General features: G+C 43.9%; 1 protein-coding gene across 1 annotated transcript; it reads left to right on the top strand.

Moving 5' to 3' along the window:
* The first annotated feature begins 73,350 nt into the window (after positions 1-73,350).
* On the top strand, positions 73,351-126,393 carry LOC117749460 (cadherin-12-like). The gene is made up of 11 exons (XM_034560020.1): positions 73,351-73,596; positions 87,942-88,236; positions 91,464-91,583; positions 93,306-93,473; positions 96,581-96,768; positions 108,589-108,842; positions 112,823-112,959; positions 116,611-116,732; positions 120,643-120,760; positions 123,090-123,341; positions 125,882-126,393. Exons 1-11 carry the CDS (start codon positions 73,351-73,353, stop codon positions 126,391-126,393), a joined length of 2,412 nt encoding a protein of 803 aa, XP_034415911.1.
* Positions 126,394-144,179: the final 17,786 nt, after the last annotated feature.

Genomic DNA, 144,179 nt, shown 5'->3' with positions numbered 1-144,179 from the left:
CCGTCAATGTCGACACGGGGAGATACTTTATGGGGAGGTGGAAAATAATTGTTCGACGCCCGGGTCGCGAAAAATAATTCCCAACAGGACGGCGTGATCGCAAACCGGCGTGCCGAGTGGCGGTTTTGCATAAGACGGCGTCGCTTCGGGGGGAATTACCGGCCATAAACATTCATCTTCTCACCCTCTTAAAGCGATATTTTAAAGTCAATGGATTAGGGGCGGAGCATGCTTGTAATCGCTAGTAGATGAAAAGAGTCACGTCTCTAATTAGAGGAGATGTACTACCTGTCAGGCATTTAGTGAGGCTTATCTTAATCATTCATATTCAACGGTTAGGGAATCCAAATAATGGGATCATTTTTGATCAAATCATAGGGCTGAACTTTGGTGAAAGCTATACCCAAAGGTGGATTTTTTTTAATTTATTTTTTGCTGGACGGGATTTTAACGTAAGGAATTATTAAAATAATCCTTTTGCTAATCTGAATGTGGCGCGTGTCTTTCTGCATTGTGGCTCGACAAAAAGAAAAACAATGAATATGAGATAAAATCCCCGCGGCGCAGCGCTCACTCTGAGGACGACGGTTGTTCTTCTTCCTGACGGGAACTTTACGATAACCACGAAGATCTAAAAGCACATGTTGGCATTTTATTCCAGAGCCACAAAATGCAGACCGACATCCTCGATTATGATCAAAAAAGCGAGTTTGTTATTGATTTTGCTCTGAATCAACGTCTCCGTTGTAGTTTGCTCCTACTTGATATTCATGAATATTTATAATGTGGACTTGTGGTGAAAGTGTACGGAAACAAAGACAAACAAACAATGAAGCATCGAATTATGATGCATAATCTAATGGTTGTCAAAAGCACGACAGTTGTTTGACATTTAGATTCCAGCGTAACGTTTTAATTACAATCAATATATGTATATATTATTTAAAAGTTATTTTATTTGTGGGAGAGACTCATTGCAGTCACATTTCTTTACATTATTTATAATAATTCTACCGTATAGCAGTATTTCTGGGGAGCCACCAGACTTTAATCTTTGGGAATCTGCGATGCACACCGGTGAAAATGCTGACTCATTTTCACCCTTTTCCGCTTCATATCAGCGCTGAACATATGAATACTTTTAAAAGTTTTTCCTTTCAAGTGCATCGGTGGATCTGTTGAGAGAAACTTCCAAACAAACCTTTGAACAGGTGGAATAACAGTCGTGCAATAATCCATGCGTCTGCCATCTGTATGTTCAGCAAACTACCCGAGACAAGAGAGGGATGTTGACGATGCTATATATATATATATATTATATATATATATATATATATATATATATATACATGATAGATTTGATCAAGTTTTGCTATGCTAGATGTTTTTAGGTAGATCAATGATTTTTTCTTAACATGGTTTAATTTTTTTAACCATGCATTTATGGTGGAAGTGTCATTATTATAGGGAGAAATGGTTCAAGTGAAGAATAATGCATTTCCTCCAGTTTGGGTGTGTGTATGAAACAATAACTATAATCCATCAATGTGTGATTTTATAAAGACATACAGATTTATAAACCCCCAACCCTCCACACCCTTTTCCTTATGGATCATGGTATGCTATAGGCTCAGCCCTGCAGCGGCATGTCATGTTTTTTTTAATATAATTTGTTTTAAATCTTTCAGTGTGCGTTTTGCATACGTGCAATAAAAATCTAATAAGAGCGGAAAACTCTCCAGTAATGTGGATTGACCGGCCGACATCCATTATTTATTACACAGTGCAGTTTTGGGGGTTCTTTAATGACTTATAATGCATCTTTTAAGACCATTCAAATGAATTGATAATATCACAATTTTAAATATACCAGACTAAATATTGTGATTGCATATATGTGTATGCGCAGACATCCAGGCCAACAATACCGTACTGCAGAGACTCTGTGTGGAAATGAAATATACATATTATTATTATGTGTAAACACATTGTTATTGTTGTTATTCAGCTATTTTTAGTTTGAGCCCATTTTGACCATATATTTCAATTGATAAATAGCACCCACTGGTTACATGTAAGTTAATGCAGTCAGATGCATTGACTGTTTAGAGCGGTGCATTCGAGGTCTGACGGGAAGGTCTTAAATCAGAAGTGATGTAAGTGTCAGCCAAATATATATATATATATAAATACATTTAAAATCATAACCATGTCTAATGAGCTGCAGTGTGTCATATAGGATATGTCTTGGGGACAAAGGGATACTTAAACACTTAAACTGAGTCGAATCAGAGCTGAATGGGATGGTATCAAAGTGGCGCTTTATCCGACTGCGTCCAATCAGCGGTTGACTGTATTGTTTTTTGCATTATGTGGCGGGCCACGTGTGCAGATGCGTGGCGAAATCGCCTCTAGAGGGAACAATGCACACCCCTAATTATGCAGGAGCCCTAACAATGTATGCATCCCTCTCAATCATCACCAGTGGCCCACTACGGCAGAGAGTCTTTAGGTGCCACGTGGGCGGGTAACCCCCCCTGACTAGTAACATCATGCAGGCCGTGCAGCCCATTCAGGTCTTCAGATACTGTGTCACGCCCCTATAGCGCTATCAGACACAAAGCATCTATACGTGGCGGAGAGAACGGGTTGTTCTCCCCCTTGTCCTCTCTCCTAGAGAGCGTGTCTGTTTACCGAGGCACACACACACACACACACCACACAAACACACACACACACACGAGCACAGCCGTCATGAAGTGTGCCCTTCGGCTGCATCCATTAAAAAATCCGGCAACTCGGCATCTTCCCGCGGGAGTTGTAGTCGAGGTGCGGCTGTGCTCATTTAGAGCTGTTGGAACGTAAAAAAACCAGTGAAACCATCCGTAAACAAATACATAGGTGTGTTTTCTGGCATTTACTTATTGAAGAAATTGTACTTGCTTGATTCTTGTTGTTCTGAGTTTGGACTCATGGTTTAATGCACTTATTGTAAGTGCATTCAAAATGAAAACACAGGAGTTGCATTTCAAGTGTGAACTTTGTAATTGCAGCACCGAATTGGTCCAAACTCAAACTGGACATAAACCTCCAGTATATAATATATCGGGCCCTATTGCCACCGATAACCGATCCAGCTGTCTGAGTCAGTACCGGCCCGGCATCGGTATCTGTGCAACCCTATTAATGCACCAATCCAGAGTGCCTTTGAATGCGTATTACTAAGCAACAATAATGCACTTTTGACTAAAAAGGAACGAAAACAATGAAACAATGTGCCAAATGTCCATTGTGACAGACGACTAAAGCACTGCCACTGATGAAGTAAGCAATCGCACATTAGTCCAAAAAACACATTTGCTTTCAAAGTGTAGAGTTCCTAAACATGAGAGATTAATATAAACCAAAATGGCAAACACAACACGGCATTATAACCTCTTCAAAGTCCAATCATTACTCACTTCGAAAGCAAAGGCAACTCCTCGAGGCGGTTCATGTACTCCATCCCCGTCTTAATGGGCTCACTTATGGACAAACACATTAGCGGACCGGGTAGACGGGGGCCATTCATATTTGATGCGCTATCGCCTGCTCTTTTGGTGAATATTTACACGCGTCTCTCTCTTATTTATTTGTGGCCCGCTCACTCCCCCCCCCCCCCCCCCCCCCCCCCCCCCACCCGGGAGATTGTTCCATGGGGCCGTGACAGGAAGGCGGCCCGAGGGGCCATTAGGGGAGCGGCGAGGGGGTCTGGAGGTCGGCCACCAGCTGCCATGCCCACACCCTCTCAGCTGTTCCTGCAGGCCCTTGCACAGCAGGGGCTCTCAAGTGTTCCTAATACAATTCAGACAAGAACCTTTAAAGGCTAATGGACTTTAGATACCGTCGCAAATGTTAGCGGATCTCTGTAAAGGTAAACACTTTAGAGGTTATATCAGCAATTTACTGGCAAACTACTACGGCCGCCAGACAAGCCGGGTTAAGTATTGCCTTTGCACAACGATGCTAAAGTGGGGAGAACAAGCTGTGTGGGTCAAAGCAGGGATACTGTGAGTAAATAAAGTAGCAATAAACTCTTTGTCAAATGACAATAATGAAATTGTTACAATTTAGAGCAAACGTTTATGAGTCTTTTAAGTGCTGCTTTGAGACAACAGTTCTAGTCGAGTCCATTCTAATCTACATAACTTTCTATGGTTTGAGATAATTGGATAACCCTTAAAATGTGTTTGAGTATATTAGCATTCAAATTACGAAGGCGTGTGTTATTAAATCCACGTGTTATTGCTGCTTGCTAACTCAATCTGACTGCATAAAAGGCCAGTCTTTATACAGTTTAGATACTTCAAATCCAATTTAACAGATATGCGTTAATCTCATCCAACAATCTAAAAAGGCAGCTCCTGACAGGATATTACATTTTGCGTTAAACAAGTTTATTTTCCCCCTCATGAGCTTTATGGACTTTTGACTCCCAAAGGAAAAGGTGTATTTAGATCCAGGTTATAGTTGAGTTTGACCAAAAGAAAAAAAACGGCAATACACAAGAAGGTATATATACTCATTCATCACTGGAATGTCCTTCGGCACTTTCCTATTAGAACCTGTCAGGAGGGCTAGGCTCATTATTACATCACCATAATGGTGTCATCCTTGAACTCCATCAAAGTAATTGCTGCAATTTGTCACATTGATAGAGATGTGCCTTCGGACAAATATCTGTATGCACACGAGTCTCAAAAAAGTAAGACGACGCGATCTCGACAAAAGAAAAAACAGAAAAAAAGCAGATCTTGTTGGGTGATCGGACCATTTGACTTCTGATTTATCTAAAATGTGAACATATGAATTTCATCTGTTTCTAGGATTGACGAATTTAACTTTACATCAAGTAGACACAGAGCCACGTTGTATCGCCTGTCACCTGATGACTGTGAGCCTACCATACCGCCGTCTCAAGATGCTAAATGCTTCACTATGTGCAGCCGCTAGTTGCTAACTGTGTTGGATAGCGCCGATCTAGAGACCCTTTTGTGTTGCTACAAACAGCTGCCAGCTGTTGGGTAATATCGTCAGTTGGTTTGTCACCACGTAACACAACACCTTTCACATCTGATCTATTAAGACAAAAGCATTGGTAGTTTTGAGGTGCAGTAAACCATTTGGTGTTGGATGTGCGTTGTATAACAAATCCGTTGGAATAGCACGTCGGTCAGTGATCCTCAAAGACTAACAAAGACTAAATGGAGGAAGCGTTCATTGTCACAAAGGGACCAATGTGCCTCTTTAAACAAATCTGCAGTGACAGGACGCCCTGAAGTGTGCAAAGGGAGAACCGGCGTTAGGCGCACTTAAATAACCCATTTTGATATCGCCCCCTGACACCAAGAACACTTTTGTGCTCTCAAAGAACACTAAATAATAAATGCTGTTGGACATAGACAGATGCTAAGTCTCTACCCCCCCCCCCCCCCCCCGCTGCCGCCGCCGCCGTCCAGAGGTGGCCAAGAATAAAATGCACACATCTAATACAATTAATGCATTTCAACCCCTTCACTCCAAAAAGCATGCCAGGGCCAAGATGTCTTTTCAAAAGAATGTGGAATGTGAAGTAGAGGATAAAACTAAGTGTGTGCACTGTGAAAATAGTATTGTGTTAGTATTTTCATATTGTATGAAATAATGTTTCTTTGTTAAATCTGAGTGGTTTGATTCTTCCATCTGGTATCAGTGAACATTTTTTTTACATTTTTTATGAATATATAAAAAAGAGTCATAATGACCGGAAATAGGCATTAAAACAAGTCCCAACCAATGGAAGTGTCTCACACCAATTTGTTTTGAGAAAGAAAATGACCACAAACATGCGACTGTGGGTCAGTGGATAGCAGGTCCGTCTTTCAATCAAGAGGATCGGCGGTTCGATTCCCGGCCGTGCTAGCCCTAGTCGATGTGTCCTTGAGCAAGACACTTTACCCTGAATTGCTCCCCCCTAGCTGTGTCTTTGGATAAAAGTCAGCTAAATGAAATGAAATGTAAATGCTCTACTAAGACGGTTTCTTTCTTTACAGTTATTGTTAACCCTGAAAAAGATCAAATCCAGTCCGCGGGACAATAGCACAAACATTTTCCAGACCGGCACGTTGTCCCCACGCTCGGGCAGGTTGATGTAAATGAATCCGACAGCAGGGACGAGCCAAACTGGAGGCGTGTGTTTGGAGTTGTCGTTATGCCATCGAGAGGAGCATTTGAAGGGTGTCCGGTTGCCCGTTGTCTATCGCCCAATGCCCAAAGCTCTGAATGCTGGTCTCATTGTCAAGGCAAAGCGGCCAAAAGTCTGCACAAACCATCCTTTTCTATTAAACTCAAGTTAATGCTTGCGAATTGAAGCAATGTGATGCTTAAAAATGTTTCAGGATGTTGGAAGAGTTCACCCCATATTGCACGCCACGCTTCAGTCCTTTTTTTGTCTCTTCTACCCGCCTAAGCGAACAGCTTGTACTCATACTATTCCTATCACCCCCCTAAGTGAAGGTGAAAAACCAAGTGAGACAAAAGTTTAAATTGCTTCTCTTGATACTTCGATATTGTGTCGGAGAGGGAGACGGGCAGCAAAGCGAGCCGATTGGCTGGGCTCACTCGAGCAGCCCCGTATTGTAAGCACGCCAGCACACTTACAGCATTAGTCACATCGCTGCCTTCTGCATCTGCCTGACGGAGAACCTGCAGAGAAGAATGTGACCGACCCATTTCTTCTTCTTCTTCTTCTTCTTCTTCTCCTTTCACCTCTCTGTCTCTCTCTCTCTCACTCGCTATGGCTCTCACCCTTTTGTTATAAGGTCAGTGGGGATGCAATCATAACAGCATCCATTCAGGAGCTAGAAGAAGGAAAAAAAAGTAAGTAAGTGCATGTTTGAATGGGAGCGGAGAGGTCGATAATGAGGATGATCCAGGGAGTGTGTGTGTCAATTAAAAAAAATACTATTTTATTTTATTATTTGTGTTTCATTCTTGGCTCAACATTTCGACATTATAGCATAACTGCATGCTCCCTGTGGTACACCACATTGCCTTCATCTTCTTTCTTCTTTTACTGACGGACCAATCACCATTGTACACTGTCGGATCCTGTTTGTTTAAAAAAGAAAATGATATTCTTAATAATTAGTTCTTTTTCAGCATTTTCCACTTTTGCAGTTCATTTTCAGTGATAATATAGCTGATACGGCAGACAAGTGTGAGACAACTAAGACTGAATAGAGATCATTGTCGCAGCTATTGGGTATTGCAAAGGAATATTACTGAATGTATGCAATTATACTTATAATACTGAATGTGTATGATTATATTAGAGAAGGAACATTGAATGTAATAGTAGGTTAGCTCACATAAATATCACAGGATGTATTGTGGAAGTCGACCAGGTAGAGAGCACTGAATGTATTAATCCATTAAATCAAGTAAAGAGCACAGCATGTATTATGCAACCATAAACAAGTGAATAACCTTGAATGTACTGGGTGAGTAGAGCAAATAGAATCATTTGAATGTGTGATGCGAGTTGGAGGCAGAGAGTCAGACAATGATCCGTGAAAGAGAAGAGGACATGGCATGCTCAGGAATGTAATAAAGAGAGGGGTGTAGGGTGAAACTACAGGACTAAGAAGAAAACAGTTGACGAGGAGCAATAAAAGATTCAATATCCAATCGTGGAACTGGAAATTGGGGACAAAGAGAAAGAGGAGGACTTTCTCAAAGAAACAAGACTTTTCTCACGAACCATTGAACAGACCACAGACTACGATGTGCTGGGAGATATGGGATGTATTCAAGGCCATGTTTCATGAAACACACTTTGTCGTACTTCAAAGCGTTATTCAATTTGTATGTGTGTTAAATCATTTGTATGGTAACCGGAACCATCGATTCGGCTTAATTTTGTTTGACAGAGCTCTTGGCCGAGCTGTTCTTTCCTAACACAATGACCGTACACTCAAGAATCCCTTTTTTTCTTAACTATATTAACCATGGCTGCCTCAATATCAATCACTGAATAGAATGTACACCAGTAACATAAATAGTGTAAAAACAAAAAATGTTGCCGACTGAGAAATCTAGAATGAACTTTTAAATAGCTCGGTCGAGTTTACCGATAATATTATCAGTACATCACACTGATAATATTATCAGTATATCACTCTGGTAATATTAAGTGGAGTTCTTCCATCACGTCATGTTTGGGTGTATTTTACAGTGCCGCATCGTGTTTGATGTGACATTGCTAGCAATGTAAATAAGCAGCGTTAGCTAGTATTTAACGGGTGTGTTGGGCTCCCATGCATTGTTTTGACCCATTCATTATCAAACGGCAACAACGTGAACACACATTTGAAACCATTGGCGAGAGTCACATCATGGACTTTTGGAGGCTAGCATGTTGACAAGCTAGCTAGCATGTTGACTTATAGCATCTGAACCCGACATGCTAACCAATCCTTGTCTTGTGTTTAAAAACGTCTTGTCTTGTATTGCCCTGTATGGTCACATTGTGTTAATTCTTTCTTGTTCTACTCCTATCAAGCACTTGTTGACCCGTCTGTAAAAAGGGCAATATAAATACATTTTACTTACCTACTTACTTTATTCAAACGTTTAAAACAAGTTTAGGAAGAAGGCAAAGTTACGTAAAGTCATCAAACCTGGATGTGTGCCATAACGTGATGTGACCCTCTTCCACAAAGTACCATGTCTGCGCTTATATGAAGCTGAAGAAAATAACCCTTTCCAATGGCAGTGTTATCAGCTTTGGTGAGCTCATTCCCAAGCAAAGGAAAATGGGATATTGCTGAAATACGATATCGGGACTACACACGATCTTGATCTTTTCTCTGATTCTCCATGTGTTTTCGATGACACGGGATGCGTATGGGAACCCTGCATTCGTGTCAGTTTGGCCGCAGTTGGACGTGTTTGTCCATAAAGTGTTGAACGGAAAATATGATTGTCCTCCAGGTGTTCAAGGCTGAATATCCATAATAGTATAGCAAGTGTAAGTCCAAATAAGCGGGGTGAAAAACTGCACACAATGTACAAATTGTGATGGTAATAGTAAATGACGAACGTCCTCAAAGAAAGGGTCACATTCATACAGGGTACCCTTTGGCTCTGCTGTTACAGATGCTACATTTTAGGCCTATTACCTCTCATTGCCACACTCAGCAAGTTTACCGGCGTCATGTACAAAGTCAAACGCGTGCATTTCTCGCGGACTCAAAAACTCTCATTGAACACTTGTGACAACCGGAGAGGCAGAGCAACAAACAGTGGCGAGACAATGCCTGTTGAAGTTGATTGCCACGAATGGTTCAAACACAGCGGTTTAGTTCCCGATTGTACTTCGCCGGTGAACAGAAGATCCAGAAAACAAATCAAGCACACTTAATTAAGTCTACGCTCTCCGGGAATTATCTCATGAAAAACATTTGCCTCGGCGCAATTGGACTTCCAACAGTCAAGAAATTGGCAGAGGGAAAGCTGCTTGTTCAGCAAATGCCTGTGGCAGAAGAACAGAACACGGCAAACAATAGACGGGTAAGACGACCAAACGGCAAAGTGGGCATATGATTTACAGTTCGTCACCGGCTACGGTCACACTAGCTCAACGTTTCTCAAATTCTACCTCCACACGTAGAGCTCCGATATGTTCTGCCGAGTGTGAAAAAAAAATGTTAAAAGAGGGAAAGCATTTTATCTCTTCAACTGTGGACATGCGAATAGGAATATGACAGTATAAACCACATTTCAAGTCAAAGTATTTCTGTGGATGCAGCAAAAAAAGGCATTTATGTGCATTTAAAGGACCAGTGTGTAAGATGCAGTGGCATCTAGTGGTGTGTTGCAGATGGCAAGAACTGATTGTTAAAGAACTACGGGGCCCTTTAGATAGGGAGAGTTATCTTTTAGGATTTTAGTACAACTAGAACAACTATTCGTATCATAATTCAGCTTTTCTACATGACTAAATGATTGGTTTTCGAAACCTAGAGTTTTAAAAAACAGATGCAGCCCGACAGAGAGAACAGAGCAGATGTGCGCTGCAGCGAGATAATAAATGATATCCAAACAATAAAAAGGTACTAATAAAAATGACCAGTACAAACGGGGCTCATCAATACTCCGGTAAATAGCACCGAAGCCCGTTTAACACCGGGTTTCAGAACACATCCCAAACTGGGTGACTGGATAACTGAGATTTGGATTATACTTCACAAGTTGTGTGAGAATCTGTAAACGGATGTTTTGTCAGGGTTTGTTGTTTTTTTACTTATCAAAATGCTTTTTCCCCCATTTTTAGATTCTCCATTCACTGTGGAAGAATGTTTTCTTCAAGAATTTAAGATAACAAGCAGTGAGCACTTTGGGAAGTATTCTTTTAATATTGATATGTTTCAGCATTTATACGAACATTTGTAGAAGACACAATGGCATAGCAATGGAAGCAAAAGTGAAACAGCTGGAAAGATGAAACCCTATCGATATTAGAAATACACTAAGGACTGCTGCAAGAACAAAAAAACCACTTAGGGAAGAATAGCGAAACACCTTCTTTGCCCGCCTATCTTCAGTTCCCATAGTGATGTGCAAGAGCACTTAACCTGCCGGCAGGGTGCTCGGCAGGGTTTCCACCTGAACACCGGGGCCTGTCACAAGAGGGAGGTCCAAAGGGACTCGAAACAAAAGGCCATGAGCACGCAAGGCCGGGCACAATCTGTCCACGTCTGCACTTACGCAAGAAGACAACTGTGACAGCCAAAGAAGGGGTTGTGTTCCTTGAGAGTGCCGAGTACACCAGAGCGGTGCCAGAGGCACCAATGAAACGTCTGACCACAACACCGGCTGCCGTTTCTGAATAAATCTCTCGGCACACAAAACGCTCATATTATTGAGTGGGCGTTGAGTGATGATGAAAAAGGGTAAAAGTCAGTGCCTCTGGGGGTAGATGTATTTTGTCCCTTGTAAGTGTGCCAGAGGAATATTCGGTGAGGTAATCGGAGCCTGAGACAAAATATAAAAACTCCTTTTTTTTTTTTTTTCTGATGAAACCACAGAGGCAAATCATGCGTGCCTGAGGTGATGATACTCGCAGTGAGACTGTCTTAGAAAGTCTTTAATCTCAATATGAATAAAGTAATTTCATGGAAAGCAGATAATTATCCCTTTTTTTTGTAATATTTCAGCTAAGAGTTAGGTTTGTTTTTGTAGTTGAGGTTCAGTGTATTTTCACATTTGTTTGGATGCACGATACGAAAAACAACGCAGCTAAGAAGGAATCCCGAGTGTCTTTTATTACACATTAGACGGTACTAATCCAGAACTGAACTGACCTTTTATTTCCAGTGTAATAAAACGTATATCATTTTGCTTCAGTGGCAATCAGCAAAACGATGCAATGACTTTTTCGCCCGACTCCAAAACGCATCTGTGGGAATTCCCAACCAGCCGAGGTGAAACGACGTAAACGTGATCATATTGGGCCGAGGTGAGGGCGTCTACGAGCCAGACAGTCTGCGAGGAAATCAATCAACGTAACAACAAAAGGCTAAAAGGGCCAGTGTTTCTGAGAGAAGGGCAGAGACGGGCAAGTCAAACACCCCCCAGCCCACCACCACCCCCACCTGCTGCCAAGGCTGCTGGAGCAGGACACTCCGGGGAGACTTGACGAGGCTATTCAATCGCCGAGGCCGACAACTGACAATGAGGATCATGTCCAGCGGGTGGAAATAGAAATTAGAACAAAGGAGAGGAAGGCGGAGCGCAGCGGGCTGTCTGGGATTCGCCGTGAACCCGAGATTGTTGAGAAGGCAACGCTGCCTCCGAAATTACAGCTTCCTTCTGACTCATTGTACGGTGAAGGTTATCGATACAGTTCCTGTAGCGTTCCTGTCTCTCTCTCTCTCTCTCTCTCTCTCTCTCTCTCTCTGTGTCGTATACAGGGCCGGCTGTGGCCGCCATGGAGCCTCGTGGATTATATATGATGACTCATATTCACACACATATACTGAATATATTGCAACAGTGTTTCGAATCAAAATTTCAAGCATGTGTCAAAATAATTACCCGCGTCTAAGTTTCAAATAGGCCACGGAGATGACACAAATGATTCACAATGACGAATAAATAGTTTTGATTATTGCAGTAGGTAACATGAAAGACTGTATATATCGTCCCTGATCCGGTCCCCTCCCTCCCTTGTCCCCTTGAGCTATGACAGCTATGACAGCCCGTGTTTTTATTATGAAACAAAAGGGTTGAGTAAAATAGCTAATTAAGAGGCAAGATCTGACAAAATTGTAAAATATGAAGTGTGATGCAAAGTGCTGTAATAATAAATCTGATTTGTGAAGGGGGTTTTCTATGGCTTTGAGAAAACTTTGCCGTGTCAGCCTTTTCGACACCTGTCGCTGTCATTGTGCACCGGGTTACACTTTCAATAAGTGCATTTATTAAACAAAATATGTATCTTAAAATCTTAAAACCAACAGTTCTAAAAATGTGTTTGAGCAAGAGAAAACAAGCCAAAGGTTATACATTAGCTCCAAGACTACTAAAAGCTTTGATTATTTAAGGGGTTGGTTATTTGTAAATACCTATTATCAGATAATATATAGGTTATAAATTAGCTCTAAGACTACTAAAAGCTTTATTTAGATTATTTAAGAGGTTGGTTATTTGCAAAAAACTATTATCAGATAATATATAGGTTCTATTTTGTATAATGTTAACTTCAATTTAAAAACTGTTTGTTCGGTGTGAATATAATGGCATGAATCAAAGGCCGGTTGGTTTTCAGTATATTATTATTACGTAACAGCAATATGTTTTTTGTATTCAGCCGTTAAAGAGCCACAGCTTCATAATGAAGGATGCATGGGGGCATCGTGGGCTCGGGGAGGTGTCATGATTGCTCTATTACCTTCAAGGGTGGGCAGAGTTTCTTTGCCCCAAGAGAGCTTTGAGGAGAAACCCCAACACCCACTCACAGTTCTGTCAATGTCCTCAAGCAAATGTATGGAATTAAATGCAGAGGCACTATTGGAAACACAATGCAAGGGCCATGCTTTGTGATCCAAATGGATAGAATTGATCCCCCCCGGTGCACATTTTGAAGGGTAGCATATCGGAGGACGCTGCGCCTCGAGGAGACGGCACTCTTGGCCGAGCAACAGATAAAAGTAGAGGAGGCTAGCGGGGTCGTAACTGTGCAGCCGAGTCTGATTCATCAACTTTTACAGTTCAAATAAAAACGGGAGTGCAGCCGGCCGGCTTGATTATCAGATGGCTCCTGCTGCATTAGAGAGGATGACATTTTCTCTGATGTGAACCGCCATGTGTGTGTGTGTGTGTGTGTGTGTGTGTGGTTTCTTTTCTTTTCTTTTAGTTTTTTAAGATGATGAGCTTCCAGAAATTATAGTGCACTCGGTCACGGCTCGCAAATTTGAGATTTACTACGAACTTGAGAGTGAAGAGGAGTTGCTTTTGGTCATTTCTTTTGTCGTCATCGGAAAAAATGCTACATTCTGAATACGGCCTAATCCTAAATTTCCAAGCGGATAATTGCGGCGTACACGACCCATACACAATCCCAAATATCGACTCATTCAGAATATCACTGCGCATCTAAATATCTTCACTAATGTATATCTTCATAAGCTTTTACCTGCGTGGACATGGAGGTAAACATCTTGTGACGGCTTTGCTGCTGTACTCCGTCAGCTTGTTGCAGTGACAGCACTTAGAGACATAAAAAAACATAAGCTTGACGAGAGACATCACAAGGAACAGCACATCACTTGGTTTGCATCACGGTCATATATAAGTAGTTTTTTTTGAATGGACATTAACTGAGCGTACCGACTCAAAAGCAAAAAGGCCCCAGAGGCATTTAGGGCAATAAACATGACTAAAAGGTATGAAGACAAATACGGTAATGCACACACACGGCGTGTAGTCTTTTCTTTTAGTTAAGTGGTATTTGTGCCTCCTAGTTTTACGACGGACACGTTTGCTCTGCAACTTGAAAGATTGAAGAACTCTAGAAGGCTGAAGGTTGAGGAGAAGAGGATCCTTAGCACCTGCTCTACCGTATTTAAAGCTCTGCTCGGCTTGTATTAGTGTCTCCACAGGCGTCCACACCAAACACAGCGGGGACCTTAAAATCACAGCCCCGAAACCAACGCTTGTCCAGTGAAGGTCACCGAGCGGGAGAGTATTTCTGCTCCGAAAGGCCGGCTTACGTGAATAGATGAATCGCAAATGACTCGAGCGGAGGTGGCGACGGTTTTTCTCCCCTTTTGCTTGCAGGAGGTGAACATTTGGTCAAAAGATAATAATAAAAAGTACAGTCGCAGGTAAAGTTGGGGATGCGACAACAGAGCGAAAAAAAGCTTAAGAAGACCATAAACATACACAAGTTATGCATAAATCTGCGAGTGAGCTTCGATATTTACTGCCTGAACGTATTGAAGGAAGTTCACTTAGCCGATATGTTTTGGGTTATTTTCTGCAAGCTACAGTAATAGAATGTTAAAACATTACAATTCATCCCAACATATTTACTACATAAATCAGAATGTGAAACATTATCATTAACCTCTTAGCGTTCCTGTAAAATTCACGTAAAACGCCCATCCAGACGTACCCAAAGTCAATTGAAAGCTGTCGGAGAACCATTTGGAGTAAATGCAGGTTCTGGTCTCTTTTGAAAGGTAACACTCTGAAGTTGTTCCCCCCCAACAGTCAGAAGCACTTTAAGTGCTGCTGACATTGAGTAATTTAAGTTGCCACACACACAAGTAGAAGGTTTTCTATTTCCGCCTGAATATTTTGGTGAAATAGATGCCTGCAGATGATTATAGCTGGAAAACACAATGGGAGCATAGCATGAAGCCTTACCTAGTAAAAAGTAGATTATAATTTCACAGACAATGAAGATGTTAAACATGTTTTACTAAGGGTGTGTTTAGGCGTTTTCCAATAAAGGCCATTTGGAGACTCCATTTCAGGCACACATTAACTATCAGCAACAAATAAATTTAGGGAGCAAATACAATATAATATATTGGCGCCAGTTGTCGATGATGAGACTTGGAAAAGTTACACCACTTCTGTATTCTGGTAAATGTAATTAATCATGTGTCCTTCTTGCTGTGAGCACTGCATCCTCTTGTATGAGGCAAGCTTTTTATATTCATCATCTTTCCATTACAACTCAACATTGGTGGTCGAGGTTCACCGAGAAAGCGCGGCACTAAGCGGTTTCCCACTCGATCTAGTAGACGTCATGTTAAAACAACAACAACAACAACAACCTCCCATTGCCTTCCACTTGTCTCCAGGAGATAATCCCCATTACATGTGTGTTAATGTACTCCCGATGAACCTAAATCATTTGACAAGTGAGCAAATAAACTTTGCACAAGGGTTACACTAATTGAAGTCCAAGCAACTCCGCATGAGGCGCAACAAACAACATGAACAACAGCATGGCATGCTCAAGCTCAGGCAGTACAGGCGCACACGAGCCCGCTAACTTGTCACCTTTAATAATTGCAGCGCGGATGCACTGCGACCGACACACCGGTGGTTCCCAATCACCAGCAGCTCGTTATTAGAAAGAAGCCCAGTGGAGCTCGTTAGCGTGTTGAGGGGAGGCGCGGTAAATAAGGTTAATTGGCCGATGTGTCAGACCCAGGAAGATGCTCACGCTGACACGAAACAAACCCGGTACACAAGTTCACCTCTTTGCGGCCCCCGCCCACCCTCCCTCCCATGTTTGCCTGCATCGGTGGGTGTGATTGAGCGGTCGTGGCGGAGATTGTAGTCAAGGTGCGCTGTGCTGGAAACTGCCGGTGACGATACGGAGATCGACATGAGAGTTTAAAGCTTTTTGTTGTGTGTGTGTGTGTGTGTGTGTGTGTCTGGTGAAATAATCACATCCACTGAAGTAACTGGTTGTTTTTTGTGTGGAATAAATGTAGATATATTTGCGCTTCTTGGGTGGTTAGCATTAGCAACAGAGCTGTCTAGGTTTATAATGGGTTTTTTGTACGTACTCATTGTGACCCAGTATATCAATGTACAACAGACTGTAGTTGAAGAATAATATGTGAGCCCGACAGCCCCGAAGCATTTGAAAGAACTACTGTATCCACGGAGTTAATGAGACTGAGATGACGCATACTTGCAAGGGAAACCAATTATCTCAGAGTGAGAAGAGGACAGAACAGCGCTGGTCTTTAAGGTTTTGTATCCATGACATCAGCAAGCTCTCCTTTCCTTCTTTTTTCCTGCCCTCTTCATTTTATTTTTTCAATCACCATTTTTATGAGTGCGGTATTGTAAAGGCTGATGACGGCTATTGTTTTCATTGTCCTCTAAAGGCGCCACGTTTTTTTTTCCGGTGGCTCCTGTTAATGACAAAAGACGGTTAATTAAAGGTCTTGTCTTGTGGGGGAAGTGTCCGTCGTCTCTTTTGCTGAAAGGGTGCCGCGGTTCGTATGTCTTGATTAGCCGGAAACTGCTCCACCAAGATGGTGATTGCACAGAATTCAAAGGAAAACGCAGAGAAAATCGTCTCTCATGGATTGCTGCAGATAGAAAGAGGAAAAGAAATCACTTGAGATTATCTTCTCTTAAACTGAATATGAAATACTCCAATAAAAGTACCTCCTGTACATTTTTATATATATATATATATATTTATAGGAGCATATATACATATTTTATAGGAGCATAAATGTATATACAAATATTTATATATATATATATATATATTTATGTATATATACATATTTATATATAAATTATATATATATATATAAATAAATTATATGTATATACATAAATATTTATATATACATACATATTTATATATATGCTCCTATAAATATTTATATATATATGCTCCGTTATATTTATATAGACACAGAAAAAGAGGAAATCTTGGTGGTATGATTTCCACTCGCATTGATTTAAACAACATAGCTGCAGGTGCAAGTGGAGCCAAACCGAAAGTATCAGAGCATGAACAGAATATGGATAGTTTGGATAAGTAGCCTTTCAAACCTGCTGCTGTCTGTGATCTATTGCAACATGACAGAACATTGACTGATTCAGTTTCATATCCAGTATCCTTTTTTTTTTTTTCACGTACAGGGCAATTTGACAAGTTGAGATATGGTTCCGTTAAGGCACTGTCATTTAGCAATAATGTAAAAATAATTTCATAATAGTTTCATCATTTAAATATTAAACTTGAATATTATAGGGGACTCTAACTAACCATGGCCTCGTTATATTAATCAAATTGTGGCATTCACAAATATATGCATACAAATCATACATTGGAACATTATATATACATATATATATATATATATATATATATATATATATATGTATATATATATATATATATATATATATATATATATATGCCACTGGAAACTATACTTGACACATATATTATAAGAAAGCCAAAGTATGTGCTTTATGTCGTTTAACGACAAACTAAACCATTCACTAGAATAGAAACCGTTTCAGGCTTCAAGCAATGTTCCCGATTCTTGTAGAATAATTAAAACAGGTATTGGTACTCATTTTACTTTCTTTGGGGCTATGATCTGCCTTTGATGTTAATTTATACTGCCAGATCTCCTTGTCTCCACTGAGCCAAAGTAATGGATTTTGAACTGGCGATCAAAGGACCCTCAAGAGTTCCTTCGCTCGCCTTCCAGCGTGTAATCCTTCTTCTTTAAGCAGTCCATGTTCAACAAAGCACTCGGTTGAATTCATAAACTCCGTGCTTTGGCTACGACCTCCAGAACCCCGAAACCTCCTCTATCGAGTGTCAGGCTTCTTGTTGTTAAAGAAAAATGTAAACTGTCAGTCCGGTATTGGAAATTGGACAGAAGCTGTCTTCCCACTTCAGTAGACGCCTTCATCAGATGTCTCATTGCGTTATGAAATGTTGATCCACGAGCAGATACCTTGACCCCTCATGGCGAATCCCCGATGAAAACCAGTGCGACTCATGTAAGCTTAAGCTATTTAGCTAATTGTCACCCCCAGCATGCACTGCAAGTCATAACACACATACCTTCACCTCATAGAGGACCTTAATGGTTTAATACGCCCCCATTAGGTTGTATAGAAATAATGAACCAGGCTAAATCCTTATTTAATCAAGCGAGTGCCTCCCCTAATAAACACTTGTTCTGAGAAGTGGTAGTGTGTGTGTGTGTGTGTGTGTGTGTGTGTGTGACCTTGGGTGCTGATGTAACCGTCAGTGCTATTTTATTTATGCACCCACCTCATGATCGAGCACCGATAAATCCTGGGTTAGAGGCAAGCGTGATCAAAAGACAAGACCCTCACCTAATGGGAGAGGAGGACTCTGAGCGCGAGGAACAAAAGCATGTAATGTTGTTTAATCTCCAGTGGATCGAGCGGCATTCATCAATATATATATATATATGGGTATGAAGAGGGGCCAAGGCAAGACTGATGATAAACCATTAGTTTGCCAGACATTGGGTTTATTAAATACTTTGGTTGTCAAGAGTTTGAATGTTTGGCCTCAAGCGCTTCAACAGGAAACATACAAAAAATAGAAATTCTGCTTTTCGGATAATTTGAGCAAAAGTAAGGAATGTAGACTAATTGCCAGGACTCCATGAGGGGAACGGAGGAATGCGTTCCTGTTTCATGCCCTCAGGGTGCTGACTCCAAGCTCCACATGTTTATGTAGAAAACACTATTTGGGGTTTTAGCACAAGCATCTTGCAGGTGCTCCAACACATAAATGTGTGTTGTCAGACTGGGCTCAAGGGTTATAATCTAAAAATACTACCATGAAAATCCCGGAAACAACTGTATTGTTATTTAAAAACACAATTTGTGTGAGATTTATTCCCAATATAAACTTTCAATAAAAAAAAAGAAAATACAGTTGCCTCCCAATGCAATCCCCAAATCTCTCTCCAGTAGTACCATGCGAGGAAAAAATAATAGCACTCCCTGTGAGTGATAATCCATCAGCACGCTGCATCCCTGTGTTGACACGGTGCTCTCGTTAAAAAAAGGTCACATTTAAAAAGGTGTAAAAGGTCCCGGCTCAGTTCAGTGCCTGCAAGGCGGTCAAGGTCAGACGTGTAATACTCTGATAAGATGTAGATGGATCCCACTCGTTCCTCTTGGAGCTAATTGTTGTTTTCCGCCCACATAAAAGTTGACCAGCATGTTCTTATGGAGAAGTTTAAAACCCACCCCACGTAGTGCACAATGCTGTTTATTGAGGGAGAAAGTGTTGAGAAACAAAGAAGAGCAACTGGAAAACAACCTCGCAACCATTGGAGCAAAGACCTTTTTAATGTGGGCGATATTTAATTAAATCTCAAATCTTTTAAACCCGAAAAAATAACAAAAAAACATTGCATTCGCACAAACGAATTACTGGAGGTGACACTGAAAGTGCAAATGGATAAAAAGCGTCACGGTCTCCCGAAGCCGTGCTCCTTCTCCAGACTGCACTCGGTGAGCGGAGCTCGATAGCTGCAAGAAACTCACTGCAGGATCCTCGCCTCTGTTTTTCCAGTCGGCCTGAAATGGAACGCCCGAGCGCCATTCATCATATCCTACTCAATTATGAATGTCTGAAAACTTGGAACGTGCCGCAGTAATATATTTGTGGTGGATAAGAAGAGGGGGAGAGGGAGAGCTGTGCTCGGAAAGCCAGAGCGAGTCATGACGCTACTAGAATGAGGAAAAGGATTCAACCTTCCTCGTGTTGTAAAAGATGGTTGAAATCACACACACACACACACACACACACATCCGCACTATCGTATATTATTGATTTTACAGCCTCTGCTATACATGCAAGATTCCATGAATTACTGCTCAGCCGGTGGGCGTGACCAATAATGCCTTTTTAAAAGCCGATGCATCGACGTCGGTGCAGCCCTCTGGTGATTATTTATTTTTTTGGGATGATTAAGAAAATGGCTAAATAATCAGGGCAGACTTATTATTCCAGTCATTGTCCTCTAACTAATAACGGTGAATCAGCCAAAGCCGGCGGGGGTTCCCGGACTTAATTGCCCAAGCTCTCTCTTTGTCTGAGGAAGCTCAATGGAAGATCTGAAGCAGCCTTAGATGTGTCCGATCTGATCCTCTAACTGTGATGAGATTCCACTTCCCTTTATGGCTCTAATTACTGAAATTAGATCTCCAGCAGAGACGTCTACTGTATGGAACAGCAGTAGCCTTTTATCTCTGCCACTGTGGCCCAGTGGCTTTCTTCTGGCTTACTGGCCTTGAGTTCTTTGGGAGACGCACGTCTTCTCAAACGTAACAATAGCCGGTCCTCGGTTGTAACGCGATGCGTCAAATAGCGAATCACGGCTTGGGGGGGTGTTGTATGATATTATCGATATTGTACTTGTGAGACATGTTTCGCTCCTAACTGGCTCCACTTTCCAATGTGAATAAAGAGGAGGTGGCCTGGCCCCTGGAATTCTTTATAGAGCTAGTCCTTGACCTTTTGATAGCAAAACCTCGCTATAAACTCAATCGCGAGTTGTGTCGTACATGCATAATTAAAACCTGAAATCTGCTGCTCCCAACTGGGTTCACCCTCCGAGGTTTAATATTTTAATGAGGTTCTCCGAGGACCAATCAGCAGCTTGCTCCCTGCTGACTTGTGGTGTGCCACAATTTGCATATCAACATTTTATTTAAAGGTATTTTCTTTTCACGTTTCAACTGTTTATTAGACACTAATTTGTGTTTTTAATTAATATTTTGGGGTTATTCAAAGTGAGAGGAGAAAAGGTAACGCTTACTTCCTGTCTGTGACAATAATAATGATAACGTTGCTTCACAACCAATTGGAGCTACTCTGCAGTGTTGTACACTGAACAAAACTCACGTCTAAATGTACCACGTGACTTCCGGTGGAGGTCAAACACTACGCATGGTGTTGGAAGAAGTCCAGAAGGAAGCATGGGAACAGCTGTGTGGAAGGAAAAAAAAGCTCCTTTTTGCACAAGCTGAATCGAGATGAATCTCTAATTGATTAGAATTTCAAATGAAATTTGCCCCCGGCATTTGAGAAAACAGCTCCCAGCTTTGCCTCAAGCCAACACTATAATTTGTCACGCGACTCTGGCAAAGCTATCACAGAGGTTGTTGATTTCTTTGAGGACGGTTCCAGCAGTGTACGCGTTCCAGTTAAACTTTGTAGGTCCTTTTCCTGAACGTATAGGAATCCTGAGCATTTAGAGTCCGTCTTAAATGTTAAACCAATCTTTTAAAGATAGTTTTTCTTTTCTAAAATCATGCCCGAAAGATAATGTCGTTGTTTGATATTTGATTTAAACGATTCTTTCAACGGTCCATTAATTCCCTGAGCGGCCGTGCAGAGTTCATTGTTCTACGGCTACAGCGATGCTTGAATGGGGGAGTCAGAGAAATGCACTCCTGCGTAGATTTTAATTATACAATCTAAAAGGCATGTTTGGAAGCAAGTATATATTTTTTTTATTATTCCAACTCCGACACATCTGGAAATGTGAATCTTTTTCCTCTCCCAAGAGACGTGAATTGGACCGTTCATCATCCACGATCGGGCTACATAACGGTGTTTGAACACGTTGAGACCTTGAGCTGTGTCTTTGTATTCTTTACCTGCACAACAACCCGAGAGCACAGAATACACCGGAAAAGAGTGGGAAATGGATTTGTGCGTTGTGAAAAATGTAAATACCGTCGCAGTAAGAGACGGGCAAATATAAACCAGATTATTATTTAATCAATCGCGTCGCCTTCTGGGGAAAATGCATCGCTTTCTTGTGTTTTTCCTCTTTACATAGTAACTAAAACAACCACAATGCAAAGTTTATTTATTCAAATATTTATTATTAGTTTGCTTTGGGGGGAAAAAAAGCACATTTGCAATAAATAAAAAAAATATCACTGATTTACGTTTAATGTTCACCACAGCTGACTTACCATTGTGGATGTCTTCCACAGTGGAAGAGTGGTGAAAATTGATGGTATCAATATCCGAGGACTTTTTCTTTTTTTTTTTCTCCTTCCTTCTGGGATTGAGTCGATACTGTTCTCTGCTGTAGGTATGAAATATATAAGTGTCCCTGTTGAAGAGCTATAAGAGGGAATAACAATGCCCCGAGCTCTCATTGGACATAGATTAAATAAGTTATTTGGGTTTCGCCGTTGACATGTTCAAAGGATTAATGTCGCGAAAAAAGGTCTGAAACGCGGGTCAACGAGTCGGGATTTTGTGTGTAAAGTAACCCGAGTACTGTTACTCGAGTACGACTTCCCTTAAATACAATTCTGACGCTGCTTTCAACTCGACTGCATTTCCGAGTGAAATGTTGAACGTTTCACAACGATACATTTATTCATGAGTTCATAAAATGTGATGCCTTGTTTTCCAGTAAATTAAACCGCACGACAGAATAAATATGAATGAAATGATCACCGTGCACCCGCATCAATAATCACAGTTCACATAGCATCCCGATGTTTTAGTGGCATTATGAGAAATGTAGGCATGTTTTAAAGATCATCAGCATACGATGGTGAATCGTCATTATTCTGGCGAGGATGATAATGAAATATAATGCTCATATCGTCCCATGCCTAACTCGTACTGCGACATATTCATCATGGGGCAAGAAATACTTGCAACATGTAGAAAATAATGAACGAACAATGTACTGGAACTATTTTTGGCATCTGAGGAGCAACATAATTCTGTTTTAAGGATCGATAATTCAATTAGAGATCACAAAAAACTGCTTGCAAATTCTGTTAGAATGAAAGGATCAGAAATATATATATATATATATATATATATAAAGATTTATTTATATAAATATATATGTATAAACACTTATTTATATAAATACATATATGGATTTATATATATATATGTTTATATATGGATATATATATATATACTGTATGCCTGCAGTAGGAGCTGTGTTCGTCTCCTCGGTAGTAAGTCAGACACGTTCCCGGTGGGTGTTGGCCTCTGCCAGGGCTGCCCTTTATCACCGGTCCTGTTCGTGACCTTCATGGACAGGATATCTAGGCGCAGCCAGGGGGCGGAGAGGATCCGGTTCGGGAGTCTCGGGATCGCCTCTCTGCTGTTCGCGGATGATGTGGTCCTGTTTGCCTCCTCGGACCGTGACCTCCAGCATTCACTGGGGCGTTTTGCAGCCGAGTGCGAAGCGGCAGGGATGAGAGTTAGCACCTCCAAATCTGAGGCCATGGTGCTCTGCCGGAAACCGGCGGATTGCTCCCTCCAGGTGGGGGCAAACCGCCTACCCCAAGCGAAGGAGTTCAAGTATCTCGGGGTCTTGTTCACGAGTGAGGGTAAGGTGGAGCGGGAGATCGACAGGCGGATCGGTGCGGCTGCAGCAGTAAAACAGGCGCTGTACCGGTCCGTCTTAGTGAAGAGGGAGCTGAGCCGGAAGGCAAAGCTCTCCATTTACTGGTCGGTCTACGTTCCAACCCTCACCTATGGTCACGAACTCTGGGTCGTGACCGAAAGAACGAGATCTCGGATACAAGCGGCCGAAATGAGCTTCCTCCGTAGGGTGGCCGGGCTCAGCCTTAGAGATAGGGTAAGGAGCTCGGACATCAGGGGGGAGCTTGGAGTCGAGTCGCTGCTCCTTCGTGTCGAAAGGAGTCAGCTGAGGTGGTTCGGGCATCTAGTTAGGATGCCTCCTGGACGCCTCCCATTAGAGGTTTTCCGGGCACGTCCAACTGGTAGGAGGCCCCGGGGAAGACCGAGGACACGCTGGAGGGATTATATCTCCCGGCTGGCCTTGGAACGCCTCGGGATCCCCCAGAATGAGCTGGAAAGTGCTGCGGGTGAGAGGGAAGCCTGGGTCGGCCTGCTGAACCTGCTGCCACCGCGACCCGACCCCTGGATAAGCGGGTGATAATGGATGGATGGATGGATGTTTATATATATTTATATATATATATACTAATATTTATATATATTTTTACAAATATATTTATATAAATTATATATTTATATATATAAATATATATACATTTTTATATATATATATATTTACACCAAATGCGGTGTCTCCTGGTTGTGCACTCACACCAACAGCAGAGAATAAGTGACTGATTGCAATTAGGTTGAAGTGCTGAGAAACAGGAACAGGACACATGGACAATAGAGGCAACAATAAAACAACAAGTGAGTGAACCGTTCATCAGAAATTCAGAACAGGAAGTCGAAAGGTGAAAGGTGAAAGCAATCAGTACTTGGATTCCCAAGGAAGTGTTACTTTAAAACCTATTGCCTATTGCTTTATAAAAAAAAATATGTTCCCCATATTTCATACACATTTGACTGCACCGCCTCCACCAACACTTAGAATTATGTCTTAAAATAGATCCGACTATTGGTCGATAGCAAGTACTTTCCCTAACAGACTGCATCACTCCAAATGTGACAAATCTAACTAGAGCACATGTCGTCGTTATTTATTTATTCATTATTATCTGGGTTCCTGTTTCTTTCTGGGTTACATTAGATGGTAGAGGCAACAAACACACTTAGTTAGGTTTCGAAAAACATGATGGTTGGGCCTAAAATAACTAATTACAATTAGGTTTAGGCAACAAAACCACAAAGCAATGTCGCTGGTCTCGTGGCTGAAAGTCTGTTTGTTGGACCCATCCACCAAAACAACACTTGTTGATGCATTTAAATGCACGAGCCCACCAGAAAAAATTATCCTAATTAACCTTTCATTGGCATTATTTTCACCCTGAGCAATAAAAAAAGAAAAAAGACAATTCATGCCCATGTACACAAAACCAATAATTTATGATTAGTGATGAAGGCGGAGATATGTATACGTTTACATTGCAGTTATGAAACTATGCTCCCAGTGCTTCAAAAAAAATGCTTCTAACAAGCAATTAAAGTAATGTGCTCTCGAATTAGTTGAAAGGAGAAATCCCACTATGTCGCTCTCCTTGTTTGTCGAGTGTTTTGGCTGCAGATTCCAAAAGCTCAACCTTTTTGGTTTCTTCAATCTTATTAGAAATCAACAAACCACTCACGAAGTTGTTTGATTTTTAGAGCAATCTGCTGCTAAGACCAATAAAACCGCGCCAATCCATTAATGGGAGAGTCCACGAAGGGCGTTAATTATAAAGCGGTGGAAAACAAAGCAGATTTTTACTACCTTTTTTGATCTGTGCTTGGCCAAGAAAGAAGCAATCACAAACGCTGTGTTGTGCAGCCGGCGCCCTCTGAAACGGCGCCAGCACCAAATACCGGCGCGCTCGTCTCATATCACAACTGCAAATAAGCCGGAAAGGACAAACAGCCGGTCGAAGTGACAGCCAGGGTAAAATACCATCCATAAAGAGAACAGGTTGGCTTACTCCAGCTTTAGAACCCCTCACCTGTGTTTGTTTAGCGGTGACTCATAGTGCTGCAATGGAAAGCCTGTCTGCATGTATCATAGACAGATATGAACTTAGTGCTGCAATGGAAAGTCTGTCTGCATGTATCATAGACAAATATGAACATAGTGCTGCAATGGAAAGCCTGTCTGCATGTATCATAGACAGATATGAACATAGTGCTGCAATGGAAAGTCTGTCTGCATGTACCATAGACAGATATGAACATAGTGCTGCAATGGAAAGCCTGTTTGCATGTATCATAGACAGATATGAACATAGTGCGTCCAGTAAAATAAGGAACGGTAGCATCCAGTAAAATAAGGAACGCTAGCATCCAGTAAAATAAGGAAAGGTAGCGTCCAGTAAAATAAGGAACGGTAGCATCCAGTAAAATAAGGAAAGGTAGCGTCCAGTAAAGTAAGGAACGGTAGCGTCCAGTAAAATAAGGAAAGGTAGCGTCAAGTAAAGTAAGGAAAGGTAGCGTCCAGTAAAATAAGGAAAGGTAGCGTCCAGTAAAGTAAGGAACGGTAGCGTCCAGTAAAATAAGGAAAGGTATCGTCCAGTAAAATAAGGAAAGGTAGCGTCCAGTAAAGTAAGGAACGGTAGCGTCCAGTAAAATAAGGAAAGGTAGCGTCCAGTAAAGTAAGGAAAGGTAGCGTCCAGTAAAGTAAGGAAAGGTAGCGTCCAGTAAAATAAGGAAAGGTAGCGTCCAGTAAAGTAAGGAAAGGTAGCGTCCAGTAAAATAAGGAAAGGTAGCGTCCAGTAAAGTAAGGAAAGGTAGCGTCCAGTAAAATAAGGAAAGGTAGCGTCCAGTAAAGTAAGGAAAGGTAGCGTCCAGTAAAATAAGGAAAGGTAGCGTCCAGTCAAGTAAGGAAAGGTAGCGTCCAGTAAAGTAAGGAAAGGTAGCGTCCAGTAAAATAAGGAATGGTAGCGTCAAGTAAAGTAAGGAAAGGTAGCGTCCAGTAAAATAAGGAAAGGTAGCGTCCAGTAAAATAAGGAAAGGTAGCGTCCAGTAAAGTAAGGAAAGGTAGCGTCCAGTAAAGTAAGGAAAGGTACCGTCCAGTAAAATAAGGAATGGTAGCGTCAAGTAAAGTAAGGAATGGTAGCGTCCAGTAAAATAAGGAACGGTAGCGTCCAGTAAAATAAGGAAAGGTAGCGTCCAGTAAAATAAGGAAAGGTAGCGTCCAGTAAAGTAAGGAAAGGTAGCGTCCAGTAAAGTAAGGAAAGGTAGCGTCAAGTAAAATAAGGAACGGTAGCGTCCAGTAAAATAAGAAAAGGTAGCGTCCAGTAAAATAAGGAAAGGTAGCGTCCAGTAAAGTAAGGAAAGGTAGCGTCCAGTAAAGTAAGGAAAGGTAGCGTCCAGTAAAATAAGGAACGGTAGCGTCCAGTAAAGTAAGGAAAGGTAGCGTCCAGTAAAGTAAGGAAAGGTAGCGTCCAGTTAAGTAAAGAAAGGTAGCGTCAAGTAAAATAAGGATCGGTAGCGTCCAGTAAAATAAGGAACGGTAGCGTCCAGTAAAATAAGGAATGGTAGCGTCCAGTTAAGTAAGGAAAGGTAGCGTCCAGTAAAATAAGGAACGGTAGCGTCCAGTAAAGTAAGGAAAGGTAGCGTCCAGTAAAGTAAGGAAAGGTAGCGTCCAGTAAAGTAAGGAAAGGTAGCGTCAAGTAAAATAAGGAACGGTAGCGTCCAGTAAAATAAGGAATGGTAGCGTCCAGTTAAGTAAGGAAAGGTAGCGTCAAGTAAAATAAGGAACGGTAGCGTCCAGTAAAATAAGGAAAGGTAGCGTCCAGTAAAGTAAGGAAAGGTAGCGCCCAGTAAAATAAGGAACGGTAGCGTCCAGTAAAGTAAGGAAAGGTAGCGTCCAGTAAAGTAAGGAAAGGTAGCGTCCAGTTAAGTAAAGAAAGGTAGCGTCAAGTAAAATAAGGAACGGTAGCGTCCAGTAAAGTAAGGAAAGGTAGCGTCCAGTTAAGTAAAGAAAGGTAGCGTCAAGTAAAATAAGGAACGGTAGCGTCCAGTAAAATAAGGAAAGGTAGCGTCCAGTAAAGTAAGGAAAGGTAGCGTCCAGTTAAGTAAGGAAAGGTAGCGTCCAGTAAAATAAGGAACGGTAGCATCCAGTAAAATAAGGAACGGTAGCGTCCAGTAAAGTAAGGAAAGGTAGCGTCCAGTAAAGTAAGGAAAGGTAGCGTCCAGTAAAATAAGGAACGGTAGCGTCCAGTAAAGTAAGGAAAGGTAGCGTCAAGTAAAATAAGGAACGGTAGCGTCCAGTAAAATAAGGAATGGTAGCGTCCAGTTAAGTAAGGAAAGGTAGCGTCAAGTAAAATAAGGAACGGTAGCGTCCAGTAAAATAAGGAACGGTAGCGTCAAGTAAAATAAGGAACGGTAGCGTCCAGTAAAATAAGGAATGGTAGCGTCCAGTTAAGTAAGGAAAGGTAGCGTCAAGTAAAATAAGGAACGGTAGCGTCCAGTAAAATAAGGAACGGTAGCGTCAAGTAAAATAAGGAACGGTAGCATCCAGTGTGCAGACACCTTCTGCTTCTCTTTCCTGGTTCCCTTATAAAATAATACTGCATAAAACAATAACGCTGATGTTTTACGACTCATTCCTGCTGCTCTCTACGACTGCATATTTTCTATAGATAAATCTATTGGCTGTTAAAACCTTGGACCATAAAATTTAAGTTGTATATTTTAACAAACTGTAGGCTGTCGGTGTATTTACACAGTACAAAAACAAATACGCTAACACTAAAATCTTACATGAAGGCACAAAGCCGGCTGAACATTGGACATTTTTCCCTTCAAAGATTTTAAAAGGAAATTCATAAGGTAGCAGGCAGATTACCTTTTTGGCTTTATGAGTGTGTTACTTAAAAAAATACTGATGTTGACGCATTTTCAGTTTAATAATACCATTTGTTTTTGTGGCACCAATTAACACATCCTTGATTGTAAGTGTTTTTTTAATTTTTTTATAGAAACGAAACATTTGGAATTCACATTACAACAGTAGGTATACGATTGCTGTTATATTGGAAATATGATTGGATTTCACAAAAAGGTCTGATTAATACGTTGGTCTTCGTGCTCAAACTTTCTTGGAAGTATTTGGTGACTCCTGAGTGTCGGTGACACAACAGGGCCACAGATGAGGCCCCGCCTCCTCCCACTGCAACTCCACTTTGAAGTCCAGTCGAGGGATCAAGCGGAACAGTTTAAGCAGTTAATCCCTCATTTTTAGTCCAATGCACAGGATCCGCTTAATATTTACCGCGGAGGTTTCTAATTGTCCTGCTTACTGGTTCAAACTGTAAGTACCACACTGATATATTTTATGTGACTCAATGGTGGAAAAATGCTCTCAAATGACATAATTAGCATACCGTTGAAAGCAAAAAAAAAAAAAACTGCATCTCTTTTTTAGTAACTGCAAGGTCATGGTGTTTAAGTACGGTAGTTTAATTAAATTTGCTGTCCATAAAGTTTTTGAGGAACATTATGCAAATGCGATTTTAATTATTGCCCATTCGGAATGTCATCAAAGTGCTCGTCGAAAAAAAAAAAAAAAAAAGGGGGGGGATAGAGTTCCTCCAGCAGTCCTGATTCGATTTCCCCGACCCTGCATTTACCGCCATAAAGAAGGGAAATAAAAAAATAAAATAATGATGAATTGAATTAGTTCCGGTCCATAACTACTGCAGAGACTTTGAGACAGATATTACCGTCATGTCTTCTGAAAATAACTCTTAAATCACTTTAAACACCCACCGGTTCACTAAACTGCAAAGACTGCCATCCGTTTGGATTCCTTCATTAGCACTTTGACTGTGTGTGAACACACAAACACACACACACACACACAAAGAGATCCATCTGTAAGTAAGAAAACATTCTGACAACACATGCAGGTACACTCTGAAGATTTCCATTCCATGTGATGAAATCTGAATTTTTAGATGTCCAAAGTGCAAAACCTGCTATCTGCAAAATGATCCAGGAAAAGTGGGAGAAAACCTCCTATCTGCACTTTTGTTTCTTCTTTTTTCATATTATCTATTGGGTATCCTTAACAAATGGCATTCCGCAAGAAAACAAATATATATATATATATATATATATATATTTCTTATTCTCAAAAAAGTGCACCAACTTTTTTCTTTCAAACGTGTGGCCAGATGCCCTGAAAGCGTTTTATGGACCACGACCTCCGGGTCAATTCGAGGCTCACGGCAGCTCCTCATGCCTGAAATTATACGGGTCAAAAGGGCCCTGATTGTGATTGCACACTTGGAGAATCAAATATTGGCTAAAGCTGCCATCCCAGTTGAATTGGGATGACACATGCTGGGAGGGAATTAAAAAATGTGGTTTTAGCGTGGGCTCTTATGACTGGGACCCTTTGATCAAATATCGATTGTGTACAGTAGGGAAAGGTGAATCCGCTGAGAAACCCCACATCCATACTGGGGAGTGTGCGAGATGTGGGCCTCCATTGTGTAATTACCAGTTGCCTTGAGAGGGGATCGGCCCTCCGGTCCAGTCCCGACGGCTCCTCTTGAAGAGAAACTGCCAGAAAGAGGCGATTTCTTTAAATGTTTCTTTCATTTCCACATGACCGGTTCACCCTGAATGCACCACAGTGAGGAACACGGACCTGCTGGTTCTGGTGCACCAGAGACCACCTTTAAACTGGGAGACGAGGCCTCACTCTGAAACTTCTAAGGTTGTGCCACCTCATGATATATGGGAAATATACCTTGTCGCGGTGTTCCTGAGACTTCATTGTCCTTTGTGTCAATGACAATTCAACATTGTCCTTTCTTTGTGTGTCTTTTGTGTGGATTTGTTTGTTTGGAGCTAAACAACACGGATATTTTGCGACAATATTCCACATTTTATCATTTCTAAATCAAAGGTTTTGGCAGGGACCATGAGCCTCGATTCGCAAGGATGTTTTTCCTCATCATGTTTTTTTTGTTAATAGTGGGTGTGAATAAGAGAACAGTGAGTGTGTGTGTGTGTGTGCGTGTGTCTGTAAACGCATTGATACGCCACAGAAATAGATCAACAGAAGAAAGCCGTGAGCCTCTGTTCTCACGAGACCTTCATTATGTTGGGACCTCAGGTAATTAATGAACTATCAACAACCTCCGTGGCGGTTGAATTATATGGTGAGACAATATGAATTCACTGAAACCTCCCCATTGGCCGGGATACGTCACATTTACATGTGTCCCTGTGTGATTTAATGTCACCAAAAAACACATTTGTCCTGAATAATATATTCAAAAACCTCCCCATCTTTCACGAAAGCTTGCATATGAGGAGACTGAGAGAACCAGCAGGGTCTGCAACATGACAGATTCGCCGTTATACATAAAACATACATTTTAATTGGATGACGAGAACTAAGGTTAACATGGGGCACCTGTGTCCTTATCCAAATACATAATCCAAACTAAGAGGGCCTCCCTTTCAATTCCAAATCAATCAAAATGATCAAAGTCAACTACTTGCCAGTCACCTGCAGCTCCACTTTTCAGGACACCATGGGAACCTTCCAGCTTCCCAGAAGTCACAGAATCAAAAGAGTTAAAGAGTTAAAAAGAAGTGTAGGGGCCTTAATATTGATTATGTGGTAAGAGAGCTTAATGGTATATATTCATATCGGAAATTCAGCTGAAAATATGTATTTTATTTTCCTGTTTTGCAGGCAATGAAATCATCTTGTCAATCAAAACAGCGGTCAGAAGAAAGCCAATAAAACAGCAATCCAGTCTACAGGGCTTTGGATGAATCCATCTACACACACACACACACACACACACACACACACACACACACACGAGGAGACGCTCCACCTGACACGGTGGGAAACGCTTCAGAAAGTTTGTCACTTATGAGTTATTTCCTCTTTCGTGATAAAAAAGAACAACAACTTGAAAACCAGCTGCCAATCCAATTTGAATATGGTTGGAAACATGGTTGGCGCACGACACTTATTGCAGTTTATGAAAAAATCCTTTTCCCAAAGAGGCTCAGATGTCCACTCTGCCCTTCCTGTGAACTGCGCCCTAAAAGGGTAAACGCATGAAACGGATAAATAAGTAAACGCAAACTCAAATTCATATTCTCCGTCTGTGCACACACCCCACCTCCTTTTCATAACGTGGAGACCGGGCTTCAAACAAGGTGAAAAGATACATCCCTTCAGGACTTCAAAAGTGCATTTGATATCTCAAGCTGGACATTTGGCGCATTAATAATTGACTGTGTGACTTTATTATTTAAAATAAATAAATATATGAACGGATGTCTCTTCTTCCAGGACTGTTTTCCTTTTCATCATCTTTATGTGCACGCGGGTCGAACATCAAGACGGCGACACGCGGCGTGATGAAGGGGAAGCTGTCAACGCGCTGGAGTGCTTTATTTTTTTCAAAAGCCCTCCTCTGCTGTTTGCTGTTATGACGTTCACATTGCATTTGGCCCCCTCCACTGTGGAAGGTTGAGGTGATCTAAGGGCTGTGTTAAAGCTGCATTCTCTCTCCTGACCACCACGGGGACGACTCCTCTGGTGGTATAGAAGTCTATGGTTCATGTGTTAAAGCTGCATTCTCTCTCCTGACCACCACGGGGACGACTCCTCTGGTGGTATAGAAGTCTATGATTCATGTGTTAAAGCTGCATTCTCTCTCCTGACCACCACGGGGACGACTCCTCTGGTTGTATAGAAGTCTATGGTTCATGTGTTAAAGCTGCATTCTCTCTCCTGACCACCACGGGGCGACTCCTCTGGTGGTATAGAAGTCTATGGTTCATGTGTTAAAGCTGCATTCTCTCTCCTGACAACCAGGGGGCGACTCCTCTGGTGGTATAGAAGTCTATGCTTCATGTGTTAAAGCTGCATTCTCTCTCCTGACCACCAGGGGGCGACTCCTCTGGTGGTATAGAAGTCTATGCTTCATGTGTTAAAGCTGCATTCTCTCTCCTGACCACCACGGGGACGACTCCTCTGGTTGTATAGAAGTCTATGCTTCATGTGTTAAAGCTGCATTCTCTCTCCTGACCACCACGGGACGACTCCTCTGGTTGTATAGAAGTCTATGCTTCATGTGTTAAAGCTGCATTCTCTCTCCTGACCACCAGGGGGCGACTCCTCTGGTTGTATAGAAGTCTATGCTTCATGTGTTAAAGCTGCATTCTCTCTCCTGACCACCAGGGGACGACTCCTCTGGTTGTATAGAAGTCTATGCTTCATGTGTTAAAGCTGCATTCTCTCTCCTGACCACCAGGGGGCGACTCCTCTGGTTGTATAGAAGTCTATATAAATGACTCTACTTCTCTCTTGATTTATTCCCTCAGTAAACATTGTAAACATGAGTTTATGGCTTCAAGTCTTCTCCAATAGAGCATTGATTTAGTAAATGATTATCCTTTTCGAGTCAATCGGACTAGTTCGTGCTCATCTCTGCACGTCATTAGATCGCCGTGGAAACCTGTAAAGTAGTCCCGGGTCTAGAATTACCATGAACCTCTGAACAGCGTGAACAAACAACCGGCTGCGTTCCGCTGAGGAGGCAAGTAGATCCCTGTTGTTTACAAGTAACACAGAGTACCGCACCGGACCGCCGCAGGTGGAAATGGATGCAACTGAATGCGAGACTGCACATTCCTGCAAAGGAACATGAATCTCTGAACATCTGCGCTGAAAGAAATAGAAGTTATACAATATGCATTAGGCGTACGTTGTCTGCCATTTCAGTTGCATTTAACACATTTGTTCAGACGGTGTTGTCCTGCTTATGTTTTTTATTTTTTAAATTAATTTCATTATTTGCATTCTCTTCATCGCGGTACATGATCTCCAAGGGCACATCTCATTTTTCTTGTCTCTCCCCTCACCTGGGCATTTATAGTGTTATTGATTTTACTTTTTCATCTGATTACACACTCTCTCTCTCTCTCTCTCTCTCTCTCTCTCTCTCCGTTTGCCCGAGGACGGAGCAGATTGCCCAGTTTTCACCACATAAATTTGCCGTGAATGGACTTGGTTTGATTAAGAAGACGCGACACAATCAACACACATCAGCTGCGAGAATACAGGAACTCCTCCGGGTCACACGGGAGGTGAGGGAACCTCCTTTTCAGTGTGTGCGCTTTGAGACTAAAACTAATTTTACTGTATTTTTGTACTATTTAGGACTACGTATGCATACCATATCCAATCAGCCATTCAAATGTCCTCCGATTTTCATGTTCATCTCCTTTTTTTACAGTTTCTCTCGGGTAATGGAAAGATGTCCCATGGTGCATCTTACAGTGTCTGCATTACAATAACATCATAATACAAGAGTTCCCTACGATAATATGACTCTTAGTAGGCAAGTTATTTGTTTTAAGCAGAAATGACAACAACAACAACAACATCAAATCACTGGCTCCAGCTTTATAGACGTGGATTCTGGTTCTTAAAGTCTGCTCTGATAATAGACTTTTTTTTACATTTTAACGGTCATAAAAAGGAAACAACAACAACAACAGACAAAACAATAAATCAATGAATCAAAGAAATAATCAGCTGATTAACGTATTGAAGAAAAAAATGAGCACCAGTTGCGGCGGTTAACTCTCGTACGCGACACCGTTAGATCAGTAAAGATATTACAAATTAATCAAATGTTGTTTTTGGCCCTGAACTAAAAAAAAAAAGGCGTTTAATATTCCGCATCTCTTTCACTTCTGAAACGTCTCCTTCCCTTTCTCATTTCCTTTCCTCCTTCCCTGAGCCCTTTGCACAAACCGCCACATTCTGGCCTCGCTGACAGAGACCAATTAGTGAGCAGCGAGGGTCGAACAGCTTGAGACCTCCGGCTGCCAGCACGCCGCTCCGTATACGCAGCGGCCGTTTGATAACCATCCCATATTCAACAGCGCCATAAGCTCGGTGCTATAATCACCAGACCCCATATTGGGAGGGCTGGACGTGGAGGAGTGTGTGTGTACGGACCCGAGGTGTTGAGTCCCCGGCAGACACTTTTATTTTGTAGGAATTTGTCTTCAGATTTGTCTGAATGGGAAAATACGCGCAGATAAAAAATTAAAAAAAAAAAAAAATCTCCTGTTGATGTTGGTGATTTCCCTCAACAACGGACGCATGAATGCAGAACATCCCAAAAATAAACTTGATTTCCTTTGGTGGGGTGAAAAAAAAAAAAAAATAAAAGACGAAAATTGAAAATGCCGTTGCATGTAAGACGATCACAGACTGTGTGTTCCTCAAAGAGCCCGAACATCCAGAGTGTGTTCCTATGATACACCAATGTGTGGGTGTGTGTGTGTCAGTAATATGAATTATGTTCACAGCCGAGGACCACATCAAATGATATTCCACTATTAGCTTACACATTCAGAGGCAACAGAGAGCCCCAGTAGCCCCTGGTGGAGATTACAGAAATAAATGGGGTGGCCTTTTTTTTTTCTTTCTTTTTTTTAGCAAAGCACCCACTCCATCTGTGGCATTTCTTTTTTTTTAATATTCATTACATTTTCAGATTTCACTGCAGAAATTATATAAACTTTTTTATTTTATTTGCCACACATGTGGACCACTGATAATACATGTATGCCTAATGGATTGGACACGTCTTTTATCCACACTGAATGACGCACACCACAGGGTGACTGAATTTTGGGATTAAAAAAATATGTTGTTTTTTTTGGGGGGGGGGAACATAACAACCGCAAGGTTTTTTTTTTATGTTGGAGGCAGATGTGGCTCCGTATAAAAAAGAAAACGCAAAGAAAACAGCTGGCAGCGAACGAAGCATCCACATGTACTCCGATGTGTTTATGAGGTGATACAAGTTTACGGACCTCGGTGTTTATTCCCCCAAAAAAACTTTGTGTCCCGGGGGGGGGGGGGGGGGGGGGGGGGGGGGGAAATCAGAAGGTGAAGGCGGTCATTTCGATATCATTACTTATTTTTTTAAATGCGGTGTCTCCCACTCTCGTTATCTGCCCCCCCCCCCCGCATGTGCATCCAAAAAAAAACAATCCAGCTGAATATTAATTTACGACCCGCTTGCCAAGTTTTGGTGGATGCAGGCAGCGCTGCAACAGCATCATCATTCTGGCTTTAATGACTCTGTGCCAAATAAATTAGACTGACAGCAATTTATTGACCCAATTTTGAAAAACAGAATTGCTGGAATCATCCTCGGTAACAAATTGGGCTCTGGATGGTAAGCGCCGCGGAGCTTGTGTGTGTCTGCAATATCCAAGCTGATGTGATGGTGGAGAATTGTAAAAAATAATAATAAGTAAATCAAATGAAAAGACAAGATATTCGAGTTTGAAAATTAATATTTTATTTTGAAAAAATAAACCTTGGTCGCATTAAAATGATGATGATTCAACAACAATTTTTTTGGGGGGGGGATGATGATTTGGAGAGTGATACCGTGACTTATACATCGACCATATAAGAAGTCGATGACGTCACCATTGACGGAGGTTTTGAAGCCTTGAGTTTGGCATTTTGGACCGTCAACACCAAAGTGAAGCTGGATGAGACATTCGGAGGAGTTACGTGTTACGATAACCTTTAAAGGACTGAAAACATGGCCGACGTCAACCGCACGACATCGTGTTAGCAACCTGTCAATCACAAGGTAGCCCCGCCCTAAAGCATTTATTTTACTTCTAAATGAACCAATCGTGCTGACTTGAAGACGACTTTGAATTGGAACCGGAAACTCATGTTTGAGAAGTTTACTGAGGGAAAACATTTAAGTGGAAGTAGAGTCTTTTTCTTTAAAGAGTTTTTTTCAAGGCGCTTCACTGAAGGCACGTAACCGATTGGGTGAATAAACTCGCTATTTTCCGACGTTTGTACTTTCTCTTCTTTGTGATATTCACTGCATATTAAATACAAATGTAGCCAACAACCACCTTATTTAGTTTTTCTTTCTAGAGAAACAAGCAGGTTTTTAGAAGGTTGTAATGTTTGCTTAGCTGACTATTGTTTATTTTATCGTTATTGTCCGACTGTTAATGTCACTGAAGTGTTTCCATTTTTTTTTTGTATTTAATGCGCTATTAAAACGGAACAAATGTCACGTTCCCGAACGCGGCGCACTTCATTGATATTACGACAACAAGCCCGGAGCCAAAACGCCGTACTTTAGCTGAACGACGAGGCGCCCGCTCGACGCCGGTTCGCACGCAGACACACATTTTGCAAATAAACAATAACCGGGCAGCGCTGACGGATTTGCATGACAGAATATCGCTGGCTGTGCGGGAGGCCAGAGAAATATCTGTTTAAAAAAAAACACATCTGTTGATTAGCCACACCGTGGGAATTCAGAGAAAAAATAACCCCCGTGAATGCAGAGTGTGTGTGTGTGTGAGTGGGGCTGATGAAGGGGATCTAAATCCGTGCCGTGGACAAACAGGAAAGCCGTTTCCCTGGCACCGCTCTCTCTCTCCCTCAGAGATTACATGTCTAACGTTTTCATCATAACATCCAAGTTGGCGCCGCAATCGCTAACAGGACGGACCTCGGCGCTCATCCCATCGCGGCGGCCAGAAAAAAAACAAGACCACAGCGGCGCAACCGTGTCACCGGCACACCAGACTCCTGCTGCAACACGAGAAGCCTTTTTATTTATTTTTTTGTAGTACTTTTATGCAGCAGTAAAATACTAAAATACTCTCAATAGGATCAAGTGTGGCGCCGTGGGCCGCATTCAGGTGGAGAGCGTGAAAAGGTAATATGCTGGAGCTGGAGAGCACAATTCAGAGCCAGCGGTGAGTCGAGGTGGTTTTCTGCACCCCCTCCCCCCCCCCACACACACACACCCCACGCCCCCCCATGGCTGTTCTGCACGTCCTCATTCCCTTGTTCAATACACCTCCACCTCTGCAGGCTAGAGCCCATATATACCGGCCGCTTCGTCTCTCCACGGTGTTTAATACGTTTCTTCCTTTTCGCCCACTCCCACTCCAAAAAAGCGTTGCCAAACGCTCGCTTGACAACGCATCGCTCAGCCTTCGCAGCAGACGAGTAATATGGGCTCATTTCGGCAGCGGCCCCCGCGGCGCTGACAGCAGCGAGGACTCGCGTCTGCCAGAAGTGATTACTCGCCGATCAAATTGTCAAATCAACCATCCAAAAAAAAAAAAACTTTTTGGGACAGCTTTCACTCCTACCTGCCTGCCCGCAGAACGTGACCCCCATTTTCATCCGTGGGGGGAGCGACTTTATAAAAAATATAAATTCAACGTTCACCATCGCCGATCCCGGTGGAGAGCGATTCTTCCACTCGTCGTTATCTATCTTCTGCTCGCTTTTAAAAAACCCATCATCGGGCCGGCCGCTCTCAAATAAGCGTTTTTAATCTCTTTCATTAGCTCGGCATTAAAGCTTTGAGGAACCGATTAAGACGTCTCCTTCCTCGTGCCTCGGCTGATTGTCGTTAAGGGCAACACTGTGTTGCCGGGGCATCGTCTGCTCGGCTCGCTCCGTTCAGGCAACTCTCTGGAAACACACACGGCCGCCGTTTCTTTTTTAATTACCGCTCCATTCAGATCCGATCCGTTGAGTTTTCCCTTTTTTAAAACGAGGCTCGTCGCAAACTCGAGTCTTGATTTGTGAAGAGCGCGTTTGACTCATCGAAGACGCTCTGATTCAACACTTTAGACGGGAACGAGTTCTCCGAATCAAATGCGACCGCGTTCTCCGACAGAGTTGTTGAGATACCTCAGTGTTGTGTTCCGACCGGTTCCCCGGAAACTGAGATTGCGTTGCCCAAAAGCACGCGCGTTGCCCAAAAGCACGCGCGTTGCCCAAAAGCACACGCGTTGCCCAAAAGCACGCGCGTTGCCCAAAAGCACACGCGTTGCCCAAAAGCACGCGCGTTGCCCAAAAGCACGCGCGTTGCCCAAAAGCACACGCGTTGCCCAAAGCACACGCGTTGCCCGTGTGAAATGTTCCTCTAATGAATTAATGACGTTACTAGATGTGTAATGCAATGACAATACGTTGTAAATCAACCTGTAGTTATTCCTTCATTAGAGGGGGGGGGGGGGAATATATGAAGATGTCCCGGTAATCTAATAAATATCTCGCGGATACAAAATGACGTTCATCTGGCCACTCATCATTCTCGGTGAGGTGCAACGTTCAATCACGAAACGGTATTAAAAATGTAAAACAAATCTAGTGGTTGAGATTAATCCTCCATTTCGACAATTCGTCTTCTTTTCCAAAAAACAAGGTGCGCGCTTCATCCGAGAGGCGCCTCAACAACCAGGCGGGGAGTCACGATCCACAGATTTGGTGCATGTGCTGCAGGAGAACGCCCGTGTTCTCTCTCTCTCTTCTGGTAATTGCCGTACGTCAGCGAAGGAGGAGGCGGACCGGGGCTCCAGATGCAGACCGGGGCCCCTCTTCTGGGCCGGACCTCCCTCAGGACAGGGCCGGTCTCGTCTTGAGCTGACTGGTGATTCCATTAACTTAGCCCGCTAATAAGAAGTCCACCTGGGTCCTTGTTGTCCTGCAACACATCCACATCCATCTGCCCCTTACCCCCCCTCTACCCCCCCTACCATCTCCAGTCATGCTCCAGAAAAATAACGAGTGGAGGAGAAGAAGATGAATCGATTATCAGAGTAAGACGTGAATATTTCCACCTCGTCCGATGGTCCACCCGCTTTGAATCGACACTGCAAGAGCACGCCGAGCAGGATAAGGAAATATGTAAAATAAACAATGATCATAACATGCACAATTCATTCATATACACTCGTGGCAATGGAGACGTTTCATAAAACGACACATCTCGTATGAATACGTGCTTCGAGAGGGATCCTCTGACCCTGAGGGGTTAAAGATTGCATTTGAAGCAGCTTTTAGGGTGCACACCTTTCCTTCCCTCCTTCCCTCCTCCCTCCTCATGCGTCGGACCTCCAATAGTTACTTTTCATAGCGACTGTTGTTGACCAAATAAATGTCGAAGAGAAGGGGAATGAAAGAATCGTTAACGTTAACGGGTAAACCAGACGCAATTAATTTGGGAATTATTACCGCGCATTAGTTTTACAGTGTAAACACTCCCTCAGCTCATCAACAATTCATTCATGTTTCGAAAGTTATATTTCTATAGTTGAGTCAAACGTGTGTGGGTGTGGCTTCGACCTGTGGAACCCAGCCGGCTGCAGTTAAGTCTACTGTAAAAGTTTGCACTAATTTTGACCACGAAACTCATCTTTAAACAACGTTCCCTCAATCCGAACTGCATCATATTCAAAAGGGCCGTGCACCACAACAGCTTAACTCATGAACCATTATGTAATGTTGATGTGTCCATTAGGCTCCGTATGCTGGGTGCTGCACAACAAATGGCCTTGTTGGGCCCCGAAGCCGATAGGCTCCAGAAGGTTATGTTTTCACAGCTGCAGCCTGCGTCGTATCGGCAGAGCCCTGCGACCTCTCACGACCTTCAATTAAAAGTCCTTTTAAATCCTTTTGTGTGGACTGAATCCTCTTCTCTTCCCCCCCCCGTCCTGCAGGCGTACTTGTGCGGGACGCTTCTGCGTCCCGCCCTGATTGACGCCTGACTCTGAGCATCCGTTCCACCTCTTGCTTAGCGGATCCCGTGCCAAGAGGATTAAAAATTGAGTCCTTTCGGGCCACGCCACACCATCTGGACAGGGTTGATCTGGGAGCATGGTCGCCAGCCAGGAATGCTGAGTGTATAAAACGCTGCATAACTACATCGAGTGCGGCTTTCAGCTTTTTTCTAAAAGCGTCATTTGCCCACAATTTAGTGTTTTCTTCCCCCCACACACACACACACACAGGCACAGATCGCGTTCTCTTTACACTGCTTCCTCTGAGAATATTTGTATTCATTTGATTTGTTTTAACTTTTCTGCTGACAATGGAAAATGGGATGATTGGCAAATTTGAGTAAAAGCGTGAGTCTTCAGTGTGTGTGTGTCTTCAGCTAAAGAGCTTTTCGCTGTCAAACACGATGCTATTATCTTTCTATTATTAGTATTTTTCTATTTCGACGGTCACCTGGCCCGAGATTTAAACTGGAAATCTCAAGTGATTGTGGAAAATTGCTCTAATTTTAGGACAATCAAGGAGAATAAACCAGAATATTTGTTCACGTCATTCCCCCCCCCCCCCACTGTGGGACCTGTCCATCTTCAAGACAGTGAAAATGAAATATGGAGAGGACTAAATGCTAATGCCTCAATAACCTTTTCCATAGAGTGATGCGTGCCACCTTTTGATTCTCCCACCAATACCAAGGACTCATTTTAAAAGGTTAAGACCGGTCGTCGCCCCCCCCCCCCCCAATATGCCGGAGAGATGCAAGATTACATCTGTGTGCTGCATGACGCAAGTTATGCAAGTGGGGGTGCATAAAATCGTGCAACACGTGAAAAAATAAGAGAATTTAGGTCACCGTCGGTGACAACCGGCAGACTTCAGAGTAAAGTTTTGATGTGTTGATGATGTCATTCTTTCTGAGTTTGTGATCTCTGTTGGGAATGGCGGGGGAGGTGTCGGCTTTCTTAATGGCTCGTTCTCTTTGAGAGGTTAGGGGTATTAGCAGGAACCAGATGATGCCCCCTTTTCCAGCCGGATTGCCCCCCCCCCCCACCACCACCACACTCCCTCCAGACTATTGCCCCATAACCATCGGCTGACCTCAAGCATCCCACTAATCTCAATTTAATCCTTCAAACTGAATACAAAAACAAACACTGTCCAAAAACTAGTCTTCATCTTGAATATATGCCTAAAATCCTCTCCATGAATATCAATAAATACATAGTATACTCCTATATTAGATAGGCTTTATAGTATACTAGGTGTGTACTATACTATATGAAATTCAATCAATATGATTGAGGTCAAAGGTCGCCCTAAATTAACCCTGGATTCCCTCTTGACTGGTGGGTTGAGTGATTTCTTTTGTCCCCGACAACATAACCGCGAAGAGTGTCACTTTGTGGATGCTCCTTTCTGGAATATGACTCATGGAAACATAGAAACTACAGTGGGTTCATATGCGCCACTTCAACACGTGTCGTTTGCCAGTGACAAACAAATTGGTCCCGAAAAGAAACTGCCCCCCCCCCCCCCCCCGCCTTCCTGTGTTTATATGCCAGTACGGTTGCCAGTTGGTATCTGCTTGTGTAAATGTGGAGAAACAACATTTACATAAACGGTGGCCACCGATTGTATTTCAAACGTTATTAAAGGAGCCGGAGTCGTCAGCCACCATCAGCCGCGTGACGCATTCGGTTAAAACGGAGCAGGTCGGTTTAGATTACGTCCGCTCTACACCCCCCCACCCCCCCTGCTCAAGGAACCCTAACAAAGAACAGCGAACCCCACACCAGCTCACCTTTCACCCCAATTCTACCCCCCCTCCCAACCTTCCACCCACAGGACATCACAGGATGCATCTTCAAAGAGTATTGATGTACACACACACACACACACACACACCCACCCGCGCGCTTTTCTTTTCCTGAAAAAGATGAATTAACCCCCTTCAGACTGCGGAGAGAGTCAGTTGGGACTTTAAAGGGTCCGCAGAGCTCCGGACAAAAGGAGCCTCGCCGAGTGTTTTTCCGATTAGAATATCCCCGGTGACCACTGGCTGTGTGTCATGGGGGGGGGGGGGAGGGGGGGCCGGGGTACTTGCTAGTTGGCTCTAATCTCCTTGATGATGAAGATCCCCATGTGATGTGCTCAGGGGACCTAACAAGGAGGGGGGGGGGGGGGGGGGTGCACTACAGCCTTACGCCAATGCAATCACGACAGTTGCTCGCCAGCAGCGCCTCAAACAAGCCCCCCTCCCTCCCTCTCTCTCTCTCTCTCTCTCTCTCCTTCACACACACTTCCTCTCTCACTCTCCGATGCAGGAGCGCACACAAGCTTCTTTCTCTCACTCCAGCGCTCACTCTCCTCTCCTCTCTGTCGTCGTTCTGTAGCCGCACCGACGCGCTCCATCCACTTTGGTAAACGGCTCCGGAGGTTCTTTTTGGTCTCGTTCGCCAGCATCTGATCCGTCTCTCTCCCCCCCCAGCGTCTCTTCCCGAGAGTCACTGGAGCGAGCGGGATGGTGTGAGAGGAAAGGCACCGTGAAGAGGACAGCCGGGTGAGAGAGGGAATTAAGCAGCAAAAGAAGAGAGAGAGAGAAGAAGAAAAGAAGAAACAAGGAGGACAGTTTGATTCCGGGATCCCTTGGATTAAACCGGCTGCGTCGTCCGCTCTGAAGTGTCCCACTAAGAGGTGAGTGTGTCTTCTCTTCTACCCCCCCCCCCCAGTAACCGATAACGCACTCCGGCAAACTCCTCCGCTCCTCGGCGTCTCGCCGCTTGTTGACGAGACGCCGAGGCGCTCCGGATCGACCGTGTCGTCGGTGTCGTTCCCCCCCCCCCCTTTTTTCTGCAAAAAAGAAAAGAAAAAGAAGCCACAGTTGAGACACTTCTTCTCGGCTGTGCCCTTGACTGTGTGTGTGTGAAACGAGAGGATGCGGCCGCGTGGCTTCCCTTTACCGCCTGTCAATTAAAGCAGATTGTTGTGGTTTTTCCCGCACGTGTGCCCCCCCCCCCCCCCCCCTCTCGCACTGACCCCCATTTGCAGGAGTTGTTTGAGTGGATTTGCATATGAAAGGCTTTTAAAAAAAACTCTGCAAGTGTTATTTTTCTCTCCCCGACACTGATTAACGCGCCGTGGCACGTCGAGTGGCTTCAGCGAGTTGATCCGACCCGCGAGTTAATAAGCCCCCCCTCCCCCGCCCCCCCCTCCCGGACTACAAATCTGTAGCTTCACTTCCGCTCTAAATGACAACATGTGATTCCACCAAAGTGTGAATAGTCTGCTGTGCTTTGGATGAAAAAAAAAACACGACTCAAGGGCACCGTGTGCATTGTGTTTAAAAAGTAGCCGTGTTCACACAGAGAGAGAGAGAGAGAGAGAGAGAGAGAGAGAGAGAGAGAGAGAGAGAGAGAGCACCCGGGGGTCCGACGGCTCAATCACAGGCCTGACATTATGCCTGTTTTTGTTTGCACACAGCTGCACATATCGCCGGCGTTATTAGCGCTGTGGAAAAGAGGGATTAGGGAGCACGATCTTTAAGAGGAGACCAAACAAGGTTTTATCTGAGAAACGAAGGGCTCACAGATGCAAACCTTGAACCCCCCCCCCCCCCCCCCCCTTTCCCATTCCGCAGTGGCAGATGCTCGTTTTCGTACGAGGCAGAAAATAAACCGCAACAAAATATAGATATTTCGCCTCTCCCCGGAGCGACGGCGAGCTCCATCTGTTGCCAAGACGTCCGCGCGGCGCTCCGTTGCGTTGCGTCAGCGGTCCCGCTGGAAGTTGTTAAAACATCAACTTCGCGTCCCTTTCGGGCGCCTCCGTCCATGTGGCTGCCAGTCACACCATCCGACGATGGCCGCCACTCTCTGAAGACTATTTTTTTTTTTAAAAACCCAATGCGCATTGCTGTTATTACATCAGAAATGAAAGGAGATTACTCGCTCGCCATCCTCGGGGGGTGGGGGTGCGTAACCGTATTTGAGTCCGACTCAACAGACGCCTTATGAACTCTTAACGCAGGTTTATTTTTTTCAAAGCCAATCCCATCTTCACTTACAGATTAGATTTAGAAAAAAGAAAGAGAGAGAGAGAAAAGAGAGAAAAGCAAAAAAAGAAAGAAGCTTTTCCACATCTAAAGTAACTCACTTTGGGGCGGCGAGGCTTCTTATCAGCTTTCGGCTGAAAAACACAGACCTGCTTTTGGAATAATCAAATGACGCTGCGTGGAGTCCAGAGAGAGAGAGAGAGAGGGTGGGGTGGGGGGGGGGGAGAGGAGCCGGACCCCTTGTGAGTACACAGAGGCGGCAGTGTGCCGGGGCCCGATGAGCATTCAGGGCACGCTCATCAGGTATTAGAGCGGCATTTGAGGGGATAAACCGAGGGACACGCGATGGACTGGCGCCGCGTCATTAAGAGACGAGAGGCAGACGACGCGGTGGGAAACAATGTCAGCTGCTATTCGCTTGCTGTGGTGTCAGCAAATTCAGTGCTTTCGAAAATGTCAAAAGCAAGATCAGGACGCCGCCCCCTCGTCGCGCGTATCATATTGATACATCAGACCCCCCTTCTAGTTTAGCTATTTATACCTTTTTTTTTTTTGCTTGCCAATGAAGATGTGAGCATGTGCAGTTTTTAATCAATTCACTATATATTCACTCTGCAATCAAGTTTGATGAGCATTTAACCCAAAAAGAAGATATAATCATAATCATAATAATGCATTTCATTTACATAGCGCTTTTCATGGTACTCCAAGACACTTTACATGACACCCTAGAAGCTGTACAGTAAAAATAACTGAAATTACAATAGAAACAATAAGAACGTAGAGCACACCGTCACATTTAAAAACAGTTCTGAACACGCAGGTTTTGATTTGTGATTTGAAAACTAAAAGGTCGCTGCGGTCTTGGTGGAGTTTGGGGAGGGAGGGAGAGAGAGAGAGAGAGAGAGAGAGAGAGAGAGAGAGAGAGAGAGAGAGAGAGAGAGAGAGAGAGAGAGAGAGATATCTCCACTTCGGTGCAGGCGGTGATGCTCGGTTTCTCGGGTCATTGAAGCTTGTCCATCGTTCTGTGGCGTATCACAGGGAACGGTTCATGTTCTGGTGGGGGGGGGGGGGGGGTGTTCAAACACTCACGTCCTGTAGAACCAGAGGAACCCAGATACGACCCCAGCAGAACATGTTGTAGATCACATCGAGGCCCAGGCAGCGGGCGCCAGTCGCCCCGGGGTCCACGTCCAGTTGCATGTAAATGCATCAGGAAGACTTGAGCTGTTCTGATCGGGTTGAGCCGTAACTCACGGACCGGTCCGCGAGCCTTTTTCGGCGTTTGAGCGGAACCACAGTGATCAGTCATCTGCGTTGTGCCGCCTATCAACAGCCTTTGGGCTTAAAAAAAGAAAGAATCCATACTTGAGATTATTTGGAGGTCTCCAGACACTCTCTACCTTTTTTTGGCTCTCTTCAAATCTCCGAACAACGGTGGAACCATTTTAACATCATTCCGCTCTAAATCAGGTGTGTCCGAGTGTGTGTGTGTGTGTGTGTGTGTTTGTGTGTGTGTGCATCACAGCGTGGCCTGTGTGCCTTTCTGTAGCACGATAAGATGCAATAAGCCAACTGTCAGAAAACTGTCCTGGCACAGTTTAAAGCTAATCAGAAAGTGCATTTGGGTTTGTTCCGTCTGCACTTCTCAAAGCCGATCTCGGATGGAATTATTCTATCTGACCGGAAACAAGCCCCCACCCCCCCACGCTCTACCGAGACCCCCGCAGACCTTTAAGACCACGGTGCTCTCAGACAATCATCAGCAAGAGATCGCCTAAAGATCTCAAATTAAAGTCGTGCAATGATGAATGACTCCCGTCTCCGGGAGATATTGTGCATGCTTGTGCTTGTCTGAGCGATGGGCGAGACTCCTCTTCACTCCTGCGTCGCTATTATTTATATAGATTTGTCTCCGTTCGTTTTGGCAGCTTTTTTTTGGGACACGGCGTTTCTTCCTCTCAATTTGGTAAAAATAAATAAAAATGCTCTGCGGAGGTAAAAAAACCTCCTGATGCCGCCGCCTACTTCTTCTTCTTCTTTTCTGGAAAGCAAAACAAATACACCCTCCTCTGTGGTCTACGCACGCTGTTTGAAGTGAAAAATAGAAGTGGGAAGGATGAAGTTACCTGAAGGCACCGTTTTCGAGGACACGTCTGCTTTGCCCTGTGATCACATGGGGGGTGGGGTGGGGGGGGGGGGGTATGGCGTGCGTCATACGGCGTGCAAATTTGAACATCGATTCTCGCTCGTATCCGAGCGCCTGCCGTGGCTTATCTCAGAACGGCCACATTCAGAAGGGGTCAAGGAAAAAAAAAATCCCCAACTCCCCATTGATATAATTAAGCTGCTTTTCTCGGCCATTCCTCTTGAAACGCATTATCACACGCGACCAACTCCCTTTGAAGGTATTTTGTTGAAAAGTGAGGTCGGGCCATTGTCTCTCCTTTTTTGTTAGAATATACGGCGCTCGTGAACTTTCTCATACGCGTTTGCTGAGATGTCTTAAAAAGAAGAAGAAGAAGGAGACGCTCAAGGCCATTTGTGCCTTTTTTTTAAAATACGTTTATACAATTTTTTTAATACATTCATGCCATTTTTCCTTTTTATACATTTATGCCACATCTTTGAGAAATCCGCCACACGTTCTCCGGCCCGACGGTGGGCAGAAGCGGGTCGTCGCGCTCGTAAAAAACCTCCGGAGGCGCCGGTGGGATGATGAAGTGCGCTTCTTTGCCGATGACTTTGCTCTATTTACTGTTCGTAAAGTTGTTGGCGTCTCCATATTTTTGCGAGCAGCTGAATAACAGGCTTTTTTTTTCATTGCTCGCCAGCAGCAGGAAGACAAGGCAATTAGTGGGTTATATATGTACCCCCCCTCCCCCACCATTGCATTTGTGATGAAAGGCTTTCCATCCGACACCCTTTTTAATCATCAGGATCCGTCTAAACTAGAAGCAGTCATCTCTGCCCGGCCCTCAACTCAAGAACCTTAAACACAACCTCCTCGGCCCCCCAATGGCAACCTGGGAAAGATTTCCTGTCACACAGGTGAATGACTATTAGTTTACTGACCCTGGAGGCAAGAGGGAGATTGTAATGATTTGGAGAGAGTGCTAGGGGGCCTTTCATTATAGGGACTGAGCCGCGCTGTAGCACTGCTGCAGCAAAGCACCAAGGTAGAAATAGATATGGAATACACCATTCTGGGTTAGAATTGATTAATCTTGCTAAAGGACTCCTAGGCTATCAAGTGTACTTATTATTTTTTTATTTTTCATTTTTAAAATGATAATGGCTTTGAGACGTCAATAAAATGCATACATGCTCCTTGAGTGTTGGGGTGTCTGTTTGTTTTCCTTTGTTATGACGAGACCCTTAAGATGCAGAACTATGTGTGGATGTGGGAGTCAGCGACTACTTTGATTGTCAATTTAGTCTCGAAGAAACAAAAGGAGGCATCTTAACTTCGGTAGTTTTCATCAAAAGGCAGCCAAACATTAAAAGTGACATTGTTTTTTTGCTTGAAAATACTGACAGTAAAAAAAAAAAACAGGTCATTATTTCCATAAAACCCAATAATGATACTGAAATAGGAAGAAAAGATTGAAGAAAACACCACAGTGTAACACTGCAGTACGACTCCAAAGCACAGTATTGACACAGTGTGTGTGTGTGTGTTAAGTAGGTTAAGTAGGTACAGGAAGGAGCAGTCTGCCAGTGCTGTCACGCATCTTAAGTCAATGTTAATTGTTCATAATAATAAAACATACATATTTTAAAAAGCTGACACCTGATGTTACTTTTCATTCATGTTGCTAACATGTAAACTAGCGTTCTTCAGTCGTATCACATAGGCTCATGCTACTTTCTCATCATGTTAATTCACATGATCTTATAATGATACATGTGTAATATTATTATAATTATTTCCACATTACTGTAAGAGTCAGTGTAACGGTTAATAATGAGTTCCAGCTGTAGTCAATAGTCTATTATAGTCTATAATCCACAACATCCGATAGAAAAAACTAAAATCTCAAGCTAGATATGTATCTGCGGCGTTGCCTCTGAAATTAATTCCACCCCGTACTGTAGGACACATCAAATGTTCCCTTTTATTCATCCACGTCAGGACTCATCTTCATTTCATTAAAATCAAAATGTGCTCCTCAAAGCGCCCCCCCCCCCCCCCCCCCCCCTAACCTGTGAAGCACCTCTCACAAAGTATTACGCTTCTCATTTTGCTTAAAGCACCTGAGCGAGTTACTCCTCCCCTCCATATAGATGACTTCATACGTAGTGTTTGTTTTCCCATCTGTTCGTCACACCTGATGCATGAATCATCTCAGCTGTAGAAATGAACCTTTTCTTCTCCAGAAGTCATTTGAAGAGGAAGGAGCAAAAAAAAAAAAAAAACTACAAGAAAATAAATAGTCCACGCATCAGGAAACCCGCTAACGTATGTCGCACGACATCCGAGGCGTGCCATTCAAAGTCTGCGCGCGTAGAACGGCTTCCAGAAGTTTAATTTAAAAAATATTTACCCCCGCGCAAGTCGTCCCCCCCCCTCTGGTATCGCTTCCTCTCATCGTTGTCATCGCAGAGAGGAAAATTACATCATGACTTACTGGAGTAGAGAGGCAGCTAGCAGCAGCAGCAGCAGCGGTTGGCTGATTTCTATCATTGTTATCATGTCATATTGTGTATATGGTTAGCCCCGCCGGCCATGTTACCCGCTGCTGATGGGATGGCGGTCTCCCCCCTCTGTGATCACAGCGAGGTCTGTTTTAAGACGCCGGGGGACTTTATTGACGTGATCGATTGACGATGGGTTCAACCCAACAGAAGTATTCTTTTCTTTCTTCCCCCTTTTATAAAAACCGTAATGTAACACAAGCATCTTCAAGCCACAGACAGCAGCGATATGTTAACTGCAACAGGTTTTAAAAAAATGATAGGAGGGTTTTTCTTCTTTTAAAAAAAAAAAAAGTCAAAATGTCCTCATTCACCCGGCGACAGGCGACGGATTGGAGCGATAGACCCCGCGGACATGTGGCGATGCGGCGCAACTTAACATTAATCTGCAAGGAAGGAGCGCGACGTTTTGAAAAAAAGCAATCAAAAGCGAACCGATCCGAACTGTGGTCTGAGACGAGAGCGTGAGGACAAAGAAACACTTCCCTCTGTATCCACTCATGCTTATCTTCTAACAAATGCCTCAGTGGGAAATGTCATTGAGGAGATAGGGGAGGGGGGGGGGGGGGCATTGCCATCTGTTTCTTAGTTCCCTTATTCAGAAGTCACGATTTAACATGAAATTCCCCCCCCCCCCCGCACCTAAATCATCGTGACTCTTAAGGACATCTTTTTGTGTACAGGCGCTTTTTTCCTCAACAGCTTACCATTTAAAATGAGGGTCGGCACATATGCCTTCTATGAAGCATGGACCTGGGGGAGTGATAGAGCATTACACTCCCACCATTAAATAGAATAAGAAATCATCTTGACAGACGCTATATCTCGGCCTGGGTGAGTCTTCTTATGAGCGAGACTTCCTCAAGGTCAGCGTGGTCGTACTTTCACCACCGTGTGCAGAGCCCGTGATGAATAGGACACAGTGCCGGAGGAGGGGTGTGGTGGGGTGTGGTGGAGATTTAGGGGGGTTAATATATTGTGTTTACCTGGTGAGGAGAGGCCGTCCGAGAGCATCGCGTTCCTCAGCGGAAGATTAAAGAGCCGAGTGCCTTTTTCAATTGTTAATGTCAAAAAGTTTCAGAAGGAGACATTAATCTGTGGCTAGTCCCCCCCCCCCAAAAAAATAAATCAAAAAAAGGCCGAAAAGGTTAGTCGACTTCCTTCAAAAGTTCCAAAAAAAGTTTTTAAAAAAGTGTCACATTGAGGGAGACCAATCAGGACAGTTCACCCCGAATCAATACAACATCTAATGAGTTTTAATATCCATTAAAAATTCAGAAATACATTAACAAAAATGCATAGAAAAGTCTGCGTCCAAATCCTGGGATTCAAACCGTCAGCAGGGAGAGAGGACATTAAATATATTGCCCCAATCACGACATCGTTAATAAGCCACATCGGCCGATACTGATTGTTTTTGTTGCTGTTTATTATTCTTATTAAAGCATTTGGTATTCACGAAACTCCCAAAAACAAGTTAAAAAAGTGAGGCAATACTTCTTATATATGTATTAAAATGTATACATTTTTTTTAGAATAATTATTACATATTATTAGTTTAAATTCAAACCGTTCACATTTCCCTCTATTATCTGTAATATTGCTGTGAAAACATCTCCATTCAAACGACTGGATTTATTCAAGTTTCTTGCCAAAAACTAACTTTTTAGGAGATTACTTTTCAACAAATGATAAGCATAATTTGTTTGCTGAATATCGCTGGTCATATGACACAGTAAAAGAAGGTCATGTGGAAGTTTTTGGGGGTACATGGTGGATAAACATACACTCTGGCTCTGGTTATTATTTCCAGTGCTGTTTTTGGGATTACCTTGAGTCTAACGCCGGGCGATCCAAAAAAATAGTATTGCCAAAATATCACATTTACGAGAGGGGCCGTCGCACTACGGAGGGCACGAATTTATTTCTAGTGTGTTTCAAAGAAAATAAAAAAAAGGGAAAAGGACCAAATTTGAAAAGCAGAGGATTGGAATCATCAAACGGTCTTTCTCGCCTCGTACACAAAGAAAAACCGGCTGGCGTGCGACGTAAAAGACTTCACAGGGACCAGGAAAAAGCACCTCGGCAGCAGCATTGTTGGCTACGCCGTGTCATCTTCAAAAGGTGCTGTTGCCATCATTCGGGTGGATGCATGCAATTTGCAAAAAAAAGTGGAGGAGAAAAAAAAAAAAAAACTTTGGGGGGGGGAATCGATCCTGCATTTGATTTTTAAAGGTCGAAATTAAAAGTTAATTCCGATCGATTTTTTTCTTCGTTTTTTTTCTCTGGGAATCCGATTCGTGACACCCCTACTAACAACGCTTCCTAATCGGTTATAAATGAGTAATGTGTGTAATATAAATCACAAAGTGGTTCGCTCGTAGAAGGTCAGCGCGAACTACGGGCGACGTCCCGTGCGTCGACCCCATTAAACCGCGTCCGCATGCGTAAACGGAGGCTGTAAACGCAGGCTCACAGTAGGGGCCATTGGTTCTGACTGAACTTCCACGGGTCGGGTATTGACTGTTGTTCATGTGAGCAGAACCAGGAGTCGGAGGAAGGCTCGGGGGCTCCGTGTTTTGACAGCTGTGACCCAGCCCGCTGAGTCTTACTGATGAGCTCGGCGTCCTCTGACTTCATTGTGCAGAGCGTAAACAACAATGTGCCCGGTCACCCTCGTGCACTTTTCTGATTGTCTACACAATCCACCGGACTGACACATCTATCACATTCTGTGTGGAGCCATGAATCACTCGGGCTATCGTCTTGAGGGAAACATCTCAACTTGAAATTGGATGAGTTTTTGGATTCAATAACTTTTCTCGGACATAACCCGTGTGGTGTTATTAAAATTGAATAAGGGGGCCGTTCCTCAATTTGATTTCCCGTTTGTGTGGGAGGTTTTTGATCCTAAATGGACCTGAGCACCCGCGGTAACTTGCACTCATAAACAGTAAGGTGGTGGATTTCATATCTTACAATCTTTGAACCAAATCCCGATTCTGGTAAAAAAAAAAGAGGTTTTTTTTTCCTCTAAACTTCTGCAACAGGAAAGTTTTCCATTAAAAGTTCACAAAAAAAGGTGTGAGGAATACATCCTTCTTCTCTTCTGTCTTGGTCTTTGTTGGAACATTGCTACGTTTCTCAACACAGAACCGCCACCTGTGGAGTTCGTAAACATCGTGCGATCGTAGCGTCCCTCCCCCCAAAAAAATAGTATCTTTAAAAAAAGGCATTGGCTCTTTTGGGGTTGGGTTTTGACTGACTCTTCTACCCCGTGAAGGCACGGGAGAACCAGAGCCAAGCGGGGCAAACTGTGAAATGAGAGGTTCTCTAAACACTACCACTTATGTCCACAGGGACCGCCAAAAAATCAACACAAAAAGAAAGGCTCCTCGTAGTAACCTTTTTAAGAAACGTCTTCTCACCTCTCGCGGTGGTTCACTTTGACGGGACGTCCGTTTTACAGGCGACACGTGACGACTGGTGCAAAATTGCAGATATTGTTGAGGCCAGTTTAAAATGTGATGTCTCGCCCAACAGTACCGCCTTTTGTGATTATGCAGAACTCTTCTGCATTCTGCCACCTGGCAAATTTACTCTGAAGTCATAATACGTTCGCTGTAAACTTACTTCAGAGCTATTTTTGTTGAAATATATGCTGTTTTGTTGAAAATATCCCATGCAGTGCAATAAAAACCAGTCGCGGTAAACTGCTCTTCCAAGAGGTAAACTGCTCTTCCAACGGGCATCGGTAACATCATCACGGGAAGGATTTAACTTCACTCCTGCAGAAAAGAAACATGTCGCCTCCAAGAATTATAACTAAAACACACGGCGGATGTTGTTTGGGCGAGTGCTCACGTCTCCACACGGTAATGCACGTGACATTTCGTACATTTAGATGTACAAATCAAGCGTGAGAACTGTATGAAACACCATTAAAAAAAAAAAAAAAAGCCAAATAACTGGCACATGTGACTCACCGGAAAAAACACATGGATGGTCTGTTATCTTATCACGTGAGCATGAGATACATAATTAACCGTTGCTCTGGGGAAATCATGGTTCCGAGGCTCGGAGCTGCTGGGAGAAAGAGAAGAAGCGGCGTCGTGTCGTCAGACAGATGATGTCTCGCAGCAGCTGCTCATCAAGCCCTAATCAATTTTTAGCCCCCGCACTTAAAAAAAAAATATCCTTATATAGATTCTGATTTTCGTATTTAATTTTTTTTTGCACTCAACCAGCCGACTCATTAGCATTCACACGCAAATTCACACAGACCGTTGTACTTTTGATTTAATATCCAGCAATGTGTGGATGCAATTTCTCGTCATTGATAACCACGATACGTTTATGAATACGCCATATCACGGCGACTCCAACGTTAAAATACTAGATTATATAAATTACGTATCAAATATTACTCTTTCATCCACAGGGATTGAAGTCAAGAGTGATGCAATCAATCGTAGCCCACTTGAAAGGACTTTAACCCATTTCATCACAGTCACCTGTGCATATCTTACGGCCAACGATAAGAGGGGAAAAGAAAAAGAAACACTTTGGCTAGTTTTTTATATTCACTTCAACTCACAGAATTATGGATAAACAACTTCATATTTACTTTCCGGGGATGATTTCCCTCTTTTCAAGGAATCGGCGTTAATCCAGTTTAAATACACGGCAATCGCTTTTCAAAGTTTACTTGCAAACTGGAACTGAATAATGTAGAGGAGGAGAAGAAGAAGAAAAAGAAAATGCGCAATGGGAAGTTATTCATAAGCCTTTTATAGCCATTGTCAGCATTAGACTCCATCTATTCAATATTTCAATACAGCTTGCAAAAGAATAAAGTACAAATGGAAAGCGAGCGAGCGAGAGAGACTTTTTAGGGCCACGATTGTTGCCACGCCGACCAAAAGATATTGCATACGATCCAGAATACAGAAATAAGCCTCTCTAAAAAAAAATTTTTTTCCCCACCTCAAATTCAGAAGTCAATACTGTTGATTGTTAAAACTAATTTGTTTTCTATTGTCAGCGGTTGTCACTTCTTCTTAACAGAAGACACGCACACGCACACACACACACACACACACACACACCAAATGAAGCGGTTGCATTCACCAGTAACTCCCGTTCTCTTTCCTTCTCTACTCGTTTCGGTGTGAGTCATGAAACCCTCGTGCCCCTGGCTCCGCCCCCTTTCCCCTCTGATTGTGCATGCTACACCAGTATACACCAGTACACGCACCATTGACCCAGCGAGGCGGAGCCACTGCATAAAGGACTAATGCCTAATCTAGGATATTGCTTTCTCATTACGGCCTCTCTCTCCCTCCGGCCACCGGCGTGATAACTGTTTGATTAAGGCGGTTGAGTGGAGAGCGCTCACCTTTTTAATACCACCTGGCTGACTGATGAGAGCGGCTCCAGGCTAACGACGTTGAACTGCGACGCTCGATTGTGTGACACAACAAAGAGAGGAATCAATAAACAATGCTAATACATTTTTTTGCAAACGCACCTTAAACTGGATCTCACTGGTAATTCATTATTAATGGCGACGGCTCAGACGTTGTTTAGTTCCAACGGGGGAAAAGAAAGCAAGAAAAAGCCGCAATGGCTAATTATAAGTATCAAATTAATCGATTAATCTGTTTGTGTAATTAAAATAAATCTTTTAAGAGAAAAGAAATGGCAGAATCTTCTTATTTCAGCTTCTTAAATGTGAATATGTTCCTTTTTTGTTGTTGTTGTTACTGCTCTGCGACTGCTAATCTTTGACTTATGTGACTGTTATTGTGTTATTACCAAACAAGTAATCGATTACTGGAGACGACACGCGGCAGCGTAATCAAAGTAGGCATCAGTTGCCGGCCCGAGAGCGAGAGATGATATTTCAGCCGCCTCTCTCTCCTCTCTCGAAGTTACACGTTGCATCATCCGTCTGCAGCGAAGTGATGAACGGGGGAAAGTAGGAGTCCACTTCAGTGAAATAAAGAGACTATCATACCTTCAAGGATGCTTTGATTAAACTCTCTCCGGCAACACCGCTCGTGTCACTTTAATTAAGTGGGCCGGAAAAAACACCGGGCGACGAGCAGCTTCCTGACTGCGTTTGAGGTGAGACCGCTCCACTTTAATAGTGAGGCGAGGGTCCATTAGATTATCTGTGATTTGACAGTCGGGGAAAGGTGGAATTTCGGGGGAAAGAGGAGAGAGACAAACTGTGTTCAGAGGCGGGGGAAAAACTCAAAGGGTGGGGGGGGGGGGGATGAGTAGTTATTCGTTATTTACTTCATGAATTGGTTTTAAAATTTCCGACGAGCGTCAAAAGGCTCCAGTGCGCTGAATAAATAAATAAATAAAAGTCCCTTTCAATTGAAAAGCGCATCACCCTCGCATTGTTTTTCCGGTAATCGCACGGCGGATGACAGAAGGCGCTGGAAGTGGCAAATAAAAACGAGATCACCGCAGGACATCCGCCTCAAGGAATCCCGAATTCTATATATATATATATATATATATATTTTTGCTGGCACTTATCTGCGTGTAGCATCGCGGCGCGCGTAGCGGCAAACATCGCTAGCGTGCGGCGCCGATTGCCAAAAGGAGAGTGAAGATGAGACTCCGTGAGGCGTATCGTTCGTGTCACACGCCGCGGGGTCAGCGAGGGCCCGCCGGAGGCAAAAAGATCCTCCTCGGCTTCTCTTCTCTGCATTTATTAATTAGATAATTACACAACATTTCCAGTGTGCGCAGTGCGCGTAATGACCCATTAGCGTGAGACGATGCGATCGGACCGCTGACTTTACGAAACGCCGAGTCCAATGTTTACTTCTTTTGTTCGCCGGTGCTCGCGCGTTCATCCCCGCGGTGATGCAATCAAACCCTCCCACAGACACGCACGCGTTGATGAACATGACCATTACGGCGGCGCGCGCACACACACACACACACACACGGCAAACAGACAGCCATTAACATAACCAATGTGACGCTCGTAGCCATACATCAGCGAGTTCCGACCCTAATGCCTTTTGAGTTTATCTTCGCCCCGATAATGAGGCTCAGCTTAATGTGACTCTGTGTGCCTAATAACCCGGAACGCCGTGGAAAATATTTGCTTTCTTTTTTCTTGTTTTAAGTTTGATTTTGCAGCACAGTTGAGCGGAAAATGGACAACGAGCAGGAGAAAGTGAAGGAGACGGTGCAAAGAAAAAAAAAAGGAGGAAAAAGAAAGCGAGTTTGAGGAGGAGTTGAGGTTGACTGGAGGCCACGGCGAGACCAGCCAGTTCAACTGCATCATTTTAGGTTCACGGACTTGGCAAAATCTACCTTTTAATAAAATTACAGCCCGAGTGCTTCGTCTGTGAGGGGGGTGGGGGTTCATTTCAAGGACATAACTCACATAAAAAGGAGAAATCAGCTCGGTTGGGATATTCATGTCCCAGCTGACATTTATTTAGCATTTATTTGGTCCCCCTATTTTAAAATGAAATCCTGTCCGTCGAAAGGCTTCTCGGCATCCAGATGAGACGCGAGACGTCGGTAAATACCATCGAGCAGATGGTCAGATCGATGTCCATCGGGGGGCGGGGCTCCTCGAGTGTGGGGGGGGAGGGGCCTGAAGAGGAGCATGCCGCACGCTTCCCGACACGGCCCGTATTTAAAATCAATTTTGCCGTCTAAGCATGTTACTCCGACCCGCTCCATCCGTTGTGACGTTTGTAGCACGACACCGAGGCCAGCTGAGCCAATGGAAACGGTTCGGACACGGTCACAATAAAAGAATCATAAATACATCACTGGGATTATTAATAACCTAGAGACCATCCTAGCAATTGGGGGGCGTAAAGTGTGTGTGTGTGTTACACCACATCCATTTTTTTAAATCTTATTTACGCGCACGTAAAGCAACGTGTCTGCATGTTGCACGGTTGAACAGGGAATATAAATCTGTATAAATTATATAAACATCTGGCAAAGTACTCGAAAAAACCACTTCAGCCGTAGGTCCGCGCGACCGTCGGTGTCTCCAGGAACCAAAATTCATGGTTTTGGTACGTGCCCCCGAATTTTTGAGTCATGGTTTCGTTCTGTTTTCTCGAAGGAGAAAAACAAAGAAAATGTCTAAAATTACTTGGGATTTCTTTCCCTTTTTATTTTGAAAATAATATCCAATAAGCAGTTGCTCTTGGCCGTGCTTCCTACTTTAACAGTTAGGGCACAACATAACATAACGTAAATATACTGCTCCATCATAACCTCTGACCTGTGATGACCCACTTACAGTTTGACTCAACGTGTTGTACACTGGGCTTAATAATAGGCCGGATCGACTAGCATGCTTCCAGCTGACTACAACCCTTTTCCATGTGAAAACAATAACATGTTGTTGTCACGACTGGTAAAAAACAACAACAACAACAAAGATATCTATTTTCAGACTGAAATATAAGAACAGAAGCTGTAGGAGTCTTCCAGCTAGACACATAAGAGGGACGCCTTTTCTGATGATGTGACTGACAAAAAAAAAACACACAACGGAAGTAAACATCTTGAAAGGTAAAGTAGGGCTGATTAATGGAAGCAGACGGAAGGAAAAAACAACACACAACAACAACAAAGCAGTGATACAGCAGCTGCATGCTCAATGGACACCAAAGGGTTCCCCTATATTTATTCTGCAGCAGCGCTCAGAGAGACGGGGGAAGTTAGGAAAACGTCGATCCGGCGGTTACAAAGAGGCTGTTTTTATTTTAGCTCGGCTAGTCAAGAGAATATTTGGTTAAAAGTGATCTGCGAGGCCGTTTCTCCAAGAAGGAGAGAGATGGAAAGGATCACGTGGATATTGTTTAACTACTCTTGGTAACACATGGGCATTGACTGCAGAGGCGCATTAAAACCTCAAATTGTGTTGATGTTGTTGTTGTTGTTGTGATAAAGCAACCACTCGGTCGTCCCCGGCAGTCATTAACAGATGTCCGGCCGCCTCTCGTCGGGTACTCGGCGACGACGATGAAACGAAGGAGCCACGGCCGTCTGAAATCATAATTACATCACCTGTGAATTCTGCCGTTACTCTTTTTAAATGTGCCCTCAGTGCGGCCGGAGTAATGGCGTCGCATTAAAATCCATTTCCAGGCTGTTATTGTTTACGTATCGGACTTAATTCAGGACCCTCTCTGCAGTTGGAACCGAGCGGTCGGCTTCAGAACGCCGTCGGACGTCGGCTCCGAAACACAGACGTGGTTAATGGTGTGTGTGATGCTCACATTTTATATTTTAATGTTAGTGTGTGTTTTTTGTTGTTGCTAAAAGTTGTTTTAAGTGCCCGATGACACTCTTTGCACTCCCCCTCTCATTTCCCTAATGAAGTCCTCCACAGAGACTTTCCCATTGAGTGGGCGGACAGGTGTAAAAGGTGAGTGACACTCAATCGATGCGTTCCAGAAGGACTGGTCACGTGTGGGGTGACGCAATCAGTTCATTTCGTTTGATTCCTCTCAACACGAATGTGACATTCTGACACTTTAAGCCGAGGGAAATATCGATTTGCAGACTCGAGGTGCTTTTTTGTGTTTTTTTTATAAAACTGTCCACCTCTGAGTATAATCTAAAATCTATCAACATTTAGATTGTTGACAATCTATTTCACGGTCATTATTAGAGCAAGAGCAGCACAACTGCATATATTTCTGTGTGATTCCAGCACATTATTGCTCATCATCCACCTCAGATAAAAAATAAAAAAAACGTTCAACCGGCGCACTTTATTTCCATTAAACTGGCCTTTGAGGTTTACTTTTATTAACTGTTCGTTAATGCACGTAATGCATCCCAGAGCGCTCTACCCCATGGAAGAGGTGCTTTGTGCCCCCTCGGCCTTGAAGGATTATTCTTTTCATGTCCGGCTCTATGGGCCTAAGTTCTTTGTTTGATGAATGTATTAAAACACAATTGTCTAAAAATGGATTGAAAAAGCACGTTTTTTTTTCTTTAAACGATTGCCAAAATGACACCGTTTATCCGAAACGCACGCTATGAAAACGGTTACTTGAACACATCGTGTGAACTGAACCTAAGAGCCTAAAATTTTAATATTTCATCACTAGGAAGCCGTGATTGATTGGACTGAACTGCTGAGAAAAGGTTTTAAATAGAGTTGTGACAATCTAACGCTCCAATAAACACGGCAACTTTGGTGACACTTGTGGGAACTCAGAAACATATTGTATATATATAAATATAAATATATATATATATATAGATTCAATTGATTCCCATTTTCTGAAAAACTAATTACCAAAGAAATTCAACTTGTATTATGTATGTCATAGTAACTGTGTTATACTGCACAAGAGACATATCTGAATTATCTTTACGTTCAGCCACGATTGTGCTGTTTCCATAGAGATGCAGGACCTATATATATATCTATATATAGATAGATATATATATTGCAGTTAAAACCAAGGCTGCAGAGGGCAAAATGTGACAGGAGCCAAATAAAAAATGTATCGAAATGTCCGTTCCAAATGTTTTATTTATTACGTGGGATGGTGCACGCATAACGACTCTGAGGTAAAGTGGTCAAAGTCGAGCAGACGAGTAACTCAGGTGGAGGAAAAAAAATGTCGTTGACGAACGCCAACGGTTGAACAATGGACGCGAGGCAAACCTTCGCATCGGGTCACGAGGTCAGGGCGTCGGTTCTACACGCTGCAGGTTGTCCCATAATAACAAATATCCAACGTGTTCTCCATACGTCATGAAGAGACACGCCGATTAGCGACTGTGTAATAAACCTGAGCGTTGAGGCCCGACTCCCCGCAGCGACTCTGCATCTTTTATTTTGTAACCCAACCACACAAAAAGACCCGCGGAGTTTGCTCACCTGGAATTTGTCAAAATGTGAACATAATCAGAGCTTATCGCAGCGTGCCTTTGTTGGTTTTGCATGCGTTTTGCATGAGTAATAAAAAAAAAAAAACATTTCATTACTCTTTGCAGTCGCAACTTTCCTCGTGATGTCTAAATATTGGACGACACGACGTGGAGCCCTGTATTTTCATTATCAAAGAGTGGGTTTTGTCTGAGCTCCCAGGAATATGCAGGTGAATATTCAAAAGGAAAATACTAGATTCACGACGAATGATTAAAAAAAAAAGGGGCAAAAAGCTTTCTATTTTTTTTGTGTGATGAATTACATGCGAGTCTTAAAAAGAAAAAAGAAAAAACGGGTTCTCCGCCTTCCAAGATTCAGCTGAGTTTCATGTAGAGCGGATGGGAAGTTCTGCGGCGGAATAATTATCCTCCTTTTGATGTTCGTCCATTTGATCTCCAACACTGAATCCATTCAATAATCAAGCAGACCTTTGAGTTAAAAAAGAACAAAACATATTCTCATTATTCCTAACGCTTATTGTACTAACGGCAGAACGTACCCGTTAGCTGAAATGACGACAGCGTTTCTATGAATTAATTTCTCTTTCTGAAGGGAAGCTGGACATGTGAATGCACATACAGATTATTCGAATATTAAAATGGATTAGTTTTTAATTATGTCCGTGCTGTGTGAGGATGTTCCAGGTCAAAATCATCCACTGTGTCAACATCAGTGAGCTGTACTTAATGCTGTGTTTACATTTCTTTATTTTATTTTTTTTGTGTGAGCGATGTTGAGCAATGTTTCTACCGGTGCGGCCGAGTCCACGTCCGGCAACCCGAGACCAGACCCTGGCTCTAAAAGGACCATCTTTAGATTCAACAAATACAGTCCTGCACATGTGATTTATAATACTCCAGATCTGCCAATGCGTTGTACCAATTTACTCAACGCCAAGACATTAATTGAAACATTAAATCCAAAAATGCAGCAATTTACACACAAACGGCTGAGTTTATCAGCAGAGACCGTCAAATGTATAATTAGCCTAAATTCAGATGGCCGTCTCGCACTAATCCTTCTTCTGCCAGCACGGACGTTGGCGCCCGCAGCGTTTGGCGCCACTCAGACGTTTTTTGATTCTCGTCTTCACTTTAAGGGGAAAAAGACAATGTTTTTAGATGGCCGTCCTATTCAAAACGTCCCTAGAGATTAAAAACAATTGGATTATCACAATATACCCGCATGTACTACCTCTACAAAAAGATTTATTTGTCTTTTTCTTTATCGCATAGTGTCTTTTCTAACTTTTATGTGCTCTTTTTTTTCCCCCCCCCGAGGCAGTTTAAATTATTGCTGACAATGCACAAAAAACATCGGAAACACTGTTCCGTTCCTTTTCAATGGAAGTAAACAGAACTGAGCAAGTTATGCGGAGCAGACGCTGTTCCCACTGGAAGTGGGAAAAAAAGAGGAAATTGATTACTTCTTCTTTTTTTTTTTAAACTATGCATTGTGAAAGTTTTGGAAGACGTGGCTGGAACACTTTAAAACAATGTTATCCCGTCTGAAAAAGGATGGACTTTGCGGTCTTGTTTAAACAGCCTTAACATTTCAAATCTGCACTTTGCACAATGTCCCTGTATTTATCTGATATTTTTTTTTTGCAGGTTTGCCCTTCAGAGAAGACTCTATTTTTTATTATTATTTGGCATTCAGTCCTGAACTGCGAATAATACTGCAACCCTTCCTGTGCTTTGAGGCACACTTCTTAAAATGTACAAATGTACTAAGCTATGATGTATTGTTTAGTAGCGATCGTACACAGTTTCTACGTTAGGGGCTAATGTTGTGATCACGAGTGCAATAATACTACTTTTATTTTCTTCTAATTACTAATATGAGTACCTAGAAATGCAATTTCAGTTTCAATGTTGCTGCTACAAACAGCGTAGTTTGCAGAAGGGGTGTCTAATAGTTTACTGTTTAACAGTGCTACTAGTAAAAAATAAATAAAATAAACTACATTTGTATTCATTTTATTTTTTAACCAGGAAAAAAAAGCCTCATTGAGATTCAAAATCTCCTTTACAAGAGTGTCCTGGCCAAGAAAGCAGTAGCACATTAAACAAAGTGACAGACAATAAAAAAAGAAGCATAAAACGAAAACTAAGACTCAAGTCATCACATCCCAGTTCACACAGGTGCACATACCTCAGTCAGAAAAATGATGAATACACGAGCGCAGTATCGGACCAGCTACCCGACGTACAGGTGTCCGCGTCGGTGTCATCATTATAAACGTCAGTGAAGAGAATGAGAGACACCGGGCTGCCTTCACCTCGCCTAACGAACGGGAGACGATGAAGAAGGTCACAGCGGGGCGATGCCGAAGTAGCAACGTGCAGAGGAAGATTATTCGGTATCAGACCACCGACACGTGGGTTTAAAGGACGGTTGGCCGAGGCGGAGCGGAGATAGGAGAAAGCGACTCCCCACCCACCCCCACCCCGGGGTGTCACTCAGGACCACATCCGTGTAGGGAAAAAATGATGACGGGGGCCAGAATGATGAAGCCTTTTCATTGCCACCAATCCTTATCGGTGCATCCAGGAGAACTGTGGCATCACACTGTGTGCACCGTGTGTGTGTGTGTGTAAAGTGTGCACCGTGTGTGTGTGTGTAAAGTGTGCACCGTGTGTGTGTGTGTGTAAAGTGTGCACCGTGTGTGTGTGTAAAGTGTGCACCGTGTGTGTGTGTATAGTGTCTAGATCTGTGCATGCAGACAAATAATGTCAGAACTGCAAGGCATTAGTTTCTGTTCAATTAGTGGCATCTCTCTCTTTTTTTTTTACAATATGTCAACGTGATAAGCAGACTTCATTCAAGATTACATTTCCATGTGGAGGTGGAATGAAACGGGGGGGGGGGAGGAGGGGGACACGTCTCTATTCGAGTGCATATGCTGTGCCGGAAGCATCATCCTGGCGGGGAAAAAAAAAAAAAAAAACGGGTCAGTTAAAATTTGCATTTAGATTACTGGTGGTAATGGAAAGAAAAACCACGGTGATGAATCTCGCTCTGAAAAAGAGACTAATGTTGCAATTTTTGAAGTTAAACACGGCGAATCCGTATGAAAAGATACGTCGCGGAATCGTCACATAAAAAATCAACAGCGGCGGAGAAGCCATTAGCACGTAGCGCCACGTATGAATATGCACAGTGACGACTGTATATACACCATTTGACAGTGTACACAATGGGCTTGTCAAGCTATGCAACAGCGTGGTTACGCAAAACAGGTTATTTGACTCCTCCCCTTTCCCTCACTGACCAATTTATATTGCTTTACATATACTTTATTACGCCTTGGAAATGCTCCCGATCCCGGTCATAATTCTGCTGTTGGAAATATCCATTTTCACTACGAAAAATATCAACAACCGGACATTTTAACGGCTTTTAAATAAAAAATGTTATAAACTCGTCTTTTCGTTGCCAAGCCGCATATTTTCAGCCGATTTTTGGCAGCAAAAACGGGGTCTATTATGTCGTCAGTCAAGTAGGAAATCAATTATGAAGTTGGCTCCATCTAGGGTAAAGTTTTTAACACTCATTCTTTAAAAACAAAGTAATACCAATGCTCAGGATGGAACGGTCGGGTAATTGCCGTGATTATTTCGGCGACCTTACCCTCGAGATATCGTTTCCACTCAAGAAGCAAGAACACCGGATTTAAACCGCATAACGAAGAGACGTTGGAAGTGATAAATCTACCGTGTTTCTGTCAAGCATTTGTTCATATTCACGAGCACCACATTTGTTTGTCAATAGTGCGTACCACAAAAAGGGTCTTAATTTGCTTTCTGTCATCCAATCGCAAAAGTGACTGTTCCACGACATCAGAGCCACTTAATTAAAGCTCCTACACGTACGAGCCGCCTCAAATAATCAAAACATGAGGCCTCCGTTGTCTGGGAATTCCCCCTTCCCACTGTCGTCATTACCTCGGTGCGTAACATGTAACCGAGTGGAGAGAGAGCGTCGTACTGTCGTACTGCTGTCTGTGGGCGGAGTTACATTTCCGTTGACGTGACAACAGGAGCCTCAATGAATGTGTGGAGGAGAAAGAAAAATAAATCTTTTGATTTACGTAAGTGTTGAATACGAGGCGGAGTATCAAAGAAGCCACGGACAATAGCTTTTTACTTTCAAGTGCATCATAGCATCATAACCAGAGCACTGATTGAGAAACTGAATAAGAGGGGGGGGGGGGGGGGGGCACCTTCAAGAGCTAACATGGCAGGTTTTTCTTTTCTGCTACTATTAAACAGGTATTCAGTATTGTTTAGGCCACTGCCCATTCTCTCTCTCTCTCTCACTCTGTCTCTCACCCTCTCTCTCCGTCTCTCTCTCTCTGTCTCTCACCCTCTCTTTCCGTCTCTCTCTCTCTCTCTGTCTCTCACCCTCTCTTTCCGTCTCTCTCTCTCTCATATCTAATTTACTGCCATCTGCTCTGCCTGGCTGTTAATCTGAACTCGGGCTGACTTGCTCGCCCGAGCTTTATCTGTTAACATTTAGCGAAGTCTAATTAAGCGAAGACAGTGGGGGTGGGGGTGGGGGGGGAGGGGGGTACGCGTTGGCTGAGCAAAGCTGCGGCCGGATAACGGCAGTCATAACAGTTTGGGATTGTGCGTCAGTCACAGCAAGCAAACGCACTTATTAGTTCACGGTAATTAGAAGACGACGACGACGACGGCGGCCGCAATAGATCCAAAAGCTGCGATTAAAGAGGCCGACTCGCAGTGCATCGAATGACGGATGGAGGTCACACAGAAATGTTTTTTTTTTTTTACATGACAAATACTAGACTGGATGCAGAAATGGTGTTGTTTCTGGATAATCTGATGAAGACAACAGTGATTAACTGCGCTGGAGCAGCGCCACGACACTCAGCGCGAGGCTCTATTGTGAGACGGCGACACGCTGGATGCATTACTCGCAAATCTCAAACCGACATGAATGGACGGGTTATGTTTCTCGATGTTTTTGTCTGTGACACGTTTGTGTTTTAATTAAACAGCAGCTCTGGTCTTACGCATGCTGTTTGTGTGGCATCTTAGGAAACGCTGCTTTTCAAAATAAAACTTCCGCCTTCGCAGTTACACGCTAAAAGGTTTAAAGTAAAGCAGATTGTGAAATAGTGCCTTGAGTTTAGGCAACAAACCTATGGAAATATTGTTGTTTTGGATAAAATAATCACCAAAAAGTGCCGTTAATGAAGCACGAAAGTTACGTGGGCAAAAAACCAACAACAAAATTGTTATATTGGACGAGACCGGCCTACCTGGTATCAGTTGAACCCAGTTCACATTGCATTATCAAAAGCATGCACTTAATTTGAGAGGAAAATTATTTTCTTTGTTTTGGTTATAATGCAGTTGTGATTAAGGATCAGGAAGGGTTTGTAAAACTCTTCAAGAGAAGAAAGACATTATTTGCTAAATGAGCCCAGTAATGTTCGCTCAAAGGCTAACACATTAGCACAAAGCACACCCACTGAGCGGAAGCAAGCCCATTCCAAATGAAATCACAAAAGGTATTTTCTCGCAGGCGGTTTTCTTTGGTGTTTTGGAATAGAACAACGTTACTTATTTAATGTTATATTACTCACAAAAGCGAAGGCAGCGAGCTCCCAGCTGGAGACGTATGCGAGCCGCCTCCGCGTTCCCTATTAGCGCGCAATGGCAAGCAGAGAAAGAAGCCCTTTTTTTTAAAGGTGTAGTTCATGGAGGTGGCTACCAAGTGGGCAGTTGCTTTGAAGAGACAATGTGTGTTGATTACAAATGTGGTTTTTTTCTAACCCTAAGCTCTTTCTTTCCTCGTCCACCTTGGAGAGAACAGGCGCTTCGCCCAATGCCATCCGTCTTGCTCCAATCTTCTCGTCCTCGCGTCAACTCCTCCGTCAATAGTCGGCGTCGCCGTCAGTGACCCTTAATGACACACTTTGTAACAAAGCAACGGGGGGGTTCAAAATGCAGCTGAGCGCTGTCACATTCTCATCTTTTATTGTATTGCACACTCATTAAGTTCAGATCAGAGAACAGCGGCAGCCTCGGAGTCAAACAACAGGAAGCGGGCATCGAGGCCGTTCCACCTCCAATGCTTCCTTTTTCTTTTATTCGCCCGTGTGGGCAATACATCCCAGATTATCCACAGCATCTAACACAGAATAATCCATCATTCAGATCCATGGGTGCCCATCTGAAGTTGCTGTTCCCTGTTTTAATCACAACCTTTCGTCGGAGACACATCTGTTGCGTCACCGTCTTTGCCGGCCGGGGATCCGGATGTCCTCGCGCCCGGGAAGAACCGAGTCAGTGCGCCGCTTCTTTCTCGCCTCAGGCCAGTTTTGTCTCGACAGCTAAGCCTTCTATATCTTCAGGGGGAGGATGGGGGGGGGGGGGCAACCTTCGTTCAGTAGGACACACGCGGCTAATTCATTTTTCATCTTCGCTGGAATACATTCAAGCGCACGTGCTCGATGATATGCAGGCGTTCCAACCAAATTGGACCGATGAAGCCATTTCTTGTCATTCTACAATCTTGACTTTTCCTGAATCAGAGTTTAAAGGAAATATTATATGAAGAGGTAACACAACATCCCAGAAAAGAAAGGTTTTTTGGTTTCTAAAAAAACATTTTAAAGAAAAAGACAACGCGGCCTCTGAAAAGTCGCTTACTGAGTAGCCGATTGATTTCTGACGGAAACCGACTTCTCAGGTCACAAGTTGGATTTGTCCATCGGCTGCGTGGGCACGGTGTGTGTCCAACCCGGCTCTTTACACAGTCGCTTCGAGCCATGAGCGCCGCTAAATGACCACATCTGCAGCATCTGGTCGAAAGCAAGTTGGACGTTGAATAGCTTATGTACAAAAAAAATAAAAACAAAAACACGAGGCTAAAGAGTACCAAGTGAGACGACTGAGAGATGAGCCGCCACAAAAAGAAATAGTGTTGAAGTGGCAGAAGTCACAGGGTCAGAAACTAGTCGTGGCCCTACATGCTCGAGGACCGTCTGCCCGGATGACAGCCGCTGTGCACCGATGGCGCTCCACAAGCCGCCTTGGGGGGCAACAGGGCTGCTTCGTTTCATTTCTCTGGGGCTGCCTGTCTTTCATTGTCTCTCGACTCCGGATAGTTGTATCTGTCAAAACTTCAGATGACGAAGACATGATGAAAGATAGCTGAGCACTGGATCGTCATGATAAAAGAGAAAGAAAAGTGGACTCGCATTTATACAGCGCTCGTCTTCCCGAGCACTCAACCGACATGTCAACATTTACCCATTCGCACGCCGATGGGAGGAGCCGAGGATCAAACTGCCGATCTTCTGAATAGTGGACCAGCCGCTCTACCTTTGAGCCACCGCAGCCCCGAAGACCTGTTGTGGGGTTTGAAGCTAGAAAATGATCAGGCCTTAATAAACTAGTAGTTTATTTGAAAAAAAACATTTTCTTTAAACTCATAAAATGAAACAAATGTTTATTTTTTATAGTAATAACCCGTAGATTTTCTGGTGATGCAGAATATGCACTCAATTGGTTTGGCTCTAGGTTTACCTACCTTTGCATCCTGCAGAAAAGGTGTCAAAGTGAGAATACAGCGGGGATACTCGGAGTGGCAGAAGAGACAAGTTGACACCTTTTGTGCTTCTTCTGTGACAAACCTAACCTTGTCCTTTCTGCTTTCATTGCCAGTCTCTGCTCTCTGACAGTCGAACATCACAATATTTCCATTGTGAACACAATTCCAATTGAACTCAAGAATGTCTCCCGGTCCCCCGTCTGTCCTTCGAGTTTTCTTCTCGACAGCCTTTCATCCGATCCACTTCACACTTTGTGTTCAATGATCTTCTGAGCTTTTTGCACCCAAAATGTGCACGTATGCTTAAAGCACAGCGGGGGCATGCCACTAATGTCAAGGCAGGTGTGTATTTGCGCCGTGCGGGAGCGCGTCGTCGTTCTTAAGACGAGCGCTTCTTTAGAAAAGCTTGAAGTGGAAATACAAAAAGGCCCAAGCAATCAACCGGATCCAAACGAGGTCTTTTTGAAAGGGCACTTCAGCGCCAGCAGTTCCTGAAAGCGGGGATGTCGCGACATTTAGGCTAAACCAGACCTAAGTCCTTCCGAGTCGAACATTGGATTCTGATTAGACGCTTCACTTAAATGTTGGTTGGGTCTGTACGCTACTCATCTATACTACTATACTATCTGGAACAGCTTGTGTGTCACACTGAGCTTCGCGCGAGATGGTGCGATGGGTCGCCGCGCTCACTGTTTCGGATCGTATCACGGCTTCGAGTGATCAATCGGATCGGAAGAACAGAAAAGGAGCGAATAACCTTTTTCAACTTTTGTTTTTTTTCAGCAGCTGGTGTACAAGGCTTTTTTAAAAAATGTACACCAACGACGTGCATTTTAGTGAACCGGGTTGTCAACAGTCGACCCCTGTTAGACGTTGCACCGGTACCAGGAGGGGAGGGAGGACCTCTTGCCCCTAAGAAGTGCCAAAGTCTTAAATCTCCAGCGCCCGCTTTGAGAGCAAGTGGTGGCCAGTGGTTAGCGTGGAGTTAGCAACCCCCTGCTGTAAAGAAGTGCTCCGGGAAAAGGCAACAAAAGAAACCTCAACTCTTTGAAAAGCCCACGTTATCCCCAAAAGAGTTTAAGTCGGAGCCAAGCCGCCAAGTCGCTTGCGGACACAAACACGTCCACGTTTCGTGGGTCACGTTTCAATATCTTGAAACTGATGTTTTCTCTTTTGCTTTACCGCCAATTTTAATTGAAATGTTTTTGTTTGTTTTAATCTATTTCTTTACCGCTCTTCACAATATAATAAATGGGGATTATATGTTTGTATTATATTAACTTAATTTTCTTTCTTTCTTTTTTTTAATCACAAAAACAAGATATTTTCAGGCGAACACACCTGTAGTACAACATTTTTCCAATATTAAATGTGTAAAACTGCAGCTTCCCCCCCCCCGGACGCGACCGAAACCTTCTGCAAAGTCTCGTTCCGGTCCCGGTGCTGCCGACGCAGCGATTTATAAAAAGGCACATTCATCACAGAAATCGCCTCGGCAAGGGGACTAGTTGCCATTTGTCACTTTTACTAGAATGTGTTTGGACTTACTGTCTTGGTCTTCTAATGAACTCAACGAAAGATAGATGTCCTCTTCAACAGGACAAGTCTATGGGTTAAAGAAAAACACGTAATAATGGCATTTAATAGTGGAATAATTTCTTTTTAAAATGTTTTTATTGATGTTTTTATTTCATTTCATTTTAGTGTTTTTTTTTTGCTGGTGCACAAAACGCCTGCAGTTTGTAAATTAAGATGCACAAGGAGTGGACAAAAAAAAAGAGAGAAACTCTTTACCTTTAAAAAGGTTAGACCCAAATAATTAAGAAACACCTTCTTTTTTTTAACTTTCGGGTGGGAACATTTTTATTGGAATTGCGTCATCATCATGTGGATTTCCAGGACTTTAAACCAAATTTCCATGACCAAACATTTTGTGAAATCTCGGTGTGTACACGAGTTTACCTTAAATGACACAAATGAACGAGAGAAAATAGTTTGATTAAAAGAATAAATATGTATACAAATGATTATTCTTTTAATCAAACTGTGTTTGAAAATGTCCACGACTTTTCCAGGTTTTCCATGACCGTACGAAACCCTGCGGAATAAAACCTGAAATAATACCACCGCTATGAGCGCCCGCATCATGTCATATCCACCACCGAGTTTAACAAGTGATGTGAGTGGAAGGCATCGCTCGGCTCGGCCCAAACATAATGTGCGTGGGATGCAAGAAAAAGTAGGGAAGACAGCTCATCACATCATATTAATGTTTCCATTGTTCAGGGAACAAAGCCCTGTTTTTTTTTCGCAAAGCCAACAGAAGGGTTGAGGCCAAACTGCGTCGTTCATGTATAGGAGTGACCAACGGATCCATTTCATTCGCTATTACTCTGGTTGCGGTGTAACCTACGCATGAGGGAGGAGTTCTTTGATCATTTAGCTTGTCTGGCCAGCTGTGTTGGTACTCCCATTTTCATTACATTGCTTCCACCTACACTTCTCTCCTCCCACTCATCCCCCGGCGGGTCTCCGAATGATATTACGGTCTTCTTCGGCCTGAGCCGTGCAAAAACAATGTCTTCACAGGGATCCCCCCCCCCCCCCCCCCCCCCCCCATTGACTATAGAGACCTTTGTCTCATCAGCCTCAGCGTACATATTTTTCTCATCAATCAAAAAACACTTTTTTTGATCATTGTGTTGACCTCCTCACATCTGTGTGATAGGAGCCTTCACTGTTATTGCCAATAAGTATGAAAACAATATGATCTGCAATAACATGCTGCAGCTCTTTTGGTGCATGTGACACAATACACCTAATCAATAGTCTTTTGCCGGTCGTTCTAGTGTTTACAACATCCTGAATGCAACGAACATCATATGACGAGACACTTTTTTTTTTTTTAGCATTTCTTCCCAATCTTTTCATTTCAGAAGAGAAACCCCACATTTGTTAAAATGTATAAAACAATGAAATATTTTTCCAATTTCATAAAAACTGAAAATACTATAAATGTTCTGCCGATATTGATTCAACGCTTATAATCACCTTTCAAGCTAAAGCATTGTCCCACAGTTTAGTATTCTCAGTTTCTGTTACCTCTAATGTGATCACTCTGTTTTATTGCGGTACTAATGGATGAACACTTTGTTGTCGAGACAAAGCAAACACAACAACAACAACAACAAACGGTAGACAACGGCATATAATTTAGTTTAAGTGTGATCTAAAGCTGCCGACAGGCATATTATCTCATCTCTGCCCACGTATCTATCAGGAAATAAAAGAGCAAGAACCCGATCTAGGTGACTCATCCCCCCCCCCCCCCCCATTCCAGAAGTCAATGCCCACTTATTTGTTTGTCGTGTTTTACGTGGGAGCCTTCCTGTGGGTGATAAGATCGGCCGGCTATATGCTCTTTGGTTATTGAAGGTGACGTGTGAGAGCGCTGTCAGCCCAGTGCGCCCGCCTTGTCTTGAAGTAGACGCGCGGGTCAAGGCTCGCAACCCCCCCACAACCCCTCCTCAGACACATGCTAATGAACTTCCCTCATAAAATATGCACAGAGTCCTCCCTGGGGATGGGGGGGGGGGGCTGTGCGGAGGCGTGATTTTGCAGGAATTACGGGAAGAGTCATTTTCCATTATGTCGATGCTAAATGAGTAGTGACCCGAGGGGAGACGGCGCGTCTGACCCGCGTCGAGACAGTTCCTGCCAATTTTGCACGGGGGTGCGGGGAACTTTGCAGATCAGTTTTGACTTTTAAGACGGAGAGAGGAAATTAATGGATGGATGGAGGTGCGCGGCTAACCTCGTTGGGAGTAATCTCCCTCTGAAGACGATGTTCCCAGTCAGTATAATTAATCACAAGACAATGATGTCAATGAGGGCCCCGGTTATGAAATTAGAGGCACGCTCGTCTTCCATTACTGTGCAGCTTATAAGTGCGTTAGGCGAGAGGAGACCGAACAATAAACCAGGTGTGGGAACCATTAACCCGTCTTCATTCCAACCATATTGCGGTTCCCCTTCCTCTTGTTTTCCGTAGTCCTGTGACGAGACCAGAGCCGACCGCCCGGGTGCCGACGTTGCCGTCTGGCTTGAAAACGAGGCGTGAGTTGTTGTTTGCTCCACAGTGAACGAGGCTTCGCAAATTAGGTTATTTCTGGAATATGTCTTTGCGCAGTAGTCTGTGTAATGAAGGATTGTTAATTAAGAGATCACACTTAAGGCCTTTTTAATGATAAAAAATGTGCCGCCTGTCCCGGCATAACTCAGCTGACGTCGGTTAGGCAAACTACTTACTAACACCATTTGTATGTGCAGCAGTTTATTAGATTTTATCTAGACTCGAGGCTTTCAAAGGTCACAATGTGGAGAGGGACTTAGTCGACATAGATCAACTTTTCCATCTTATTTCTGGATATGCTGTAGCTTCGCTCACACACACAAGTTACGTAGCACCCGCATTTCCTATTTGTTTGTAGTCACGCAACAATGGATGCCACAAAGGGAGTTTTTAAGACTTGTATTGTTCTAAAATGGAAATCTACAGCACAAACAAAACTTTTCTGAATATATTCTGGTTATTTATTTTTTTTATTCCTGGCTCAATCGTGCTTCACTCGCGCGTCCCGAATCGGACTCGACGGCTTGACGTGCCGACATCCATCTCTGTAGCTCATTGCTACTTGGGAGACTTGAGCAAAGCCCGCTGGAAGAAAAACACAAATTAAATACGCTTTGTCTGTGAGCCGGATTATGCGTTAGTGATCTTCTGTTTGAGTTGCCTCTTTCATGGAACGACATACCGAGACAATCTCCCGTGACCGCCGATTGTCAAATGTGTTGTCGGAATTAGAGAGAGAGAGAGAAAAAAGCGAAAGCACCTTAAAGAAATCCTGCCCCCCCCCCCCCCCCCCCCCCCCGCGTCGAACTGCCGATCCGTCACGCTATATATCTTCCGGATGCTGACAACCGCACATTTGTGTCAAGTTTCTTTCTCTGTTGGCTATGATTAAAAGCATTAGGGCAGCGTCGGCGAAGCCAAAACATAAAAAAGCTCCTCAGCACCCTGTCATCAAAGTGTCATTAAATAATATATGGCTTTCGACCTCTCTGGGGCAATCAAGGAACGGCGGGGGGGTAACATTGACAGGGCCGCGGCGCAGTGAGCAGTGGCCCGTAATTGAAGGCCAAAATAAAAGTCACAGTTTCCACCGCGGAGACAAGTAATCTGGCTAATTACAGCATAACTCAAGAGTCTGGAGCGATGGTGTTTATGATTGAGATTTCCAGTACGGCGGAAACCACTTATACAAGTCAAATGAATCACTATAACCAGAACATTATTATAACTTTCTTTGTTGTTGGCCATATTTATCATGCAGATAACCATCTAATTGACATTCGTATGTCATTACATGAATACGAATTACTGCTCTGCTATTGATTGGCTCGTGCCGTGTCCCTCACCCAGGGCTCAGTCGGGGTGAGGCTTTCCTGTTTCTCTACATGCTGGCTCTGTCACTGTAGTGTGTGGGTGGTGCATGCTGATGAATGGCGAGGCTTTTTTTTTTTCTCGCTCGCCCAGTTGGTGTCACGGAGGCGGCGACCACGTAGCCAAAGCATCACACAACTGCAGGTGCCTCCATACTGTGGGCAATGGGCAGAAAGCTAACCTTTTTAACTACCATGTTTGCTTTGTTTTCCCTTCAGGTGATGAGCTCCATGTATCTCTGAGTGGGATCCTGAGAAAACTTGCTTTTTTTTCGGGCTCCCCGGACCCCTCACCCGTTCTCCATCCCCCCCGCCCACACAAGTCGTTTCAGCGTGGCTCAGCTCTCATCCCTGGACTTCAACTCGGGGGACCTGAACCTCACAGACCGCCAATGCTAACAAGGAACTGCCTGCTGCTGTTCCTTTGGATTCTCGTCGACGAAGGCTCGGTCTCCTCCCTGCGTCCGCCGTCGCCGGCACTGGGACGCAGCAGGGTGGCGCGGGAGCACGCCAGAGGCTTGGTGGGCCCGATGAGGAATGGGGCGGCCGGATTTCAACGAGTCAAGAGGGGCTGGGTGTGGAACCAGTTCTTTGTGCTCGAGGAGTACATGGGGTCGGACCCGCAGTACGTGGGCAAGGTAAAAAAAAAAGCCTTTTTATTTTTCCAGCTTTTTTTTATGGCGCAGGAGAAGTCGTAAATCACGTTGGAAAAGGAGCTCGGGAGAAATTGAATTGGTGGTAAATGGAGGGAGCGATGGAATGTGAGGGGCGATAAAATAGAAGAAAAGGGAAGAGAAAGGCACTCTAATATATGGCGTTTGAACCACTTTGGCTTCAGATGGGGGCGATATCAACTACACGAAAAAGAAAAAATCGCGATATGTTTATTCATAATTCGCCCGCATATACATACACTGTGTCACAATAATTTGTGCCAGGCCGTCCTTTGGAAACACAACAACGCGCTAATGCATTTCCACTGCACCGACTCTGATGGTTTTTCATTCGGCCCCACGGAAACTAAGCCTCACCTTTTTTTTTTTTCTTCTTTTTTTTTTAATCTAATAATGCTCTCGTTTTAAAGATGTCCCCATTTGTCAGTGTTTTAGCACATAAATGGTTCTCGGGCTCCGGAGGAAAATCCATACATGCTAATGGGAGCCCGTACGTGCATCTCTATGTTGGACTAAACATGACATTGAAGTGGTGAGAGAATCGACGGCGTGGTGGAAATAAATTGAAATTACGGCCCTTGTAAAGCTGTCAGAACATCACAGTTATGAGCCTGGGGATATGCTGACAGCCATAAAAAAAGACAGCGGAGAGGGCCCGATAGCCCGAACTGAGATATACGTCCCCTCCAGACACACATTTTTCTGTCCCCCCCTCACACTCTCAAACCTCTGCTGTGGCTTAACACATTCATAAGTAAACTCTGTTGGGGTTTAAGGCTAAAGTTGTAATTTGGCACTCCTGGCTTACGTAGGATAATAGTAAGACTGACTTATCTGCCCCAGTGCCGCTGCAATCAGCCCTGACAAGCCATGCTGTTTGTGGAAGTCTCTGAGGCTGGGAGCAAGGGGGGGGGGGGGGGAGGCTGCTGTCTGCTGCCCTCCTAAATCACTTAATCCGGGGCTGCTGCACTGCTTCAAAAATAATTGACTGATTCTTTGCCATACGAAAAGCATTTGTAGATGAGATCCTCGGACCTTTGTCGGGACGATCTTAAGGGAAGGGCTTTTGCTCTGGAAATGGATTGTGGCTTTTAACGGGATACAAGTTTAAAGTCTGGGACAGCGGGGTATGTAAGCGATATGTCTTCCATGGAGTTATCAAAGAGCTGTCACAGAGGCTGGCGAAGGGGTGGACGTTTGGTTTTCAAAGCACATAAATGAACCCTAATGGACCGCGGAGACTTCGTGCAATGACTGCGTGTCCGGCAATACATCAACGCCTTGTTGTGATAATGTGTTCGCTCTCGAGTGTAAACATCCGGTGACCTGCAGAGAGAGCTGGCGCTGCAAGCGACTGCTGACCAGCCGAATTTAGAAGACACTCAACATTATTACTTCGATTGTTTATTTGGTACATTCAGTTCTTTCGGTGACGGGAACTTAGGAACCTTTCTTTGTTTGTTTGTTTGTTTCTTCTTTTCAAACCATGTCCGTGACTTCCTGAGAAGTTATGGTTGGTTTGCTTGTTTGCTTGAAATGAAAGTTGTTGTGCTAATTAAATGATAAATACTGTTGTGGAGCAACACTTATTAATCAGACACTTATGATATTGTAATTCATGTCCGTGCTCATGGCTAACATTAACGGAGGTTGCATTGACTTGAATTATGATGCGTTCATGGCTCTACTGAATATGCGTATTAAACAAAGGTAAGTTATATATCGCGATGCTGATTTGTTCAAATGTAATCATATAAAATGTCAAATGAGTACAGTTGTGTGAAGGAGATGTTTTCACAGCAATGCAAAAAAAGATAGAGGAATAATTATGACTCCTAAAATAACTAATCCCAAAATGATTAAAGCAAATACAAGAAGCATGCAAATGCAATCATTTAGATCTTATTTGAATTGTGTATTTCATGCAAATGTCGCCTATAGATGTCGATAACAAAGTAAAAAGTTAGTCAATTGACCAATCCCTAAGCCCCGCCCCTTGCTGCTACTCAGCCCACACTGTCACTCACTCAATACACATTATACAAAGTCTAATTTATGGGGAAAACATAAAGCGAGACCAGAGAGAAGCGTCTACAATAAATCGTTTGAATGATATAATGATGTCAAATTTAGCAAACAGGTGCATCATATACAGAGAGAAGCTAAAGCCTCCAGCTGATCGCCTCGAGACGCTGTTCCTGTACATTTATGTTATTATCACCAAAAAGCAAAAGCAGCATACATTCAAGACGTACGCATCTCTCGTCTTTTATCAGTTGAATCTTGCCATTTGTTTGTGTTTTTCTTGCAAGTCGACCACAGACGAGTGGAGCTTCATAGGCACCGGTGTTACGGATCAAACTGTTTGACTATTAGCTGGCGCCTGGTTGCTCGTAGCGACGGCAGATGTCTTTGGAGACGTCGCGATAGCGTTCGGTTGTCCGTGGTGAACATGCCTGATTGTTTTTCTTTCCGTTTATAACTTCGATACGTGCCCATACGAGTCTGAGGGTTCACTGAACTTGTCAACAGCAGCAAGAAAAGATTGGAGGCCCGCGTTGTGCATCGTCGTCACGGTAACGTAACGGTAATGATCTAATGCTACTCCATCTCTGGGAGGTTTTCCAAAGTAAAAGTCTCCAGAAGGGTGCGATTCGACTATTTTTGTAGAATTGAAAATATCTGAAGTTTACTGACTGTAAACGTTAATTGCAGCTCTTCAAATAACAAACTATCTTGATACGGATTATTGAGATTTTCACATTGAACGGGATATTTCACAGTTAAAACGTTACCTGTGCTCCTTGACATGTTTAAATCACCTCTAGCCTAGTTTTGGCATTTCTGCACATATGTGTGACGTATACAACAACACTGATATATCTGTAGATGATTTATCAGTCCAGCTCTACTAGACTTCAGTGCTGGTTTATCGGTTGCATTATTTTGTACCAGCATTACTATGTTGGCGGTAATTGCTTATAAATGATAAGCACCATAACAAAAAAAAGCTTTGGGTGATATTTAACTGATTATGTAGTCTTTTTTTCAAGTTATTGGATGACGACCATAATCATTTTAGTTAAAACACATTTTAAACCAATATTTACAAAAGATAAACTACTCAAAACACCAAAAAGTCAAATATAGAACTCCCTATGCAAAAGTGAGGCACATTACCCATGTTTGACTCAATATATTATTATCGCATATTATTAAATCACAAACACAATTTCCTCGCCCCACGTGTGCCTCCTTATGTTCCCACAAGGTTGAGGTAAAGATTAGTCCAGAGCGGGGAAGGAGTACTAAAAAACATCCATCTTTTCCAGGCTGTGCTCTTATTTTCAGATTAACGAGTGCAAGCGAAGCAAACATTTATTTTCTTCTGCGACACCAAAAAGAAAAAAAAATATGCCATGACAGCACTTCCACTTGTTTTTCCGGTGGTCTGGCGTGACTACAAAAATAAAAGAGATTGAATTTAGACTCAGGCGTTCGTACCGTTTTAAATGATCGCAACCTGATTTGAGAAATAAAACGGCAAAAAAACAACAACAAGTAGCAGCAACGAATTCATTTGACGGAAGCCATACTAAATATTCATGCCAGAATTTATGTGTTCTCGCTTTTTTTGGTCTGTTAAATTGAGGTGGCGGACATGAACACGAGGAGACCGTCAGAAAGCCTACAGTCAGGATACAGAGCTGCGACTTGCACTGCTTACTTAATTGCCCTCTTTGCTCCCTGAGGTGCGAGTGAGGTCATGACCAGATTCAGCGTGGTGTTTAGCACTATTAGTCCCTCCTGCATCCATTAACAAGGAAGCAACCGCTCCGGGGCCTTGCTCAAGGGCGACTGAGCTGCAGTTGCTAAGGAAGGTGGTTACTCCATTACTCCACTTAGTTACAGTGCCAATAAGATTCCTCCGTGGAAAATGCAACTTGAAACTTTAGAGTGAATCAAAATGTACTTATATTTATGGATGAGATAATATAATCCTTTTATTAGTCTCACAGCAGGTACAAGTTGCACTAATACTGCAACAAAGGGGGCACGAAACCACGATGAACATGTACATAAAGACAAATCAGAGGATGTGCCTTCAACTTCCATCACAGGGCTACTCGTCTGGTTGGAAAGAGAAGTTTGAGTGAGATTGTATAGAAGTCTATGAGAAAATGACCCTACTGATTTATTACTTCAGTAAACTTGAGTTTGTGGTCTCAATCTTTTCTGCTTCAATACAGCATGTTAATTTATTAAATTATGGACCCATTTGAAGTAAAATAGATGGAAAAAGCCTGGTGTTTAAGGCCCGGTTGTGATTGACAGGTCATTGCTTCGGCAATGTCCGGTCTGGTAGTTGTCCGTGTTTTTGACTTTAAAACTTTTACTCTTTCCCAGATCATGGAAGTAATTGCATCATATTTGCCCCCAAAAAATGATTGATTTGAGTTGGGTTGAGTTGTATTTAGTATAACTTCTGGTTGCAAAAAAAAAAAGAAAAAGACGTCAATATCCAAAAACCCTGACGGCGATGGCTAAAAATATCAAGATGGCAAACTCAAGGCATTAAAACTGTTGCACACTCCAATGGCTGGCGTCACGGTGAGCAGGTCTACTTCTTATCCACAGTCTTTCAACGCCATTAACAATAAATAAGCCGCGAGGAAGAAAAATAAAAACACAATCACAAATTTATGACCGTCTTCCTCAACGTTTCTTTCAAAAGATATAAATAAAAGACCCACAGGAAGATGTTTATTATTAGAGAAACACTTTGAGCGCAACCATTTAACATTTAATGCAAGCCCCACACGCTTTGAAAAAAAACTTCTGACAAATCTCCTGTTGACAACAACCACGTTATTGCAGATTAGCAATTAAAGCACAGAAAGCTTAAGGGGGTAAACGTAACAACCCCGTGCGCTCACAATTAGATACTGCGGAGGCCTTTTCCTATGCCGAGCAGTGATTATCTGCAAGAGAAATCTGCCATTAGTGCTGCGGCTGTATATCAACCTTCTCACCCTCCATTAAACTCTCAGTTCAGCAGCTATTCCTTCAGCATTTATTTTGAGCATCGTGGCACTCTCCATTTGAACATAATGGTCATAAATTGCCGTTTGACATATTGTCTCTAGAATTAGAGTAATTTGGCAATTCAGAAATCACTTAACGATCGGCGCTTGTCATTTCTGAGCGTGACTAATATAATGACCCCCTTGCCACCGGCGAGGGTTCAATCAAAAAAAAAAAACAACGCGTCGCTCAGGCGTCGCCATCTTTCAAAATAAAATGTACCTCTCGTTAATCACGCGACGTTGATTGCCAGATCGTTTGTGTTTATTTGCGTCATTCCTACAATAATGTTCTCACTGTAGGCTGAAGACGTGGTTCACTGCCTTGTGAACCCAAAATAAAACAAGACTTGTCTGTGATTTCAGAAATAACCTGATAATAAAAGTCATAACTCATGCGCTCTGCTATATAACTGAGCTAACGGTTAACAGAGGTTGCGTTGAGTTACATTACAACGCGTTCAAGCTCTATTCAGTATTGGGCAAAAGTGAATGAACCATATCACGATATGTTCAAATATAATATAATATTGTCAAATTCAGCACTAAAAATGACTGTTGTTGCTCTAGAAACATTTAGTTGTGTCAAAAATTTCATATCAATAAAGTTATACTAATAAATACATTATTTCTTAAAAATAATACGTCAAAAAGCAAGAAGAACCAATGAAATAACCAACAAGAATAAAGACTACCAAAAAGAAAACAATACCCATCTCAACAAACGATAGCGCAAAGAAATGCTATAAAACTTCAGGAAATCAAACATCATACCCAAAAACAGCACATGCACCGAAGGTTAAAGACAAAGCCAATCAATTTAGAGAGTCTCTAAACCCTCTAAAAAGTCTCCGTACCCTTTAGTGCGATACAGAGCACGTGATGGCGCGCGGTGGCGGTGGCATGCTCCAATGCTCCAATGCTCCCGGTTCAGACACTAGCAGCCAAAAGGTCGCTCATTTAAATACAAGTCAATAAACCACTTTTGCTGGAAAGGGCAGCCCTGTTTCTCCAACAACTTGTTTATTCCTTTGCTTCCTGGCTGACAAGGAAAGACCATCCTTCTCTTTATTGATGGCTCTTCCGCTCACGCCCCAACCCCACACCTGGCTGAGATTTATTACCGATGCGGAGCCCGCGATTTAATCTTCCAATGAGGGCCCAATGAGAAGGACATAAAAGACACTTCAACAAGACTTATGCACCCGGGGACCCAACAAAGACGGATTCCATCATCTGACCGCGTTGAAATTTACCGGCCCTTCGCCGGCGTTGTTAAATACGGTCGAGTAAAAACGCTGTGGAATGTCACGGGCGACTTGCACGTAAACCTGAAACGTGCATGTAAAACCCGAAGAGGCCCCCGTGTAAGAAGCAGCAGACCTGTTTGCGCACCACGGGGGACGGACGACAGCCGGCGTCGTGTGGAAAAACACTTCAGCCGGACCGACTGCAAAGCCGGCGGGTGATTAGCATCCAGTTATCGGCTTCGTGACATGATTGCTTTGCACCGTCCCGCGCAGAGGTTTACCCAATCGCATGCAGAGTGGCCGACGATATAATCTCGTGGATCTATCCATGAAGCGTGTCTGGAGCAGTGACTGATGCTCTGACATATAAAAACAATGCACATAATACACTACTTATACCAGCAGAGCATGAACCTTGGCTCCATCGGTAATACTGTGATTTCATGGTAATTATACACGGGATATTGGTTTGCGGGCCAAGAAACCACAGTAAAATGTGTATTAAATACTCGAATAAAATTTGACGAGATCTCATCCCAAAATTCATCTGGAAATATGCCGCCTTAGTGATGACTAATGTGCAGTAATATGAAAGGATCGCTCTCCTCCAGGTTTTTTGCACGAGGTGCGCCAGTGATTCAGCTGCTCGTTAGAACATATTAAGAGGTTGAGGGCATTTACAATTGTAATGCCGCGTTTATGATGAATGTTGCGGGAATATTCCGAGAGGAACATCTGAAATAAAAAAAAGCTAATGACGCCATTCATCTGTCCTGCCAACGCAATATATTTCAAATATTTCGCCCTCGTGGATAATGGATTTTTCTTCCTGAATTGCCGGGATCGTATATATTTCCAAACGGCGCGGTAATGCCCCCCAATCAGTATCACTTACGACCGCGGTCAACATTTTCCATTTGCTCCTCGACGTTGATGGGCAATATTGCTGCGATTTCGGGTAGAAAATTGCAATTCTGTACGTTGTATCAATAACACTGTATTGTTTAATCAAGTGTGATATGAGAAAAAAAAAGGTGTAATCAAGCCTTAACCGCGGCCTCCAAAATCAATAACAGTCATGTACATACGTTAATGTAATATGTAAAAGAAAAAAATCATTCTCACTCCGCGATATTTGCTATATTTTTGGATGTGAAGCTGCTTCTTCATCGAATCCCGTTAGTCCCTCAGATTGTGGAGGTAGAAGGTAGTTACATCAACAGCCATGCACGGGATTTAAATGGCGCTATCACAGTTTCAGAGGTAAAAAACAGCTTCAAACCACGACTATAGATATATGTCAATCAATCAATCAAATGTGGTCCTCTCACACACACACACACACACGTCCCTACATGTTTTGTTATGTTGCATGAAAACCTTCCGTGTGTGTTTGTATTTGTGTATTTTCCCCTCCGACCCCCCCATTACCTGACAGAGGCACGTCACTCAACCCGGATAGCAACCTCCTGAGCTGTCAGCTGCAAAAGGAACGGGCCCTGAGCCAATATCGATCAGCCCCCTAATAAGCTCCGCGGCGTCCCGGCGCGCTGTTTTCTTTCTATCAGCGGCTCACCGGTGCACCGACCGCCCGCCAAAAGACTCGCCAATGCGGGCAGCCGTGATGCGGTATGACAGGGTGCTGGCAAGGCGACGCACCGACTCGGAACCGCTGCTGACACTCTGTCATCGCGGGGTTCGGTACAGGTTGAACGCCGGGCCGGTCTGAAGGGTAGTTTCAGACCCGGTAATGAAGAGCGGCGTGTAAATAAATCCATGACAGCGGTCGGGCGTAAGGAAGGCCCCGACGGATTCCAGAATGATTTACACTGATTAGCAGCACGACACATGAATTCTGATGGGGGGGGGGGGATGGAGAGTGTTTTTGGCGTAAAGCATTATGTGCATCAAAATCAATTTATGCACACAGTTGTATGAATATACGATGAACGGTTTACATATTTATGCGGCACGCCGGGAAATATCAGTCAAGACGTGTGCTCATGTTAGACGAATAGGAGACGGAATATGATACACTGACTAAATGTTTTTTTTCTTCACATTTCCAGTAGGTAGCGCAATGGTGAAACCCCCTGAAAAATATACAATTATCGCTTTTGGTTTTCTCATTAAATGACATAAAAGACGTATGTTCGAACCCTTTTTCTTGGTGTGTGCGAGTCGCGGCCTCCGTAAGCATTTACACTTTTTATTTATTTACAGAGGTTGGTTACGTTCTCCTCGCGAAATCACTCTAATTAATCAATATGCGGCTTTACTGCATAACAAATGAGGGACCGTCCGTCCGTGTGCCACAACTCCAGAGAGGAGCCGGGAGGCTCCGCCCCATTTCAGAGAGCCAATACTCCCCCCCAGTATTGTAAAATCGCTGACCTAAGTGTGCGACTACTTCACAGCCGGTAGAGATGAGCCATCATTCTTCCCCGTTGTTGCGCAGCTTGGGTCAATAGAAGTATTTTCCCTAATAGCAGATGAGTAATGGGCCTGCCGATATTTGTTTTGACAACACTGCCGATGCTCCAGAGAGGGCAAGATGGCCGACTGGCGAGTGCGAACACAGTGGAAACCGTAGGTCACGGCTTTGAGCCTGCAATGTCTAATGCATGTCCATGAGACGGCTATAAATCCTGGCATAATCGAGCCAAAGCAACAACAATAACAACAACAACAGCAGCAGCAGCAGCTACGTGATCACTGAAACATACAAATAACTTGTGAACACAAGAAACACAACAACAAAAAAGCAGCACAAATACAAACGCCACGAATGCAAACACAATCACTCAAACAGATGGTGCGAGTTTAGCTGCTAACGGGTGAATCTTAGATTTCATTTCCTTCGCGCTACCTGTTTCTTTTTATAGCGGCAGACGTCAACTCGGTACCCGGAGCAGCTTGATAATTATGCTCGTCGTGATAAAATGTGAACGTGAAGATATATTCCTCGGCGTAACGTGGGTGCGCGTGATGGTGATGGTGATGGTTGTGTCTCCGCGAGCCGGCTCTCTGTTCGGTCACCGGGGCTTTGCGTTAACCACATTTTGGGATCGACATACGGTTATTATCACTGAAGCCATCGTTTGAATTGTGCACAAAGAGACGCCGTTTTGTTGACACAATTGTTATAAATTGGGAACAACTGTTACAGGAAAAGGAATTTCCTTTTATTTCTTTTCTTTTTTTACTCTCTTTAGTGAAATCACTCCTTTTTTCTTTTGACGCACTGTTAAACGCGGCTGTGACTGATTCTGCTTCTTGTCTTTTGAGTGTTTTATAGTTTAAAAGAAGCCCCTTGTCTGCCTCCCCTGTTAATGAATATTTTCTTTGTATAATTAATTACCATTGTTAAGAGTAATGGGTTTTTTAATTAATATCAGTCAACTTTCACTTGGCCTATAATTAATGAGGCAATGTGCCTATGCTTTTTTAAATATTTGCATTTCTTCTGAATCGTTTGCAGGTGCCTCTCCCGGGTACCAGTAATGAATCAATACGCGCTCCGAGTTTGTGTTTTTATTCTTATTCTTGTCAGTCAAATGACAAACAAATACAAACACCCCTTTGATCATCGATACAAAGTGATGATTCATCCAAAAGTACACACAAATATGACTCCGCCCACGTGGCAGAGTACACTAATCCAGCTTCAGTTCATGAGAATTACTCTTAAGACTGAACAAGTTGTTATTATTATTATTATTTACTAAGTTATAGTATGCAAATCAAAAGAACTGGCAAACGGATACAGCTCTACGAGGTATAGACGTCATTGTTTGATGTTTGAGTGACAGATAAATGTATTGTGATACAATTAAATCTCACAGCAGTATTCGTTGTGACGCGTGCATGATTGACAGGTCTCCTGTCAGCAGTGGGGTTGTCTCGGCCCGTCCGCCGCTGTGATCTCCTCCGCGACGCCACGAGCGGAAAAGAGGAAACAACGACTTATCAAAACGTGCTCCCGCGAGCGTCGTCATGTCATCTGCGATTACGGGGTTACAAAACAATAGGGGGAACAGAGATGCAAAACATCTCCCGTGTTGTTGCAGGGATCTGATGTAAGCGTGCAGCGCGAGAATGTTTTATTAAAGACGAGGGCGAAACCTGGAAAGCGCACGTTTCTGGGGAGCACCGGAGGGCAACAACACTCCAACCAGACTGCTGACAGCCAAAAAAAGGCCCCGCAAGAAATAGCCGGCTTTCATTTGGCTCAACTGGAAATGCAATTGCCAGATGATTGCGTTATGTCTGTTTCATCTACGGCTACAAAAAAAAAAAAAAAAAGCACAAAGAAAAGCACACACACAAAAAGATATCCATCCCCCTGGTGTATCGACACTTTACAAGTTAAAGCTTATAACTGTTTCACATTAAAGAAAAACAAAAACACTTGCAAAGACTCAAGCACTCTTTTATGTTTGTCAAGGATCTACACACACGAGGAGGAAATCTCGCTGGGTTTGATCGAGTAATTATTCCTCTTCAGCCTCACCTACAGACGTGCCAGACGCATCATTTCACACAACCACCTAGTACTACGATCATCACTGCTCCAATAAGTACTTCCCAATCTATATTTATATATATATATATATATATATATATATATTCTGATGGGAGCACTTTAATTAGAGAGGGGGCTCTCTGCCCAATTTTACAGACGACGACTGTGTAACCATTTTCCAACAAAGCCGGATGGAGAGAAACAGTTGGCAATAGCACTGACACACACACACACACACACTCACATGCGCGCGCGCAGGCACGCTAATAGTGTCCAAGATAACGGCCTCTGAACCCGAAAAAAGGAAAGATAGAACGGATGTATGCCCAGAAGACATGTGGAGGGCTTTCGGTGTATATGTGCCGCCGTTCGATCCATCACGGTATCCATTTGCAACTCTCCATCAAGGATTCTTCCGACTGGAATAAAAACCACTCCCGCAGTAGTGCAGCTGCATTTCACCGAGTCAACCCATCATAATCCAAAAGAACACATCGCCGCAGCAGGTGGCACGAAACCGACTCGCATACATACAAAATAGGCAACTGGCACTTTGGCCAAGCGGCACAGAATACTGTAGAGATAATATCCCACCTTTTTTTTGGAGGGGATGTGCACACCCAAACAAGCGCATCAAAACTGGGCAACATATGAATATGATTACATACCATGACGAATGAATTCAAGGTCACATAAATATTTAATGGTCTCCCGACTTTGATGCATGAAACCGAGTTACGCGGCTTTGCGGCGTTGATAACTCACAAGTTTCGACGCGATACATTTTAATAACGCAATATGACTCGGATCCTGACGCACACGTAACAGTCAATACATTGTTGTGAATCATCTCTCGAGCTCTTCGTGTACACACACACACACACACACATACACGTATCAAATGTAACTGCCAACAGCTTTTCATCAAGCAGCACAGTATGAACGGAGAGAAGACGCCCAGGCGGCCTCCAACAAAGGTATATTATCCTATATCTTTGAAGTCCACGGACAAATCCATCCCATTTCTTTCCCACGTTGACAACAGGAATATCTGGAGACGTCCACCGAAGTTCGCCCTCTGCGTGTTTTTGTTCCTGACCTTCATTCCAGTGTTAGTTTCGACGCGCGTGTCCCGGCGGGCGAGCTCGACGACGACGCGACATTGAGCTCGCTCCGTTCCCACGGTGACGGCGAGTTGTACCCCGGGGGTAAACCCCCAAATTGTGCGACAAAACGATCGGCGGGTTCCGCGTATTTTTTGAACGTCCCTCGTTTTGTCTCCTCGTAGCGAGGGTTCAAAGGCTTGCGTCTGGTTTGCATAATAATTCGACACTGTAATTTTGCACAAAGCGTGCCATAAATGGGGATGTTTACCATTAAGCTGCTACAATTTGCGAGTTGTCAATCTCGCGATGGGGCGAAGCGTCACATTAAACGTGGGCATGACACTAATACCAATAATTATAGTAACCCTCAGCTTTAACGCCCACAATTAAATTGTGTAAAAATTCAAAATAGGCTACAGTAGGAGTGGCATTTTTCATATTGCACACAGAATAATTAATCTTAAATCACTATTAATCCACAGTCACCAATTTATCATGATAAATTGGTGACTGTGGATTAATAGTGATTTAAGTGTACACTTTGGTTTTGATTATGTACATAATCAGTGTGTTGTTCACAGTATTATTTATATAGACAACCCTAATAATCTACATTTTAGATGCGCTCATTGCATAACATGCACTGGGACCTAGTTGTAATGCAACAAGGGTCGTGGACTAGAAATAGTTTCCCCCTCGCACACATTTGAATACCGATGAATAATGCACCGTGGGTGAGAACATCATAACGCGACGCTATTATTGTTTCAACCGGACAATTTGCACTGAGTGACCAAACTTCTCCACCGTGCGTTTGTGTGCTCGTGTCTCGGTTTGTTTTGTAAAACCCTACGGAGACTTTTATGTAGCCGCATCCCAAATATCCACTCATCTTCCAACGCTGCAATCATTCACGGAGGTTCGCTGGATAATTGGCCCGTGTGCAAATGATGGTTTAATTACCTGTGGGGTGGAAGGGAAGAGGCTGAGTAACTGCACACAAAAAAAAGAAGAAAGAACAAGACAGCGTCGGCGTGAGGACTCACTCTGTCGTTAGCTAGTGCGCGGCAGCTGCACCGAGGTGGAGGTTAGCTAAAGCTCACGGCAATGGCAACTAAATGATTTAGATAAGGAAAGGGGACAGAATGTGGTCGGAGGGATGGGGGGGGGGGAATATCCCACCAGCATGCCATTGGGCATGAGTCGGGAATCATATATACAGTATGTGGCCCAATGATATCAGAATGCAATTTACAGCTACGGTATTATTATTGCTAGCAAGCAGGCACACTTGACACTTTAATTTTTTTAATTTTTATTTCCTCTATAATTTAAATTCTTTATTTGTATTGTATATTTGTAAAAACATGTTTTGCTGCTGCGTCAATAAATTTCCCCCTGGGGATGAATAAAGTAAAATCTAATCTAATACCAACATTCCCAATATTCAAAAAAATGACCCAAAGTCAATACTAAAGTGTAGAATTAGAGGTTTCCTGTCAATTAAACCAGAAGCCAGCAGGTACCGGCTGGCCACATGCTCTTGCTTTACAACGCTTAAAATAGCTGTCCTTGTCTCAAGGAATAATAATACCGCTGCTCGAGGGCGGAGGTGGAAAAATTCCAATGCCGTCGGATGAGAAGGCAAAATATCCTTATCCATGTACGGCGATGATGGCGTCGCATTAGAGCTCTTAAATATTTAAAAGGATTTGAATTCTATGACTGATCCTCTCCCGGGGAGGCAAACATAACTATGTCAATAGGCTTTCCGCCACCGGCCCAGAGTGTGTTTGTCTTGTACAAAGAGAGCTGCCGTGGCCCCCTGGATCTACATTAACAAAGATGTTCTCTGGCTGCAGGAGCGAGATTTGGCAACTGTGCCGAGTCGTCTGGTCACAGGCCTCCGCTGTCGGGCGGCGGCTTTGGAAATGGTTTGTCATCGAGTATTTACCTTTTTTTGTTTTTCGCCGCCACTCTCGCTGGAAAGATTTTAGAGTCCTCCGCGAATAGCGACGGGTCCGCGATGCCGAAGAGTTATCGCTGCAGCGTAATTGCACAGAGAAGGATCAATTATTCATGAGAGATTTAGCCTCATTAATCTGTGAAAAGTAGGATCATTTTATGTTTTTTTTTTCCTCTTTGGTTTTCGCAGATCTTTGCAGAGACACGAATTTGCTCTTTGATGCGCAGCCATGTTTCCTCGACTGTCTCCGTGAAACATTGTTCTTTGACGGCTCCTCCCCGGCGCTTTTCAATGAATCATTATCTGTGCCAATGTTTGCACTCAACCTGACATTTTCTTATTCCCCCCCTTTTTTCTTTTTTTTTTTTTGTCTTGCAGCTGCACACTGACCTCGACGGGGGGCACAGCGCGGTGAAGTACACTCTCTCGGGAGACGGGGCCGGCTCCATTTTCACCATCGACCAAACGACCGGGGACATCCACGCCTTAAGGAGTCTCGACAGGGAGGCGAAGCCTTACTACACCCTCCGCGCCCAGGCTGTCGACATCGACACCAACAGGCCCCTCGAACCCGAATCGGAATTCGTCATCAAGGTTCAAGACATCAACGACAATGAGCCGAAGTTCCTGGAGGGACCGTACACGGCCACTGTGCCCGAGATGTCCCCAGTAGGTCAGTGGCCGAAGCTCGTGCTTTGCTTGATTGATACGAATCCTTTGCTCCCCTTGAACCACAGAATGAGAAGGTTTCACGAGCATCACAGGAACCACCAGAGGGGCAAAGCCGCTCACCCCCCCCCCCCCCCTAGAGTTTGACATTTCACAGTTAGTTATTCTCGGTGTGCCCTGAGTATATTTCTTGGCTTTGTCTTCAGATATTCTTTCCCGACCCCCTAAAGGGAGAACGGATCAACGTGATTCGCCGCGAGAACGGTTCCTCTTGATCTAAATGCCACCGAAGCCTTGAAAACTCAAAAAAAAAAAAAAAAAAAAAAGTATCAAGGCCTCGAGAGTATCCGCGAGTATGAAAAGAAAGAAAACGAGCCGGTAAAAACTCGTAAAGCTGCGGCAACAGTTTAAAATCTGAGAAGCTTTCAAATTGATCATAAACACGTCCGGTGGGGCGGCGCGGTGGTCTAGTGGTTAACGCTTGGTTTACGACCTTGCGTGTTCTCTGGCTTTGCTCCCACAGTCCAAAGACACATGCAGGTTATGGTAATTAATATCTCCTTGTGTCTGTGACGAGTCTGGGAACCGGTCCAAGGTGAACCCGGCCTTCGCCCTATTTCAACGAGAATAGGCTAAAAACAAAAAAAAACTGTCTTTAATTTCACATTTATATCTCCAGCCTGCATATTTTTAATTTATCTGATAATTTCTAGACTATTTGTTACATGTAATCTGACATGAAAGGCTGGCGGATTGGTTTACTGATGAGAGGATGAAAAAAAAAGAAGAAAAAATACCTTTTTTATTTAATAGAAAGTAATTAACTTTCTTTCAGATAATAACAGCGTGAAATGTTGTTATCACATTTAAAAAAAAATTCTAAACCGTTCCACCCTGTTGTTATGGGATACATGCTTGATTTATCATTGTCATTGTCTAATTTGATGATAGGCAGGTCTGGAAAAGTAATTTATTTGCTTTTTCTTTGCATGAATGGGATACCTGCCGTTAACTTTAAATATATTCATCAAGTGTTTCAGTTTCATTTGGTTGTTGAACTTCTGAGAGACGGATTGAAAAAAGAACGGTCCAAACTAAATAAACTTTTAATCCCCATATAGTGCTGTAGATTTTGTAGGTCAACAGGAAGTTAGCATCGTACTGGTTTCCCTCGACATAAAGCCAATGAGATTTTTTCCATTTGGATTATTTCATGAAATAAGCTCTGTGGAAAACCCAAATCCATGATACTTGAACTTTTTGTTCGGCAAGATAATCTCCACGCCACTTTTCATTATTTTCTCTGGATTTGACTCTGGATCCCACATTTCCCATGATGCAACAGGAACGCATCTTTCATTAGATGTGTACTGCACAGCATGGAGCATAAATGTGATCCAGAACTTGGGCAACAATATCAAATCAATCCAACTGCAAAGAAATTGAAAACTCGAGACTGTAGGTTTAAAAATACTAATTTTTTTCTCTTGAAGCCATAAAAATCACAACTAGGAACGTTAAGCTTTTCTAAATTATGCAGAGTGACACCACTATCAGAAATATCCAAGCTGATAATACAACTGTGAGTCTGAACCCCCCCCCCCCCCCCCACACACACACACACACACACTTTATGTGGGAAGTTATACAGTATATTCATCAACCCAACTAAAGTCCTTATCAATATTTATAGCAGCGAGACCCGTGTGATCAATGGGTTCATTAACTGTTACGTCCTTCTCGATATCTTTGGCCCCTTTTGAATGTGTTTTTATTATTCTTATGTTAGCAGGGAGAGATGCTGAATATTAATATGCATTATAATGGAGACTATGGACAGATATTATGACATCAATCATGGCGATAATCTCTAGTTTATCCCCGAATCGCTAAGAAAGCGACAGAAAAAGTTCCTCAGTGAGTGATTAGTCGATTTTTTACCAATAGTCAATATAATATCTGAACATGTGACCCCTCACAAGTCCTCATCGGTCTTAGTGAAAAACTAAAAACATCCGTATGCGTCGTGCACTGCGCCGCGTTAATTGGTTCACCCTGCATTACATTACGTTGATTTGTCGCATATTGTGATGTAAACCATATTTAATTAAGTCTATTTTCTCCAGCGAGCTCTCTCACACACACACACATCTGGATTTTCAAACAATTGCGTGAATGGAATTCAACCGCCTTGTTTATTGTCTCACACTGATGGGGGGGGGGGGGGGGGGGGGGGCTCTCGCCTGCGAAGCTCAAAGGCTTTTAAACTTTCCCCGCATCAGAGCTCGTGGAGTTGTGGCTTTCCTTCCCCTACAGATGCACTGAAACACGTGTGTGTGTGTGTGTGTGTGCACGATGCAGTCCTTCTTCCCCTAGCATGTCCAATCAGGCCGATTGCGACGCTAATCTCCCTCGCCTAATGTTTTAATGCCACTGTCACCGCTGAGCCCGTTTAATGCACGGCGAGTTCTCCGCAGACGGCCGGCGGCGTTCGAATCGACCGTGTAAATGTCCGGTCGGCGTCACCCGGTTCACGGACGTGCCCCTTGAGATGCTGCAGTCTAGAAACATATTCTTTTACACAGCATGTTGGTGATAGATGGAACCCGTCAAACTTCTCTGCAGCTGAAAGCCACCAGGCTCGCGGATTGAAATAGTCCGGCTGACGCAGCGTTGATATTTATATTTATGTTTTTTGGGTTACCCCTCCCCTTAAACTGTAAACTCTGGATTGAGCCTGCTGAATTTAAACACACGGTAAATAAGGAGCGTGTTGAACGCCAGCGAGTTAATGAGGATGAGCCGAAAACCCTCCAACAAGTAATTATTCTGTCCTCTTAACCCGGCGGTTTGGAACGCCTCCATCCTGAAGCTCTTCCTGCCGCGGCGCCTTTGTTTTCTTAACGGCAGCATTGTTTAATGAAGAGCCTCTTTTTACCCTCACTTTATTTGTTTTTAAGTGCAAATGTGCAACTCAAACATACAGTCCCCCTCCTCCTCTTCCTGCTCCTCGACCTCCTGCTCATCCTCCTCCTCCTCTTCCTCATTACACCCCATCAGCGACTTTGACGGTTCATTACTAGCCGCGGCTCTCTCGGCTGCGATTCATCATTCATTAGTGTCAGGTGGAACTTCAGAGAGTTTGGAATGGCGGTCTCGTGAGGTAACAAATTAAGTCAAAGTCAATATGTCTTTCCACCTTCCCCCTCCCCCTCCCCCTCCCTCCCTCAGGGACGTATGTGACGCAGGTGACGGCCACAGATGCAGACGATCCCACCTATGGAAACAGTGCCAGAGTGGTGTACAGCATCCTCCACGGCCAGCCGTACTTCTCCGTTGATCCCAAAACAGGTAAAGTACCTTTTTTCCTCTACGGCTCGGTGTAAAGTTCACGAGCATCGTCAGTTATTTAGGCGATTAGTCATGAATCGTACGTATGATTTAAGTGTCTCGTTAACCGGTCAGTCCCATAATGCTGGGTCGGGGGCCCGGTGGTGGTACGCAGGAGATTTTTATTCGGGGACGGCAAATAAATTCACATTATTTCTTCCGTGGTCTTTAATTTTATTATTTATATCTGCAGTTCACCTTTGAGCCACAAGAGGGAGCCTGAATGTTTGTACTGTTCTGATAAGTATACGTTCTACTTATAACGTTGATTATTAAATGAAAGGCTAGCGTAAAGAAGGGTAAGTTATAACAATGGATATTGTTTAACTTATAACTGAAAAAACTGCATTTACTTGCTCTCATTTATAAATTATGAAAGAAAGTTGCGATAAAAAAAAAACTCTAAATCTCTTAATTATGGCTTGTTTAAGATAATTTGAGGCGACGCGGAAACAATAATAATAATGTTCAGGAACATTACGCACACATCGGCTCTTATGATTTATATATTAGGCCTTCTGTGAAGTTGGTTATTTGTCATTTTAGATAAAAACAGGACCAATCGTATTCAAAACACGGCATTTAAATCATCATCGGCATTAATATCTCGCATTTTAGCTTCAGAGAGAGGCGCATCAACTATCGTCAGACGCTACAATTAATTTAAAGTAGAGTTCGCAGCTCTTGTTGCTAGCTTGCATTGTTGGAGGAGCGCCATCACTTCTGGAAACTCATCATAAGAAGCACCAGGGAGTAAAATGTGGCATTATTTAAGTCAGTTACGCGTTATTTACCGCTGCACTCTGCCGGTGCAGGCGGGGGCCCGTTGTCGGGGGTGGGGGGGGGGGGGGGGCAGGCGACCGCTCCGCATCCTGCAACGCCTTCACAGCGCCAGTGTTTTATCTGGTGGCGGTTCAAAGCGGATGGAAATAGGTTCACGCCGTGGCAGATACGGTGGAATCTGTTGCCGATTACAGCCGCTCATCCCTGAGCTTTTTACAGGGCAAAAACTGTGTGTTAAAAAAAAAAAAAGAAGTGTTAAAAGTAAATATTTGCTCTGCTGGGCCTGCATTTAATCTTCAAAACGCACATCGAAAACAGGAATAAACACCGAGAGGAAAAAGGTGAACAAGGGTAGTGTGTGTGGAGGGGGGGTGGGGGTGGGGGTGGGGGGGGGGGGGGGGGGGCATGCTTAAATCTCCCTGCATGTTACAGAATGACCCGTCTCTCCGAAAAAAGATGAATTGATAACAAATAATAATAGTCTTTTGATTTTGTGCACACACATGTGTTGGGGGGGGGGGAGGGGTCTGCGGATCAAATGGTACTTCCTCACTGTATTAGATGGAGAAGAGGTGCAGACCCACCTTCCTTTTAGCCCGCCAACCTCCCACTGACCTGGCTATTAATCTGCAGTACAAACGCTCTCTGATCTCCGGGTCTCTGATCCTGGAGTGAATCATTATGTTGGCTTCTCCAGAGCTCCCCGTTGAATGTCAAGCGTCTCCAGTTTGTGAAATGACCTCTATGTCGGCCTTGAGGAATGTGCGCTTGTGCAATTGGCATCCCGGTGTATATATATATATATATATATATATTTTTTTTTTAAGGATCTCGTGTTCACCACGTCTTCCCCCTTTGTGCCTTCTTTTGATCCCTCCATCTCTCTCTTCACCACGCCAGGTGTTATAAAGACCGCGTTGCCCAATATGGACCGAGAGGTGAAGGAACAGTACCAGGTGTTAATCCAGGCCAAGGACATGGGGGGCCAGCTGGGGGGGCTGGCCGGGACCACCACCATCAACATCAGCCTCAGCGACGTCAACGACAACCCGCCCAGGTTCTCCAAAAGTGAGTGCGCCTCTTTTTTTTCAGTCGGTAATTTAGAAACCAAAATGGCGTTTAAGCAACGATAATGCAGATGTTCTGACGCAGGTTCACACATTTTATGATCGGGAAATAAACAGTGTGCAATTACAACAAGGCGGGGGGGGGGGGGGGATTCATCATGTCTACTCCGCTTAATTGTTTTTTATTACTCGTCATTACGTGGCTGTTTATTTAGCATAAATAAAACCAGGACGGGTGTTATTCCGCTCATGGGGCATCCGGCTATATTTAGACCGGGGGCCTGAGCAGGATGGCGCTGCACCCGGGGATTGAGTCGGTGTATTTAAACACTGTATCTCATCCGGTATTTTCAATAAGCTGCTAAAACCAGATTTATTCGATTGCATATCCCGTTCACCGGGGGTCATGTGAAACGCCGAGCTTGGAATAAAAATATAAGTCAAAATACTGTAAATGCGTTGATCTGTAAAAAAAAAAAAAAAAAAAAAAACTTCCCTGCTTATACGAAGCGTAACTATTCAATTTGCATGCAAAGAAAAAATAAATATTCGCCTACAAACGGGGGGGAAAAGCAGGAATACTGCGCCGTGTACACGCACGCCGTCTCTTCAGGTGTTGCGAGGCGACGGCGAGCGGTCTCCTCCGCATTTTAAATACGGGCGGTCTGACGGTCAAGCTCCTCTGGCTGCGGGGGGGGGGGGGTTACAAGATGATATTTCCATAATGCTGTCGCAGCACAGAGGCGTGGGCCCAAATCCTTTCCTTGTTCCCTTCTATGGAGGGCTCACAGGTCAGAGAAGCAACAAGGAACATAGAATGTGTGGAGGTCCTCATCACATGATTCACTTTACTTATATTATTGCTGCACGGATCCATCCCACATCTGTCTTTTCCATAAATCCCCCCACCTCTCTAGTTATTATAGATTATGTAAACCGTCATTCCTCTGATGGCACCAGATGTGTGTGGAAATGTAGAGCCTGTAATGGTCATGACTGATAGTGGTGTGTGTATATATATATATATATATATATATATATATATATATATATATATGATGTCTCACTAATAGAAGATATTAAACCCACTGACAGCGCCTTTTAAGGGGAGGTGGTTTTTCATATCCTGATACATTTTGAGATTTTTGGACTATTTTGCTGCATTAATAAATCTTCCATCTGGCTAGTGGAGAGAAATAATCCCAAAATACACATTGTAGGTGTTTGTTTATTCATGTCTGTAGTGTTGTAATCCCAATATTTGTATCTTAATAATGTAAGCAGTCGACCCGGGGGGGGGGGTCACGACGATATCTATTAGATTATTAGTCAGAAAATGAGTTTTTCTTTCCACATCGGCCTCATTTACATCCGCCAAACGTTTCCAGCTACGTTCCCATCTGTATTCTGAGGGGTTTGTTCATATATCATTCATAGCCTGATTCACACATTATGTGATTCCTGAAAACATGGAAATTCTTTTTCTCCGGCTGTTGGATGTTTTATTACGATTTATGGAGTGAGACAATGATCAGATTTGGATGCAATGCCTCATTTGCATATTTAAACGTACACTTTGGAGAAAAACTCAAATAATAAGTGCCTTAATGTAAGCAATAAACTGGGGAATTTTCATAGAGGTCTGTATATATATATATATTTATATATTTTACCCTATTCATCTGCGGTGTCTGCCCTCAACAGCTGTTTTGCTAATTTCTCTTCAACAGCAGTTCCCCCCGTTTTTTTGGCACCGGTGCGATGTCCTGTCTTTCAAAGGACGTGAACCTGAAAAGACTTTTAAATTGAATGCGTGTCCTTGAAAAGCACTTGATTATTTATTGAAATCACGGGCAGCCAAATTCATCCGTGCCTCAGCTTCCCATCTTCAAAACCCTGAGATCAACACCGAGGAACGAGCTCAGAAATGAGGAACGACGACATGACGGGGGGGGGGGAAGATGTAGCATGTGCACAGAAGTATAGGAGAGCGGTGCATTGGACTCATTAGAAACAATATCGAATGCAATATTTTCCAATTACCAAAGCAAAGGCTTTGATTCGGAACCTTTGTTATTTTTGGACCTCCACCAAAAATAAGAAACGTCTCCTCCCGTCACTCAGCGAGCGCGTCGACGCTCTCGTCGTAGACGTCTGCGTTCGAGTTCATGCGTCTTCAAGTGCGACGCCATTTTTCATGTCGAGGCGGCACCATCCTCAGAAGGAGCTTCCAAGAGAATCCTACGCACTTTCTTTCTTTTCTCTCCCGCACGCAGCCCCCTCCCCCGATCTCAAAGGTTTGTTTGTCACATACGGGTCAAATAAATCAAATTCCAAGTAGCGACTCGTAGTTTATTTTTCTTTATTCTGCTGAAGGCGTCTTGGTTTCATCAAACGGAGGAACGCGTTCAATTAATGTTAACAATACAGTGACGCCGGGAGTACGAGGAACAGAGGAGCGTCGCTCATTCACAACAAACACGCCCGAATAAAACGTTTGTAACCTTTTGATAAAACTCCCGTCCGTAACATTTCCTAAACGTGACAAAGACGGAGATATTTAACGAGTGATGTGAAAACCTTTCCGAGTCTTCGTTGGTTTTTATTATTTCTTGTTTCCTCGATGCCGACGTGGCGACGCCGGCCAGGTTGTCGTCTCCGGATTTGTAGCGTTTTTTTTCTCTCTTTATTGTTCGAACAGCGATCCGTCTCGGAGAGGGAAGCGCAGTAAAAAGAAAAGAACATAAAAGATGAATCCCCCCATTGTCTGGAGCGAGTGATAATCAATCAATCCGAACAGTTTGTTTGCTTGTAGATTTGTTCCCTGGTCCTCGGCAGCGTTGGGAGCACCGGAGCAGCCTCGGGCCTCCTCGTGCGTTTTTTAAGCGCAGGTTGAGCTCGCCAATTACAAAGAGCCCGAGCGGCGCCGATGTCCAAGCACGTCGGCTTTGAATAATGTCACGGCCGTAGCCACGGGGGCCGACTTCAGACGGAGCCATATCAGCTGCTCTGCCGGTGGGGGATTAAGACCCGGGGGGTGTGAGGGGCAGTGAGGATGTGAGGAGTGTCGCGTGACGATAATAAATAAAAGTGCTCGTCTGCCGACAGGTTTCTTCCACCTCCGGGTTCCCGAGTCGTCTTCGGTGGGCTCCGCCGTGGGCCGGATCAAAGCCCACGACCTGGACGTCGGGAGGAACGCCGAAGTGGAGTACACCATCGTGCCCGGTGACGGCGGCGCCATGTTCGGCATCACCACCAACGAACACAACCAGGAGGGGATCATCATTCTCAAAAGGGTATGGAGTCTCCGAAAAGAAAAGACACAAATTGTTAAATTGGCATTAAAAAAAAAACAACTAAAAGCTGTATTTGTGGTTATGAATACAATACACCTAAAAAAAAGATTGTGAAGTTACCCCGTACCTCACCACTTTGCTGCTCTGGGTTTAACATGAACACCTGTTTCATCCTTTAATGACACTTGTTTACACTTTTTGCATTTTCACATTAAAAGCCCACCAATGAGAAGAAAGCCTGAATACTTTAAATGGAAAAAATGGAAATGTGAATCTGAAACAGAAGGACTGAATACTCAGGAGGCTCATCAGTGGGGTCGGGAAACAAAATAAAACAGGTAAACCCAAAAATCATGACACAAAGATTACGATATATGACAACAATGGGAACTGTAATACACTTTGATCCTCGTGTCAGTGCGTGCAATATTAACATACATGAACTCTTAAGTTATTATAACATTATTTAGTATATGTATTAACTATTGTTACAAAGCCTTATAGATATATACGAGGGCTGATAGCTATTTCATATCATAAGCAGTATGTTTATAATGGGAGTCATTGAAAGTGCAAGCTCTTTTTTTTTCAGGAAGTAGCATTTTTGCCAGTGTCACTGCACATATCCGCGGATGATTGAGTGGCTTTAACATAAAACACACTGTTTTTTTATTTTTCAAGCTTACCGCACAATATAAATGCAAAACAGTGCCGCGTGGGCTCCGCGACACATCAATACATCACGTCTTGACAGCGATATACCGCGTCAACATCATAGGAACATCAACATCATAGGAACATCAACATCATAGGAACAAGAGTAACTCTTGAAAATAGATATTGTATAATAAATACAGCTAGATGGCGTGTGCGATAAAATACGCCCTAACGAGCGTGCGGGGGGGGGTAGCACTTGACGCCGCCCCAGCAGGACGCCTGGCACAGGCCGCGGGGTTCGAACCTGTGATCTTTCGGTCGTGTGATGTCGCTCGTGGTCCTTGCTGTGTCCACGCCTTAAAGTGGCGAAGGGCCTGTGCTATCTATATATATATATATATATATATATATATAAATATATATATATATAAATATATATAAGGCATTCGCTCAGCACGTCAGGGCCCCATTTACGATGCCGTATGTTCTTTTTTATTCGGCTAAATGACCCCCCCCCCCCCCCCCCCCCCCCCCCCCCCCCCCCCCCCCCCCCCCCCCCCCCCCACAGCGAGAGGTCCCGGGCCTTTTTGGTTTTGCACTCTTCTCTCTGAACCTCGCTCATCCGATATCCAACTTTTACCACATGCGGCGCTTGCTATCGACTGGCGCGGTGGCACCGGTGATATTAGAGCCGCGTATTATTATGATGAACCCTTTTTGAGAGTCTCGTTTTCCAAGGAGGACCCACCGTCGCCAGAGGTGAGAGGACATTACACGAGAGGAAGAAGTAGAGCGCTGCAGCCAGTGCAATGAGGGCTCATCTACTGAACAGGGAGGCTATAATAAGACTTATTACGCAATTGATTAATTAACATCAGCCTATATATATATATATATTTAGATAATTCCATGACCTTATTATGTCCTTCGGAGTGATTTAACCACGGATGGCTATTTTCATTTAAACCCTACCACGGGACTTTTCTCCACTAACAACCATATTCATTATAAACTTTGAAACCAGGATGAATAGTAATACAGTGAGAGCGTCACAACTGCTCTTCGGTAAAAAATAACAATAATGCATTCACGTCGTTTCGCTGTATGAAGTGAAAAAAAATAAAAAATCCCCCTTATATTCGTGTTTATTCTGAGCTCTCCTCGGGGGTACGCCTGGTTAAAAAAGACGCCAGGATCCATAATATCCAAACACTACATAGAAATATTATTATTACTCTACCCCCGCCCCCCCCCCCCCACAGGCTTGACTGTCGAGAGCCGGAGCTTTATTTCTCTTCGGACATCGAAATGCATTCGTGCAGGCGGACGGTGGGCGGTAATATGCATTCATGAGAGAGTCGCAGTAGTTTTCTCATTAAGGTTCCAGGAGACTTTTCTAGAGGCTGCGGCTACTTTTTAAGATTGTGAAGCACGAATTAGACGAGTCGCATTAACGACGTCATCATCGAGACAGGTTTTTTCTGCCCCGGACTCACTGACGTGTGTTTGTTTACCTCTCAAATCCGTCTGCTTTCCAGCCGGTTGGGCGAGAAGAGAGAAGAAGTGGAAGTGAAGAAGAAGTGTGCTAAATAACCGAGCGGGGCTCTCGCTTCCACGCGTCTGCCGGCGCGCTATTCAATGGCATCAAGTCAGCGTCTCCAGAACACAGCTGGCAACGAGCCGCTGAGAAGCACAATCATGTGAATGTGTTGAAGTCGGGGCATCAGACGACACAGCTGCACACACACACACACACACACACATGTTCCTCCTGTTGGATTCCTGCGGCGAGATCGTCATTTGTCGCTATTGAGCTTCAATAGGAGGAGAACAAATGCTGAGTTTGCATAATGCAACAGCCACAAAAATGTCTCTCCTATATGGGGAAAGGAGAATATTTCTTTTTTATGTCAGAAAGTGGAAATATTTGTAAGCAATGACTCGGATTAAATGGATTTTCTTTTTCTTGTCTTTCTCCCAAAATACCTTTTTTTTTTAAAGTACATTTTGGCCCCTGAAACACTTTCAATGAACATATTGTCAGAAATGGCACTCTCATCATTCTGCTTCATATTTATGTAAACGCAACCATTATCTTTCAGCACAAAGTGGACACCTTGTTTAGGTTTAAGTCACAGTGAGTTTTATTCATCAGAACTTCCTTCAGACTTGCAAACGCAAATTCACTTCTTGAAGATTAAAAAAAAAGTGGATTCCTCATTAAATTAACTCTCTTTAATGCAAATTCACCTCTACAAAAAAATACTTTTTAAGGAGTTGTAAATGATTTTTTAATTTTTTTGGGAATACACGGTGCATTTCCTGTGATTGCAAAAGTAACCCACTGTATCTGTTCTCGTGCCTTTCAGGGTGTTTCTGATGTAAGTGTCTAAAATATTCTTTTTGGGAGAGTGCAAATTTGCATTTAGTTTTTTCTTCTTTTTTTCTTCCTTCAGATGTAACAGACTAAGGTATTCGTTAACTGATACATTTTTAGTGCATGCCCCGGCGCACAAAAAGGTGTGTGATCCTTTTGATCCCCCCCAAAAAATCATGCAGCTGAGTGAGTAATTGATTCCCCTGCTCGCTGTGAAAGCGGCCCCGGGATGCATTTGTACGAACACGTGTGTGTGTGTGTGTGTGTGTGTGTGTGTGTAAACGATACGTGTGCGTGCGCACATATATTGTATGTGCTTAATGTGTTCATAAGCGCGGATATATAGATCATCGTGTCGTGACCTTTCTCGTCGGCGGTAATGGGATGACAAGTAGCAATTATGATGTTAATGAGGACAGTTATTTGTTTACATCGTGTACGCCCTTCAATGGATGGCGAGGGTGCATCTTTTCCTCCCATTGTTGTCCTCTCACTGTTTGATATACTGCCATACATCCCCTGCAGCGGTAAGCTGCTGCACAAAGGCATTGGCTGTTGGGGATACTGGGAGCCCCCCCCCTTTAACTGACCGAGCCGTGTAATTTACCAAACATGTGCCCCTATGCGCGTGGGATTGTGATATTAACATGGACATGGACGGAGTGAGATAGCGAGAGCAGAAAGGATGCCTTGGAAAAGGTGCGTAGAGATGAAACCTGTAGTATGAGTCGTTCGCCGTGTTCCAGGAATACTGACCCGCCCACGGACTTGTCTCCTTTCAGATTGGTGGAATATCCCCAGAGACAGGTGTGCAAATGTGTGCAGACAATCCATCTCACTCCCTCTCTCTCTATTTCTCTCTCTCTCTCTTTTGACTTCCCATCCCCCTTTGCACCGACACCGGGTAAAAAAAAAAAAAGCCACATTGTGCACCGGGAGCACAGTTTGCCAGACCCCAAATTAGAGTCCCACGTAATGTTGGTTATGATAAGAGGATCAGGCTGAGTAATGGGTTTCAAAGGATGATCATCTGTTTCCCAGTCTGACGATACAGGGGGGGGGGAGAGTCACTGAGGCACGGAGAGGGGTTCGCACATCCCATCTGCAAAACACAGGATTATGGGAGACAATAGGTAAATCCACCAGTGAGTTCCCCAGGAAAAAAACAACAAAACGTGCAGGCAAAGCGTGTGCACGCAGAGCGTCACGCCACACGGGGCAGTAGAGTCTACGGAGGGCAATAGCACTCCCACGCGTTGGCAGCGTCGGCGCGATAACCTCGGGTTGTGTCGGCGAAAGAATTTTGAGTAAGATTAAATGTTTTTTAGTCCATTTGCATGTTTATTCTCCTCCTCCGGGGAGGAGGGGAGATGGCTGATACGTGTAATTGAAATGTGCTGTTGCTCGGGGGGCCTGGAGGAGCGGCTCTGTTTAATGGCAGCATGTGTGGCATAATGTTTCGCTGGCTCACGTTCAGGGAATCCATTTTAAAAAGGGGGGGGGGGGCGGGCGGCTATCTGCTCACTGTACAAACTGGATGCCCCCCCCCCCCCACCAGAGGCCACAGTGCATCTGCTGCAAACCTCTGGCACAGCCTCCAAAGCCACTGCCAGGGGGGTTTAGAAAAGGAGTGCAGGTGACTTGTGTAGCGCACACAACTCCACTGCTTTAATCGAGCTTTTAAAGGTGAAGTATGAAAGAAAAAAAAAGATATATAATGTGTGTGTGTGTGTGTGTATAAGAGAAGGGACAGATGTCTCAACCACGAACTACATTAAAATGTTTCAGCACCATGGACAGTGACAGAAAGAGACACATTATAGCAAATAGATAATACAAACATGTTATAATAACCATCATTATTAAAAGCATTTCTAATAATTACAATTTTTTTTATATATATATATATATTTAAAAAATATTAGAAATGCTATATATATATATTTAGGGTAAACTGTCACTTTACAATATAAAATATAGCATTTTTAATAATTATAAAATGTTAGTTATCATTTCATTGTTTGTTCACAGTAAAATACCCATAAACTAAATGTGAATTTGAGTTTTTTTCTCATCAGGTGACGCATGTAGACAAGTGGCCAACGATCCCTCCGGCTTGCATGAGGGGACTTTGTTACAGCGCATCCCGGTGATTAATGTCGTCGCGTCGCGTGGCATTTAAGAAAAGAGCTTTTCCACCGGCAGCGAGCAACACTAATAAACATTTGCATCCAAAATCAAAATGCCACTAATTGCCTTGATTGCCGCGGCCCCACTTAGACTTTCCCCCTGAAGTCGTAGCCATCGGCGGTATCGAGGCAAGACGGCCCCTTTTTCATCCTCCCTGCCGTCAATTAAGGACTGAAGCCAGACAGTGACTGCAGTCTAATTTCTCTCCATCAGAAATGCCATTACTGGGCTGTTTGAACAGTAAATCATGTTCAGAGAAAGGAAGCTGTTCAAACGTTCAAATGACAAAAAGTGATGAACACACTGCGGAGTTGACTGAGGGCCAGAAGACAGCGAGGAACGTTGGTTTGATGCGACTATAAAAAACAAAGCGGGGCTCGTGGTGTGATCCAGCTCGTGCAAAAGGACACATCCGTGCATTGTAAACATTACAGAACGTCCTTACCTTGTGAAAGTGTCTGTTGTATAATCTCTAAATTGCCTGCAGGGTGAATGCAATATATAATAGCTTTAAAACCGATGGCATTAAGAGCTCAGCGCCGGCACGATATCAACTGAGCCTTGCTCACAGACAAGGGGGGTTGAATCTAATCTATTGATTATGGCGCTGAACGTTCCGGTGGGAGGTGGAATGAGTTATTTCAGGCCCTGGCGTGAAAGAAGGAGAAAAGAAAGGGAACAATACCCGAGAACAACGGGACATCCAGGTGCCCGACACACATGAATAACACCTCACCGAGCAGGGTAGCGATATACGCGTGCGTGTCTTTACGTGCGCGTGTGTGTCTCTGGTTGTGTGTGTGTATGTGAGTGAATTAGTACAAAGAGGTGGTGCTTGCTCACGGAGTCGACGGGAGTGCCTCCTCCCTGGCGGCCCGGGGAGGCGTGGGTGTGATAGATTAAACCAGTGTCTCTGGGCTCATCCCTGTGGCTAACCCGGCCCTATTAAGAGTGGCAGCGCAAGTCTTTCACAGTCACTCCAGTCTCCACCGCAGTGTGGACAGGGCTGCTGGAAAGGCTCTCAGATGGCACTCTACTGTTGTGAGTACTCGGAGGAGGAGGGGGGGGGAGGGTGGAGATGCTCCGAGCCAAGGACACAAACCCATGTGACTGATGGCAGCACAATAAAGTGAGCATATCTTCTCCGCAGTGCTAACACCCCCCCCCCCCCTCCTCCCGGTCTCGTATTCAGAGGGACAACAAATCGCTCTCTGGGGGCATGTGCGCTTTCCTCTGCCCCCGATAAGCTCATTGTGCTCCGCGGTCAGTCGACTGCTTTACGGCGCGATGATGGCCAGAGGTCTTTAGCATTCTTCTGCATGGCGGAGGACTCGCTGAGCTGTCAGTCAACGACTGGCAGTGACCTTTTCATAAACGAGGCGCTTCGTACGCAACGGGAGGATGTGCCGGGGCCCGCACTCGAAAACCGTCATCGCGATTCACGGTTGTCTCGTCTCAATATTTTTCTTTTTCTTTTTTTTTTGGCACCTTGAAGCGCCGGCTTTTTTTTGCATTACCCAGAAAAATGACACTTTGTTTCCCCGTTTTTTTTCTCCCGACTATTAGCACGCGCTCCGCCGCGAGGCCAAACCGGGCGACTCATTAGCTTCCAGCGGACGAGCGCTGTCGCGAAGGATCAGGAGGCACTTCGTGGCCTCGCTAGAAATTAAGCATCCGGGCGTGGGCCGGCCCCCATGCGGAGGAGGAATGGCGCCGTCTCACGCGGCCGCAATTAGAAACGTGTGATATTCTCGGCGCGTCTGGCTGAGCATCGGTTTACTCTCGGAGGATGAATCGTGCGAGTGGGTGTTAAGGATTCATGAGAGGTATTGTAAACATATAATACCGTGGTAAATGGATTTAAGACGACTCTGCACATCACAGATTAAAACACTTTTTTTTTCCCTCTCTGTTTAATCTCTTCGGGGTAATAATACCTGTGTTCAGCACAAACACATTAATGACTCGCTGGGGTGTGATAAAGACTCTTTAAAAAGGGGGTAAAGGCTCGCTTCGCCCATTGTTGTTGACAGGAGACGATCCTCCCCCCTTTGGCTTGGCTGAGATCTGAGAGGAGTATTGAACTCTGCTCTCCTGATACTGAAACACAACCCATTGGATATGCACATATCACCCTGCTTCTCCCGTCACTAAAAATACCCAGAAAGCTGAAGGGGGGGGGCAGAAACAGATTTCACTTCATGGATTTTCTCTTAGCATATCATCATCAACTGGCACATCCGTTGTTCAGTATTCGCAAGTGTAAATCTTGACAATGTATGGACTTTTTTTTTTGCATTGTGTTTGAATCGTAACACTATACCTGTGAGACTGTGATGCCCTGATTGGGTGCCCCCCCCCCCCCCCCCCCCCCACACACCCCTGTTATAAATTAACAAATTCCTATGGAACATAACAGGTTCAACTGGCATGAAAAAAAGAAAAAGTTCCTTCGTTCAGTATCAGTGCCAGTGCAATGAAGGTGCACATTTACATATCAAAGGGCGCTGCGCCATGTCTAGAATTTCAAGTGTGTTCTGTTTGTGATGTTGAAGAGCAGCAGCGCTGACATGGGAGGAACTCGCTCTGTCCTCCTCGCAAATTCCTCCGTTGATACACTTCCTCGTTGTGTCCGCGGTAACCCGTAAGAGGTGCAACACGCCACCTAATGAGACACGAGTAGATGAACATGCATATATAGGTGTGTGCATGCTTAAGGATGATACGTGTACTTGTACAGCACTGGTTCTGAGCGCATAAGTAGGTCATCTTCCAAGAAGGGGGGGGGGGGGGGGGGGGGGGGGGGGTATGAAATGATACATGCAGTCAGAATTAACGGTGTTTTTTTTTTTCTTTCTTTCTTCCCTTTCTGAGAAATTTCCCTCATGGCCTCCCGATCTGATTTGATTCTCCCCAAGTCAAGCGTTGACACATTAGCACGTCTTCTCATTAACTCACGAGTTTCTCATTACCCCTTTTCCTGGCCCCATTTTTATTCCTAGTTAGCAACAGATATCCTCAGACATACTTGGACATGGGCGAATCTCAGACATGTAAAAAAACGTTTGCTGTTCCACACCCAAAACCAGGATGTGTAAATTAAACTTAGAGACGTGCTTGACAGTTAATAATATGGCTTGTCCGTGATTTCTTCTACGGGTGTCAGCGAGGCCGCTCCCCTCCTCCGTCTGCTGAGGAAATGAGCTGCAATTTGTTCCTCCCGTCGTCGTCTCTTTCTCTTTTTGCTGCTACTTAATTAAGTACCCATAAGAGCAAAAAAAAAAAAAAAAAAAAAAACCTCTCTCCGTCCCGACTACAGTGTGAAAACAGAATGGATGAATATGTCAAATGAACTGCTTTGTGTTCAGTGATGCGGAAAATGAGTGTACAAACTCATCTGACATAGTTTCGACGTGTGTTGTCGTCGAGCGCGGAGGCTTTTGAGGTCACGGAAGTCGCCCTCTGGTGGCGCCAATGGAGTCACTCAACTCTTTGGCAAGTAGAGGAAAATAGTTTGAGTTTGTTGATGCCGTTCGCTTATTAGCTCCAATCTAATCAACTCAGAATGACTGCCGAGTGCAACTGTAGTCAGTTTCAGAGAGCAGTGAGAGCATCTTATAAAAGACATTGGTAATTTATGGGGGGGGGGGTACGGAAAACGTCAGGTCTCTCTGACGTGGTCCTGTTTGCCTCCTCGGAGCTCGGCCATCGGGAGGGGAACATGGGAGTTGAGGACGCTACTCCTTCGTGTGGAAAAGGAGTCAGCTGAGGTGGTTTGGGCATCTAATTCGGATGCCTCCTGGGCGCCTCCCACTGGAGGTCTTTTTCCGAGCACGTCCATCTGGTAGGAGACCCCCCCCCGGGGAAGGGATTGTATCTCCCAGCTGGCATGGGAACGCCTCGGGGATCCCCCAGAATGAGCTGGAACATGTTGCGGGTGAGAGGGAAGCCTGGGTCGGCCTGGGTCGGCCTGCTGCCACGGTGACCCGACCCCAGATAAGCGGCCGATGATAGATGGATGGAACCATGCACGGGAAAACAGACCTGACTTTGTTTTGACCAAAACAAAGAAATGCTGGCTGGCAAACTGTGGCTCCAATTGATGTATTTCATTTACTTTTAACTTGTATTTTAACGAAAATAAACCTAAAATCCAGGGTTCATTGGTATCTATTGCATCTATGTTACGCTAGCCAGCTCTTTTATCAGCTCTTTAAGCTAGCTACCATTAGCAGGAGTTTCAGTGAGCTAGCTTTTAGCAGCTAGCTCTCTAATAGCTGCCTATAGTTGGTTGACAAGAGAGGGCGAGTGTACTCGGCTCTACAAGCGCAACTTGTAGAGTAAACCAAACCACTCGAACACATAACACATGTGTAGTTGTGTTGTGTCCCTGTAATGCTGGATTAGCCTGCTAGCAATTGTATAGCAAGATAACCCGCACGAGTCTGAGGTGGTGTGACAAGGCAGAACCCTACTGACCCCACATGCACCAACATCATGTTTGTAATGCTCTACACTTTTACATTCAGAATATTATTTACATGCAGTAATTAGTCGAAGTGTAAGTTGTGTTGAGAGCATTTCCTCATCACAACGTTCTCCGGTAAGCTGCGGTGAATGATGCAGCATGTTGAGGTGGAAAGGAATGCGTCTCCTCGTCCCCGTGAGGCACTGGCTAATGAGGCCTGCGTCATGTACACACCTCCTGCTGTCCACCTCACCGACACCCCCCCCCCCCACCCCCCTCCTCCACCTGCGTGTGAATTTCTGCTGAGCTATGCAACGCTGTCTCTGTGGCGGTTCAGGCACATTTATGATGTACAGCGAAAGAGGGCCTCTTGTTATGTAATCGTTCATTGTCTTAATTGAATTATCACCACATGATTATTGCTTTTCTTCCTGTGTCCGATGCTCACTCTCCCTCTAGAGATGCTGATTTTCCACCAGCAGCGAGCTCAGCGAACTGAAATCATGCGAGGTGTAAGTTGACGGGGAAGTCTTTAAGTTTGATTGTGGCGATCAGCATTTGAATGACGCCCGCGATGAATCCCTTTTTGATACGTGACCGTTGCTCCGCGGAGCTCCGGTCGCCGCACCGTGTTGTCTCTTCTTGAAAAAGAGATTGAAAGGGACAGAGTGTATTTCCTGTTGAAGGATCTTATGGCTGTGCCGAGCCAGTTGCATCTGGCGCACTGTAATCAAACCAATCATGGCGGTTGATGGTCAATGATTGCTTTCAGATTGGCTTGCCTTCACATAGCTCTCACTCCTTTTTTTTTTTTTTCTTCTTCTTTTTTTTTTTTACGGACACCTGCTTTAGCAGCAAGACTGTGAAACCATGGCGATGGAGGGGAGACGGAGGGCTCGAGAAGCATCTGCTACCGCCGCGAAGCCTCTGATGATTTCTAGTGTTTCTGGACTCTAATTAGATCACCAATTCATGTGCCTTTCATTCGGCGAGGCGGCTGGTCATGTTTTAAGTCGCCTCAAAAGAGAAACACTTCTTCTTACATCCTCCCGTGCACTTCCTGCCCACTTTGTCTCTTTATCATACGCACATTTCACTGCGTCATTACCAGCTGTTTGCAGACAACCCAGCAGGAGTCCCCCCCCCCCCACCCACAAGATAGCGTCGCTTGCCACCGTGGTGACGTGTCAGTCCATTTTGAAAAATACACCCTGAAAGGAATGTCTCTCGTGCGACTGCCGGGGCGAGCGGAGCGTGACCGACCGCGAGCGTCGCCGAGTGCGGTCGGTCACGCGCGAGAAGGCGCACAGGAGACACGAACGCTGGGTGTCACTGCCGTCGGATGTTCACGCCTCCGCTGCGGACACGCCGACGATTCAGATTACACCCCTCGCCCCCGAGTAATTGACCCTGAGCTGATATGTCAGGAGCTCGAGGAGGTAGAACATGAGAACCCCTCCGAAGCTCTCGTTGGGAGAACTCTTGCAAAGGGGCGTTGATCTAGTCAGGACCTGGAGTGTGAAGTACCACCCTGCTATTGACTGCTTTGCAATAGGAGGGTATCGAGGGGGGATCTGTTGGAATGGAATATTTCATGATCAAGATTGTTTTTTGTGTATAATCTCCTGTATCGACATGCAGAGCGACACTGTCTCTAGATAGGTCCATTCATGTCGGCCATCTTTCACACACTGCACCTTTTTTTTTAACCACAAAAAGTGTTGTCGTCTTCCCGTGACGTTGTTTACTACTTGAGTTCTGCTCTACGGGCTGCAGTGCCATTTCAATGCATTTTGAGTGACAACATAAACAGTGGAAATCTTCCAAAAGTACTGACATTTATTGGATACGGAGGCGGCTGATGTTGACAATTGATCGCAGTTACTCATCCTTGAAAAAAAAAACGCAGACAAAAATAAGCAGAGGGCAATCTCGCTGTCAACACGGATGCTCTTGTTCACTTACTGCATGTCTTCAAGTGCTCTTACAGGATGAATGCCGCAGAGAAAGTAAATTAGAGCGCAAGTGCACAACCACGTGCTGCACCGACGCCATTAAGTTTGGAAATGAGCTGTAAAAAAAAAAGAAAAACATTAAACTAGACTCTTTTCTGTCTCTCTTTTTTAAGCCCCTGGACTATGAAAGCAAGAAGGCGTACACCTTCAAGGTAGATGCCTCCAATGCTCATCTGGATCCACGATACCAAAGCTTCGGGGCCTTCAAAGACACGGCAACGGTGAAGATTAACGTTTTGGATGTGGATGAGCCCCCGGTGTTCAATAAGCCCTCCTATGTGATGGATGTGTACGAGGACACACCCGCGGGCACCATTATCGGAGCGGTGACGGCTCAGGATTTAGATGCCAGCAGCGGTCCAGTCAGGTAAAGTTATTTTCTTTAGTCTGACACGGTAGTATACACTTTACGCCCCGAGTTTGAGTAACAACTGTGTTGAAAAGTATCAAATGAAATACCGGAAACGTTCACACTGCGCAGTGGCGTCGGGCCCCACAGCGCGCTAGTTACAAGTTAAGAAACACACACACACACACACACACACACATTAGGCTTCTATGTACTTGTGTCTGATTTTACAGTCGATTACTCCGGCCATGGTACTGGGAATAGCTCTTTTTATGGGCTCCATAAAATATTGCGCCGCGAGGACTAAAATGCCTCAACCTTTGCTCATGATTATTTTAGGTTACTCGTGACTTATTTAGATTATGTTTAGTAGTGAATATGGTTTATTTGTAAATATTATAAATTTTTTATAGAAGTTAGTTTGAAAAACACCTTCTTTTTTTTTTTTTTTACAATGCTGTAGATAGAAATAGAGAGAGAAAGTCAGACAATAATAATTTAAAGAAGCGTTATGCATTCTTATATCATCCAGGAGGACTAGGTCTGACTCTGGGGTAAATACTGATTATGAATATTGTGGATCTTCTTCTTGAGAGGCTTCACTATTAAACCAAATATCCCTGGTTGCTCCCGCGAGGATAAAAAGAGCTGAAGGGAGAAAGTACTGCGATACAGCAGCCAGTGATTGAAGGTTTTAGAACTCTAATCCATTCATCAATGTCTCCGGTCTCCGCGCATCGATGTCATCGTGGCTTTAATCTTGAGAGTATTGTCAGCTTTACTCATCAAGAGAACTAATCAATCTCTGAAGAACGTTTGACATTGTGCCCGTCATGTAAAAATCCTGCTCGCATCGTCTCTCGGCGGGCAGCTCCGGACGCGTTGGCGACGTCGTGGCGCAGAGACGATATTATAACTTTATTAGTGGTCCCCGTATTTCCATATCAGGACCTCGACACGTGCGTTTTTAAAATGAGAGTGCACTTGTGAACTCATATATTTATTTTCAATATTTTGTACCTGGGAGAACTTGGCGTTGGCGGACAGCGTCCTTAAAACCACCTCACAAGAAGCCATGCAGCCTTTGTTTTAATGACATTAAAGCGTTTTAAAAACGTTTTTTACTTTGAACAATTCTTCTGTATCGTGACGTATTCCTCGGTGCAACTGAAGATTTGAGCGGTGCGCAGTTACGAGAGGGATTTAAAATCAGTTTCTCTGCATTTGATTGGCCCGGGATAAGGAGGGCGGGGCCTAGAACGTTGCGCAATACGCAGCTACAGAGGACAGTGGCTCTAACACTCGCTTCCTTTGACCCTGAGAGTTGCAGATTGATTGATTGATGGACGGATGCCATGATTTTATTGGTCGAGGGAGCTAAAATGCACATATATACTGTAGGCTATGCCCTTTGGCTGACATCCACTTTCCAAATTATGTAACCGTCTGTCATTTTGAAAAGTGTTATCTTAACTTGGAGTGTCCAACTGTTTTCCTGTAAAGCTACTGTAGGATGATCCATTTTCTGTGATATATATATATATATAAATATATATAAATAAATAAATAAAAGGTACGGAACATCAATGTATTTTGATTGTTTTTCATAGAACTCAAACATTGTTCCTTTTCTAATGAAATTCATAGCGTAACAAAATGCCCCCGGGGTCCTCAGATCCTAAGAAGTTTTTTTATAGATCTGACGTGCCGGACTCAAACCCCAAATCATTTCGCTGCGTTCGTGCACCCACACGAGTACGCGCACACACACACACACACACACACACACGCATGAAAACTTGAGTGGCGGATAACAATAGACCGGCAAAAAAAGACAAAAGAAGCGTGTTCTTTAAAAAATGCATGAGAACCTTTTTGTTTTTCGGACCTCCTCTCACAGCCGCTGCCTTTTTTTCGCCGGTGGCGCGTCGTCGCGATGGTTCTCGGGATATGCATCGCTCGATATATGTACGGCGAAAAAATACCTGCGCGGCATTAGTTTTATTATGAATATTTTATTCCGGGGGGAAAAACAAAAGAATGCAGGAAGTAGCAAAAAAAGAAGCGTATTTGTCTCCGGCACTTTAAATATTTATCAAAAAGCACATCTGACATTATTCATTTGTGTGCATTCGGAGGGCGGTCGTGCATTCCTCACTTAAAAAAGAATAGACCCGATGACCCGTCATGCATATGGAATTATGCTTTTAGTCTTTTAGTCTCTACTGATTCGGCTATTTAGCCGTATAGAGCCGAGTTAACTGGGGAAACAAAAGGGGCCTCATGAATTCTGCATTGTTGGCCGCTTCCTAAAGTTTGAATGCGTTTTCAAGACTGAGCTTTTGGCCTCTTGGTCTAATAATGGTGGAAAATGAACGCAAATTTGTGCTTTAACTTTTTCCCTCGAATCACTTCTTTTGCATTGTGCGTCAGCCTTTTCTGGGCTGAATTAACATTGCGGCGGTTGAAAGTAGGCGATAACGCCGTAATTCATTTTCCATATCTGCGGTTCTCGGTACTCTCAGAGTCGAGCGTAAGTAGACTCTTTTAGATCTTTGATTTCTTTCTCACGACTGTTGATGAGCTATATTCTCCTACAAGATAACGGAGTGATTGAACCAATTACAAGTAAAACAGTTTAGATTTTTGATTTTTTTTTTGTCTCTCATAAAGATATAAGACGTTTTTCTCGAGCCATTTATCTTCACAAATTGCATGTGCGGTGGCTCGGGTGTGTTTTTTCTGCTTCCAAGGAAAATATCAAAGCATCCATAAAACGTGATCTAATCTGTAGTATTCTGGGCAATCTAACCGCCGGGTCACACCGACACCGTACCGCACGCTTCGGTAGCAGCTTGTACAAACTCTCCCACCACCCCCGGAGGCTAAATTGTGAACCATTGATCTTTTGAACTCTTGATGGGAGTTTTGGCCGTAATATTTATCAAAGAGACTCTCGCTAAACTAGTTTGGACACGTTCATGTTCACTTCAAGGCCGCTCGCGCCACACAGAGTTTAAGAGGGAACCAACAGCTTGTTAAAAAGAAATCTACTTTATTTTTTATTAATGACTTGGCGGGTTTGAATTTACTCTAGGCTTCTTTCTATGAATGACTCATGTCCATGTTTGAGTCTCTGGTGTAAAACACAACAACAACGAGCATGATCAATATTAATAGGAAATAGCCTTTAAAGATCAAGCAGCTTGCCACGAGAAAGATCAGGCAGAATGTGGCAGAGAGATTCCTTCATGTGGCTCAAGCCCCCGAGCAGCTCAGCCTCCAACCTGTGGCAGTGCCCACGAGCAAGGCGTCCCACTACCCCAACCTCTGACCTCCTTGTGAAGAGGAATGAAGCGCGACAACATATTTTTTTTTCTCCTCTGGGAACTCAACTCACACAATTATTAATGAAAAATAGCCTTTGGAGATCAAAACGTGTATTGACCGAAGGGGGGGGGGGGGGGGGGGGGGGGGGGGGGGGCGAGCACCAAACATGTAGTGACCAGGGGGGGGGCGAGCACCAAACATGTAGTGACCAGGGGGGGGGGGGGGCGAGCACCAAACATGTAGTGACCAAGGGGGGGCAAGCACCAAACATGTAGTGACCATGGGGGGGGCGAGCACCAAACATGTAGTGACCGGGGGGGGGGGGTCACTACATGTGTACGCGCAGTACGTCGTCTCGGCGAGATTGATGCATTTTTTCGACGATGCCCGAAAATGAGTTTAAATTCCCTGAAAAATCCGTTTGCTCAGCACGGCCGCAGCAGCCCCCCCCCCCCCCCACCCCCCCATTACAAGATTAGAATGCATGTGCGACCCTCAGCACATTTTCTGTAAATGACCATTCAGAATGAGTAATGAAGGCTACGCCAACACGGCATTACACCTACCTCACGTACGAGTCCGGAGGACGGACAAATCACAGCGGTTTAACTCGCCGGTTTTCGTGTTTGGACGCCATTAAACGAACATTTTGTTCTCTTTTCTTTTAGGTATTCCATCGACTGGAAGAGTGACATGGACAGCTACTTTGACATCGACCCAGTGGAGGGGACCATTTCCACCAACGAACTCCTCGACAGGGAGAGCATCGCCCGGCACAATATCTCCATCGTGGCGACCAAACTTAGTAAGTATGACAACGGCGATCGATTGCGAGTCATGCGGGTGTCATCGCCCCCCCCCCCACGCCCGCCATAATCCGTGTGAAGGATTTAACACACTTTTACTCAAGTCAATACTCAATCCCATTTTGCAGGAAAGGTTTATAGGTAACCATAAACCATGACGGCTCTCCCGGGGGATTGTATCTTCAGAACATTGTCTCTTCCGGCGCCCCCTCCTCTTTACCGTCTTTTATTTTAAACACACTTGACGACATTGGCATTGAAAGACAGCGTCGTCTTTGCCTCCTCGAGCTCCGCGGCGGCGTCGCAGCATCTCGGGAAAAGAAGGAAAACGGACGCGCCATCAAGCTAATTATGTTTTTTTTTTATGAAGGAAGCAAATTTCCCCAAAATAAATAAAGCAAATCCATCGTCTATCAAGTCATCACATCTGCTGAGAACCGTCAAAGTCATTATCCCAGAGGCTGGCTGGTGCTCGATCAAAATTACACACGCCGTATATTCATTAGGACGGACTGTGAAATATGAGCCGTTAAAACTTGAGTCATTGTCGCCTTGGAAACTGATATTACTCACTTTCCCTCAAGGTCATGGTAGTGACATGCTAATTCTGCTTCCAGTGTGTGTGTGTGTGTGTCTTTGTGTGTCTTTTGTGCATAAATGTCAAGGAACTGGAGGGAGTCGGAGGTTTTTTTTACGACACAAATGTTTACGTTATCTGACGTAATCTCACGGGAAGGCGTATAAATAATCCACACAAAAAAATATTCTTTATTCATATTCAGGACCTTTCACGGTAACCAATCACGAGCAGGCTTTGATGGAAGGGAAACTGTCCGTGTGCATTGGCCTATATGAAACTAAACTTTAATTTATCTCAAACATCGTGCTAATAAACGAGCTACTTTGTGAGAGAATCCGGTCAAACACGGCGTCTCTCAACTCCAACCTAAACCAAAATATAGCCCGAAATGTTGCGCAGGAAGCAAGAAAGGCGTCTTTATTGCTCCCTAAATGACCTTCAAATGGTTGTAAAACTCCTCGACTTTTGGTCAGGGTGAGCTGGTGTAGCGTATACTTGATGCAGGTATTAGGCAGTATTTCTGAACCCATCTTGCCCTCGCTCACATTATCCCCCCACCCACCCCTCTGATCCAGGCCTCTGGCCTCTCTGGTTCCCCCCCCATAGAGACTATTTTCACCGTGAGAGAAAAGAACAGAGTTCACATCCAAAGCCAGTGTTAAATAAAAATAATGGTTGAACTGGTGAAAACTGGGATGGAGATAAAAACCCAGCACAGCCTGTAGTTTGTCTCCCTCACTCTTTTGACTTCATACATGTCTTTGACCTTGAGCGAAGAATTTGGCAGAACTTTTGCGCTCCAGAGTTTTGTAAAAAGACATATATATATATTTTTATACGGCTCCTCTGAGGAGCATTCTATTATCCTCTGTGGGGATGTTTTCTGTCTTGTTATTCAGATTCTAAAAACCATAAAGAACAGCCGTAAATACTGAAGCGAGACACCTTGAAAAACCCACTGTGATAATGCATTGTATGAGAAGAGGTCATGCGCCGAGTAAAAGAAAAGAAAAAAACCTAAATATTCGGACATTTCTACATCGTGGAGCATCCTCACTGCAGAGCGGTTTTTCAATAAATAGTAAATGCATGCAGAGCTCCACATTTGACCCGTTTCTGCATCCGCTGTGTGTACTTGCTGCTAATGCTTTTCAACATGTTCTCCCACCCCCACACCGGTGTTATTGCCCATTACAATGACTCAGGAGGAAAACAATACCATGTTGTTGGATGACATTTGCCTGGAATAAAAAAGGATTAGTCCGGTGGTCGCTAGACGCTGCAGCCACGCAGCGAAGTGAGACGCGGTGCACGGCGGAGAGGCCGCGCTAAATAAGAGCCGGGGGTTAAATTATCGTTTATTTTGGCATTTAAGCCCGGTGGCAATTATTAGGAGTCAAAAAAAAGGAGGAAGAGCTATTAAATGGATTAATAACCTCGGCGGGAGGAACGCTCTCTATCTATTTACAGCAATTGGGTGTAGTTTCACACCCGAAGATGGAGTTTTGAGTCGACTTATTCCAACCGACGTTTGCACTTTCTCAACAGATTGCTGAGCGCGAGGAATGCTTCTTTTGCAGTACGTTTTTTTATAGATTGGTGGTTTTGATTGCGTGCCCGCTCGCTCGGTTGATTTGTTTTTTATTAAAATGAGCTTAATCAAAAAATAATAATGTAATATCCAGTAGAAACGCAGTAAAAAAAAAAATTGCAGGCGGCGCTCGCGCTTGACCGATGGAGCGTTCTGAGGGGGCAACAACGGAAATCGGTTCAATAAAAATAAATAGAGCATTTGCTGTGAAAGGCTGACTGCAGTCAGATTTGAAATATAATGGCTATCCCATTGCTCCATCTAGTGGGCTGAAAGATATATCACCGGCGAGAGAGTCAACAGTTATGGAGATGAGGTTTTTGAGATGAGGAGGGAGCCATGAACTCTTGTATCCAGAAATCCAAGACGCTTCTTTTTATTTATTTTTTTATTTTACACATTTCATTCATCTAGATTTGAAGTGGTTCAAAAACTTTTTTTTAGAAGCCGTAGAACTCAGGACCTCGATGACAGACGATATCTTTTTTTTTTTTTTTGCTGGCCCCGAGCTTCGGGTGTTGGTCGTCGGTTTAAAGCAGCAAATCCCGCTCAGTGTCATTTCTACCTCGGTGGGAAGATTGCTTTTTCCATCAAGGTCAGACACAGGTTACTAACTGAGCTGTGGCTGCGTCTCCGATCCCTTTGAGACGATCCACAGAGCCTCCCTGCATTCTTCTAAACCACCCACCTACACACACACACACACACACACACAAACAAGTGCACACTAAGCCCCCCCCCCCCACTGCAGTGCAAAGCCTATTCCCACACCAAATACATAAAGTTTACCTTACTTGGGGCTTTCGCACAAAAAGAACATTTCCCCCCCCCCCCCCCCGCCGCATCGAGGAAACATTGTAACAAACAACCCCGGATTCAAGTGGGTCCCTTCTCAACGGGGCTTTCACACTATAATTAATATGAGTTGCACAGCTCACGGCTCAAACCCATAACCCAACCTGATGAAAATATTCTCTCTAAAGAGCCATATCCCCGTAATGAGAGCCATGCTTTATTTGTAGTCGGCGCACGGGAGGCATTCGGTGTGTGTGTGTGTTTTTATTTAATTCTCCTTCACGTCGTCAATCAAAACAAGCGCCATAAAAGCGGCGGCGCTTATTCATGCACCGACATGTGCCAGACACATCATAAAAGGTGTTTTGCAGACACGTTTGAGCAGAGCGACGTACAGTGGGCAGGCAGCTGTAGGGGCTTCAGCATCCGGACACTCGGACCGGACTCGTGACGGCCTCCTCGACCACTTTGGCCATCCGCACTGCAACGGGGTGGTCAAGCTTTACGCGTGGGCCGGCCGTGCGACGGCAGTACTTCTCCGTATCCACGTGATGTCAGTGCTGCGAAACAACGAAGAAGAAAGAAACAAAACACCAACTGCCACGTTGTATTCTTTTCTGCACTTTTATTCAAACACCTGTGTGCGTTGTGTTTTTTTTTCTTCTTCTTCTTCTTCTTCCCCAGACAGTCCGGTTCTGACCAGTCGGGTGGCCGTCACCGTCAACGTGCTGGACATCAACGAGTTCCCGCCCGAGCTCGCCAGTCCTCACGAGACCTTCGTTTGTGAAAACGCCAAAATGGGACAGGTGCGTCTCCGCCTCTTCCCGAGCACGCCGTCGCTGCGCCGTTTAATTTGTATTTTCTTCCCAGTTAAAGACGTGTTGATTTTCTCAGTGAGTCCCACAGCTGTTGATTGGAGTGTCGTTTGACCTCCCCGCTGAGGTGATACGGAAACGTGTTAAACTGAATATGAAAAGGTGTGGATTCATAAATAACGGCTGGCAAAGTCTCAATGTTTACGAAACGCCGATCACTATTTAGCTCTCGTGTTGACGCCTAACCACACGGTTGATTTCCAGTGTTCCACTCAAGGTCACTTGAATGAAACCTTTTCAAACCCTTCGACGCCGACTGTGTGTCACAAGAGCAGCACTTTGCATATCAGCAGCCACAGAGTACATTTCACATGATGTGTTTGAGATGCAGTGGAGAAGTTGCCTGTGCGCATTGTGAACCACCTGTGCCTGTAAATTAGCCCATTAGCCGGCATCTATATGCAGTTAGCGTTCGAGGGGGAGCAGCTTCCTTGGCAGTCCATCAAATCGCTGTAGACGGAGGATGTTTTTTGTTGGTCCTCGGGCCTGTCGCAATCAAAACAGCAGGCGTGCCCCTGCATGCGAGGACGTCACTGTCTCCCCTGACGTGACAGGAAGTTGGCTGTGACTTTTGTCATGTTGTCAGCCTTTGGAGACTCGGGACACTTGGAACTTGGGTTTTGAGGCTAATTTGATGCTGATGTTGTTACAAATCAAATTTCCAGATGCAGTAAAATCAAGGCAAACTTTTCCTTTCAGTCAGCTGTTGCCAGGATGCTGCACGGACGCGTAATTATTCATTTTCTTTGGCAAAGCAACTTCAAAAAGGGCAGAAAATCAAACGCGAGAACTCGACAACCACGGCCTTATGTTCAGATCGGCCGCAATCACCATGCAGTGTGCGCCGTGTATTCAAAAAGGCATCACCTCCTCTTCCACCTCCTCTTCCTCCGGTGCAGAACATATACTTTCCTCCCGCGTTTCCACAGCGTGATTCCACCAGGTGTTGTGCACAGCTGCTGGATTATAAAAGGACTGCAGATCTCTCTCTCTTATAAACTCCACCGCACGTCTCCTCTCCCCAGAAAAACATACAAACCGCTTGATTTGGAGAGCGCGCCTCTCGCTGCAACCTCCCACGTGAAAATAATCTGTAAGCCCGGGACGCGGCCAATCAAAAGAAGCGACTTGATTATTCTCATGGAAACGTGTGTGGGTGACTGTTTCCTTATTTTCTTATTTATTGAGCGTCCTGACTGGTCAAGTGTGAAATGAGGGAAAAACGACGACAACGGGAAACATAAAACATAATATATTTCCTGCTGTTAGGTTCTGCCTCTTAGATACACTCAGGACAGCGAGTGCTATTATGCGTTTCTCTTTGATGTATTTCGTTTCACTGGCTTTTAAATTTTTTTTTATAATGCCACGTTGAAACACTAACCCACCGGATCAGTCTTTTTTTTATTCTGGCATAATTACATTTACATTTACAGCATTTAGCCCGGCGCTCTTTATCTCGCGCAGTTTACAATGCGGCCGAGTGCACAAGCAGAATACACTTGAAGCCATTAAACGTACACAATAGAAGCCCGGAGGTTCGAGAGCGTCCACAGCTCCACTTGTGATGGAGACGAGGTGGGAAGCGCTTTACGGTCCGAGAAAAAAAAGGAGCATTTCTGTCACGACGGATTATAATTAATAGTGTAATTAGAAAATAGAAAAACACACCTCACGGCTTTTTAAAGGCTAATGCCAAATACTGATGATGAATTTCCCCATGAGGGATTATTAAACTGTGCTTACTTCTTCTTCTTTTCTTTTTTTTGCAACTGGAGCTGATAGACAGCGTCCGACTCGAATTTCATACGCTTAGCATTTAAAAAGGGGGCTTAATATGAAACTCTGAGCGTATCTATTGCCTCCACATGGCTCTCAACATGGCGGCTGCTGAGTCGGCATCTAGAAGCTAGCATTGCCCACGGATCCAACAGTGCTGACAGAGAGGGGAGGGGGGGGGGGTGTTAGTACTTTTCCGCCATGACACACGTGTCCATCGGATGGCGTTATCAGCTTTAACCGCCACATGAACGCAGCGCGGCGGCGTGCACTAAAGGAGAGGGAGAGTGACTTCATTCCACGCTCAGGTAGACGTTACACCACGATATCTTTGCGCAGCACGCCGTTGTTTGCACGCTGCAACGATGCTCTGAATGTCGAGTATAGAACCTTTTTAAAAAGGTAAAAACTTTAAAAGAGCGGAGCACAGTTGAAGGAGGGATTAAAGTTCAAACGCTTTTGTCTTTGATTGGACCGCTGAAGAAAAGTGGTCGTCCTTTGAATACGGAGCTGCAGAGGACGGTGACACATACACACACACACACACACACACACACACTCCCTTGTTGACATGTTGCAGATTGATTCATGATGTCATGGGTTGAAAATTAGCTGTATTATTTTATGCAAAACACACGGCATATCTGCATGTATTTAGAAACGGTTGAAGAATATGACCGGTGTGTTGCTCTAAAGCTTTAAGGGATCATTAGACAAATAATGTGACATTTAAACGTGTCTGTATTGTGGAGGCTTCATAGGTAATTAATCAGTTGGGCAGTCCACAGATAATTCATTGACAGTTTTGATTAATCTGTTGTTATTTGTGAAGTAAAAATGCCAAACATTTTGCATGTGCAATGCTGCTTTTGAATTGTTCTTGTTATACGTCTAAAAAAAAAAGAAAGTTGTACAAATGTTTTTTTTAGGCCAGTTAGAATCGATCCAGGGACACAGCAGCTTTATGGTATGCAACGTGTCCTCTGTGGTCAGTTCTGATGGACATTAGACAATATAATAAAACATTTAAAAAAGGATCGACGGATTAAATGCAAGGGGAAAGTAATTGCCATTTGCAGCTCTTGATTTATTCATCGCCAAGGCTAATTTGGTCGCTGGAAAGAATCGATAGTGCAAAGTGTACAGCTGCTGTGGGGGGAACAACACAGCGCTCATCACACCTGGTGTCGGGTGAACTCCTCTGGAGGAGGTTTCATTCAAACACTGAGAGGAGAGAGAGAGAGAGAGTGAGACAGAGAGAGAAACACCGAGACGGGTGATGTACCGAGGCAGGAGGGCAACCGGTGGCTCCTGCACCCGATCCGCGGCATCAGGCCTGGAGCAGGTCAAGCATGGTGGGTGGGGGGGGGGGGGGCAGGCCAGACGGTTTCAGGGGAAGCTCTGAGACGTTTGGGGTAAAGAGAAAAGAGGAGAGTCCGGATACGGAGGCGGCTGGATCCTCTGGCACTGGTGGAAAAATGTTATGTTGTTTCAGTATAAAAGCTTTCATGCATTTTTTAAATACAAGTCATCCTGTTTGTAGTCGTTCATCCAATAGAGTCTCTTTTCTTTTTTCTTCCTGTGGGTAATATTGGGATGTCAGTTGGCGTTTGTATCTGTAGTACAACGTATACAAAATAACTGGTTTCTGTTCTGGACCCTTGAACAAGCTCCAGCAGTTCGGAATATCAACTTTATCCATCGCACCGGGTGGCGAGGTGATCTTGAGATGTTAACAAGAGCGCTCAGCGGCGGCGTGCCGAGAACAAACTGCCTTGTTCCAGCGCCGACATTCTGACACGCCGTCAGTTCGGTTGACACTTCTGTTCAATGTTGAATCATTTTTAACATGTTTCTGCCGGAGCGTTTTGACCTGTCGGGAGTTTTATTTTCCATTAAAAAAGAAACAGCCGACATTGAACGAAACCTTCGGACTGTGCACATCTGGACAGTTTCCTGTCAACCCGTGTACTCCATTCAGGCAGGACGAGTAGGGACTTGAGAGATGAATGCCTTCCAGTTTTTGATCATAGAACATGATTTGTATTTTCTATTTCAACAGGTGATTCAGACATTCGGTGCAAAAGACGAGGATCTGCCAACTGCTGGGCAACGGTTCTCCTTCAAATCACCAAAAGATGACATGAAGAACAAGAACTTCACCATCCGGGACTTTGGAAGTAAGTTTGGAAGTAGCAACTATTGTTGATAACGGGGCAAATCAGTACAGTGCAGTGCGAAGAATTTGCGGAGATATTTAGTATTTTTATTCACGTCAGGCGTATTTTACCGTATTCCTATTGAGATTTGAAATCTCTATTTTGAGGGGGTTCTGGGAAAGAAAGCAGCATGAAGAGTTTCAGATTTTAAAAAACACACGGAAAGAAAGAAAGAGAAAATAATTGAAGAAAACGAAGCGAAGAAACAATTAATCTGTTGCGTTGAAGCTAACAGCGCTAACTGTGCTAACTGTGCTAACAGCGCTAACAGCGCACACAATAGCAGCAGTGTTACTGGGTGGGTTTTTACTCTACAACGCGCAGTCAGGACGAAGCTTTCAGCTGTAACCGCTGTATGAGAGCAAGTGCACAGCGTCGGCAAATTAGCTAGCCGGTGAGCCGCGTCACATGCACCGACATGCAGCAACATGCACCGACATGCAACAACATGCACCAACATGCAACAACATGCAACAACGTGCCCCGACATGCAACAACATGCACCAACATACCCCGACATGCAACAACATGCACCAACATACCCCGACATGCAACAACATGCACAAACATGCCCCGACATGCAACAACATGCACCAACATACCCCGACATGCAACAACATGCACAAACATGCCCCGACATGCAACAACATGCACCAACATACCCCGACATGCAACAACATGCCCCAACATGCAACAACATGCAACAACATGCCCCGACATGCAACAACATGCACCAACATACCCCGACATGCAACAACATGCAACAACATGCACCAACATGCAACAACATGCACCAACATGCAACAACATGAACGCTGGCTGACCCGGCGAATACGAACACAGCAAGACGACACACACACACACAAAATTACAGTTTCTTGGAAAGAAATTAGAAGGTGATTTTGTTTTCTGAAAGGCACAACAAAATGGCCTTAATAGTTATTGAAAAACCTACTCATTGCATATTGTTAACAGCTGCATTTTGGTGCAAATAATGCAACACATATAACCAGTATTCTTATTATTGTATTCTACGCATGAAGCTAGTTAGTGGGGACCATTTGAAAAGGTTGTTGCTCATAGCTCACGGAGTGACACGTCCCGGTGCTAAAAATAAGTTAAACACATGCAGTCAGACGTTGCCTTCTAATAAGGGCATATATGACACTCTGCGGTGTGCGCTGGCCGAGCCCTTTGAAGTCGAACCAGAGAGACGGGCAATGAAAAGTGGGACACGGCAGGATGAGGCCAGGGGAAACGAATGCATTCACCATCCCCGACAACACCGGGTCCGAACCTCTGATCCAGTTTTCCCTTTTTTTCGACACACCGTCTTGCAGTTTCCTGACTGCCAGAGGCCCCTTTAACCAGCGCACACACTCCAGATACAGGGGGAGATCTGATGGGCAGGGACAGGAAATACAAACACCACGGGCACCGCAGGACAGGTCCGGCAAGAGAGAGAGAGAGAGAGAGAGAGCACAAACAAGATCACGGTTTTTCACAACATGCAAGGTGTGCTAAAACGTCTGACCTGTCAGGAAAAAGGGCCGTGCTCCGTCAGTGGAACAAACCGGGCCTGACAAGGGTCAGGCGGTCTATCTGCAGCGGACAGACCCGGGCAGGTCCGACCTGACACGTCCTCCTCCCCCCCCCCTCCGCCGTACGCACTGTCGGCCTCTATTCCGCTCGTCCGTGCTCACACCTCCGGGCTGTCTTCCCAAGTCGTTCCCTTTTGTGTTCCTTTATTTATTCCCCGTATCTCTCATCTCTCATCGCTAATCTGCCGTTCCTCCAGAGTGATGCCGCCTGCACGCCGAGATAACAAAATAACAACCAATCGCAACAGTTGGCGCAGACGCTAAACGCTTTGCAGTGTTTTTTAGGGGGGGGGGGGGGGGGGGGGGGGGCGGGGGTGGCGGGGTACTAGGTGGGGTCGGGCTCCATCGGGCTTTTAAAGAAAGCGGCGTAAAAACAGCGAGGGCTTTGATAAGGCCGCGCTTTGATACGCTGCAGTTTCTCATCACCTTCAGGGAGACACATTTTGGTGGAGGATTACAAGTCTTGGACCTCCAGACTTGTAATGTGTAGCTCAGGAGGATTGTGTGAGGTAACACTTAGGGGGGGGGGGGTTCAGAAAACTCTCTCACCTGTACAGATGAAGGGATAAGCACTTGCTGCACTACTTCAGGCCTCCCCATGCACACTTGGAGGCTTCTTCTAATCTAAGACTACATGCTCTTTTGAAAACTTGTTTCAAAGATGTAAAGATGTCCTTTTCATCGTCTAGACAACACAGCCGGAATCGTGACCAAGCGGAACGGCTTCCGACGGCGTCTGCAGGAGATCTACTTCCTCCCCGTGGTGATCGACGACAACGGCTACCCTCCGAAGAGCAGCACCGGCACCCTGACCGTCCGCGTGTGCGGCTGCGAATCCAACGGCTCCCTGCTCACCTGCAGCGCCGAGGCCATCTTTCTCCCCGTGGGCCTCAGCACGGGAGCCCTGGTCGCCATCCTCCTGTGCATCGTCATCCTGTTGGGTGAGACCTGTTGTCTTCTGGCCTTTTTGTAAACGTTCTTCTTTGAAGCGCCAGGGGTCATTTGTAATATTTTTTAAGGAATAACCTCTACAACTTTCTGAAAATTAAATGTCCGTACTACTTCTGTGCCCAAACCAGCAACGCTGTGGTGTCTCAGCAAACACACATCATGATGTCACTCAACATATTGGGCTAAGCTTACTGTAAGACACTGAGCTCGACACCTCAGATACATATTTTAATAACAGACAGATCTATTACATTTTCCTCCACCAGTCCAAACACACTGAGCTGACCGTCAGACTTGGTCTGGCATCTCTCCAGGAGTGTACGCACTTAATTATAGAACGCATATGAATTTGGTCATTCAATGAGACGTTTCGAGATTGGAGGGAGGGCCGCTTGGCTCTATAAACTAAATCCAATCTTGCTGCTCTGTGGCTCCTTCCCAGGCTACAGCTTTTCACATTTCCCACAAGGTCATAGTTGTAAAATTCCTCCTTTCATTCTCCGCTATTAATGTCCAAACTCATTTACATAGCAGGGTTGGAAGTAAATGTAGCTTTATGGGATCTCTTTCTGAATTATGAACATTAGCTGGTCGGTTATTACCGTTTTACAGCGGAAGTCAAGGGCAGCCATGACCTTTTGAATTGAGCTCTATTTACTTCTCTTTTAATCCACCGTTACATTCCAGCTGCGTCTCATCATAAATCCTTTTATTGTCTTCATGCATATTATTCAAGGTAAAATATGCCGCTTGGATTTCTTCCTTTTATATGTAAGCGAACATAAAAGCACACGGACGATTGTCGCGGTTGTGCGGTAGAGCCGTGACGGGTGGGTCTTCATCTCGGAGGGGTGTCTTCAAAGCTCCAAGTTGACTCCTTCCCCCCCCTCCCTCCCTCCTTTCCTCCCCTCCCTCCCTCCTTTCCTCCCTCCTTCCGCCCTGTCACGCTGTCCCTGGGAAGGATGGAGGCAGGTAGACTCAGACCTCACACGGAGAACACTTCCACAGAGCCACTTAGCTCCTGTGCAGTGATGTGTCACCATGACCCAGTTGTCCCCGTGGGGACAAAATGAGGTAAATTAAACAGATCAGCGCCCGGGACTTTCATCCGCATTGCCGTTCCTCCCCCCCAAAAAAAACCCGACGCGGATTGGCTGCCACGCGGTGACGAGCTGTGTTCAACCAGTGTGTCCTCCAATAACCGAGTGTTATTGAAGTCTAAGTCGGTGCCACTGGGGGGAGCTGGCACACTATACACAGGGAGATAACATCGCATGGAGGTCGGAGAGGATGTGAGATTCAGAAAGAAGAGACCTTCTTTTTTTTCCCAGCCTGAATGTATTTATTGGACTCATTCACGTGAATGATTTCAGTTTCATCCTGTTCCATTGCTCTTGTGCTCGGGATGCACATTATATATATTAAAAACCCAAAGGAAAAAACACATATTTGACTGCATATTTCACCGAGGAGACAGAGCCCTCACACGCAGGGAGAAGGATTGATCTGACGGGAGGAAGGCAGAGAGAAAGAGATTACTTGTAACCTCATGTGTTGAAAATAACACGACAGTGTCTGAAATATGCAGAACCCCGGGGCGACCTCTGAATGGTGGCACAAAATGAAACTATGAACTGTGTGCTTTGGGTAAATTCTCAGTGGTACCATTTTTTACCCGACAGTGCTTACAGTTCTCGTGCTATCTATTAAAAGCATACGACGCTGCCAGCACACTTGATTTGCAGTTCAACTCCCAGAAGGCATTGCAGGTCAGAAGAACTGTGTTGTAGATGTCTAGGTTACTTATAACCATAGTTTCAGTGCGATTGCATCTACTGTATCTCAGGGTGTTGCAGGATTTGACTAAATAATTGAATTCTGGCTCAAACATAGGTAACATGTAAACCAGACATCTAAAATACATCACAGCCGTGGCAGCGTACTTAGGCACAGTGTTGCCTCGAGCCTACAGCCAACACCTGAATGCTAACAGCCCCACAATGCTCGCTGCTTTATATTCACCCTCTTATTTTAGTTTGTAAGCATGCAAAAGATGAACATACAGTACAGCTGAAGCTGATGGGAAGGTACCTAGTGTTCCACATGCATGTGTAAACCAAAGTGAAAATAACATTTAGGCCTGCTGGTGGTACTAGCTACACAGTCATAACAATTCATGCTGTGGTGGGGGATTTGAATATATGGGACTTTTAATGATTTTAATGAGATTGAATGGCAAACCATCCAACAGTCTTTTGGACATTTTACTTTCGGGACCTTCAATGTCTGCACGAAATTCCATGTAAATCCTCCCGAAAGCTGTTCGTTTAGTCCAGATCAAAGACCCCGCAATCCCAAGAGCCACGCTGCTAACATGGCTACAAAGTTTAAATATATACAACACTTATGGCTCAGTTTGAATCCAAAAGACCACAAACTTGGAAGCCATAATCTCATTTTTTTTTCCATGCTCAGTAATGGCGGTGCGTCCACAGTGGACTAATTATCTCGATTTGTTCCCTCCCCACAGTAATCGTGGTCCTCTACGTGGGCTTGAGGCGGCAGAAGAAAAAAGAAACCCTCATGTCATCCAAAGAGGACATCCGGGATAATGTGATCCACTACGACGACGAAGGCGGCGGCGAGGAGGACACGCACGCGTTCGACATGGGGACGCTTCGCAACCCCAAGGTCGTCAAAGAGAACCTGTTCCGCAGGGACGTCAAACCCGAGATGAGAAGAGGTCCCAGGCCGCCGGTCTCGCAGGACAGCGCTGACATCCGAGATTTCATCAACCAGCGGCTGAAAGAGCACGACGTGGACAACGCGGCGCCGCCCTACGACTCCTTGGCCACGTACGCTTACGAGGGCGACGGCTCGGTGGCGGAGTCGCTCAGCTCCATCGACACTCTCGCCGTAGACGTCGAGGAGGACTATGATTACCTCGACGACTGGGGGCCACGCTTTAAGACTCTGGCGGGGATATTTGGGGAACAGTCGGAAACTCAGTCGGACTCGACCACTACGGAGAACACACATTGATGTTATTCACAGACTCGGGAAAAAAAAGAAGTTGGCGTCGCACGCACACACACACACACACACACACACACACACACACACTGAACCATGTTTTTTTCTCATTGTTTGTCTTCCCATGTCTGTTTTCACCTTTTTTTTTCCAGCTCACCGGTTTCTATTTCAAGTGGTACTTTATCATGCTCAGTCCCAAAATGAAAAAATTTAAAAACAAAAAAAACATTACATGAGCCAAGCAGCCAATACATTTCCTTTCAATTGAATGTTCTTGTCTTACGTTTGGTTTCCTGTTGGGGAATACGCATACACATGGAAATGTTGCCATTTCCTAGAACATCCTTAAAAGTGCCTCAATATAATTGTTCTCTCACTTGCTATATTTCATGCCACACACATCCAGTGTTGTCCTTTAGAAGCCCATAGGTTTAAGCAGATGCAGTCAGCATACTGCGCTCTGATTGGCTCAAGCATCCACCGAGACCAACGTCAATCCCGTGGGGACAATGAAGTGCCACCAGGTTTTGGCCAAAGATGTTTTGAATGTTATTTATTGTTCTATTTATTTATTGGCCGATTGAGTTTGATTCGATTTATTTTTGTGTGTATTTATTTATTTATCTCTGTCATCAATCTGTAATTTTTTTTATTTTTGGAAACACTCGAGGAATTTTGTAATTAAAAGAAATAAGGCCCACATGAAAATGTATGTTTCTGTTAGGTGGGTCATGTGAATAGACTTGTACTAGAGTTGTAAAAAAAAAAAAAAGAAGATATTAGGGCTAAATACTGCAGTTCAGTCATGTAATAAACACAGTTTTCTTAAATAAACCACACTTGGACAAAACCCCTGTCTGTGTTCACTTATTTTGCTCACATTATGTAAATGTTGCATTTGGTAAACATTTCCTCCATGTCGGCATGTTGTCAACATTGGGAGTGTTAACATATCGCTGCTAGCATTTACCTCATAGCAGCTATTTTAAGCCATAGTAGCTCAAAGTACAGCCTCACAGAGCTACATTTTACACCCTATTTATTATAAACTGTGGTTGAGTTGCGCTGCCTGCATTGCATGTGAACATCTGTCCCAAATACCACCTTCAAGACTGTCCACCCCCCTGGAAGATAGAAATGACTTAACAGTTGACTGGTTTTCTTCTGACAAATAGACAAACAAATGCCCTCAAAGTGAATGTTTCCACATTTGGCTAAAAGTCCCCAATGCCGAGGAAAGAGAATCCAGTCACACGCAGGCTTCAGTAAGGTATCAAGAGGGCCAATTTCCCCCAGTCATTGAATGGAGTAGCTCAGACCTTTCTTTCCATGGTCTGCTGACGACATAATGGAAGTTCTGGATGAAAGCCAAAGCAGTCAGTGACACACAATGCAGAGCCTCTACCAATGGATGCGAGGTGATTCCCCTTTCTATCACATCCAATAGGTATCCCTGAAGGCCCGAGCTTCAGTCAATGTGCAGCGAAGTGTTTAAATTGACATTAAGCAATCTATGACCCCTTGCAGACAGCAGGAATTACAACAACAGTGACATAACTGACCTTCCACTCAATTACTTTGAGTTATAGTGGTCTGAAACTGACACCGACAATGTAGTCCCGTTTTCAAATGAGAAATGAGTGATTTTGAGCTAATTGGAGAAGAAACCCAACAGATGTATCACCGTAAAACAAACAAAATGAATAATGGAAACTGCCCTCATCAAAAGGAGTTGACCAGAGTGACATATTGTGTTGTTAAGTTTGGGCTACTTGCTGCTCTGTACTTGACTTGGTTGTGGCTTCAGAACAAAGCAATTAGTTGCAGCAATAAGCTTTCTTCTAAACGTTCTCGACCCACTATCATAAAGGCCTGTTCTGTGGTCATCTTGCGTTACCTAGTTTAGTATTAGTAACTAATGTGACCTGCAATCTTCTGCTTTTCCCTCAAAACTGTGAGTGTAGCCCTGAAATGATCAGTCAATTATTCGCTAAGGAGATCAACAGAGAGGTGTAAGCTCCAGTTTTCCCCTGTGAGGATTTGCAGTTCTTGTCTGTATACCATTACAAGCTGAATGGTTTTGGGGTTTTAGGCACGCTAGCGACTTATCCTTTGGAACATCTCAACATCTACATTATTATTCGGCTTCAAATTTGGCATCGGCATTAATGATTTTCAGGCAATCTGCTTTGAATGTCTGGACACCCGTCAGATGGATTGACCAACTACCTGCAAAACTAATGACATTAACATCATTCTCAGCTGTAATTTGTTGTAACGTTATACCTGAACATGGTGTTAAGTTCAACCGAAATTCTGAGCTTCCCGCGATTTGAAAGATGTCCTGAGACCAGTAATTTAAAATATAGTAAGTATTTAATAAAAGAATAAGGATCATAAGCATATATCTCTGTCCCAGCCGGGCGCGCTCACGTGTCGTTGGGTCCACAGGCTATAATAACGATTTATATGAATCAAAATCTGTTAAAATAGTTAACTGTCTACCGCCTTCACGTGAGAGGACAAATGCCTTACAGAGTTCTGAAAGGTTAAGTACAATCCATACACTGAGCATAAAGCTTCTCCATTGGTTAGTATCAGGTATGCATGCATATACCTCAACTACACAGCATGCTATCTGCCTATCAGTACAAGGAGGCGGACTTCTCTAAGCAATAAACCACGATGCTACTTCCCTTATCTCTTCCCTTTTGGCCCTAAACAGCAAAATGGGCTCCTTCAAAATAAATGCCTATATTCCGGTCACTTAGGGAGACTACTTTGACTACGCCTCCTTGGATCAATACATTCCATTCATACCTGAGTCATCTTTATAGTTATGATAACCATAACACATAAAACAATCAGCATACAGTTACAATAATACTTATTCAGTGATTACACCTTTACAGTAACATACTTATACAGTGACAGTGACTTTTCTCCCATGTTTCCCAAACACATTCCTTCATACTATTCTTCATAATATCCCTTATTGATTATCATATCTTTCTTATGTATTCATTTAAAACATGGGCTTTCCTATTTACATGTGCAAGTATATATAAAAAACATTACAACTCTACAATGGCCTTGTGCTTCACTGTGAGCATATTAGCTTACCAACGTTAGCTCAAACACAGAGCTGCTGGCAGGGACTCATAATAAGTTGGCAGCACCTTGGGCCCTGGACTTTTGGTCATAAAGTTTTGTGGCTTTTTTTATAGACTTAATGATGACTGAGACTTGAGGTTTCTCAAGAGATCCGGTATGGGTACCAAAACTCCGGTGAACTTGTATCCGAGATTGGGAGTGTCTTGGGAGTGTCTTGGGAGTGCCATTAGGAGTGTCTTGACAGCAGCCAGAACCAGTGGCACAGAACTGCCCCAACCTCATAACATTTACAACACTTGCTGCAAAAGAAAAGCCCAAAACCTACAGGCACCCAGCTCACGTTCTGCACGTGGTCCATCCATTTTAAAAAACCTTAGCGAAGCATCTTAACACACACACACACATACGTGCTGCACTGCTGTGTTATCATGTACTGTACATTGTGTACGACTCAGTGTGTACATCAATAGTGCATGCCCCTTGTGTTAAGACAGAGAGAGCCAGAGTACTGTACTGACAATAAACTTGAACTTTAACAAAATCTTTTAATTAAAAAATACCAGTGGGATGGATCAATAAAGAAATCAATAGGTAGCCTCATGTGAGTGATCCGTTTGGTGAATGCATTCTTTGAATTGATTCAGCAGGCAGGTATTATCCTTGAAGACTGGGCCGATATCCACGCTGCTGTGTTGCGTTGTGTTTCCCAAAACACAACCTTTCCACACGATGACTCATCGCGTCTAGTGGTACTCGGCACTGTAGACAGAACAAACAGAGACTTCAGCAGTGAGAGGGAGGCATGGTGAGGGTGAGGGGGCTGCCATCCTATGCATAAACATGAGAGAAGTGGGACAATCCACACGGTGGCTCAGGGGAGAGCTGCTGTTACCACGAGCCAGAGCGGAAAATAAGCGATGGCATTGATACTGTTTATGTTGGATCGGGGGGTACAACCCGCTGTGCCTCCGGTGATCAGCACTGTCCAGTCTCATTGTTGAGTTTTCTCCCGATTGCCAATAATCCACCATAAGTAGAGCGACTCCATACAAATCAAAAAATAACCCTTCTGTCTCCAAATCCTCTTCCTTTCAAATTGCATCGCAACAGCAAACTTTTGACTTAGCGACACGGGGAAAAACATCACAATCTAAAAAGGGCTTTTCAAATTCCGGGAGCCTTGTTCGGTGCCTCGGTGTCTTTCAGCATTTCGACATCTTGGGAGTCACGCAAGGCTGTACAAGCACGGCCTTCAAGATTCAACAAAGACGAGTTGTCACGCAACCTTTTGAATTAACTCTTGTATTGTCGCGCTGACAATTTGCTTAGAACGAAACACACAAATACGCGACGTCTACCGCAAACGCTCTCCTGTTATGACTCCTCAGTTTGTGTAATATGCTTCAGTTTATAATGAAGCCCTGCATTGCACACTGCAGTAGTTAGGGATTGTAGTGCTGATGCTTATGGGTGCTTTAATTAATACCAGTCACTTTGTATTATTCTGCATCTGAGGGTATTTCGTGCATATGGAAATCAACCTGTCACCACGGCTGCCGAGCGCTCTCTAAGCTGACAGGTTTGCTTTACTGAAATGTGCTGATCTCGGTGTGCACATATTTGTAGCCGCTGACCTTTGTTAACCCTTTTAATAATGCAGAGGCAGCGGCGGCTGACCTTGAGACGGCGGCACGTGAGTAAACACGGCGATCTCACTTTGGGAACACGTTTACCGAGTGTTCAGCTGTAATTAAGACATTAAAGCAGTTGCTTGCGAGGGCAACTTTCAAAATGAACCCGTTAATTAGGTAAACCGAGCTGACGGGTTTGCTTTACGTCTATGGGAAGATGTGAGGGTTCTACTTTGTTCAATTCTATCACCTTTTTTTTACCCTGGATTTATTTTTCCTGATATGAACTATTTATTGTTTTTGCTAAATTAGATTAACAGCCATGCAATATATGATGTACTTCCCAGGTTGTGCATAACTACTAACGACAACTATGCAATCTAGCTTCAAAATATTAAATATATATTTATTCTCCCATGACAAGTGTCATGTGACTTTACAGTTTGTCATTGTTGGTCTTAGGTTATAATGTCAGCAATTCAAATGTGATGCAATTCAATGGGAAATTTCCACAAGTATTATTTATAAAGCTTAACATGTTGACTTGTTGTTCAGTGTTGTTTGTTGGGACATCGACATTGAAGGGAGTGGGTCCATGTTCCCAGTAACCACGAATGACCCGTCTTGCTCTGATTGGCTTACCCTGATATTCTAACCCTAACCCTAACCCCAATCTTACTCAACATGCCAAAAACCTAACCTACGTAACCATCATCGTCGACATTGGGCGTATTTTGGATGGAGAAGGAAGCCATTGGTGTTGTGGGAACACGGAGCTGAGGGAATATGCGTATTGGTGTCGACCCCCATTTAAAGTACATGTGCAGCTCATTCACTTAATCACTTAAGAAGTCTCAGCTACCAAACACAGCCCCTTTCCCTGGTATTACGCTGGAGACAGGGCTGAAAGGAACGGGGTGAAAGAGTCAGCCTGTGAATAAAAAGCTTTTGTATTTTATTATTTTTCCTTTAAAAAGGTATTACAGAAAGATTAAGCTTCAAAGTAAGGTTTTAAATCCATCCACATATTTAAGAAGGATGTGTGGAATTCAACAAATTCTTCTTTTTCTTCGTGTTTCGCAACTTTCTTTCCAACTCGTCACTGTACCGCTGTGATTCTTGACAAATGAAAAGCATCAATGTATTGCTTTAATTTTTTTCCTGCTCGGCAGGGAAGGCAGAAGTGCTGGTGGAACAAATCAACACTGACATTGAAACGTCAGACCAACACAGACACTGTAAACTAGAATAGTTTTATATATATATATATATATATATATATATATATATATATATATATATATATATACATATATATATATATATATACATATATATATAAATATATATATATATCTATATATCTCTATATATACTCAGTATATATATAATATATATATATTTCTATATTTATATTAGAGAAAAGAAATCCAGGGAGAAGAAACATGGTGACAGAAATGAATACAACAGAACTCTCACATCTTCCATTATGAAAACAAAATGCAATGCATCCAAAACTTTGCATTAGTGGCATTTGATTTAATTCACCAAGCAACATGTAGCGGTAGAGAAAGTTGTAAGTTGAATATCGATCCCCCACAATCCTCACTGACACTTCTATAGTTCAGAATGTCCTGGATATTACGGCCCCGGGCTATAAATTGCAAGAGTGGGAAACAGATGCATTAAACATTAAATGCCACAATAACCCAGCGTGCAGCCTGTGCTCCAGCCCCCACACTCATTCTCTCCTGCTTTAATATGGCAATAATAAAAACAGAAGAAAAAAAGATTGCATCTTTTCCTACTTGCAGGTGAACATGCTGTGCAGCGCGGTTCAAAGACATGCCTCCTGCCTCACCTGACGCACAGTTCACCCACCTCTTCACTCGTGCTTGGTTAAATATAATACAAATATAAGACACATTATATCAGCATGGTTGACTAAGAATCAAAAGAGCAGCAGAGGACCCTACTTCAATGGCAAACAATGGTTGCAATAAAAGTGTTTCACAGGGTGAAACTGAATACAGATGCAACCCTCCTTAGAAATGACTAATAGCAAAAATAAATTGATGCCTAATTGCACGTCATTCATTCTACTCTTGGAATGAAGACGTTCTTGTCATATATATATATATATATATATATATATATATATATATATATATATATATATATATATATATATGAATATATATATATATATATATATATATATATATATATATATATATATATATATAGCTAAGAGGGTGAAATGCACTGTTGCATTTCCAATAATACAGAAAATATTTGATCGCGTTCTGAACCAGGAAATGCAACCGCGACGCCAGGAATCCCCAAAATAGTCATCTTTAAAAAGACACCCATTGTCTTTACCAGTTCATTAACCGGAGGAGAAACGTCTCCATACGCTCTTGTGCTCTGTTCAACCCTCCCCGTCCGATCGGCTGCTTGTGTGCTTTACCAACGCTAACCGACACACGCCATTTCCCACGCCGTTAACTGGCCCAAGAGGAGCCGTCTGGTGAGATACAAACGCACAACGCCTGCTACTAAGGAACAAACGCATCAAGGGTTTTATTATTGGTCTTCTGTCCGCTTTCACGACTTGTTATTGTGTTTTGTATTTTTTTTGGAGGGTCTACAGCTGGTTGCCTTCGTAATACCCCAAAATAACGATTTACACATTTAATGCCTGAAGCAGTATATTCAATAAGATAATGTCGCCGTTGAATGGCCGAAATACTTTGAACTTTACAGGAACTCTCCATGACACTTAGTTATATATTGTGAAAATAATGGTTACGTTTAGGCAACAACAATAATTGTTTGTGTTCAACGTAATAACGTAGCGTAGTGCAATAATTCAGAAGCGTAAATGAACAAATCTGTCATTTGCTCCTCATTTGGCTCTACTCCAAGATGAATAAAAAGAAATGCACTTCTCAGTTTCCAGCCAACTGCAGACTCTACTACAGCAAAACTACAGCAACATGCTAGTTTTCATGGCCATTAAAAAAAGGTATATGATAATATCTAGTAGGCAGCACTAGAGTCATTCTTGGAAAACAAATTGAGTGCAAACCAAAGCTGTAACTGTTGCAAACACCAGTTTATATATTTTTTATTAATGGTGTGTCTGGGCGGTGTGTCTGTACCATGCCACCCAATTTCGATGTGGGTCTGCTGAGAGTGAGAGCTTCAAGAGTATTAGCAGAGCACCCGTGCCTGAAGCCTCTTCTATGCACTGCTGGTACAGTAAAGGATTTGACCACGGATCTGTGAAATTGAACAAATTACTGATTAACACCAGAAAGCTCCCAGAGAGCGCACACACCTCGCCGCGGCAGCACAATCCTCTCGTCACACTAGCAGAGGACAGACTGCTGGGACATGTGACACCACCGTTTCACTTCCTGTTTCCTGCTGACAGGTGTTTTTTTTTTTTTACCGAGACGATTATTCCCCTTAACCTGAACCAACAATTAAAACGCAGTCTCTGGCTTTGAAGATTTGAAGTGATAACAGCTTATTAATTTAACGCGCAGCTAACACGTACAATTAAAGGTGACAGAGACAGACCGAGTCTATTTAAAAGCCGGATACATTTGTTGTAGCGAAGGAAAATAACACACCGGTTATAATTATCATAGTCGTAAAAACCTTTCGGGAAAGATAAATAAATTATTGCCTTTTAAAAACATGCCACTAATTTGCTAATTTCATGCTACATCCACTAAACATATTTCAAAAGCACGACATGCTATTATTGAAGAACAAGCACAAATAATACCTCGACCATAGAACACAGTGTAACACCACCTGTGATTATCCCCGCGCACCTTGGCCACCTCTATTCAACTCCGGGGGGGAAACTCAGGCTATGGGATGGATGCATTCTGCCAACCCGGCAACACATAAACAAACTGGGAGGGATGCAGGTGACATTAGCCCTCATGCAAAATAAATATTGACTGGCTACAGCGTACCTTTATTATACCAAGTTCATTCATTCTGTTTCTGTACTTAATTAAAATTGTGAGGGACTTGTATTTTACTTGAATATTGACATAATTGCTACGTTCTACTCGACTAAGAAATAAATGAGATCCCTTTTACTCACATTTATTTTAGGGCTTTAGTTATTGCTTTGAAGATTCATATTTTGCATTAAAAAAGGACATAAAATATAATGCACCGTTATAGATATGCCAACCGGATATGAAATTGATCAACTATTATATCCAAATCAACCAGCTGCATTTAGATGCCGCTTACAAATTAATAATCACACAGTGTCAATAATCTCAACCCCAAAATATAATAAATTAACCCGAAGCAGGAGGTTGCTGTTTAAAGTCAGACTCTCAAATCATGATTATCTTCCTCCTTTCTTCATAACCCGAGCGCGTCCTGAAAACATACGGAAAGAAGACTTTACTCTTCTGTATTTTTTGGAGTTTTACAATAAGTAATTATTCTTTAAATTGTTTGTGTCCAGGACACATTTCCCTAACAAAGACCCGGCTCCTTATGCAAATTAGTTTGAAATAACATCCATTAAAAACAACACGAGAACAGAAACCGTTGAGAAAGAGAACAGACACACGTCTACAGGTAGAGGCTCAGGTAGCTACACCAGGAGGAACCTCATTCAAGGTGAACTCAGGTTTATTACATAGAGCGCACAGTTCTAGTTGTGGAGAGTCGACACCGGTGGAGGTGGTGAAGGCAGCTGGAGCAGGCTGGAGGTCTAGATGATGTCATGAGGAGCGGGGATCAGTGGGGGAACCGCGAGCACCGGATGTGATGGGGAGGAGGGTCTCATCAGGTCTCATCAGGTCTCATCGGGGTCTCATCAGGTCTCATCGTGTCTCACTGGGTCTCATCAGGTCTCATCGGGTCTCATTGGGTCTCATCAGGTCTCATCGGGTCTCATCGGGTCTCACTGGGTCTCATCAGGTCTCACTGGGTCTCATCGGGTCTCATCACGTCTCACTGGGTCTCATCAGGTCTCATCGGGTCTCACTGGGTCTCATCAGGTCTCACTGGGTCTCATCGGGTCTCATCACGTCTCACTGGGTCTCATCAGGTCTCACTGGGTCTCATCGGGTCTCATCAGGTCTCATCGTGTCTCACTGGGTCTCATCAGGTCTCATTGGGTCTCATCAGGTCTCATCAGGTCTCATCGGGTCTCACTGGGTCTCATCAGGTCTCACTGGGTCTCATCGGGTCTCATCACGTCTCACTGGGTCTCATCAGGTCTCATCGGGTCTCACTGGGTCTCATCAGGTCTCACTGGGTCTCATCAGGTCTCACTGGGTCTCATCGGGTCTCATCACGTCTCACTGGGTCTCATCAGGTCTCACTGGGTCTCATCGGGTCTCATCAGGTCTCACTGGGTCTCATCAGGTCTCACTGGGTCTCATCGGGTCTCACTGGGTCTCATCGGGTCTCACTGGGTCTCATCAGGTCTCACTGGGTCTCATCAGGTCTCATCAGGTCTCATCAGGTCTCATCGTGTCTCACTGGGTCTCATCAGGTCTCATTGGGTCTCATTGGGTCTCATCAGGTCTCACTGAAATGACAGCTTAACGGGTCTTTAAAGTTTGAACACTTTAATTTAATTTAATTTAATTTAATTTAATTGGCTTTACAAGACTTTACTGTAAGTAAATAATCAATGTTGACGATTTGATATTCAAACCGTATGTTGGCACCAAACCTCCTGAGATATGAAACGTGGTCTCAGTGAAAGCCCGAACCTGAACCCGAAGGTCCAGGAGGATCTTCCCACGTCGGACACACCGGAAGGCCTGAAGCTCGGAGGCCGACACACGCAGACTTCCTGCCGTCAGCCACTCGAGCTCCAGAGGAACGAGTCCACGGGTCCTCGGGGCCTCGGGTCCTCGGGGGCTCGGGGGCTCGGGTCCTCGGGTCCTCGGGGGCTCGGGTCCTCGGGTCCTCGGGTCCTCGGGTCCTCGGGGGCTCGGGTCCTCCGGTCCTCGTGGTGCTGTTGAAGATACTGAGGTTAATTTGACTATATATATACACATACAAAATAATAGCTTCCTTTCTCTCCGTGAATATAACATTTGTATCCTCAGCATATCTATCTTTCTTATACACGCGACATGAAGATACATAATGAAATAAAGTGAGCCTCCAGTTCCCCTGTTACAGTACATTATGTCGACGATGGCAGCTTTTCCCTCTTATCCACACAAAGACATGTCAGGTTTGCTTTCATGCACCGGCCGCTTCACTTGGAGAAGTGACATATGTTGTGTTGCTCAGACAACTTGATGATAGTCATTATTTATTCATCATTCAAACCGCTACTGATTTTTATATCCCAAAGATTTAGGCAGACATGTTGTCACATTTATTAATTTTTTTCTTTTTGGTTAATTTTTGTATAGGTTTTTTTCTTTTGGGCCAATTTCAGTATCCTTAAATCATCACCTTATTTCATCACCTCAAATCGGCCACGAGTGAAAGGAGTTATGTAATATTCATGTGCGATACTAGAATCCATGTGCATAGATCTTATAAAGTAACTTAAACATGTATTTAAATCCGTCTGGTGCTCCGGGGGTCATTCCAGCCTGGAGGTGAGAGTGCTGCAGGTTTATCCACATGATCCACCTTGATACTGTGTGCATGTACCATCTATTTGACCTTGATAGTCAAAGATGGACACCAGCGACACGAATCATGTTTTGTGCTTTAAAGATACTCGTCACCTCAGTCTGCGTTCACTCTAACGAGGCTCAACCACCCACTTCTCTTAACCCTGTGCACCAAACGGGGGAATATCACCTGCAGCCAAGTATATTCATTAATTTTAATCTCTCTCGCAGTTTTGAGCCATCTGTTGTTTTTATTTCAACATTTTGTTAATCTTTGTCATTTGTCTGATTATTACAATTTTTATGTGGGTGTGTTGTTTCTCAGTGCTACTTATTATATCCTTCTAAATAAATACACCCGCGGGTATCATTACATTTCTGACACCTCTGCAACACCGAAAGACGCTCGAGAGTCCTCCGGTGGCAATCCTCGCCGCCACCTATTTAATGAAAAGGAAGTTCAACACCTCTGCCAGGAGAGATAACTGCTTCACCGTGTCGTAGGCAGCACTGTAATTAGCTTCTTGCACATACTTTTTTTTTTTTTTTTTACAGAGGAATGCTGATTAGAGGTTATACGAGATATTTTTGGATGCTTATATAATGTTTTATCAGGCAGTAGTTTGTTGAGCACGTTGTTTTTTTTTCAGATTTACTCGACATACTCGAGACTTTATAAAAAAAAGCCGATGCAGAAAATACCAGCAGACAGCGGCACAAGTCCAGCTCTAATGACTTTGCCAAAAAAGCACCCACGTCGCCCAAATAGAAACTCTGCAAGAGAAAATGAGGAAACTCATTACCCCGTGTCAGTTTTATTCACTGATGAGAAGCATGCTATTCTAACTCAACAACTGCCAGAGGGGGGTAGAGGGAATAAGAAGAAAGAAGAAATTGCCCACTGCAGTCAGGTGTAAGTGCAGACGTTTACGGTGTAAATTCGGTTCTGCGTGATGAAACTTTCATTATGGCTTTGGCGGGGGAAAAAAAAAAGGGTGGAACTCCGGCAAACAAGCCGACTCGAGGCACTCGACTGAAAAAAAAAGAGCAAATGTTTGTGCAGCGAGTGGTTTCATCGAGGAGCTGCTTTTTCTTTCTTTAAAAAAAGTCTGTCGTAACGCGATGTTACAGCATCTAAAAACACTCGATGTGAAATGCCGTGTTTCTTTAGAAAAGTGCATTGTGTGATAATAACACGCTCCAAACTACTGGGTCCCATACCATAAACTGTCTATTAGAAGTGGACATAGACACGTCGATGTCAATATGTCAATATGTGTGCCTGTTTGAACGCATGTGTGAATTGAAACTAAAAGATAAGGACTTTACAGAATATGTATAATGTCCTTATATGAAGCATATCCAATGATGAACGCCATTTCCTTGTTTTTTGCCGGCTTGATGCATAATACGTTTTAAAAGGAGCATATTAGTCCAATGCCTGCCATCTAGCTTGTTCCTGCTGCAGGTCACATGACAGCACGTGTCAGTTTGGTTGCAGGTTTGGGTAAAACACTGTTTTTTTCACGTCTATTTGTGTCCACGGCCACAGTCAGTTCTATTGACAATAAAGCAGAATTATTCTTTCGAGTACAATCTTTTTTTTCTCTCTCCCTTAATTGACGTTTGTTTTCACATCGATATTTGGGATAAAACATGAAAATGTAAAATAGATTTCACATTGATGTTGCACATGTCGTGCAGGTACTTATTCATGTTTAGCTTCATTTGTTTTCCACGTATGAAGTCTTTGTGCTTTCTTTCTGTATCTTGCCATATAAAATTACAATTTACATCTCAACTAGTAGTAACGCGCTCGAGGCCACTCATGTGCACTACAAAAAACACATTTCTTTGTGTCCCAAAAGAACCCAAAAGAACGTCTAAACACGGGCAGAAGCGGATTCTCAGTACTCATTATTCAGACATGATTCTGTTGAGAACAATCATGCAAATGAGCGCAGGACTTTTATTGAAGTTTTGATTGTGAAGACGGGCATGCAATCCCAGTCTTTAATGAGCACAATAGTTGTATCGAAGTTTTGTATTGAATTGCCTCCTACAGTAAAATATCAGTAAACAAGTAGAACTGATCTACTGCTGCTCTCTTTCCAGATAATGAAGGGGGAATCGGACTGGAGGCAATATGCTGCGAATACCTTTTTTCTAATGAGATGAACTACAGGGAGCCGCGGAAAGCTCAGATGGGTATGAGCTATGCATAAATCTGTTGCGGGCAGTGGGTTCATATTGCAACTTAAAAGAAAATAAAATATAAGATTGTCCTTTTTTTTATTTTTTTTACGTGACCGAGGCAGGTTGAGGGGAGAGTTTAGTTTTGCCGAGGTTACATCAGCCGGCCCCTGTTTCCAGGCAACATAAGTAAAAGTGATTCCCTGAGGACGCTGGTGCAGAATCCGTTGGGGAACCGCGGTAACGAGCGAGGTCAAAACATGTCAACCTGCGATAAATCAATCTGCACTGAGATGGAGACGCTTGTGTTTTAAAGCTTTATTTAACACTGTGTCACGACGGTCATTAGCAGCATATATATAATAAATGTGCGACGCGGAGATGAGCGATGTCTCGGCTTCCAAACAATTAAACTCCCCAGTTCACTATACTTAAAACACACACATGTGCGCCCTGGTGATGTTTTTCTAAGCATCATTATGCCACAAAAGAACAAATACAAGACAAAAGAAGTGTTTTACTCCCCCTCCCACCCTTACCACCCCCCTCCCCGGAGGGATGACACAAAGCGGCTGTGTGAAAAAGGGCTGAAAGACAGTTGATTTGATCCGTGCCGGGGAAACAAGAGATTGACAGATTGTCATTGGAGTGACACACTCGGTAAAAAAAACACAAAGCACACACACACACACACACTGGGCAAGCTCTTGTGAAAGAAATGAACAAGACACAAATAAAAGATACAGGTTGCGCAACTCGTCTCTCACTATTATTTGACTTGTATTTTTACATCGAGTGCAACAAAATGGATTGAATACAGTTTGAAATGAGACATTCATACCTTAAAAGACTAAATAGGTGGCTGTCTTAAATGACCCATACGCCTGTCCCAGAAACCACTTTGTATTGTGAGCATTTTAAGCCACCCCTTTGCTTGTTGTGAGTTTTTAAGCAGCTATATATACTTATTTAAAGGGGAAATCCAATCATTACATGCATCAAAGTTTGTTTACTTGGGAAGTGCATCTGCGTGTTGTTGTATAACGCATTCTTGTGTCTCCAGGGAGCTGCATGAAGGCTCATACACGTCCTCAAGATTTTGCCTTTTTAAAAATTACAATTTAAAAAAATTAAAAACACAATAAAAATCGGAGGGTGCAGAGCCTTCCAGATCGACACAACTCTTGCTTGAAGCTAACAGCTCCAGGCTACGTTAGCCGCTAACAGCGTAACCCAAAATATCTGACGAAAACTGTTAGCAGTCACTTTGCATCATGGGTAATTTATGTGCCAGGCTTTTGACAGGAGAAGGATGCGTGGAATAAGAAATGATGAAGAGGATGAAGAATGTCTGCTGCGATTTGATCCTGCGTGGGACCATGTAGTTGTGTGTATTGTGTGTATTGTGTGTATTGTGTGTGCGGGGAACACGTTCTTACTCTCACCATTGCTTCCTCTGCCAGCTTCGCTTTAAGTTCTACCTTTTCATGAACCAACCTCAGGTCGTGGTCATTGGATGTGTTGCTTCTGAGATCCCTTTGACCAAACCAACAGTGGCACACTGATGACTATGCTTAAGGTAAGCGAACAGTTACGTGGAGCGCTGGAATCGCCTGCTATGTTTCCTACAATGGTTTACTCATATAGATTCAAATGTATTTGGCTCTTTGTTCAACGTAATCAAAGCAAATTGCTATATGATTCTTGCAGATGTTTAAGAAAGCCCTTGATACTCCATAGAAATAATTAGCATTAAAACATTTTGATTTAATTCAAATTGCTTGTGTGCCAGAGGTGTAATTTGTCAGAGGCTACCTGACCTCCTCTTGAGCACGGCTAGTCAAACACGCTCGCGTCAGTAAAGCGTTGACCTTTAAAAACCAGTTGCATCAGCAACGCTCACGCCCAAAGGATTTGTGTTGCCTGGAGTTTATGCTAAACACCTCCCCTTGTAAAGCAATAAATAAAAACTGAACTCAATTATAATCCACATTGTTAGTTTCTCTCTTCTCAAAAGGGCTTCATGCAAATAATTGCATTGTAAGACAACAAGCAATTCCAGCGTTATCTGTGCGTCCCCCCCCCCCCCTTTACGTGTTCAGCTTGCCACCTGGGTGTTTTAGGTGCGGATCAGCACAGGAAAACAAGATTTGCTGGCGTAACTCGAGCTTTGTTTGCCTGTAAGCCCGTGCTTTTCGAGCGCGGGAGTAAATGGCTGGCTTATGCACGAAGCCCCCTTGCAGACAAGGTGACCCCCAGAGAACGAGGCTGCGTTTGGAAGATATGGAGATCAGTGTGGTCATCCATGACTGCCAGTCTCTTACTCCGCACGCCACCTTTTCCCCCATTTCCGGGCCGAACTGCTTAATTCAAGATACGGCTGCACAGCAGCTAAAACGTGTACACATTTCCAACTGTATCTCCAACCGTCACTGTGTCATTTTTATTCACACACGGTTATTTGCTTAATAAAGGAAGAGATGAGTCGAGGAATATAATCGTGGTTTAAATCCCACAGAGAATGTAGCTTTAAACCAAGAAGCACTCGTCTGGAATGAGTAAGTCACGTTTGAGTTCTGTGAATTCAGAAATGTATGGAAAATCATTAATGGCCAACACGCCAAAGCCCTGCAGACGATATACATTTTCTATAAAGCTCAAAGCTAGTGCATCCGGCATAACGAAGCATAGCACACAACCTTTTGCATTTCAAATGGGACAAATACACATTTGCATGCATTTGTTAACAAATCCATCATGCAAAGTACACCTCACATGGGTGTAGAACAAATACTCCGAACTCTGAATGTGTGAGTATTTGTCATGAATGCAGAAGAATAATTTTTTTTTTTTTAAAACACACACACACACACACACTGTATTTTAGGTATTTAAAGAAGTGTACAATGTAAAATGGACGTATTGATTATAATAGGGTAGAGACAAATCTTTAACTTTAATAACAAATATACATATGTTCCAAGTTCCAGTGATGACGCAGCAACAACAATGTGACCTGTAAGAAGAAAAATAATGGTGCGTTTTATCAAACAACTCAAAAACATTAAAAAAAAAAACAACTCTCAACTCCTTGAATAAACAACTTGGTCAGTACTCTTCAAACTTAAGATTTATTCATGCAACAAAACCACATTGGGGCCTCTAGCTTACAGTAGGGTGCGTCACACACACACACACACACACGCCATGAAGTACATCAACGTAATACACTTCAGTCCACGCCGACTCTTCTGAACCAATGTACGGCGTGTCCGTACATCTCAGGTAACTATTGACAACAGTCAGCTGCTGTTCAGCCGGAAAGAATAGTTGTGCTTCGGCTCCAGAGCAATAAACTTTCAACAGTCCTCAACACTTTTTTTTTTTTTTTTGTGCTTTTGTTCCGACACCTTTGAGAGATCATTCCTTTTGTGTCTGTTCCCCTCACGATGCCTCCTGAAATCATGTCAGAGTGTTCAAAGCAACTCAGGCTGACTCTGCCCTATTTCAGTGACAAGACAGGCATGGGGAGCGGCGTTCTACTCCAAAACAAGGATCCGCTGTGGAGATACTCTCAATACTCTGTGTTGTTGTTGTGTGGGTGGTGTGTGTGTGTGTGTGTGTGTGTGTGTGTGAGGGAGTGGATTCACTCACAGCGCTACAAAGCTGAGCTTCAGTGAAGTTTAGACGTCAAGAAGGAATCCCCTCACTCCAAAGACCATCTTTTGAAAGTGAGGTTCTTATCCCTCTGAATTGGCGGCTGCTTAAACTGCGATATCGTTCAGTCCGACTGCCAAACATTCCCACATGGTGAGGGATACGCAGGGAAAGAAAGAAGAAGAAAAAAGGCGTTGGAGGCTATTTGAAAAGCAAACAAAGCAGACTCAGCCTACTCTAAAGCCATTTTTTCTGATGTGTCATCACAGTCCTCTCCTAAACCTTCACCCTGCTCAACCCCATATTAGTCTTGTCTGAAAAATCTCCTTATTGCAGTGAAACTCACCGCAGGCCGCCCACTGACACTCTCCTCGCGCGGGATGGCATTAACAACAGTCCACAAAAGGAAGTTTTGGAGCCAAGTAATTATCGACGGAAGGTGTGAGCCAAGGGCAGCAGGCTGTCTGTGAAGTCTGCTCGGGCTACAAAGCATTGTGACCTCTCTCTCTCTCTTTACACATGCATTGTTGTGAGAGCCAGAGACCCTTTTTAAGACAACTTT

The sequence above is a fragment of the Cyclopterus lumpus genome, chromosome 20, assembly GCF_009769545.1.
Source record: "Cyclopterus lumpus isolate fCycLum1 chromosome 20, fCycLum1.pri, whole genome shotgun sequence".
Classification (NCBI taxonomy): Eukaryota; Metazoa; Chordata; class Actinopteri; order Perciformes; family Cyclopteridae; genus Cyclopterus; species Cyclopterus lumpus.
The sequence above is the reverse complement of the archived record's forward strand: the minus strand, read 5'-3'. Positions and strand labels throughout refer to the sequence as shown.

Coding starts and splice junctions, on each gene's coding strand:
- LOC117749460 (XM_034560020.1), top strand. CDS start 73,351: ATGCTAACAAGGAACTGCCTGCTGCTGTTCCTTTGGATTCTCGTCGAC. Junction 73,597..87,941: donor ACCCGCAGTACGTGGGCAAG/GTAAAAAAAAAA, acceptor TTTGTCTTGCAG/CTGCACACTGACCTCGACGG. Junction 116,733..120,642: donor AAAACGCCAAAATGGGACAG/GTGCGTCTCCGC, acceptor CTATTTCAACAG/GTGATTCAGACATTCGGTGC.